Source organism: Cervus canadensis, chromosome 3 (assembly GCF_019320065.1).
Source record: "Cervus canadensis isolate Bull #8, Minnesota chromosome 3, ASM1932006v1, whole genome shotgun sequence".
NCBI lineage: Eukaryota > Metazoa > Chordata > Mammalia > Artiodactyla > Cervidae > Cervus > Cervus canadensis.
Window position 1 is genome coordinate 13,232,884 of NC_057388.1, and position 144,179 is coordinate 13,377,062.

Genomic DNA, 144,179 nt, shown 5'->3' on the forward strand with positions numbered 1-144,179 from the left:
CTGTGCAAAAGCTTATAAGTTTGATTATGTCTCATTTGTTTATTTTTGTTTTTATTCTATTGCTTTGGGAGACTGACCTGAGAAAACATCGGTACGATTTATGTCATAGAATGTTCTGCTGGTGTTCTCTTCTTGGAGTTTTATGGAGTCATGTCTTATGTGTAAATCTTCAGGCCATTTTGCAATGACTTTTCTGTATGATGTGAGGAAGTGTTCTGTCTTCATTGATTCACATGTGGCAGTCCAGCTTTTCCCAACATCACTTGCTAAAGAGACTGTCTTTTCTTCATTAAATATTCTTGGCTCCTTTGTCAAAGATTAACTGTCCACAGGTGTGTGAGTTTATTTTTGGTCTCTCTATTCTGATTCATTGTTCCATGTGTGTTTTTGTGCCAATACCACACTTTTGACTGCTGTAACTTTGTAGTGTTGCCTGAAGTTTGGGAGAGTTATGCCTCCTGCTTTGTTCTTTTTCTTCAGAATGGCTTTGGCAATTCTGAGTCTTTCATCAGTTCAGTCACTCAGTCATATCCGACTCTTTGCAACCCCACACACTGCAGCATGCCAGGCTTCCCTGTCCATCACCAATTCCTGGAGCTTGCTCAAACTCATGTCCATCAAGTTGGTGAGGCCATTCAACCAGCTCATCCCCTGTCATCTCCTTCACCTCCTGCCTCCAATCTTTCCCAGCATCAGGGTCTTTTCCAATGAGTCAGCTCTTCACATCAGGTGGCCAAAGTATTGGAGTTTCAGCTTCAGCATCAGTCCTTCCAATGAATTTTCAGGACTGATTTACTTTAGGATGGACTGGTTGGATCTGCTTGCAGTCCAAGGGACTCTCAAGAGTCTTCTCCAACACCACAGTTCAAAAGCATCAATTCTTTGGCACTCAGCTTTCTTTACAGTCCAACTCTCACATCCATACATGACTACTGGAAAAACCATAGCTTTGACTAGATGGACTTTTGTTGGCAAAGTAATGTCTCTGCTTTTTAATATGCTGTCTAGGTTGGTCATAGCTTTTCTTCCAAGGAGCAAGCATCTTTTAATTTCATGGCTTCAGTCACCATCTGCAGTGATTTTGGAGCCCCAAAAAATAAAGTCTGTCACGGTTTCTGTTGTTTTCCCATCTATTTGCCAGGAAGTGATGGGACCAAATGCCATGATCTTAGTTTTCTGATTGTTGAGCTTTAAGCCAACTTTTTCACTCTCCTATTTCACTTTCATCAAGAGGCTCTTTAGTTCTTCTTCACTTTCTGCCATAAGTGTGATGTCATCTGCATATCTGAAGTTATTGATATTTCTCCTGGAAGTCTTGATTCCAGCTTGTGCTTCATCCAGCCCGGCATTTCGCATGATGTACTTTGCATATAAGTTAAATAAGTAGAGTGACAATATACAACCTTGACGTAGTCCTTTCCCAATTTGGAACCAGTCTATTGTTCCATGTCCAGTTCTAACTATTGCTTCCTAACCTGCATACAGATTTCTCAGGAGGCAGGTCAGGTGGTCTGGTATTCCCATCTTTCTAAGAATTTTCCACAGTTTGTTGTGATCCACACAGTCAAAGGCTTTGGCATAGTCAATAAAGCAGAAGTAGATGTTTTTCTGGAACTTTCTTGCTTTTTGATGATTCAACAGATGTTGGTAATTTGATCTCTGGTTCCTCTGCCTTTTCTAAATCCAGGTTGGACATCTGGAAGCTCACGGTTCATGCACTGTTGAAACCTGGCTTGTAGAATTTTGAGCATTACTTTGCTAGCGTGTGAGATGAGTGCAATTGTGTGGTAGTTTGAACATTCTTTGTGATTGCCTTTCTTTGGGATTGTAATGAAAAGTGACCTTTTCCAGTCCTGTGGCCACAGCTGAGTTTTCCAAATTTGCTGGCATATTGAGTGCAGTCCTTTCACAGCATCATCTTTTAGGATTTGAAATAGCTCAACTGGAATTCCATCACTTCCACTAGCTTTGTGTGTAGTGATGCTTCCTAAGGCCCACTTAACTTCGAATTCCAGGATGTCTGGCTCTAGGTGAGTGATCACACCATTATCGTTATCTGGGTCATTAAGATCTTTTTTGTATAGCTCTGTGTATTCTTGCCACCTTTTCTTAATATCTTCTGCTTCTGTTAGGTCCATACCATTTCTGTCCTTTATTGAGCCCATCTTTGCATGAAATGTCCCCTTGGTATCTCTAATTTTCTTGAAGTGATCTCTAGTATTTCCCATTCTATTGTTTCATTGTTCCATATAAACTTTAGGATTAGTTGCTCTTGTTCTGTGGAAAGTGTCATGAGTATTTCTATGGGACAACTTTGTCATTGATAGTATTGAATAAAAACATCAAGAAGCACTTAATCTGTTGAGCACCAAAAATATGCAGAGTGCTGCCTTGGGAACCTGAAAGATAAAAGGAGTTTGAGATGATACTTGTCTCCAAAGAACACGAAGTCTACTTGGATGGGTAGACTCAGTCTTGGAAAGTTAAAGAGGCATGAGTTTATAAAATGATTATTTAACATTTCTTGGGTTACTCGTCACATGCTCTGTAACACAAAAGGACCCTACTTCCCACTGAATATCCATCTAAGCTCTCTATTAGATGGGCTAAAGATAAGCAAAACCAAAACAGCAGCACTGAGTGGTAAGGAGCTGGAGAGAGAAGATGCTCTGAGAGTGTGTGGACCGGGGACTGACCTGACCGTCTCACCCAATCCCAGGTATTTACCCCTGAGTTCCACTCACGGCCTCGTGAGCTCTATAGAGAGAAGCATGGTGGAGTCCAAGGACAGGGGGCAGTCTGGAGGTTCAAGTCCTCTTAGGGAGTTTCTCATTAAGAAATAAATGTCCCCTGAAGAATGGATAGAATGGAGAGAAGAAATTTTTTGAGATTAAGAGACAAGAGAAAGAGAGGGGCATATTCTAGGACTCGCTAGTTACGCCGGTTGACGGGAGTGAAAGGTTTTGCAGACACAGAGTGTGAGGAACAAGAGTTGTCATCAGGGTATGAAGGACCATGAATGCCCGTTCAAGAAATGTTTTTCATATGCTGTCTGTTGTGGAAAGCAGCAGGGTGGGCTTGGCCGCAGATGTTTTTAAATAACACGCTACACCTAGACAGTGAAGGCACACCACTTAGCTACATTAGAATTTAAATGTTAGCTGGAAGTTGTTAATCACAGTGGTTTCTTCTGGAACCTGGGGCATACACAAAAGTTCCATTTTGAAGATCTATATTTAACTAGCTAAGCATCTTTTCCAGACTTTGGTCTTTGAGCGTTTAATCAGTTTTTGTTTATCCTGTTTGATGAGCCTGGTCTCACAGAGCCTTGGTGGGGGCTTCCTAAATGTGAGTGTCTTCAGAAGGGCGAGGGGCAGGGGGTGCACAGGACGTCTCTTCAAGCATGCCCCTGCCTCAGAGGTGTGTGGGGACTACTGTACCACTACTGGTTCTTGGCACAAAGCCACAGAAAGATGAACACGAGGCCTGTGGACCTTTGTGTTTTCATGGCTAAAGGCAGTTACATTGGCAGTATCAAGTGACATTACTGTCACTAAAGATCAGAGCAAAGTGATAAAAAAGTGTTTCCTTAGAGTGAGTCTGCTCTCCATGACAATAAGAAAAGGTGGAGAGGGAGGCTTTAGAGCAAAGGGGTGTATATGTACAGACACACACATACATATGGCTGATTTGCATTGTGGTACAGGAGAAACCAACATAATGATTGTAAAGGAATTATCCTCCAATTAAAAATTAAAAAAATAAAGAATGGTGGAGAATAAGGAGAAATTTATTAGAGGATCAGGTATAACTTGGAGCCTACATTTCTAACACCTTTCTGTAGGTTAGTGAAGAGCATTTGGCTAATACTTGTTTGATAAAAGCATGTATGTATAATAGTACATTCTTACGCCAAGCACAGCACCTGGGACATAGGAGATTCCTAATAAATTGTGTTGAATGACTGAATTAAGTAATCTATATAAAATAGATTCTATATAAAATATAGTAATTTATATATATATAGTAACTTTATATATATTTTATATATATAGTAATTTATATAGTAATCTATATAAAATAGACTTCCCTGGCTGCTCAGACAGTAAAGTGTGTCTACAATGTGGGAGACCCAGGTTCCATCCCTGGGTCGGGAAGATCCCCCGGAGAAGGAAATGGCAACCCACTCCAGTACTCTTGCCTGGAAAATCCCACAGACGGAGGAGCCTGGTAGACCATGCAGTACCCCAACTGACAAAACAAATAAAAGAAAGAGGAACACTACTGCAGGTCTTACAGACACTGTGAAGATAGTTGTGGAACAAGTATCAATAAGAGAAATCATTAATCATGCTTCTGCTTGTGGAATTTTTATATTTGCTTGCTTTTGTTTTAAATGGCTCAGAAATTTAGGGGGAGAGAAGAAACACATAATGAAAAGAATCACCTTTAATTTTACCTTTCAAAGGTAGTCACTTTTATCATCATAAGTATATTTCTTCTCTGGGCTTCCCTGGTGGCTCAGTTGGTAAAGAATCTGCCTGCAATTCAGGAGACCTGGGTTTGATCACTAGATTGGGAAGATCCCCTGGAAAAGAAAATGGCTACCCACTGCAGTATTCTTGCCTGGAGAATTCCATGGACAGAGGAGCCTGGTGGGCTACACTCCACGGGATCACAAAGAGTTGGACGTGACTGAGTGACTAACACTTTCTTGTAGTCTTCTTGTAGTCTTGTAGTATTTCTTCTTTTCTAATATACCTTTGTTCATGTATAAATTCTAATTTGTTTAAACCAAGTGCATAATCTGAAGAACAGAAGCATAAATTAAAGAATACTGTATAGATTTATGGGCTTCCCAGGAGGCACTAGTGGTAAAGAACTCACCTGCCAATGCAGGAGGTGTAAGAGACACGGGTTCAATCCCTTGGGAAGATCTCCTGGAGGAGGGCATGGCAATCCACTCCAGTATTCTTGCCTGGAGAATCCCGTGGACAGAGGAGCCTGGCAGGCTATGGTCCATGGGGTTGCAAAGAGTCTGACACTACTGGAGTGATTTAGCACACACACACACGCATATAGATTTATTAAGTCTTCTTCTCTGCTGTAGCCTTAAGACATAAACATGATGTGTAAAAACATACCTATATTTTATGAGTCACCATTCACTTAATCACACATTTGGAGCCTGCTATATCAACACACAATTCATATTATACACGTGTTCATTTTTGCTCTCTCTTTTAGCAGTGTTCATATCAAGTCTAATGTTAAAACTCAAAATCCACAACAAAAAGGCAGGCAAAAACTCACTCCGTTTTGAGGCCATTCAGCCTTCTGTTAATAATCCGGCAGCTGTTCAGCGTGTGACCATTTGTCGGACCTTGCCTTCCTGGCTGAGACTTGAACAAAAGAAGTCAGAGTCCTGTGCATTTGCTGAGACGTGATTACAGCCTCTGAAATTGGCCGGCAGAGGAGCCTCCAGGCCAGAGATCTATAGTGAAGATAGCGTGAGGGCCAGTGAAATATTCTAGTACATTGGCACTAGAAAACTGGACACTGTCCTTGTTTTCTATAAGCCTTAGAAGGCTGTTCATGTACTTGATGTTAAGGGTTTTGAGTGTCTCCCATTCTGTCCATATGGTTGGAAAATAATGGACTTTTCTTAGGTGAACTAAGGGGGGTTCCGTGAAGGGCACGTATTGCAGTTGGGAGGTTTTGCCCTCTTTTTTCTCTTGCTTTCCTACTGAGCTGCACAGGAGGGAGGGCCATACGAGGAGGCTGGTATGTGCTCTCCTAACCCTTCACCACAAACCCGGCTGCCTAAGCTGAAGCAGCCACACAGAGAGCTAAGGAAACTTTAAAAACTTAATTAGGGGAAAAAAGCAAACAAAATAATGCTGTAGTGGATTTACTTAGGGCTGTAGCCTTGCCAGGAAAACCACAGAGTCTGCATGTATATGTTTCTTATATAAGACATATCTAATTAAAACGGGAGACGGGACAGCAAGCTTTCTTCTAAGTTCATTTAAATACATGTTTATGTTGTGTTTAAATTCCCTGTGGGGTAATGTAACGCTGATCCAAAGGCATAAGAGCAATTTGATTAGGCAACTGTAGGCCTCTGTGAATACTTTGAGCCCTAAGTACTTAAGACTTAATCTCCTCCGTACCCCGTACCCCATACCAAGGTTACCCACGGAGGCTGGGCCAGCCCCACCCCTGACGGCAGCACGTCTGGTTCATCTTCCATTTGTAATGCCCTTTACTGTCCTGCCTTGGCTCTTTAACTCAAGGTTATCCTACTCAAGGCTTCTTTGTGCTTTTCTCTCCTCTCGATGATTTATGTTATCCTTTCAGATGATATTTTAATTTTAAAAATTTTAAAGAAAAGAGTAATTCTTTCTCTTTGCTTCTCATGCCACTTCTTTTTGAGGGCAATGAAAATATTCTACATAGAACTTCAATTTGCGGAAATGTAAAATGTTTCCAAGTCAACCAAAATCCCCACATTATATATGTCTAAACAAGAAGATGAAATTTGGGGAAGGAAAAGGTCATTCTCTGTTTGCTTGTGATACGGAGAATCTCAGGGCCATCCCCAGGCTGACTGAATCAGAGTCTGCACTTTAATAAGAAACCCAGGTGATTAGAGAGCACGTTATCAATTAGGCACCAATTTAGGCACCACTATTCTCTGTAGAATAGTTATTCTGCCATAGTTCTTGAAAAAGGCTATAATTCCATCATATATCCATAAAGGAAGGCTAGAGTTATGTTCTTTTTCTATCCTTTCCCTCTTTATATTTTCCCCATTATTTCATTTTTTTTTTTGTTTTTCTACTTTTTTTATTGGAGTATAATTGCTTTACAGTGTTATATTAATTTTTGCTGTACATCAAAGTGAATCAGCTGTATACGTATACATTTCTCCTATCTTTTAATTCATTTTTAATTGGAGGATAATTGCTTTACAGTATGTGTTGGTTTTTGATCTGCAACAACATGAATCAACTTTAAGGATACATAACCCCCTCTCTTCTGAGCCTCCCCCCTACCCGCCACAGCCGATCCCCCCGTCTAGGTCATCATGGAGCCGTGAGCTGAGCTTCCTGGGCTGCACGGCGCCTTCCCCCCAGCTCTCTATTTCATGCGTGGGGTGCATCTATGTCAGTGTGGCTCTCTGCATTCGTCCCGCTCTCTCCTGCCACCCTCCCGTGTCCACAGGACCATTTTCTGTGTCTCTGTTCCTACTCCTGCCCTGCAAATAGGTTCCCACATTGTAAAGTTGCATCTTTCCTTCCTCTGTTAATCTGATTATGTCCCATCAACCATAAGCTTTGGAAGCTCCAGTTCCAGGCCCGTTTGTTTTAAGCCCCTTTCTTATCAAGTCCAAGGACTGAGATTCATACTTCAACACTTACTGTTGTACTCTCTTCCATCTCAAGTTGATTTGGTGGGTGTGTCCTCTGATTTCTCCTTGACAGTCTCCTCTTCCTTCATGTAGTCTCTTAAATGTTCCTTCTTGAGCTTTCCATAGCCTCATATTTTCAGCAGCGGTAGGACCTCGGTTGGAATATGGTATTGATACCTCCTGTGGTTGTTATTGGTTTTTAAAATTTATTTAGTTTTAATTGAAGGATAATTGCTTTACAATATCATGCTTTTTGCCATACATCAGCATGAATCAGCCATAGGTACACACATGTCCCTTCCCTATGTTCTTTTTCTTCTTAAAATTTGTGTTAATATAGACCCTATCTGATCTAACTGAAATGGATATTTCATTACTAACTGAATATGGTGTCACGTTCTTGAAAGAGTTCCCCCCCCCCTATAATTCCAGCATTTGTCCATTTTAAATTAATCTCATCTGCTTAAAAACATTATTGTACTATCTGAAAGGCCATTTGGGGTTCAATTAAACAAGTGACTAAAACATGATTTGTTCTAAAACTTGAGTTGAATTCTAACACCTATATGATATTTGCTGTTACATTTTAAAGAAATACAATAACCATTCACTTCCGAAGTCTGGTTTTATGGAGGAAGAACAGATGCTTCTTTGTTTAACCACTCTTATTGCAATCTTGAAATTAATTTTTAAGAAGTTATTGGTTCAGAATTATGTAGTTTCCAGAATTATCCAGCCCCTCACTCTTTATTCTGTAAGTGATCCTCGTTCCTTATCCTCATGGCTACAAAATCATAGTCAGAGACTAAACACTATTTTTCATTTAATTTGTCAGTAAAATAATAGCCATCATGAATAATAGCGATTCAAGTGATTTCAAAACACAGGACTGAACAGTTCTGTTCCCATTGTTGATGCTGAGGGTCTATCAGATACTCATAACGTTGTACAGGAGGTGGTGACCTAAACCATCTCAAAGGAAAAGAAATCAAAGAAGGCAAAGTGGTTGTCTGAGGAAGCTTTGCAAATAACAGAAAAGACGACAAGTGAAAGGCAAAGGAGAAAGGAAAAGATATACCTAACTGAAGGCAGAGTTCCAGAGAACAGCAAGGAGAGATAAGAAAGCCTTCTTAGATTAACAAGGCAAAGACATAGAGGAAAACAATAGAATGGGAAAGACTAGAGATCTCTTCAAGAAAATGGAAGATACCAAGGGAATATTTCATGCAAAGATGGGCTCAATAAAGGACAGAAATGGCAAGGATCTAACAGAAGCAGACGATATTAAGAAGAGGTGGCAAGAATACACAGAAGAACTGTACAGAAAAGGTCTTAATGACCCAGATAACCACGATGGTGTGATCACTCACCTAGAGCCAGACATCCTGGACTGTGAAGTCAAGTGGGCCTTAGAAGCATTACTACGAATCAAGCTAGTGGAGGTGATGGAATTCCAGTTGAGCTATTTCAAATCCTAAAAGATGATGCTGTGAAAGTGCTGCACTCAATATGCCAGCAAATTTGGAAAACTCAGCAGTTGCCACAGGACTGGAAAAAAGTCAGTTTTTATTCCAATCCCAAAGAAGGGTAATGCTGAAGAATGTTCAAACTACCATACAATTGTGCTCATTTCACATGCTAGCAAGGTGGTGCTCAAAATCCTTCAAGCTAGGCTTCAGCAGTATGTGAACCAAGAACTTCCAGATGTTCAAGCTGGATTTAGAACAGGCAGAGGAAACCAGAGATCAAATTGCCAGCATCCATTGGATCATAGAGAAGGCAAGGGAATTCCAGAAAAACATCTACTTCTGATTCAATGACTACACTAAAGCCTTTGACTGTATGGATCACAACAAACTGTGGAAAATTCTTAAAGAGATAGGACCTTACCTGCCTCGTGAGAAACCTGTATGCAGGCCAAGAAGCAACAGTTAGAACCAGACGTGGAACAACAGACTGGTTCCAAACTGAGAAAGGAGTACGTTAGGGCTGTATATTGTCACCCTGCTTATTTAAGTTATATGCAGAGTACATCATGTGAAATGCCCAGCTAAATAAATGAAACAAGCTGGAATCAAGATTGCTGGGAAAAATATCAGCAACCTCAGATACGCAGATGATACAACTGTAATGGCAGAAAGTGAAGAGGAACTCAAGAGCCTCTTGAGGAAGGTGAAAGGAGAGTGAAAAAGCTAGCTTAAAACTCAACATTCAGAAAACTAAGATCATGGCAAATAGATGGGAAAAAGTGGAAACAGTGGCAGATTTTATCTCCAAAATCACTGTGGATAATGGCTGCAGCCATGAGATTAAAAGACACTTGCTCCTTGGAAGGAAAGCTATGACAGCTATGCTGTCTATGAACCTAGACAGCATAGTAAAAAGCAGAGAAATCACTTTGCTGACAAAGGTCCATATAGTCAAAGTTATGGTTTCCCCGATAGTCATGTTTGGATGTGAGAGTTGGATCATAAAGAATGCTGAGTGCTGAAGAATTGATGCTTTTTAACTGTGGTGCTGGAGAAGACTCTGAAGAGTCTCTTGGATAGCAAGGAGATCCAACCAGTCCATCCTAAAGGAAATCAGTCCTGAATATTCATTGGAAGGACTGATCCTGAAGCTCCAATACTTTGGCCACCTGATGTGAAGAGCTCACTCATTTGAAAAGACCCTCTTGCTGGGAAACATTGAGGATAGGAGGAGAAGGGGGCAACAGAGGATGAGATGGTCGGATGGCATCATGGACTCAATAGACATGAGTTTGAGCAAGCTCCAGGAGATAAAGGACAGAGAAACCTGCCATGCTGCAGTTCATGGAGTGGCAAAGAGTCAGACGTGACTTAGTGACTGAACAACAGCAGATCCTCGGAATTTATCTTGCATCAGTAAACACTGTCCAGATTTACAGGAGATGCTCACCCCAAGAATGATTGTTCTTGTTGCTCAAAGAAAGCCATCGTGCTTGTAGGAGCTCGGGCACAAACTCGGGTTTAGAATTTTAGATGTCATAGTATAATTGCATTATATAATTTCAGTTCATTTAAGTTTCATATCGCTAAGACTGTTTCATTCTGAAGCAGCAAAAAGTTTAAAAACCTTACTTTTTAAACTAAGATTCACAGTTTTTACTGGCTGTCATTTTACGTCACCATCATTATTCATAACACCTCTTGCACTTTCAATGTGTTGTAGACAAGCTAGTCTAAATCCCTTTTACATATCAAATCACTAAAATACATAAGATATTTAGAGGCATGATATTTTTCTCCTTTTAAAAGAGGGAAACTTGAGACCCAGAGAGCTTAAGCCTCTAGTTCAAGGTCACATAGTTAAGAAACAATAAAGCTGGAACCTAACTGTATATGAATATAGAATTTATTCCTCTTAAATTTGTGAGCATGAAAAACACATAATGTGAAATTATTCCAGTTTGGGGTGGTGGAGAATGCCTTGTCTTGGAGGACAGTTGCTTTTTGCATTTGTTTATATACTTTACTTTTGCTTTCTGCAGGTTAAAAATATAATGGCATTATGAAGTTGAAATCTGTCTGAATTTATCATTAAAAAATTTTTCCTTCAATTTTAAGAAAATTGGATGATATACAATATTATAATGAAAATATACTTTTATACATGTATAATATAATAAAAAAGTGGATTAATAATAGCTGCTAGTCTTGCCTTTGGTTGCAGCGTGATTTTTTAAATCCAGTTTTATATCCTAGTAATATATATTTTACCCCAGAAAAGGACAATGGAAAATCTTTCAAAGATTTTGAACACAGGAAATCCAATTAGAAGACTGTTGCAATCTTTTAAACAAGGGATAGAGTCTGGAAATGTGGAAGTGACATGGAAAAAAAGTGACTGATTTTAAAAAAGTCTCAACAGAGTTTCCTCAATAACAAGATATATGAAAAGGGTGAAAGATGTTAACAGCTCCTTCGTAAGCCTTGAGTCTAGGTAAATTTAAGAATGGTGGATAGAGAAACATCTTTGGAGGAAAATGATGAGTATAATTTGGGACACAAACTCTGAAAGGTTGACAGAGCATCCAGTTTGAACTTATTCAGTGGTTAGAAAAGGAAGGTTGAAACTGGAGATGTCAGTGGTGTGTGTGAGAGAGATGGGTAAGATGCCCTGGCATTTTTCCAGGTAAGGGTCCTACGAGGGCTTCCGGAATGGTTAGAATGGGGTTGGCCAGGTGGGGGCAGCAGAGCCTCACCGGTTACTGAGGACGGCTGGCCGGGACTAGGGCCCTGGCAGTTGATGTTTGGACTGAGCCTTTGGATGTGTTCTCATTTGGAGGCAGGAAGAAGTGCAGGTAGCAGAGGCCGCTGAGACCATGGGCCCTCAGAAGTGGATCACCTGTACAGTACAAACTATGGGAGCTGAAAGATGGACCGATTTCTAGATGGTCGGGGGAGAGTAGATGTGCCATCAGAAGCAAATAACCAGTGACTCTGAAGAAAGTGATTTTAAAGGAGTAGAGGGGCCAATAATAGATTAAAAGGGGTTCAGCAGGGAATGAGAATGGAAATGGAGAAATATCTTTTTCAAGTTTGCAATGAAGGAAGTGGGGTGATAGGATGGTGGTTTGAAGGGGAGGAAGGATAGATGGAGGGTTTTTTTTTTTTGAGTTATTTTTGTGAATGTTTGTGAGCTGAATGGACTAATCTGATAAAGGGAATAGTTGAAGATTCCAGTGAGAGAAAGAGTGAGGGATAATTATGAAGCTCCCTCCCAGAGGAGTTGGTATACAATCGGGAGTTCTGGTGGAAGGCCAGGGTTGCAGGAGAGCACAGAGAACAGAGGTTTTGTGACTCTTTATTAAGAGCACCAACTATGGGTAAGAAAGCTGTGTTTCGAATGCTCATTACTTATTTGAAACGCTTACACCATTTCCTTGGGGAAAGGCGGAAGTGTTGTGATTGTGGCATGGGGAAAGTGGGATGACTCTGCCATGAACTCTTCAGACGGCCCTTAAGTTATTAATCCCCTCCTGTCAATAAATGTGCATATAGCCTGGAGTTACATCATTTCTTTTTTCACTCTTACACTCTTTCTCAGAGGCGTTTTAGTTTTTTTTCCTTTCTCTCTGCTTCCCCACCCCCACCCCCCAAAAGGGAGTCTGATGACTTTAGTTTTTAAAAAATTGATTTATTTTAATTAAAGGATAATTGTGTCAATGTTGTGTTGGTTTCTGCCATACATCAACACAAATCAGCCATAGGTATACATATGTCCCCTCCCTCTTTCTCTTTTTGATTATATTTAAAAATTTTTTTATTGGAGTATAGTTCATTTACAATGTTGTGTTAGTTTCAGGTGTCCCGCAAAGTGAATCACTTATAGATATACATAGATCCACTCTTTTTTAGATTCTTTTCTCATATAGGTTATTACAGAGTACTGAGTTCCCTGTGTTATATAGGAGGTCCTTATTATTAACAGTTATTTACTTTATATATAGTAATGTGTATGTATCAACCCCAATTTCCCAGTTTCTCGCTTCCTCCATTTTATTTTTAGGATATTTTTAGCTGTATCAAAATCTTTATCCCCATTATTGCAGGAACAGTTTAGTATTATTAAAGCACTGGATGTTTAGTAACCAATTTTTAACAGTGTCTTAATATCTTGAATACTCTTCCTAGAACCCAAGTGTCTCCACGTTGGAAATTTAGACCACTGGTTCTCAATCCTGGCTGCTCATTAGACTCACTTGGAGGGGCTTTTAAGCAAAAGCAATGCCTCTTCCCACTTGCAGAGTTCTGATTCAAGTGGTTTGTAGTGGGGCCCTATTATCAGATTTTTAAAACCATTTCCCCCTAGTAACTGTGATATGCAGCCAAAGTTAAAAAACCACTGACTGAGGCGAATGGCAATTTGTGTGTCTGTGCTTAGTTGCTCAGTCCTGTCTGACTCTTTGCGACCCCTCGGACAGTAGCCTGCCAGGCTCCTCTGTCCATGGGATTTTCCGGGAAAGAATACTGGAGTGGGTTGCCATTTCCTACTGCAGAGGGTCTTCCCCACCTAGGGTTTGAACCCGCATCTCCTGCATTGGCAGGCAGAGTCTTATACCACTGAGCCACGTGGGAAGCCGTAATGGCAAATTACAGTTACTATTAGGTAACTTGTTCAGTGCATCTTGTAACATAGGCTGTCCCTGTGAACTCAGTATGACTAAAGTAAAATGTGTTTCCAAAAGCAATTTCCCCTCCTGATTTTCCTTTGTCAATTACACCTCCATAAAGGAAAATATGGAAACCTCTTTGATTCGAGTTTTGAGGAATTTTCCCTTTGTTTTTAAATAAAAATCTTTTCAACCCAGTTATTTCAGAGTGGGTTACATATCTGCTTCTGTGTGCTGAGTCGCTCAGTCGTGTCCAACTCTTTGTGACCCCATGGACTGTAGCCCACCAGGCTCTTCTGTCCATGGGGATTCTCCAGGCAAGAATACTGGAGTGGGTTGCCATGCCTTCCTCTAGGGGATCTTCCGACCCAGGGATCGAATCCAGGTCTCCTGCATTGCAGGCAGATTCTTTACCATCTGAGCCACCAGGGAAGCCCTATCTGCTTCTACTTTTGCAAAAAAAAATTGGAAGGGAATGGGTAGAAATGATGATTAGAGTAACAGAATTGAAACCTGAGAATTAACCTAACCCCACTTTGACACATGAGAAAATCTAGGCCCAGAGTGGTTGAGTGACTTGCCGAGTAACACAGAGGAAAACGAAATACATGGAGGAAGGATAAGGAAAGGTTTGCATGAAGTGTACTTATCTGGATTAGTGGCCAGGAATAGAACTCAGATCTTAGCTTTAGTTCATGGCTATTTTGACCACAAAAGGAAAACTGGTCAGCCTAATCTGGAAGGTGAAAGAAACAGAAAATTTTGTCCTCAAAACATAACCCACTGTCCAGCCCACCATAAAAATTAAAGGTCATATACCATTATTCTCAGTGTTATTCTGGATTCTTCTCCTCAAGTCCTAACCACACCATTACGTCTTGGCTTCTCTCTTACCCATCATTTGCCATTTTTGAGCATTGATTGCCCAAAGCTTTCTGGACCTTTCCTGCTCCCTTTATGCTGAATTAATTCTTTTATTGTTATTTTTTTATTAATTTATTGGCAGAATTTTCCCCACATTTTTATAAGAGCTTTGGCTCTGATAGAAGTATTTATTATACATGTACTTTAACCCCAAAGGAAACCAGAAAAAAAGTAAACTGGAACAATAAATTAATTTTTAATTTACAGGGATATTAGGAGATGAAGTATGGTTAGAAAAAATTTCCTGAAGTAAAATAACCATGCTGCCATTCAATCCTTGCCATGAATGTGGTTTGTCAAAAAACCAAATTAAATCCATTTAAAATTTTTTTCTGTGCTATTTTAAACAAATATTTTTCCAAAATTTAAGCAAAAGGAAAAAGTCCATTCAAGGTAATAAATGTTAGAGTGCTTACTATTTGTAAGGCACTGCTGCTGTGGGGCCTGAAAAGAATACTAAAATGAGTACACCCTTGCCTTTGGAAGAGAGATGTGCGTCTTTTTGTCTTTCAAAAGTCTTCGCATAAACAAAACTCTGGAATCTGGGAGGGAATCACATAAATTTCCCCCCACTCTTGCCCCTTCATCACCAGCAGGTCATTTAAGTCACTGACACACTCAGAGTCACAAAATCCCTGCTCTGCTGGAATTTGTAATCTAGTGGGGGCAAGGGGGAGGGCAGGCAATAAGCGAACAAGTAAAATATCTAAGTGTTATAGAGCAAAATAGGGCTTCCCTGGTGGCTCAGTGGTAAGAATCTGTCTGCAAGGCAGGAGACTGGGGTTTGATTCCTGGGTCGGGAAGATCCGCTGGAGGGGAGGGCATGGCAACCCGCTCCAGTATTCTTGCCTAGAGAATCCCCAAGGACAGAGGAGCCTGATGGGCTACAGTCAGACACGACTGAAGTGACTTAGCAGCAGCAGCAGCATAAAGAAAAAATAAAGCCGAGAGGGGCTCAGAGAGGTTTTTGCATGATGTGGTAGCAATATCAAATATGGTTGCCAGGGAGGGTCTCATCAGAACCAGACCTGAAGTAATGAGCTTGTTAGTAGAAGACTATAGAGACCATTTCTCCTGTGGACCTCACTTCTTGGTAGGGAAGCAAAGAAGAATCTAAGGTCTTACCTGTTGCAAGGAAGTTTATTAACCATAAGGAAAGGAAGACCAGGTGGCAAGGAGTTGGATATGATTGAGCAACTTGAGCACAGCCAAAGGAGCGAACGACTCAAGAGAGAAGTGGGCCACACTAAGGGAGGCAAATGGCCCCAGAGGTCTGGAGTGAGTCTTTAAGGCACAGTCATTTGCATAATCCAGAGGGGGTCCTTGATTGACAGTCTTGATTGACAGCTGCAGGTTATATAAAAAGATGCGCTATCATGCACGTCCCATAAAGGTCATAATTAAATGTATGCATTCATGGAATACTTATGAGCGGGTAAAGAGTCCAGTGGCCGCCAAAGGTTACTTTAGTACAGGATAGTGTGAGGTGAGCGCATGTGCCAGAGTAGGAAAGTCCCGGCAGTCTCTGGTGAGTTTTTTTAAAATTTTTTACTGGGCCCCTCATGTGACAAGAGTGATAAAGAACCTGCCTGACAATGCAGGAGATGTAAGAGACGCAGGTTCAATCCCTGGGTGGGGAGGATCCCCCTGGAGGAGGGCATGGAAGCCCACTCCAGTATTCTTGCCTGGAGGATCCCATGGATAAAGGAACCTGGTGGGCTACAGTTCATGGGGTCACAAAGAATGGGACACGACTGAAGCTACTTAGGATGCGTTAACTAATTTCGGAGTACTGGTGGGGGTGTAGGAGGGGCCAGGCTGGTAAATTGCTTGGTGAGATCAGGCGGCTATTGGACGGCTAATTGAAGGCGCAACAGGCTCGCTGGTGCCCAGCTAACTTCCTGACTATCAAGTTGAATGAAATAAAGGTGCTAGCCAAGAAGATGCCTGAGGCAGAATGTTCCAAGCAGATGGAAGAGCAAATATCTAGACACTCAGTTGGGCTTGTGCCTGGACTGTTCAAAGCTGAATTGGGGGCATAAAGATCATGTGGCTGGAATTGGCCGACTAGGGAGAGAGCAGCAGGAGAAAATTTAGAGAGCTAAGAAGTGTAAAGACTTGGGGTTTTACTCTGATGAAAAGCCACTAGAGGATTTTGGTGAGCAGACGAGTGACATGATTTTTTTTCTTTAACCTAGAAATGTAATAAAAAGCTATGTGAAAAGGTGTGGTCAGAGTGATGGGAACCAGCAAGGGACAGCCAGGTACTACACATAGCAAAGGCCATTACCATTTAGGTGGATTATGACCAAAGATCAAACCAGTCCATCCTAAAGGAAATCAGTCCTGAATATTTATTGGAAGGACTGATGCTGAAGCTGAAACTCCAATACTTTGGCCACCTGATGCAAATAATTGACTCATTGGAAAAGACCCTGATGTTGGGAACAATTGAAAGCAGGAGGAGAAGGGGAGGACAGAGAATGAGATAGTTGGATAGCATCACCAACTTGATGGACATGAGTTTGAGCAAGCTCCAGGAGTTGGTGATGGACAGGGAAGCCTAGCATGCTGCAGTCCATGGGGTCCCAAAGAGTCAGAAACGACTGAGCAACTGAACTGAACTGACTGATGACCAAAGTTGATCATGGCAGAAGCAGAAACACAAAAAGTGACTACCACACCCAATAAACAGAGACGATAGTGGTGGAGGGACTAGTGAGAAATGATCGAATTCTGCGTACATTTTGTTGGTGGAGCCATCAGTTTGTTGAAGGACCAAACGTGATGGGATAGAAAAAATGAGGCCAAATTTCTGCCAGCTTTGATTAGTCACACTTTACCGCTTTTGTAAAAGGTGAAGATGTGTGTACGTCCTGATTCTACATTTTCCTCTCAGACTATTTAATCATAATCTCCAGTATCATGGCCTTGGAAGCAATACATTGAAAAGGTTCCCTAATGATTCTTCTTCAGCCCACCTGACTTCAGCTAAGGGTTGCTACCTGCTGGCTCAGATCTCACTCGAGTTACAGGAAAGAATCCCCTCCTTTTGGGCACAAATTAGGAGCACAAGACTGTGCACGGTACGTAGAGGTTGGGCTTGTGGAGGAAGAGATTCGCCTGAAGGCAGGAACACTGTAAGACACCGTAAATGGCTTGAATTTAAGGCATGGAAGGCTTCCTGTAGGAGCCCGGTTTTGACGACGGCTTTTAGAGAAAGGGGTAAGATTAATGGAAAAGATGATGGAGTGTAACTGAGGGGTGACAAGCGGTCCAGGTCAGACTCTTGGTGGAGGACCCCTCGGCTCGGGACTCGGTCCTCGAGTGGTAGCACCCCGAGCTCGCCACGAAAGCCACGCCCCTTTGGAAGGAGGACCGGCCCGTATCCCGCCTGCCGGTCCCTCGCGTGTTTCAGGAAGGTCTTCTTATTAGAACGGACCAAACCGGATGAAGGTCGTGCCCTCTTCCGCTTGTGTTCGGGTTACTTATATCCGGCTTGGAAAGGGAGGCAAGAGGGCGCTGACCTTCTGCGCAGGCGCTGCTTGAGGTCCACGCGCGGCATGTCTGCGCTGCACGTCTCGCGTGTCCGGGCCTTGTATCGGCGCATTTTGCTGCTGCACCGGGTTCTGCCCCCAGACCTCAAAGACCTTGGCGACCAGTACGTGAAGGACGAATTTAGGAGGCACAAGACCGCTGGTTCTAAAGAGGCCGAGCGATTCCTGCAGGAATGGGAGGCAAGTAGCTCTGGTTTTCATCGCCCCAGACCTTTGGGGTCCCTCAGAGGTGTCCCGGTTTGTAGTTAGGCGAGACCGCCTGACCTGGCTGGTCTCCCGGGCTCCACGCAAGCTCGGACGGAGCGGCAGCCTGTTCCGTTTGAATTGAACAGCGCAGAGCCGTTTAAACAATACCTCCCAAAGTTACAGCCCAAGCCGGTCTCTATATCCCACGGGTCCTTGCAGCAGCACATCCCATACACCAGCGCGTCAAATTCAGTCGACTTTTGCCTGTCGCTGGAGGGGTGAGGATGGAGGTTACAAAATTGCCTAAGTCACCGTCAAGTTTTTAAAGAGCTTCCCGTTTGGCAGCCCTTTGCCCCCTCCAGTGCCTTGTACTTAGCAAGCGCCTGTTGATCATAGTTTTCTCCTTACGAGTTTTCAGAATTTTAGAGGCTTGTTTCTGTAATCACCATTTAAAAAATCCCAGTGCTCTTTGTTGGATCTTAATATTCTCATATCATGACTGATAACAGAAATTGGAAAAGCCTGAGGTGTATTATTACAAGCGGTGGGCAAAAATGCTGGGCAGAGTTAAGTCAGGTGAAAGTTGGTTTCTTCCTAATCATATACTTCGTTTCACGTAGTCACGTTACTTTTTTAATTTGCAGCATTGCACTAGATCTTAAGCAGACAGAGGCATTAGCTCCTTTGATTTCCCTTCCCTTTTTTTTTTTTTTTTTTTTTGAGTGAAGTCAGAAGATATCAGAGTATATATTTTTAAATAACTTTATTTTTTTGCCATGCTGGGTCTTCGTTGCTGCGCGGGTGTTTCTGTAGTCGTGGCCAGCGAGGGCTGCTCTCTAGTTGCAGTGCGTGGGCTTGAGTGCCGCGCCTTCTCTTGTTGGGGCCTCGGGCTCCAGGCACGCGGGCTTGGTAGTTGCCCGCAGGTGGGCTCAGTTGTTCCGGCTCCTGGACTCCGGAGCGCAGGCTCAGTAGCTGTGGCCCACTGGGCTTAGCTGCTCCCTAGCATGTGGGATCTTACCTAGTCAGAGATTGAACCGTGTCTCCTGTATTAGCCGGCGGATTCTTTACCACTGAGCTCCCAGGGAAGCCCCCAGAGTATTTACAGTATTTCGTGGGGTTGGGAGCCATGCAGGATTACCCCCAGATACGATTTGCAAATAGCAAGAAAGGAGTGGAATTGACTATTAAAGGGACAGGTATTTGAAAGCAGGTAGGAGGTTGAAGAACCGAGTTAAACAATTTCTTACCCTAAAAAGTTGATGACTACAGAAACTACTGAAGGCTGTTTTTTTTTTTTTCAAAACAAAATGCCAAAAGGGTGTACGTTAGGGTGAACACAGAACTTTTTAACTGAGTCGCACAATTTTTGGTTGTACAAGCCTCATTGATGCTTTCAAGAGGGACATTTAGGACGAGGGTGAAATGTAGAATTTGCCTAAAAATTATATGTATTAGATGTAATAAGGTCGCCTAGAGCCAGGGAAGTTGAATCTTTTTAAATGCAGACTGCTTTCTTTTAATATGGTAACTTGATGTTGAAGTCAGGAGAACTAGATTCAAATTAAAGTATTGGCATTTATTAAATGTTGTATTGCTTTTCCTAGTTTTATTATCTCATCTGCAGAATAACAACAGTATCTACAATATGCATATCTAAGTTAGGGCCTCCCAAGTGGCTCAGTGGTTTAAAAAAAAAAAAAAAAACAACCACCTGCCAGTGCAGGCAATGCATGAGAGATGAACTGGATACCTGGGTGGAGAAGATCCCCTAGAGGAGGAGATGGCCACCCGCTCCAGTATTCTTGCCTGGAGAATGCCGTGAACGGAGGAGCCTGGCAGGCTACAGTACTTTGCGTTGCAAAGACTGGGACCCGACTGAGCACACACTCAAACAGCTCTAAATTAGTGTGTGTAAATATAAGTGACATCTTTTAAGCCAGATCAGCTTGTGGCAGGACCAGGAGTTTAGCTCTATGTTGGGAAGAAATAAGGGCATTTTGGGAGGTCCTAAAGCATAAAAACTGGGAAACATTTTAGGGAAAGAATAGGAACCCAGAATACCAATAGGCTGAAAGTGAAAGTTGCTCAGAAGTGTCGGACTCTTTGTGACCCCACGGACTATACAGTCCGTGGAATTCTCCAGGCCAGTACACTGGAGTGGATAGCCTTTTCCTTCTCCAGCAGATCTTCCCAACCCAGGGATCGAACCAGGGTCTCCTGCATTGTAGGTGGATTTTTTTTTTTTTTAAACCAACTGGGCTATCAGGGAAGCCCGATAATAGGCTAGAGACATTAATAAGAATAGACATTTTTAAAAAGCTAAAGTAAAAAAAAAAAGCACTGCTGATCAACCCATTAGACTTGGTGTCAGGAATTCAGCTTTAAAAAAAAAAAATTATTCCAGCGCTGTGTGGCATTTGGTCTCTGGGATTCTTTCGCACACTTCTAAAATTACTTATGAACCGGAATTTGTTTTAAAGAGCAAAGTTGGGTGTGGGTACTACTGGGGAAGAGAAAGGGGAAGGATCAGGAATGCTAGGGGCGCTCAGTATTGGGAGGAGAGTTCTCTACTCCCTTCTCTGATCCCAGAAAACTGTTATAAATATTAGAGCGAGTTCAACTGGGCAAATTTCTGTTCACGGACCATTTGAGGGATGGTAAGAGGAAAGTATTTCATTTTATCTTAAGGATAAAAATGTAAATGCATATTTGTAAAGTAGTGAATTTATGTTAATTCCTTACCATAAAAGAAAAAATGTTAAGTTCAGGAGAATATTTTGGGATTCTATGGAGAATGGTAACTGGTTAGTAAAATACCCATTGTAGTCTTACTCCCAAGTCTTTTAAGAGACAGCTCTGCAAAGAGTGGAATTGGGGTTGGGTAGATCAGGTGGGTTTCTTATTATAGAACTTTAAAAATTCTACCTATGCTCACTTTTGAAGAATAGCTGATTTAGGTAATACTTCCCATTTTTCTTTCTGTGCTGACCCAGTTGCAGAGAGAACAACTTTTTACCACTTATTTTCCTGGAAATCACTGAACATTAAATAGCAAGTATGACATGTTTGTGTTAGAATGTGAGACATTTCTCAGGAAAGGCTTTGAAAAGTGTATTTAATTTTTCATTTTTTGGGCCCCACTTACTGCTTTCTTGCCAGTTTTCCGTTGTTTTCCTTAAGTAGCTGCTTTGTTCTGTGTCTTTGGGCAAGGCTTACGGTGAAAGTTTCTGGAAAAAGCAAAAATTCTTAAACATTCTTTAGTTATTGATCGCTTAGTGCGAGGCAGAGTGCTAGCATTGTTGGACACAAAAATGAATAATATATGTATTTCACTTTTATGGTATCCAAGTTTCAAGTTAATAGACGTTTATAGTACGGAAGGGTGTCTGTTAAAATGCTGTGGGACCAAAGAAGGAATGGAAGCTGAGGCCACATGAAATGTATGAGAGGACATTTGGGCAAGTCAGAGTTTTCTTGTCAAAAAAAAGACCCTGGGAAAGTGGAAATAACATATGCAGAGGTATTGAGGTAAGAAACAGTATGACTTTTTCCAGGATCTGCAGTGATCAGAATTTAGTGTATTATAAGGGAGATGAGAAAGAGATTAAAGCTAAAGAGGTGACAAGAAACAGGATATTCTTCTAAGGATTTTAAGTCTTTATTTTGAGTCATTGAAAGATTGTAAGCAGTGGTGGCAAAAATGATTCAAATTATATTCTAGAAAGATCATTTCAACAGGAATAGAAAGGAATGATTGAAGAATTAAGCCAGATTGAAGGCAGGGAGAGCCTTTAGGAGAGATGTAGTAATACCAAATATGAGTTGGAAAAAAAAAGTTCGCTTGAGTTTTTCTGTAAGATTAAAAAAAAAAGTTTTACAGAACTTTGTATAAACCTTAATATATATATAATACATATTAATGTAACTTATATATTTATATATAATATATTTATAAATATTAATTTATGTCAAATATTAATATTAATACAATATATTTAAATATGTAGTGTTTATATATTTATTTAAATAAGACAATTTATATTAATATAACTATAATGTAAATGTTAATACAATATAATTTAATATATAATATTTATATATAAATATATATATAAGATATATATATATATGATATATATATAAAATGTAACTAACAACCCTAATATATTTATGTAACTGGACCAAGACAGGGCTGTTGAGGATGGAGAGTATGGATTTTTGTGTTACCTTGTTTACAGTAGACTAGAACTTGAGTTTGTGACCAATACAAGATTAGTTAGAGGGGAGGAAATAGAATGGATGACTCTTAAGTTTTGGAATATGATACCAATAACCAGAATAGGGGTGTATGTGTATACACCCCTATTGTATACAGAGGGGGCAGTGTCAGATGACTTCATTATTGTTCATTTTTGTGTTAAAAATTCTGATGGGACAGTCAGGTGAAGATGTTCTGAAATACATATTCCTCTGATACTCAGGTGACAGATTGTGACTGGAGATAGAGAATTAAAATTTATTATTTGTCATCAGTCGGTGGGCCAAGGATGTGAATGAAAGTGCCCAGACTGGGTGTAATGGGAAGGTGGTCAGACATAGACCACTAACCTTGAAGAGAATGAAGGTCGTAGTGTAGTGCTGGAATGTTCTCTGCTTCCCTTTTTCTGTATTCTCTTGTTCCTAGCTACTTCTGCAAAGCAGCGTACTGTTTCCTTTCCTGATGATGTTTAAGTCTTTAGGTTTGTATGATAGTCCTTATTATAATATTTGCTTTTTTTATTTTGTTGTACTCATTTCTGAGACAAGGAAATACTTCAGATTCATGTGATTGTCCATTGGTAACTCACATGAGATATCTTTTTCTTATTTATAACTTTAATTATCAGATTTAACAATGTATGATGAAGTTGCATATCATCTGTATTTAGAGTTTAACTTCATATAATTAGGGTTAGATGGGTATTTTGCAGTTTTTATAATTGTACAACTCTCTTACCTAATTTGAAAACCTCTTTCTTTTTTTTTTGCTTTTGAACATCCTGATTTGTACTTTGTATTTTAGTTTGTGGGAGAAAGGGGGTGAATTACCTCTGTTCAGTGGATGGATTATACATATGGGGAATCATCTTCCAAGTATGAGGCAGTCACCTGGGAGCCTCTTAGCCGCACTGTTTGCCGTGCGTGTTACCCTGCTTTTGTGATGGTTTACTGGATGATGATGGTTGGTTGAATGGTGATGTGTACACATGTGTTTTCAGCATTAAGCTTTACCATTTAAAAAATTTTAGCTGGGCTGTGGTTCTTAACTAATGGTTAAAAAAGGGTTAAAGGAGAGGATTTAAAACAGTATATCCTTGGAATATAATATGTTTCTGTTTTAAATTTCTGAAGCATTTGGAAGTTTTTAAGATAGTGTTTGTTTAGAGAAATACTTTTAATTGGTGGCATGAGATGTGTTGAAACAGTGCTTATCTTATAAAGTAGCTAAAGATGTTTTTAAAAAATAATAGTTTGATCAACATTGCATATATTATCGACTTTATACTATGTTACTGGAACACAGAGGTATGTCTTTTTATTTAAATGATTTTAAATGTATTTGAATTTATAGATTTAAAATAATGATAATAGCATGATAATGTTAATATGCTAGTGGTTATGGTTCTAAAACAAGTCTGTATGTGTGTGTAGAAGTGTGTGTATTTGCATACCACACAGGGTTAAGAATTTGAAAGTTTTGTGTAGAATTTAAAGATTTTGTATGCATAGTATTAATCTTACTGGTTTACTTATTTTATGACATAATTTTACAGTTGCTTAATAAGAGCAAATGCCTGAAATTTTACATAGGGAGAGTATTAGAATTGATTGAAAGGACTTCAGTAAACTTTTTTTTCAGTTAATGCACTTAAGCTTTTTTGAAAAACCGAAAATGTGGTTAAAAAAACTAAGTGTAGAAGGGCTTATAACAAGGACCAATATTCTTTTTTATTCCTTAATTTATCTCTTCTGGGGACAGTTTTCATTTTGGTGTCTTTTTTCAGTTTTCCAATATCTTGTGAATTTTCGTTATCTGTCCAAATTTATAAGTAAAGCAATAAACTAAGAACTCTGCATGTACTGAGGTATGTTGATTAGAAAATTAACATTTATTTCTTTATTCTTAGAAAGTTATTTTTTGAATTGCAGAGTCTCAGTGAGTCTCCCTTGCATTTGCTTCTGACTCTTCTTTACCTCCCTGGTGTTCACGTTCAGCTGATTCTAGCAGTTTGGCTTTATCCTCAGAGCTTTTCTGTTTTGAAGCTGTGACTGCTTTTATCAAGGCTATTTTATTAATTCCACTCCTCAACCTGCTTTCCATCTTGAGAAATTTATTGAACTCTGGCTTCTAATAGCTCCTTTCTTAGTTATTATGGATTGCTCCTTTAAAAGTGTCTTTGTTATCAGATCAGAGGAATTTTGGAAGGGTGAAGAAGTAAGAAATAAGCTTCTGTGATTTCTCTAGTCTGCCGTCTTGAATTGGGGATTCTTAGATTTTTCATTTTAAAGAGGAAGAAACTAAGGCTCGTAGAAGTAAAATGACTTGCGTGGTATAACACAACTAGTTGCAATGAAAAAACCTTGTGCTTTTATCTCATGATAATCAGTTACTTTTGAAATGTTTCCAAAAAACTATTAAACTTTCATTTAATAAATGATTACATATTTTTTTCTTTGAATTTTTCTTACTACAATTTACTTGTATATTTGGTTTGTTTTCCATTTTGGGTATTTTTCTTAAGGGACAGGGAAGCTTTTTAAAATCATATTTCTATCAAATACACCTCTAGCTTAATAGGGAAATGTTTAGGTGTTGTGTAGGTAATAATTTAATGTTTATTAACCCTAGATGCTAATTGGGACACATTTCTCTCTCAAAGGTTGTTTCCATTAACAAAATGAGAATGGAAGCTATTGCAGTGTAACTAGTGTGGTGCTAGTCAGACAGATGTGTCCTGTGTGATTTTTGGAAAGTTTCTTTGGGTCTCAGCTGTCTTAGTAGGGGAAGTAATATTTTACCCTTGAGGTTAAGGATGGATCGAGAAGTTCTCTTTTCCCTAGGCTATGATTATATTAGGAGATGAGTTAAAACTGTATCAAATGTCTTAACCTACTTTACACCTTTCATTGGCACCACTGATTTTTCTCTTTAATCTTTTCTTTTAGTTTCAGGGCTTTGTATTACTATAGTGATAGAATGGATAATAAAAATGAAACATATTTTTTGTCTTTGTAATAGTTACCATTAACATAAAATTAATACTTCCTGAATTTAAAAAAATAATAAAAAAGCAAATGAAATATATTTGGGATTAATGTGATAGATGATTGATAGCATTAGTATAAGAAGAGCTTAGCTTGGATTAGGAAAACACTAGCAGCTTTAATAAAGGAATGGGCAAAAGGAACTCTAATTAAAGAGGTCATTGTGATTTATATACAAATTTAACTGCTGTGCTTAATGTATATGGTAATAGTGAAAACTTTAAAGCGGCGTAGATGTCCAGTGATGGGAGAAGACTGAAATTATAACATAGCCATATGGTGGATGGAGCTCTTAGCAATGGTGCTTCAGAAGAATTAATGCTGTAGAAAACTGCTCATGATACAATTAAACATAAACAGTGTTTATCTTTGGGTGATAGGATTAAGGATAATTACAATTTTCTTCCTTGTATCTCAAAATTCCAGATCATGTGCTACTTTAGTAATTATAGGAAAGCCAATAAATGTGATTTTTTAAAAACTGCAGTTGAATATGCTCAGTATTTCTGTTTCAGATTATATCACGAAGCACAGGCAATCACATTTAGTGAGTCAACCAGCATGTTATAAATATATTTTGTAATTTTACCCTTTAAATTATTTAGGTTAAACTTAGACTTTTTCATGTTTAATGAATCTCAGTGATATATTTTATATTTCTTGTTGAGCTTTGTAAAATTAAAGCAATCTAATTGTGTAGACTTTGAGTATTGTAAATAGCCACTGAAATAAGACAAGAGAAGAAATAAAAGGCATCCAGATTGAAAAGGAAAAAATAAAACTGCCTTTATTTACAGGTGATATAATTATGTAGACAATTTGATGTAATCTGCAAAGAATCTTCTGGAATTTAGTAAGTCAGTTTAGCAATGTTGTATGATACATGACTAATATATAAGAATTAACTGTACTTTTTTATACTAGCAGTGAAAACTTGGAAAATAAAATTTTAAAATACAGTTTACCTAAAACTATGAAATACGAAAAATAAATTAAAAAAAAAAAAGAAATACGAAGGGAAATTTCAGATAAAGGATGTACAAACCTGTACACTGAAAACTATAAACTGTTGCTGGAAAAGAATAAATGTGTGTGGATTAAAAATTAACCTTTAGTTATTACTCTTTTTTCCCTAACCACTAGAAGATATATTAAGAATTTAGAACCTTGAGAGCTGTAAATTGAGATTAGAAAAGAGTCAGCAGGGCTATCTACCTCGTATAGTTTTATAGGTGTTTTTTGTTTGTTTGTTTGTTTTAGGTGTTTTTAAGCAATGTGAAGAATCTTCTCTTGTTAATTTCTTAGAGATCATGTTTAAATAGTGATAATTCTCCAATAACTTAATTTGATCAAAATTGTTACTTAATAACTTTGAAATCCATTTTAATTTTTTACCTTTTCTTTTTCTAACTATTGTAGAAGGTTGCATGAAGGCTGACAGTGAATTAAACTGGCAGAGGAGGTTGGTTAACTGTTGGTTTGTCTTCTGGCACGTCAGACAGGGGATGAAAGGTGGCTTGGAAGCCAGTAGGCTTAGGATGGTGATTCTAGGGTGGTGATTTGTGCCACCTGGGATTGTCAGCATAAACCCTGCTAATTTTGTAGATTTGGAATTGGACTTTTATCAGTATTCCCAGAGATGATAACATATTCACACTAACTTCAGTTCAGTTTATTTCAGTCGCTCAGTTGTGTTTGACCCTTTGTGACCCCATGGACTGCAGCATGTCCGGCCTCCCTGTCCATTACCAACTCCCGGAGTTTACTCAAGCTCTTGTCAATCGAGTTGGTGAAGTCATTCAACCATCTCATCCTCTGTCCCTTCTCCTCTTGCCTTCAGTCTTTCCCAGTATCAGGGTCTTTTCCAATGAGTCAGTTTTTCACATCAGGGGGCCAAAGTATTGGAGTTTCAGCTTCAGCATCAGTCCTTCCAATGAATATTCGGGACTTATTTCCTTTAGGATTGACTGGTTGGATCTCTTTGCAGTCCAAGAGACTCTCAAGAGTCTTCTCCAACACCACAGTTAAAAAGCTTCAATTCTTTGGTGCTCAGCTTTCTTTATAGTCCAACTTCCACATCCATACATGACTACTGGAAAAACCATAGCTTTGGCTAGACAGACTTTGTTGGCAAAGTAATGTCTCTGCTTTTTAATATGCTGTCTAGGTTGGTCATAACTTATCTTCCAAGGAGCAAGTGTCTTAATTTCATGGCTGCAGTCACCATCTGCGCTAATTTTGGAGCCCAAAAAACTAAAGTCTGTCACTGTTTCCACTGTTTCCCCATCTATTTGCCATGAAGTAATGGGACCAGATGTCATGATCTTAGTTTTCTGAATGTTGAGTTTTAAGCCAACTTTCTCATTCTCCTCTTTCACTTTTATCAAGAGGCTCTTTAGTTTCTCTCCGCTTTCTGCCATAAGGGTGGTGTCATCTGCATATCTGAGGTTATTGATATTTCTTTCGGCAATCTTGATTCCAGCTTGTGCTTCATTCAGCCCAGTGTTTCTCATGATGTACTCTGCATATAAGTTAAATAAGCAGGGTGACAATATACAGCCTTGATGTACTCCTTTCCTGATTTGGAACCAGTCTATTGTTCCATGTCCAGTTCTAGCTGTTGCTTCCTGACTTGCATACAGATTTCTCAGGAAGCAGGTCAGGTGCTCTGGTATTCCCATCTTTTTCAGAATTTTCCACAGTTTATTGTGATCCACACAGCCAAAGACTTTGGCATAGCCAATAAAGCAGAAGTAGATGTTTTTCTGGAACTCTCTTGCTTTCTCTACAATCCAGCAGATGTTGGCAATTTGATCTCTGGTTCCTCTGCCTTTGCTAAATCCAGCTTGAACATCTGGAAGTTCATGGTTCATGTACTGTTGAAGCCTGGCTCAGAGAATTTTTAGCATTACTTTGCTAGAGTGTGAGATGAGTGCAGTTGTGTGGTGGTTTGAGCATTCTTTGTGATTGCCTTTCTTTGGGATTGGAATGAAAAGTGACCATTTCCAGTCCTGTGGCCACTGCTGAGTTTTTCCAATTTGCTGGCATATTGAGTGCAGCACTGTCACAGCATCATCTTTCAGGATGTGAAATAGCTCAACTGGAATTCTATCACCTCCACTAGCTTTGTTCATAGTGATGCTTCGTAAGGCCCACTTGACTTCACATTCCAGGATGTCTGGCTCTAGGTAAGTGATCACACCATCGTGACTATCTGGGTTTTGAAGATCTTTTTTTGTACACTTCTGTGTATTCTTGCCATCTCCTCTTAATCTCTTCTGCTTCTGTTAGGTCCATACCATTTCTGTCCTTTATCACACTAACTAAATTTATATAATACTGAACTATATGGTAGAATGCTGATTTCTCTGGGTAGGGGAATGGGGCTGGTGAAGCCCAGGAGTCAGAATATTTGTATTTAGATCTGGGGACACTGCTTTCAGAGGTGCCTCAGAATTTAGAATTTTTAGATTTTAGAAAGGTAAGGAGTGTGATTAGATTGTAAGAAACAGTCCAGTGGGATCTGGAGTGGCACCCTATAATCAAGTACATTCATACTTCTGAAGCAGAGCTTTCGACTTTTCATATTAAGTGGAGTAAATAAAAGCTGCATGGCCATTTAGGTCAGGGTTTGCCACCATATGAGTTCTAAAAAGAGCTTTTGTTCTTTGAAACTTCTTTGACTTCAGAATTGCGAGTCAGAGATGGTGGACCTCTGTTAAGCTTTCTGGGAAACTGAATTAGTGTTTAGAAGTTTGCCTGGTAAACATGGAATTAAAATAATGGGAAGCAAGTTGGCATGAGAGATTGCTCACCAGGCCTCACTGTGCTCGTAGTAGAAAACATCCATTTAGTTTACAGGGGAAAACATCGTGGGTCAGCCTGTGTCACTACTCTTCTCCTGGACGCTGCAGAACACAGATTTAGGAAGTTTGCACCTTCTTGTTACTTTATTTTAAGCACCTTTTTCTTGTCAAAGCATTATTATTATTGTGTGTTAATAGATTCAGCTACCTGATTTGTCTTCTGGGCCTCAGAGAACTCAGGTATTTCCCATTGCATGTTGATTTAATTAGCTCAGAACCCAAGGGAGGATCATGTTTATCTTATTTACAAGTCTTTGGTCTTCTTTAGTCCTGAATCAGTAGAACTTGAAGCATTTCTAAATGAAGTTGAATTTTGACTTCCAAGGTTTCAAACACTAAAATATTTTTGCTTTATCTGAATAGATTTTAAACATGTACACGGTCTTTTTTTTTCCTTCAAAAAAATTATAAACTTAAACATACAAAAAAGTAGACTGTTGTCTGCTGTATGGTTAAGTTGCAAAGGATTCTGGACTTTGCTTTCGTGACGCTTTGGTGAAGATGAAGCTGTCCACAGTTTGTTTAAAACTATCCCATTGAATGAAAAAAATCATGGACTTCTCATAGGAACTTCTCCCTTTTCAAACTAAGACTGGCAGCTTATCACATGACAAAAAGATGCATGTATATACATGTTTATACATGTATGTAAATATAAACCACTGCAGCGACGGCAGCACACAGCAGCAGCGGGTGCGGCTCACGGCGCATGCCCAGAGCGCTGACCCTCCCAGAGGCACCTTGTCACTGCCCCACACTCCCCTCCCCTTACTTATTCTGTAAGGTACACATATGTGCAATTGATGATGCAGGATTTCTAGCCAGTAACCATATTTAACACCGTTCAAAAACACCATGAGGCTTCCCAGGGCACTAGTGGTGAAGAGCTCACCTGCCAATGCAGGAGACAGCAGAGACCCGATTCATTCCCTGGGTCGGGAAGAGCCCCTGGAGGAGGGCATGGCACCCCACTCCAGTATTCTTGCCTTGCCTGGAGAGTCCCACGGACAGGGGAGCCTGGCGGGCTGCAGTCCACAGGGTTGCAGAGAGTTGAACAAAACTTGGGTAACTTAGCACACATGCAAAAATGCCACAAACATTTAAATGCCTTTTAAAGCTAATATAAGCAAGATGCACAGAGTGAGCAAAACTTCTTATTTTAAAATGTTTGGAAATATGTACAATTTTGATATAGTTTCAGGGTGTTCATAACACCCTTGTCTACTTCATGTAAACTACTTAAAATTTCCATTGCACTTTGAGAAACTGCAATAGGATCATAATCTAATTCAATCTAATGCAGGTGGAGCCATCTCAAAGAGGTTTGTCATGGTGTTTTCCCTGCTCTGGAATTCATGTGGCATTAAGATACTCAATTTTATTTCTCTATCCTTTTTCCCAACCCTCTCCTTTATGTCCTCCTCTTCATTGTCCTTTTTTTCAGGCAACAGCTGTCTCTTTTGCACCATCAGATTTTGCTCAGTTGGCTAAATCTTTCTCCTTTTTCTTATTCCTCGTCCGGCCTCACTACCTTATCATTGGAAGACTGCTCTTTTGCTGTCCACTTACTCCGTGTCTGTCTGGTCTTCAGTGGAGGTGCGGGGTTCGTGGACTTGGCCTCAGGGTGGAGCATTGAACAGGGACTACACCCGGTAGTTGGCCTCTTGGGAGCATTAGGAGTCCTTCCTGCTTCCTTCAGTTGTTCCAAAATGCTCCATTTCTAGAGCATCAAATTTGGATCTCCTTTTCCCAGGCCTTGTCTTCTGTATCTCAGAGCACTTAGAACACTGCAAAAGCGAAACAACAGCTGCAGTGCTGATGGGATCCCTGGATTCTTCTTCCTCTTGTGCCTCTGGCTTGCCTGCACAGTGAAGGCAGGAAAGCCCCTTTGCTCTTTGGCTTTTAGGTTACCTTTAGCCGTATTGACTCACTGTTTGCTGGCCTCTGGATGAAACTTTAAGGAAGAATTGGGTAGTTTCTTGATGATTAGGATAGTCATGCACATATGCATTTAAAAACTATAGTAAATACACCTTTCTGTGCCATTTTAAGCTGTTGTATTTGCTCTTTTTGTGTCCCAGGCTAGATTAGTCAAGCAATTGAGACAAAGTTTGTAATAATAACATATTGGAAGCTTGATACTTTTGTAACTACTTTTATACTATGAGTACATTTCTGAAAAGTTGTTTATAAGTTGATTTTTAAAAATTTAAACTGTATTTTAAGTATACTGGCAGATTAACTATTTAAAGAAATTCTTTTGTTAATCCTTTTGTAAAATGAATAATCAGCCCATAATTTCTTTCTCTGTGTAAACCTGCATTTGCATACATCAAATTTGTTTTAAATAGGGTATGTCTACAAATGTCAAGACATGTGTCTAAAAAGAAGAAAATTTAATTTCTGTTTGATGTGAAGAACAAAATTCAGATTTGGCACTTTTGATAAGTGAGACATACCAGATTATTTTAGTTCTTTTCTTTTCAACTAAATGCTATCAAAATATGCTCTACACCTTTAATTAAGAGGTGGCAAGAAGTTCATATATCAAGATTGAACTGCAGTATATTTTTAAACTATATTTTCTTAAATGGTAATAGGGCTAGTGTAAAGTTATATAAAGTTTAAAAAGTTATTTAGTAGTTTTATCTTTTCTTAAAGCATAATTGGAATCTCACATCTTAATGATTCTTTTCCTTTAAAAATTTTGCTTTGTCTTAGTTATAGAAGTAGATGTATTTGTTGCTTTTAATTATGTTTGTTAGCTTTATACTTAACTGTAGTTTGGTGATAATACTAAGCAGTTTATTGCTCTGCTTAATATTTGGATGGTAATTCATCCTTATTTTAGTATGGGTACTGAAGTCTTATTAACCAGTATTAACCATAAACAGCTATTTAGTCCACAGTATAGCATAAATACAGTAGATTGATCATGAAAAAAATAAAAATGTAGTTCCCACTGTGCAATACTTTAATTGTACTGTGGTTAAATAGACTTTTTCTGCAGGACTGTTTGGAAGCCTAATTACCAGTTGTTACACTGTTTCTCTGGGAAAGTATATACAAATTAAACTCTAGAGTATTGGAAACTTGACCCCATCTCTCAGACCCTCTGCAAAGCCTATTGGATAGTCAGTCAGTCAAAGGAGAGTCTTCTCCTGATTTTAGATGGGTGCTGTTTGATTCCATGGAAAGTAAAGCCTTCCCTCCATAACTGAGAAAGAAGACAGTGGGTTAGAGAACCCTTGGAAATGTTCTGGGATCCAGTACAGACATCTCCCATATACCAGTAAATAAGGCCAACCATTTGTTTGTTCATGGCCTTAACAATTTGAGTGTCGGAGTAATCTCGAAGACATCATTAAGGGCAACAACTGGAAAGCAGAGAAGCAGGAGCAGAGGTTTCAGCAATGAGTTCAAGGTATAGGACATGGAGAAAGTGTTCCAAATGGGGGTCTTGATTGTGTGAGGATGTGGTCACACTCTGCCAGGGAGAACTAGACAGAAGGAATTCAACCGAGTTTGTGTGTTCCCTCATTCATTCAGCACCTACTATTTTTCAGGGGATACAGAAGATTCGTATGTGGTCAGTATATTTAAGGAGTTTGTAAGTCTGGTACAGGTCTGTATAAGATAGAATAAGACTCATCGAATTCTAAAGGATAGTATTTTAGAATGTTTGTCTTTTGGCATCGGGGCAAACTGCTTTGAATACAGGAGGAAACCTCTCTTTCCCTTAGCGATCCAATTTATGATTATGATTTATGATAGTTTTCTACTCAGTACATCTACGCTGTCACTTGCTGTTCCTTCATCTGACTCTGTTGTGCTAGATTTTGAAGATCCTTTTATCTTTGAGTTTCTTTTTAAAATATAACTGTCCTGTGAGAAATTTCATTTTAAATTATTGTCAACTAATACGTTAATGATTAACAGTGACATTGATTAACATCTTAACTACTTCCTATGTGGCTCAGAGGTAAAGCCTCTGCCTGCAATGCCGGAGACCTGGGTTTGATCCCTGGGTCAGGAAGATCCCCTGGAGAAGGAAATGGCAACCCACTCCAGTACTCTTGCCTGGAAAATTCCGTGGGCTGCAATCCATGGGGTCACAAAGAGTTAGACACAACTGAGCAACTTCACTTTCACTTACTATGTGAACTTAGATAGTTAAGCCTCAGTTTCCTCACCAGTAAAATGAGAATACCAACAGTACTTACTTCAGAAGTTAAGGGTTAAATAGGATAATAAATATATGCACAATAGTTGCCTTGCACATAGTAAGTTCTCAATAAATGTTAGCTGTTTTAACTCTAGTGTGTGGAGGAAGGAGATTGCTAGGAAGAAATTTCAAAGGTACTGAAAACAAAGTTTGTAATTTCATTATTTTTAATTCTTCCTTCTCTCCTGTCTCCCATATCCAGTTAATTGTCAAATCTGTTGATTCCTTTTACCATATTAGAACTCTGACCTGTTGTCTCCATTTTCATTGCCTCTGGATGTTTGTAGTAATTTCATGAATAATTTTGCCTTTAGTCCCTTTTAACTAGCAGCTTGTAAAACACAACTTTGATCACAATATTGCCCTTGTCAAAAGCCATCACTGTTTTCCTGTTGACGTCTCTTTAACGTGGAGTTCAAAACTGCACAGTCTGACTTGAGTATGTTTTTCCTGCCTTACATCTCAAAGTTCTTTGTCAAGTCCCCTAAGTTTCAGTCATATTCAACTGAGCGTCGTTTCTAAATGTGGCCTTATGTTGTCTTGGCCTCATTGTTCATTCGGCTAAAGGTTTTCCTGTCTCTTTCTGTATAGCCAAATCCAAAATGTCTTTCCAAACAGCTCCAGTCCTTTGCTATCAACTCTTTCTTGATTAATTCTCCCAATTAAAAGCCAAATTCTATATTTTGTCTTTTTGTTTTCTTACTGAATGCTGTTTACAGTGTATTATAGTTATTTGCTGTACATCTTTTTCTTGTGTTAGTAGAGGGTAAATTCCTTGAGAACAAAAATGATGTTTTACCTATCTTTGTGTGCTTTACAGCTCCTGGGACAGTATTTTGCTTATAATAGATGCTCAGTAGATGTTGTTTTTTTCCCTCCAAAAGAAAAAAATGTGTAATTTTTCAGGTGAAGACCAAAAACATGTTGAATTAAGAAGTTAACCATTCAAATATGTGAATTATAGTTTGTAAAAATTAATAATTTAAGCAAAGGCTTTTATCCTGATTACAGGAATTCTTAAATTATATCTTGTAAATACATGAGAATTCAGTGTTATATTTCATAGCGTACTAAGCTTATTCCAAGCACTTTAATCCGTGTTTTTATCTAGATATACTTTCAAGTCATCAGGCATATGAATGTATGAATAGCTGGTTCCTTTTTTAATATATATATATATGATTTTTTTTCTTTTTTTTTTTTTTGCTATGTGTAAAACTTGTATCAAGCATCTGTGATTCCTAATGATTTAAGATAAAGTAGCTTACTCTGGTTTTTTTTTTCCCCCATTTAATATAGTGTTTTAAGTGCCTAAGGTTGGAGAGAGATAAGTAGAGTAAGAAATTTATGATCATAAACTGGGAGAGTCCTAGGATAGCCGTAACTGTGAAGAGTCTTGGAAACAGAAGAGGTGGCGTGTCTGTTATCAGTCTACAGTGAACATCATCTTCTCTCCAGAAGAAGAGAGAAGATAGTAACAACTGTGCCTGGTCATTTTCACTAGATTCTTCTAAGAATACTTAACCTTGTTTACAAGTGGAGTCATTCTTGCTAGTGTTGATTGGAATACTCCAGTCAGATAGAGGAATTTTTTGTGTAACTGTAGTTTCAAAAATTTCCACATGATGGCAGAAGATCCTTTTATCTAGAAACACATTATTGAGCGAAATTCAGAAAGCTTTGTATTTCAACTTTATCTAAAATAGTATGTGTCTTTTCATATCTCTACTAGTTCACACTTGTATTATCTGATAGAGATATGTTATTGTCATTTAAAACATTTTAAATGTCTTCATTGATTTAAAATTTTAAAAAGAATTTTCTTTCTGATTTCTTGTGTGTAATTTTATTTTTTTAAGTTTTATTTTTTTCCATTTATTTTTACTAGTTGGAGGCTAATTACTTTACAACATTATAGTGGTTTTTTAATTTTAATTTATTTTTGAAGGTTTCACAGGTTTCCCCTAAATAGTGTTTTAAATACTTGTTTTTGTAGATGTCTTTTTTTTTTCTTAGTAAGACAGTTTGAGAAAATTGAATGCAGTTATTTATTCTTCATAGATAAAGGTATGAAACAATGTGTGTAGTTTTATTTGACTTTATTTTAGAAATTAAGGAACTGACTCAACATACATTCTTTTGTGTGAATGGCCACCTAATGCTGTCTTAACTGTTTTGTTTTTTGTCTCCCTTCTCTATCACTGTCAGGTCTTCTCTAAAATTATTCCTGTCTTAATTTAAGAAATTCATTCATTCTGGGAGTGAATGGGGGTCCAGTGGTGAAGACTGTGTGCTTGAAATGCAGGGTTTGACTGGCTTCCCTGGTGGCTCAGACAGTAAAGAATCTGCCTGCAGTGCAGGAAACTCGGGTTCAATCCCTGGGTCGGGAAGATCCCCTGAGAAGGGAATGGCAGCCTACTCCATCATCATTTCATTCTTTCATCATTTTCTCTCATTTTCTCCCTCATCCCCTGGAGAAGGGAGTGACAACCCAATCCAGTGTCATTTTTTCCTGGAGAAAACCATGGACAGAGGAGCCTGGCAGTCTACAGTCCATGGGGTCCCAAAGAGTCAGACAGGACTGAGCGACTAACACTTTTCAGTTTCACTTGGGGAACTAAGATCGTGTACATTGCACAGTGTGGCTAAAAGAAAAAAGAAAGAAATTCATTCATTCTGTAAATGTTTATTAAATATTTGGTGTTTCATATACTGCCGTCAACATTGATAATTCATAGTATTAAAGTGACCAGATATAATCCTCATTTTTTGGAGTTCACATCTTACAAGGCAGGTAACTACCGATTAGATTATTGTGTTTGAGTTAATTTTTATGATTCTTACTAAAACAATATTTTTGTTGTTTAGTTGCTAAGTTGTGTCTGATTCTTTGCGGCCCTGTGGACTGTAGCCCATCAGGCTTCTCTGTCCATGGGGTTCTCCAGGCAGGAATACTGGAGTGGGTTGCCGTGCCCTCCTGCAGGGGATCTTCCTGACCCAGGGATCGAACCCGTGTCTCCTGCTGCTTCTGCACTGCGGGCAGATTCTGTACCTGCTGATCCACCTGGGTAGCCACCTAAAACAATGTACTTTGCTTAAAGTTTTAAGGAGTATGCAGCTTTTACATAAGTATGGTAGATTAATTGTGAAAGCATGAATTAGATGAATGAGGACATGAGAAAGATCAAAATAAAGATTTGGAAATTTTGTGAAAGCTTAGACCAAAGTATTTTGTTTGTTTTTTGAACACTAGATGATAGATTATCTACTTTAAAAAGTGAGGGGGGGATTACATGGCATTTTTTGTTTTGGTTAGTAATATTCTCTCCCCCTTTTTTTTAAAATGATGTATATCAAGAAACTTCTATTTTTAATTTTTGATGTTCATTAAACTTTATTTTTTATTGTAGTTGATCTGGCCTTTTCAGTGTGCAGATGTTTTATATTTGAATTTGATTGTATAATTTGTTAAAACTGGGACACTTGAGAGTTTAGAAATACTAAAATGAAATCATAAACACATATCTGAAATGTTTATTTACTTATAAATTTGGTTTATTGATGGAACTATAAAGTAGTTTTTTATGAAAACTGTTCTCAAAAATAAGTTTTTAAAATGTAAAAACTATATACATATATATATATATATCTGTAAAATAATTGCCTTTTATAATGACTATATGAGCATTACAAAAAGTACATAAATAGAACAGTTACTCTTGGGATATATTACTTTCTTTTTAGCTGTTTATTCCCATAATATTGTCAGTTTTTCCTGAAGAACATAGTTTTGCAGTATGGTTTTATTTAAATTTTTTCCTTAAAATTGCCCACCAGCTTTATCAGAGTTACATTTTATAATGAATACATTTGAATTGTTGACCTCTTTAATTGAGAAAACTATCTTTCTGTAAGTGCTGAGATATCAAAGGAGCTCAGGGCAAATTCTTCTTGATGGAGGATATTTTCAAGTCAATATTTTTTGTATTGTAATTGTGTAAATATTTAAGCCCCAGTATTTTGACAAGTAAGTTTTATCTTTGTTTATGGTAGCTTTCAGACTTCTCAGTTGGTCCAGTTGTTAAGACTCTGCACTTGCACTGCAGTGGGCGTGGGCTTGATCTCTGGTCAAGGAACTGAGATCCCATATGCTGTGCAGCCTGGCCAAAAAAAAAAATAGAAATTGTTGTATGTAGTAGTTTTCTTTCACAACAAAAAAATTTTTTTGGCTGTGCCATGCAGCATAATGGGATCTTAGTTCCCTGACAAGGATTCGAACCCATGCCCTCTGCAGTGGAAGCTCAGAGCCTTCACTACTGGACTGCCAGGGAAGCCAGGACAAAATATTTTTATGAGACAAAACTTGTCAGGTAAATCGTCTTTTTTATTGGTTGTTTTGAATGTTTTGTCAAAGTCAGATGATCCAAAATCATATGCCTTTTAAATTTTCATCCATTTTTGTATGAATATTGGTGGTGGTGTTCAGTTGCTAAGTCATGTCCGACTCCTTGTGATCCCATGCAGCATGCCAGGCTCCTCTGTTCTCCACTATCTCCTAGAGTTTGCTCAAATTCATGTCCATCGAGTCAGTGATGCTATCTTAACTGTCTCATCCTCTGCTGCCCCCTTCTCATTTTGCCTTCGATTTTTCCCAGCATCAGGTCTTTTCTTATGAGAGGGCTCTTCACATCAGGTGACCAGAGTATTGGAGTTTCAGCTTCAACATCACTCCTTCCAGTGAATATTCAGGATTAATTTCCTTGAGGATTGTCTGGTGTGATCTCCTTGCAGTCCAAGGGACTCTCAAGAGGCTTTTCCAGCACCTCAGTTCAAAAGTGTCAGTTCTTTGGCACTCAGCCTTCTTTCTGGTCCGACTCTCACATCTGTACATGACTGTTGGAAAAACCATAGCTTTGACAGTACAAACCTTGATCAGCAAAGTGATGTCTCTGCTTTTTCAGATGGTATACATATAAATACAGTTCAGTTCAGTTCAGTTGCTCAGTCGTGTCCGACTATTTGTGACCCTGTGAATCGCAGCACGCCAGGCCTCCCTGTCCATCACCAACTCCCGGAGTCCACCCAAACCCATGTCCATTGAGTTGGTGATGCCATCCAACCATCTCATCCTCTGTCGTCCCCTTCTCCTCCTGCCCTCAATCTTTCCCAGCATCAGAGTCTTTTCCAGTGAGTCAGCTCTTCACATCAGGTGGCCAAGTATTGGAGTTTCAGCTTCAACATCAGTCCTTCCAATGAACACCCAGGACTGATCTCCTTTAGGATGGACTGGTTGGATCTCCTTGCAGTCCAAGGGACTCTCAAGAGTCTTCTCCAGCACCACAGTTCAAAAGCATCAATTCTTCGACACTCAGCTTTCTTCACAGTCCAACTCTCACATCCATATGTGACTACTGGAAACACCATAGCCTTGACTAGACGAACCTTTATTGGCAAAGTAACGTCTCTGCTTTTTAATATGCTGTCTACATTGGTCATAACTTTCCTTCCAAGAAGTAAGCGTCTTTTAATTTCATGGCTGCAATCACCATCAGCAGTGATTTTGGAGCCCCCAAAAATAAAGTCAGCCTCTATTTCCCCATCTATTTGCCGTGAAGTGATGGGACCAAATGCCATGATCTTAATTTTCTGAATGTTGACCTTTAAACCAACTTTTTCACTCTCCTCTTTCACTTTCATCAAGAGGCTTTTTAGTTCCTCTTCACTTTCTGCCATAAGGTGGTGTCATCTGCATATCTGAGGTTATTGATATTTCTCCCGGCAGTCTTGATTCCAGCTTGTGCTTCCTCCAGCCCAGCATTTCTCATGATGTACTCTGCATATAAGTTAAATAAGCAGGGTGACAATATACAGCCTTGACGTACTCCTTTTCCTATTTGGAACCAGTCTGTTGTTCTATGTCCAGTTCTAACTGTTGCTTCCTGACCTACATACAGGTTTCTGAAGAGGTGGGTCAGGTGGTCTGGTATTCCCATCTCTTTCAGAATTTTCCAGAGTTTATTGTGATCCACACAGTCAAAGGCTATGGCATAGTCAATAAAGCAGAAATAGATGTTTTTCAGAACCTCTCCTGCTTTTTCGATGATCCAGTGGATGTTGGCAATTTGATCTCTGGTTCCTCTGCCTTTTCTAAAACCAGCTTAAACATCTGGAAGTTCACAGTTCACGTATTGCTGAAGCCTGGCTTGGAGAATTTTGAGCTTTACCTTACTAGCATGTGAGATGAGCACAATTGTGCGGTAGTTTGAGCATTGTTTGGCATTGCCTTTCTTTGGGATTGGAATATTGGCATATTGATTGCAGCACTTTCACAGCATCGTCTTTCAGGATTTGAAATAGGTCAACTGGAATTCCATCACCTCCACTAGCTTTGTTCATTAGTGATGCTTCCTAAGGCCCACTTGACTTCACATTCCAGGATGTCTGGCTCTAGGTGAGTGATCACATCATCGTGATTATCTGGGTCGTGAAGAGCTTTTTTGTATTGTTCTTCTGTGTATTCTTGCCACCTTTTCTTAATATCTTCTGCTTCTGTTATGTCCATACCATTTCTGTCCTTTATTGAGCCCATCTTTGCATGAAATGTTCCCTTGGTATCTCTAATTTTCTTGAAGAGATCTCTAGTCTTTCCCATTCTATTGTTTTCCTCTATTTCTTTGCACTGATCACTGAGGAAGGCTTTCTTATCTCTCCTTGCTATTCTTTGGAACTCTGCATTCAAATGGGTATATCTTTCCTTTTCTCCTTTGCTTTTGGCTTCTCTTCTTTTCACAGCTATTTGTAAGGCCTCCTCAGACAGCTGTTTTGCTTTTTTGCATTTCTTTTTCTTGGGGATGGTCTTGATTCCTGTCTCCTGTACAGTGTCACGAACCTCCATCCATAGCTCATCAGGCACTCTGTCTATCAGATCCAGTCCCTTAAATCTATTTCTCACTTCCACTGAGTAGTCATAAGGGATTTGATTTAGGTCATACCTGAATGGTCCAGTGGTTTTCTCCACTTTCTTCAATTTCAGTCTGAATTTGGCAATAAGGAGTTCATGATCTGAGCCACAGTCAGCTCCCGGTCTTGTTTTTGCTGACTGTATAGAGCTTCTCCATCTTTGGCTGCAAAGAATATAATCAATCTGATTTCGGTGCCAACCATTTGGTGATGTCCATGTGTAGAGTCTTCTCTTGTGTTGTTGGAAGAGGGTGTTTGCTATGAACGTACTTTCTCTTGGCAGAACTCTATTAGCCTTTGCCCTGCTTCATTCTGTACTCCAAGGCCAAATTTGCCTGTTACTCCAGGTGTTTCTTGACTTCCTACTTTTGCATTTCAGTCCCCTATAAAGAAAAGGATGTCTGTTTTGAGTGTTAGTTCTAGATCTTGTAGGTCTTCATAGCACTGATCAACTTCAGCTTTTTCAGTGCTACTGGTCAGGGCATAGACTTGGATTACCATGATATTGAGTGGTTTGCCTTGGAAACGAACAGAGATCATTCTGTCGTTTTTGAGATTGCATCCAAGTAGTACATTTCGGACTCTCTTGTTGACTATGATGGCTACTCCACTTCTTCTAAGGGATTCCTGCTCACAGTAGTAGATATAATGGTCATCTGAGTTAAATTCACCCATTCCAGTCCATCTTTGTTTGCTGATTCCTGGAATGTCGACCTTCACTCTTGCCATCTCCTGTTTGACCACTTCCAGTTTGCCTTGATTCATGAACCTAACATTCCAGGTTCCTATGCAATATTGCTCTTTACAGCATTGTACCTTGCTTACATCACCAGTCACATCCACAACTCGGTGTTGGTTTTGCTTTGGCTCCATCCCTTCATTCTTTCTGGAGTTATGTCTCCACTGATCTCCAGTAGCATATTGGGCACCTACTGACCTAGGGAGTTCATCTTTCAGTGTCCTATGTTTTTGCCTTTTCATACTGTTCATGGGGTTCTAAAGGCAAGAATACTGAAGTGGTTTGCCATTTCCTTCTCCAGTGGACCACATCCAACTATAAATATTGGCACTCCTTCAAAAATTGTTCCTAGAAGTTGAGATCAATAGGCAATGATAAAATTTCAAGGTTAAATCTTATATACCATCTGTGCTCTTTAATTTTATGTATTCTTTCTTTCTTGTCTTTTAAATATATTTTGATTGGAGGATAGTTACTTTACAATATGGTGATGGTTTTTGCCATACATCAACATGAATTGGCCACAGGTATACATGTGTCCCCCCATCTTAAACCCTCTCCCACCATCCTCCCCACCCCATCCCTCTGGGTTGTCCCAGACAACTGGCTTTGGGTGCCCTGCTTCTTTATTGAACTTGCATTGGTCATCTGTTTTACACATGATAATGTACATGTTTCAATGCTATTCTCTCAAATCATCCCACCCTCACCTTCTCCCACTGAGACTAAAAGTCTGTCCTTTTTTTTAAAATTAATTTATTTAAATGAAACAAAGATGAATAGTTTTAATGATAAAAGGTACAATTCACAAAGAAGATAGACATCATACACCATTAGACACTTCAATAACAAAGAAACAAAGATACATAAAGCAAAAATCAGAAGAAATATAAGGGAAAAGAAAAAATATATAATCAGACATATTGAAATTTCTCTGAGAATATTTTATCAAGGGCAGAAAAAGAATAGGAGCATCTTGAATTTTGTCATTAATAATTTAAATATAATAGGTTTATATTTAATTTGTATTAATCATATCCTACATAAATGTATGTAAAATTTTGTATCTCATACACTGTTGTTAGATGTCCATAGGACATTTGGAAAAACTGGCAAAAAGATAAACATTACTAAATTTCAAAAAGTAGAATTCTTTTTTTTGTATGTTATTCAGTTATACATATACTCATGTTATTTTTGAAATTATTTTGCATTAAAAGTTATTACAAGATATTGACAGTAGTTCCCTGTGCTATACAGTAAACCTTTGTTTATTGTTGCAGATCTATCTATTTATTTATTTATTTTCATTTATTTTTATTAGTTGGAGGCTAATTACTTTACAGTATTGTAGTGGTTTTTGCCATACATTGACATGAATCAGCCATGGATTTACATGTGTTCCCCATCCTGAACCCCCCTCCCACCTCCCTCTCTACCCGATCCCTCTGGGTCTTCCCAGTGCACCAGGCATGATCTATTTTTTTAAATTAGAAATCTAGCATTCTATTCATACTATGTCACATAAAATTAAAAATGTCATAAATTTTTTAGTTAGGCAAAATTTTGTAAGTTTTCTAAAATATGTATTTTATATGTATTTTATATATGTATACAAAAGCTTTTCTACTATGCTTGATAAAAGTTTGAGAAAGAACATTTAAAAAAAGAGATGGAGAAGTTGGAAAACATAAACTAAATGAAGTGGGAGCACTGAAAAATAGAAAAAGAGAAACAAACGAGATAAAAGTACAAGATCCTCATATAGTCCTGTTGTTTTTAAACATGGCTGCTCATTAGAAATATGTCTGGAGCTTTGGCAAAAAAAAAAAAAGCAATACCTGGGCATTTGTGTTTTTCAAAAAATTCTGAGATAATTCTGATATGCATCTGGATTTTAAAAAGTGGTTATAGGTTTTTCTATTAAATGGTAGTTTTGGTGATATAGAGGGCTTCCCTGATAGCTCAGTTGGTAAAGAATTCACCTGCATTGTGGAAGACCCCGGTTCAATTCCTGGGTCAGGAAGATCCACTGGAGAAGGGATAGGCTACCCACTCCAGTATTCTTGGGATTCCCTTGTGGCTCAGCTGGTAAGAATCGCCTGCAATGCGGGAGACTTGGGTTCAATCCCTGGGTTGGGGAGATCCTGTGGAGAAGGGAAAGGCTACCCACTCAAATATTCTGGCCTGGAGAATTCCATGGACTGAATAGTCCATGGGGTTGCAAAGAGTCAGACATGACTGAGCAACTTTCACTTTCAATTTGGTGATACAGAATTCTATAATTTTCCTATTGACCAATCATACAGTGGTATTAAGTGAGTAATAGTTACATAATCACAATAGTAAAAAGACATTTATCAGTTTTCACAATCAATAACCAGGTGAAAAATAAAACATAATTACAGTTGCAGGCCATAATGGGAACATGATTAACCAAGCAATATAAAATAATTACAATTTGAGGGGTCAAGCAGAGTGATGTGGTACGTGGAAGTGCATACCATGCATGTGTTTTCAGCCAGTCTGTGTCTTTTTCGTTGGTGCATTTAATCCATTTACATTTAAGGAAACTATATAATATATATGTCCAAGATATGTATGATTCTATTACCATTTTCTTAATTGTTTTGGGTTTATTTTCTCTAGGTAGGGCTTTTCATTTTCTTGTTTTCTGCCTAGAGAAGTTCCTTTTTGTTGTAAAGCTGTTATGGTGGTGCTGAATCCTCTTAAGTTTTGATTTTCCATCAAATCTGAAGGAGAGTTTTGCTGGCTAGAGTATTCTTGGTTGTAGGTTCTTCCCTTTCAGCACTTTAAATATAATGTCATGCCATTCCCTTCTGGCATGTAGAGTTTCTGTTGAGAAATCAGCTGATAGCCTGATGAAATTTCCCTTGTATGTTATTTGTCATTTTCCCCTTGTTTTAAGTTTTGTCTCTGTCTTTAATTTTTGTCAGTTTGATTTCTGTGTGTCTCAGTGTGTTCCTCCTTGGGTTTATTCTTCCTGGGGTTTTCTGGGCTTCCTGGACTTGGTTGACTGTTTCCTTTCCCATGTTTTCAGCTATTTCTTCAAATATTTTCTCAGTTCCTTTTTCTCTCTTTCCTTCTTCTGGGGTCCCTGTAGTGCAAATATTCGTGCATTTAATGTTGTCCCAGAGGTCTCTTGGGCTTTCATTTCTTTTCATTCTTTTTTCTGTATTCTGTTCTGCAACAGTGATTTCCACCATTCTGCCCTCCAGGTCATTTATCTGTGTTTCTGCCTCAGTTATTCTGCTGTGGATTCCTTCTAGTGTACTATTCATCTCTGCTTGTTCTTAGTTCTTGTTGGTCTTTGGTAAACATTTCTTGCATTTTCTCAATCTTTGTCTTCATTCTTTTTCCGAGATCCTGAATCATATTCACTATCATTATTCTGATTTCTTTTTATGGAATATTGCCTATCTCCACTTCATTTAGTTGTTTTTCTGGGGTTTTATCTTGTCCCTTCTTCTGGGACGTAACTTTCTGCTTTATCATGCTGATTAATTTTCTGTAATGTGGTTTTGTTTTAGTTGCTGTGGGATTGTGATTCTTGCTTCTTCTGTCTGCCCTCTGATGGAGGACGCCAAGAGGCTTGTGTAAGCTACCTGATGGGAGGGACTGGTGGTGGGAAAAACTGGGTGTTGGTTCTGCTGGGCAGGGCATTGCTCAGTAAAGCTCTAGTCCAGTTATCTGCTGATTGGTGGGGTTGTGCTCTCTCCCTGGTAGTTTTTTGGCCTGAGGTGACTCATCACTGTGGTTGGGTTAATGGCGACCTCTGGAGCTGCAGTCCATGTATTTGCAGAGTTGGACAGGTTTGAGCGACTGGACAGCAAGTGTTTACACCAAGGGCAACTTTTTTAGACAGCTGCCACCAGGCGCCCCCCCCGCCCCCCGCCGCCCATGGAAGTCTTGTCATCAAAGCCCTCTGGGCTTCAAGGTCAGATTCCCTGGAGATTTCCATTTGATTTTATCATGATTGTGCCCCTCCTACCATCTCACTGTGGCTTCTTCTTTGTCTTTGGATGTGGGATACATTTTTTTGGTAAGTTCCAGTGTCCTATCAATGGTTGTTCAGTAGCTAGTTGTGATTTAGGTCTCTTAAAGAAGATGAGTGCACATCCTTCTATTCCACCATCCTGAACTGGAAGGAAAACCCCCACATCTGTTCTTTACATCTGTGTATCGTTTGCATGTAAAATCGTCAGTACCATTTATATGCATTACTATACCATATTTGTCTTTCTAACTTACTTCACTCCATATAATAGGCTCCAGGTTCATCCACCTTATTAGAACTGACTCAAATGCATTCCTTTTTATAGCTGAGTAATATTCCATTGTGTATGTTTACCACAAGTTCCTCGTCTATTCATCTGCCAGTGGACACCTAGGTGGCTTCCATGTCCTGGCTGTTGAAAATAGTGCTGCAATGAACGTTGGGCTGCGTGTTTCTCTTTCAGTTCTGGTGTCCTCAGGGTGTATGCCCAGCAGTGGGATTGCTGGCTTGTATGGCAGTTCTGGTCTCCGTTTTTCAAGGAGTCTCCACACCACTGTCCATAGTGGCTGTACCAGTTTGCATTTCCAGTGTGAGAGGGTTCCCTTTTCTCCACACACTTTCCAGCATTTATTGTTTATTGAATTTTTGATGATGGCTGTTCTGACCATTGTGAGAATGATACCTCATTGTGGTGTTGATTTATGTTTCTCTAATAATGAGTGACGTTGAGCATCTTTTCATGTATTTATTAGCCATCTGTATGTGTTGCTTGGAGAAATACCTGTTTAGGTCTTTTGCCCACTTTTTCATTGGGTTGTTCATTTTTCTGGTATTGAGCTGCATGTATATTTTGGATTTTAATTCTTTGTCAGTTGTTTCATTTGCTATTATTTTCTCCCATTCTGAAAGCTGTCTTTTCACCTTGCTTATAGTTTCCTTCATTGTGCAAAAGCTTCTTTCTTGTTTTTGTAGTAGTAAATTTCAGTCTTTCTGTTTATAAGCTTTACTTTAAAAAAATGCCATTTAAGAGTTAAAAGCTTAAGCTTTTTGCCTGTATCTCATATTTTAAGAATTCCTACTGATTTGAACAAATGCAACCAAAACGTAAGAAATTCCTTTACAAAAATTCAGTATCATTGTGGGACATTTAGGTTAATCTATAAATTAGTTTTTTAAAAGCTCCAATGTTTCTAAAATTTGTTCATGATAGGCAGCACAAAGAGAAAGTTCCACAGCCATGCTGAATAATTGTGTTCAGTGTCAGCCTTGTTATAAAATTTGTAGATTATTCTTTCTGTATAAAAAGAATTTTATTTTTTTTAACTGTCAGTTTTGACAACAGATTTTTTTTTTTTTTTTGAGTAGTAGAATGCATAAATTTGATGTAGCTATAAATCAGGTACACAACACAGTCAATGCCAAGTACCTTCCTTCTCTAAGGGTCTCTAAATTTAATAATAATATTTCTTCTTGGCATTCTGTTCTACCAAGATTTATATTCCTGTTACCACTTTAAAAACAAATAATTTTGCCTTTCACGCTGAACTTTTAGACAGAATTTATAGTAGCACTCAATAATGTCAGATGTGGCACCTTTAAGGGTGAATTTCTAACAGCTTTACTTTGATTCCATGAGCTGGATTAAAGAAATAAAGCTGTTATTGGACTCAGTGTAATTGGTTTTTTATTTGAAGCATCTGGTATCACTGATACCAAGCTAGTATCATTTAACTTTTTGCAAAGTTGTTGTTTTGCAAATAATTTTACGATTGCTTTATATTTAAGCATAAGATAATTTAGGATAAAAATGAGGAAAATTAGACAGGGATTTGAGCTAATTGAGACAAATGCTCTTAGTATAATGTATAAACATTCTGTCTGTAGCTATGTGTGTTAGATTGTTTCCATGTACAGCCTTCTTAAAATAATTTAAAATATCTTAGATACTGGTGCTGAATCAATGAATTTGTATTGTCTGCTTTTCATGTGGTCAGTGATACTACAATACTGTCCATGTTGCATATTTATTATCAAATTATTTTAGAAATGGAAAATCCATACTTAATTTTTTATTTAAGATACATTTTTAAACACTGGTGTCAAAAGTTTATGGCAAAATGAAAACGCATTACCAGACAATATACATAAATAGTTGTAAACAGAGATTTGTGCTGTATGTTAAATGACAGAACTGCTCTGGTAGGATGGAGCTCTCATATACTGTGTGCTCTGTTTCCCTTCCTTATTTCACGTGAACCTAACCTATAATTTCCCGTATCTCCTGCTGAGCCTGCGGAATGGCCGCTTTGTATTTGGCTGAAGCACAGACCGGAGCAGAACCGCCTGGTCGATTAAGTATCTGGTGAGGGAAGTAGAGTCAAGAACATTGACTGTTCTGGTCCAGACCAGAAGGAGTTGTATCTCTGGACCAGTGTTCTTGCTTTTATTTGTTACATAGCTGGCCAAAGCTACAAGCTCAGGTCTTGTTAAAAATTGTTTACATTTTTTTTTGTTTGACATATAATTGATTTAAGGTAACTGATTTTATCAGTTCTTTAACTTTTGAGAGGAATCGTATCAAGATCACTGTTTACTAAAAATATCTCTTCAGATTTTCTGTTATCTTTAAAATACTTTTCTACAGGACTGGGACCAGTCAGGAGGGGAAACCACACAGTACTTTGAATAGGAAAGTGTAATATAAAGCATTAGTAGTTATAACTGGAGATGGGAATAACAGATTGGCCAGGAAGAAATGAAGAGAACAGGATTAACATAAACGGAACCACCACTCCCTTCAGGGCTCAGAGAGTGGACACAGCTGAGATCCAGACCTTTTTGGAGAGGGCACAGGCACGGTTGTCGAGATAGCGGAGAAGTTGCTGTGGTACTACGCTGGCGGGTCTTGCCAGAAGTGAACACCTAAGTGTGCTAGGAAAGCGTGTGCAGGGCCGTGTCTCACTGCGGGCGTCTGAGGGGGGTGGCCAGGGGAGTGTGGGTTGCTGGTGGTTGTTGGCCGCCGGTTACTGCAGGGGATGTGAGTGCCACAGGAGAGGGTCTGGAGAAGACTGCGTGCTCCAGAGCTCCAGGTAAGGGGCAGAATCTTCCTCCTGCACGCTCAGCTGTGCCCGCTCCTGGCTAGGCTTTATGTCAGACCTGCTGGCAAAGGAACACAGCTAGAGGGCCCACATCCATTTCACAGAGCTGGCTTTGGGTGAGTTTGGGGCTGTGGCTATAAATTAATAACTGGCACAAAAACTCATTTTGTTGTGCTCTAGTAAATTTCAGTTTCAAATATCAATGTGAAGTTTGTAATGCCTTCTTCCAGTTTTTTTTTTTAATATTTTGGTCATAGTACTAGCTTTTGTATCTGCTCGATTTTGCATCAGTATGTCTGTCTATTAAATTTAAAAAATTGTCCATACTATTTTTTAAGCTTAAAAATTATATTTTAACTTAATCATACTTAATTAACTTAAAATTATATTTTAACAAGTATTTTGACTTAATTACCAATTAATGGATATCACTATGTCATTCTGTCTTATATAAAATATTCTAATATACCTTACATACCACTTGAGCTGAACCAGTCCACGCACACTAACTGGGTTGGAGGTATGCTTGTGTGTAATACTAGAAGTAATGGCTGTAGTCCCCTATCCTTAGTATAATACAATAGCGATATCTTATACAAAGCAACTGTTATGCTGAAATCAAAACAAAGTTGTATTTACTGGAAGATACTTTATGCAGGTCGTTTTTTCTAAAAACTTTATTTTGAATTCATTATAGATTCATAGGAAGTTGCAAAGAAATGTACAGGGGTCTTGACTTGTTTTTGCCCAGTGTTAACATTATGTGTAGCTTGCAGTACCATATCAAAACCAAGTCATTGGCATTGTTTACAATCCAGAGAACTTATTCATATTTCCCTAGTTATAAATGCACTTGTGTGTGTGTGTGTGTAGATCTCTGCAATTTTAAATGGATAGGTAAGCATCACCACAATGAAGATACAGATCTGTACCATCACTATAGGGCTTTTTTGTACTATCCCTTTGTAGCCACATTTACCCCATCCCTAATTTCTGGCCACTAATCTGGTCTCCATTTTCATAATTTTGCTATTCAGAAATGTTGTATAAATGGAATCTTAGAACTTTTTGAGGTTTATCTTTTTACTTAGCACAGTTCTCTTGAGGTTCATCCAGACTGCTTTGTGTATCACCAGTTCTTTTTTATTGCTGAATAATATTCCCTGGGATAGCTGTACCACAGTTGGTTTAACTACTATTCATTGAAAGACATTTAGGTAGTTTGCAGTTTTTAGATATTCTGAATAAAACTGTTATGACCATTTGTATATAAGCTCCTATATGAAATGTCTTGATTTTTCTGAGCTAAATCCCCAACAGTACAATTGTTGGGATGTATGGTAAGTCTGTTTGAAAGGAATTTCCAGGCTGTATTCCAGAGTGACTACCATTTTATATATCTACCTACAATATATAATTGTCTGATTTCTCTCTATCCTCATTAGTGTTTATTGTCACTGTTTTTAATTTTAGCCATTTTGATGTGTGTATTGATGTCTCATTGTGTTTTAATTTGCATTTTCCTAGAGACTAAGATGGTGAATATCTTTTCATATGCTTATTTGCCATTTGGTAAAATGTCTATTCATGCCTTTTGCCTATTTTCTTTCTCTTGAGTTTTGAGAATTCTTTTTATATTCTAGTTCTAGGCTTTTGTCAGATACATGGGTTGTACATATTTCTTCTGTAGTATCTTTTTTAAAAATTGGGATATAGTTGCTTTACAACATTTTGTTAGTTTTTGCTGTACAGTGAAGTGAACCAGCTGTATGTATACATATGTCCGCTCCCTCTTAGCCCTCCCTCCCACCCCGACTTCCGTCCCACCCTCTAGATCATCACAGGGCATGGCACTGCGCTCCCTGTGACATGCAGCAGGTTCACACTGGCCATCTGTTTTATACATTGCAGTGCGTATATGCCAGTCCCAATTCATGCCACCCCCTTCCCCCTCACCTCCCATGCCTACACATGTGTTCTCTACATCTGCATCTCTGTTCCTGCCCGGCAGATAGGTTCAACTGTAGCATTTTTCTAGATTCCACATGTATGCGTTAATATACAATACTTGTTTTTCTCTTTCTGACTTCACTCCGTGTGACAAACACTACGTTCATCCACCTCACTACAGCTCACCCAGTTTTGCTCCTTTCAGTGGCTGAAGAATATTCCATTGTGGGTGTGTACCACATCTTTATCCATTCATCTGATCAGTGGACACTTAGATTGCCTCCATGTCCTGGCTGTTGTAAATAGTGCTGCAGTGAACATTGGGATGAATGTCTTTTAGTTTTTTAAGGAACCTCCATACAGTTTTCCATAGTGGCTATGTCAATTTACATTCCCAGCAATGGTGCAAATACTGCTGTGCTCAATCACTTCAGTCGTGTCCAACTCTTTGTGACCCTGTGGACTGTAGCCCGCCAGGCTCCTCTGTTCATGGGATTCTCCAGGCAAGACTACCGGAGTGGGTGGCCATGCCCTCCTCCAGGGGATCTTCCCAACCCAGGGATCAAACCTGCATCTCTTATGTCTCCTGCATTGGCAGGCGGGTTCTTTACCACTGGCTCCACCTGGGAAGCCCAGTAGTGCAAGAGAGTTTCCTCTTTTCCTCTCCCTCTCCAGCATTTATTCATTGAACTTCTCTTCTAAATTATCCTCTAAATTGGAGGATAATTACTTCACAGTGTTGTGTTGGTCTCTCTGTGCGACAGCGTGAATCAGCTGTAAGTATACGTATATGTCCTCTCTCTCGAGCCTCCCTCCCACCCTCCCGTCCCACCTTTCTAGGTCATCACGGAGCACCAGGCTGAGCGCCCTCATTACCCACCTGCTTCCCACGAGCTGTCTGTTTTACACACAGTAGTGTATATGTGTCAGCGCTACTCGCTGTATTTGTCCCACCCTCTCCTTCCCCTGTTGCATCCTCGAGTCCATTCTCTATGTCTGCATCTCTAGTCCTGCCCTGCAAATGGGTTCATCAGTACCATTTTTCTAGATTCCACATATGTGTTAATACAAGGTATTTTTTTTTTTTCTCTTTCTGTCTTACTTCACTCTGTATGACACACACTAGATTCATCCACCTCATTCCAACTGGCTCAATTTTGTTTCTTTTTATGACTAATATTCCATGTACATATGTACCACAACTTCTTTATCCATTCATCTGTGGATGGACATGTAGGTTGCTTCCATGTCCTGGCTATTGTAAATAGTGCTGCAATGAACACTGGGGTACATGTGTCTTTTTATGGTTTTTTCAGGGTATATGCCCAGAAATGGGGTTCCTGGGTCATACAGTAATTTTATTCCTACTTTTTAAAAGAATCTCCATACTGTTCTCCATAGTTGCTGTATCAATTTACATTCCCACCAGCAGTGCAAGAGGGTTCTCTTTTCTCCATATCCTCTCCAGCATTTATTGTTTGTAGATTTTTTAAAATAATTTTATTTATTTGGCTTTGCTGGGTCTTCGTTGCTTTAAGGCCATTCCCTAGTTGCGGCACGCAGGGGCTACTCTATCTGTGGTGCTTAGGCTTCCTGTTGGGGTGGCGTCTTTTGTTGCAGAGCACAGGTTCTAGAGCATTTGGACTTCAGTATGTGCGGGTCCCAGGCTCCAGAGCACAGGCTCAGTAGTTGTGGCCCACAACTAAGCACACAGGCCTAGCGCCCTGTGGCACGTGGGCTCTCCCAGGGGTTGGATCTGTGTCTCCTTCATTGGCAGGCAGATTCTCTATATCTGAGTCACCAGGGAAGCCCTGTTGTTTGTAGATTTTTTGATAATGGCCATTCTGACCACTGTGAAGTGACACCTCATTGAAGTTCTGATTTGCACTTCTCTAGTAATGAGTGATGTCGAGCATCTTTTCATGTTTGTTGGCTGTATCTGTATGTCCTCTTTGGAGAAATGTCTGTTTAGGTCTCCCAACCATTTTTTGATTTGGGTTGTTTGTTTTTCTGATATTGAGTTGCATGAACTGCTTGTATATTTTGGAGAGTAATCCTTTGTCAGTTGCAATTATTTTCTTCCATTCTGAGGTTTGTCTTTTCATCTTGTTTATGGTTTCCTTTGCTTTGCTAAGGCTTTCAAGTTTAATTAGGTCCTGTTTGTTTGTTTTTACTCACGTTAGGAGATAGGTCAGAAAAGGTCTTGCTGTGATTTATGTCAGAGTTTTCTGCCTGTATTTTCCTGTAAGAGTTTTACAGTGTCCAGTTTTACATTTAGCTCCTTAATCCATTTTGAGTTTATTTTTGTGTATGGTGTTAGAGAATGTTCTAATTTCATTCTTTTACATGGAGCTGTCCAGTTTTAGCAGCACCACTTGTTGAAGAGACTCTTTTTCTCCTCACTGTATATTATTGCTTCTTTTGTCATAGATTAGGTGGCCATAGTTGTGCGGGTTCACCTGTGGGCCTTCTGTACTCTTCCATTGACCCTGTATAGATTCTGTATAGATGCTATGTACATCCTGTCCCATTGGTCTATGTTTCTGTTTTTGTGCCAGTACAGTACTGTCTTGATTGCTGTAGCTTTGTTTGTAATACAGTCTGAAACCGGGACCCTGATTCCTCCAGCTCCATTTTCCTTTCTCAAGATTCCTCTGGCTATTTGAGGCCTTTTGTGTTTCCATAGACACTTTAAAAATGTTTTGTCCTAATTTTGTGAAAAATGCCATTGGTAATTTGATAGGGATTCCATTCATTGAATCTGTAGATTGCTTTGGGTAGTATAGTCATTTTCACAGTTTTGATTCTGCCAATCCAAGAACATGGTTTATCTCTTCATCTAGTTGTGTGGTCTTCGATTTCTTACAGTTCTCTGGGTACAGGTCTTTTGCCTCCTTAGGTAGGTGTATTCCTAGGTATTTTTTGTTTTTGTTGTGATGGTAAATGAGATTGTTTCCTTAATTTCTCTTCCTGATCTTTCATTGTTAGTGTATAGGAATACAAGAGATTTCTGTGCATTAATTTTGTATCTTGTAACTTTACCAAATTCATTGATTAACTCTAGTAGTTTTATGGTGGTGCCTTTAGGATTTTCAATGTATAGTACCACGTCATCTGCAAACAGTGATAGTTTTACCTCTTTTCCAATTTGGATTCCTTTTATTTCTTTTTCTGCTCTGATTGCCATGGCTAGGACTTCTAAACCTATGTTGAATAATAGTGGCAAGCATGGACATCCTTGTCTTGTTCTTGATCTTAAATGCTTTCTGTTTTTCTTCATTCAGAATGATGTTTGCTGTGGGTTTGTCTTATATGGCTTTTACTGTGTTGAGATAGGTTCCTTCTAAGCTAACTTTCTGGAGAACTTTTATCATACATTGGTGTTGAATATTTGTCAAAAGCTTTTTCTGCATCTATTGAGATGATCATATGGTTTTTATTCTTCAGTTTGTTAATATAATCACATTGATTTGCATATATTGAATCCTACTTGATCATGGTGTATGATTCTTTTAATGTGTTGTTGGATTCTGTTTGCTAGTATTTTGTTGAGGATTTTTGCATTTATGTTCATCAGTGATATTGGCCTCTAGTTTTCTTTTTGTGTGATATTTTTGTTTGGTTTTGGTATCAAGGTGATGTTGGCCTCATAGAATGAGCTTGGGAGCCTTCCTTACTCTGCAGTTGTTTGGAAGCATTTGAGAAGGATGGGTGTTGATTCTTCTCTAAATGTTTGATAGAATTTGCCATCTGGTCCTGGATTTTTGTTCATTGGAAGATTTTTAATCACAGTTTTAATTTCACTATTTGTGATTAGTCTGTGTTTTCTGTTTCTTCCTGGTTCAGTCTTAGAAGGTTGTACTTTTCTAAGAATTTGTCCATTTCTTCTAGGTTGTCCATTTTATCTGCATATAGTTGGTTGAAGTAGTCTCTTGTGATCCTTTGTATTTCTGTGACATCTGTTTTAATACCTCTTGTTTCATTTCTAATATTATTGACTTGAATCCTCATTTTCTTGATGAGTCTGGCTAAAGGTTTATCGATTTTGTTTATCTTAAAGAACCAGCTTTTAGTTTCATTGATTTTTGCTATTGTTTTCTTCATTTTTATTTCATCTATTTCTGCTCTGATTTTTATTATTTCTTTCCTTCTACTAACTTTTGGTTTTCTTTTTTCTTACTCTGGTTGCTTTAGGTGCAAAGTTAGATTGATTGATTGAGATTTTTCTTGTTTCTTAAGGTAGGGTCATACTGTATATAGACTTCCCTGTGAGAACTGCTTTTGCTGCATCCCATAGACTTTGGGTGGTCATGTTTTTGTCGTTGCTTTTTATGTATTTTTTTATTTCCTCTGATTTCCTCAGTGATCTCTAATTAGATTTTCTTTCTCTTGAGCTTTGAGAATCCTTTATATATTCTAATATTAGTCTTCTGTCAGATATGTGGTTTGTACATATTTCTTCTAGTCTGTAGTTTGTTTTTCATCCTCTTAACAGAGCTTCTCTTAGAGCAGAAGTTTTAAATTTTGATGAAGTCCAATTTATTGTTTACTTTTATGGGTCATGTTTTTGATGTCAAGTCCAAGAACTGCTCATTTACTCACAGGTCTGAATATTTGCTACATTTTTTTTTAATGTAAAGTTTTATAGTTTAAAACTATTTATAGTTTCAGGCAGTGAATCATTTTGAACTAACTTTTGCATATGGTGTGAGGTTTAACTCAGGGTTCATTTTTTGGCCTTTGGGTGTCCGGTAGCTTCAGCACCATTGGAATTAGTTTCCATTGAAGTACTTTTGTACCTAAAAAATCAAGTAGGTATGTTTATGTGAGTCTGCTTCTGGGTTCTCTGTGTAACACTGATCTTTGTGTATATGCTTCAACATACATACTGTCTTGTTTGCTGTGGCTGCAGAGTGAGGCCTGACATCAGGAAGTGTCGCTGATGCAAAACTGTTTTGGCCATTCTAGGACCTTTCCTTTTCCATATACATTTTCAGATAAGTTTGTCTGTCTAAAAGAAAAACAATTTGTAGGCTTTTAACAGCAATCTTGTCAAACTTTGGAAAATCATCTTTACCATGCTGAATTACTTCAGTTTTTAAATTTAAGTGAAATAAAACTAAGAATTCAGATTCTCAGTAATCCTACTTCAGGTACTCAGTAAGTCATGCTGGCTTTTGGCCACTCTGTTAGACAGTGTAGTTCTAGGGTCCTGTACATGTTCTTCCCTGTTTCTGGAATGCCTTTCTCCTATTCAAGAAGCTTTAATCAACTTCTTACTCTTTTAGACTCAGCTTAGATGGCACCTTGTCCTAGACATGTTCTCTGTCCCATGTCTCATTTCTCAGCCCAAGTCTTCCCATCCAACTGAATGTTCATTTCTAGTTATGGTGATTATTATGTACTCACTCCTGTTCAGTGTTGCATTGTATGCTGATTACGTTCTTACTTGTCTGCTTCATCACTAAATTATAAGCTACTTTGAATCAAATTGTGTGATTATCCTTGTATCTCTAGTACTTCACATGTAAATAATTGGGGAGACATGAATAGTAGTATCACATCTAGTTAATTTGCTTACCATTTTCTAGAATTGTGGCCCCTCAGCTTTTGGAGCATGTATTACCTGTGGTATATATATTTATTATAAAATCTGAGCCTGTGTTATGATTAGCTAATACCTGCAGCATATTACAATTTAGACTGGAGCATTTATCATTAACAGCAGTGGCTATAAATCTGTGTTTCAAATAGTCTTGATACTTTTGAAAATTTGTGGCTGAGGTTTTTTTTTTTTTTTTTAAGATCTGATTGTATTTCCATTTTTAAAAAGTATGGTGCCTCTGTCACAACTAATAAACCAGTATTGATATACTGTTACTTACTGAAGTCCATTCTTTATTAATATTTGCTTAGATTTTACCTAAGGACCTCTTTCTGATTTAGGATCCCATTCAGGAAACCATATTACATTTAGTTGTCATATCTCTTTAGCCTTTTCTAGCCTTTTTACACCCTGTTGTTGATTAACTTAACAGTTTGAGGAGTCACAGTATTTTGTGTGATATCCTCCAAATGGAATTTAATGTTTTCTTCATGAATAAACTGGAATTACAGGTTTTGGGGGGAAGATCACAGAACAAGTAAATGCCATTATTGCCATTGTTTTTGCCTCATTAATGTGACTGTTAATGTACTAGTCATTGGAAAAGTGTCCATTCTCCATCATCATCTTTGCTTGTGCTTGCATTATTAATACCATATTCAATGAGAAGTTTCTCTGTAGGTGTCATTTAAAGCCATTGTTCGTTTTGTGTTAGTTTACTTAAACTTGGTAATATAAGCTATACATCTGTTTAACTTGCCTGTCACAGTCGAGCACATCCAAATACAGCACCCCAGGAGCCGATGCACCCGTTGTAGGGCGCGGTCTCTGTCAGCTGGGTGACCTGGAGGTACTGGAGAGCTCATCTCACGTTATTTTTTTGTCTGAATTTTACATGACTTTGACTATATTTTACAGTTAGAAGGATGCCAGTGACAGCCTGTAGTTTAAATACCAATAGAATAAAATTTCTCTTGTATTTTAAATGAGAAATAGAAGTTCTCATGTTTTCTTCCATTGACCCCAGTGGATTGCCTTGCTGTAATCCCTGTATCCCTGAAGTGCTCACATCTGACTCTGGAGACCAATGATCTAGAGAACTGGAAGAATTTCAAAGATCATTTTACTGCCTCCTTAAATTGATTCTTTTCTGCATCCTCCAGGCTTCCTCACATTATTATTCATTTGTGCACAGTATCCTTGTTATGACATTTCCTTCTGTTTTCTGATAACAAGACTTGATGTACATTGCTATGTTCCAGTTAGTTAGAACTTGGAATCCATGTAGAAATCTAGCCATCGCTAGATTACTTGTCTTAAAATTTTTCTTTTGGGAAATGGGTTAATTAGGAGGGCACTTCTAGGAGGCTGACATTTTTATATTCTCTAGGAATATAGAATTTGAATGCTTTCACCCTTTTGCCTGTCTTCATTTCTTTTCATCTTATAAACACCTTCCTATTTCCCCAATGGTTGTGAGTAATTCTTTGAAATGGGAAGGTGCATGTGTATAACACTGGGAAAAATTAGCAAATAATACAGACCAGGACCATTTTAAGGAAATGCAGTATACAGGATATGAACCTAAATCATGATTAGGACTGATTGTTTTATCTCCAAAGGGATTTTTTAACATTAACAAAGTATTTAGGAGAGAAACCCATTCATTCAATTCATTCTGTAGTTCATTTAACATAATTCAACTTGTCAAAATTTGATTCATGAAACTTTTTTAGAATTTTCTGCTATACAGTGAGGCATATGTCTCTAGGCATTTATGATTGATTCCTGTTGTTAGTGAAAGTTGCTCAGTTGTGTCCGACTCTTTGCGACCCCTTGGACTGTAGCCTGCCCTGCTCCTCTGTCCATGGAATTCTCCAGGCAGGAATACTGGAGTGGGTAGCCTTTCCCTTCTCCAGGGAATCTTCCCAAACCAGGGCTCGAACCCAGGTTTCCCACATTGCAGGCAGATTCTTTACTGTCTGAGCTACCAGGGAAACCCTGTTAAGAATTTCCAGTTAATGGATGCTGTATAAGGCAACACTTGGACAATCTATACTACTATATATTATTGTACTTCACAAAAGTATTATCAGTAGTTAATGATACACACTTGATTGGGGGGGTCTTGATTATCTACAGTCTTTGTAAGGAAAATAAGTATAATTTATTTTGTTTTACTTTATATAATATTATATAATATTTCTATGTGACTTTCACTTATTTTAGCTTTTGTGGCCTATGTAATAATCAGAAAATTCAGCTTAACACTAACTACATAATACTAAAATCTAAGTCTCTAAATATGATAGGTAAGTGACGAAATTTAGAAATTGGCATTTTGATGCAACAGTAAGGAAAAGAAATTCATGATACTTTCTAAGTATGGTGTAATGACAGCATGCTCAAGGAAGTTAGTATTTTATGTCTGTTTGACATTTTTGAGATGCTGCTTCCTGAATTCTTTTTTTTTTTTAGTGCGTGTGTGTACATTTTAACAAATTTTGTGAGACTTGTTAAATTTTTTGTTTAAAAATATTTATTCAAGTTAATGTAGATTTTGGTCATTTCTGGTAAACTGTTAACAATTGCATGTTTTTTCATTTGTTACTTTGCCTTCCCATTGTTTCAAATGATTCTCTTTTTATTATTGAGAGTTATTCTCTTATCATATGTTCCTCATCTGAAGCATTATCATTCAGAAGAATAATTGAATGAATTTGAATACACTCTGAATAGATTTATGTTGACTGTGTTACTCTATAACTTTAGCTCAGAACTAGTCATGGTTATTATTTTCACAGTTATTTCTCCCAGTTGCTATTACTGAAACTCTGACTCACGTGAAACTTTCCTTGTAAGACAGATTCTAGCAAAGTTAACTTTGAGCATATATAATTCCATTTACCTAATGATTTATATTGCAAAATATAAGATTTGGTGGTGGTGGACAACATACACTGTTTTAACTTACTGAAAAGTATATCTGTATACACATTTAAATGGCGTTCTTTTTTTTTAAACGTTTTTTTCCTTTTGATGTTTTTGTTAATGAGTAAACAATATAAATATAATTGATGAGAGCCTAAATAAACAGGAACATAGTATAAAGAATCAGTCATTTTTCTTTAAGCAAGTTCTTTTCTAACAGTATAGCAGGTATATCTTCTAGGTTCTTTAGATTCTAGGTCTATATTACTCATATAATTAACATCAACTTCTGAAGCAAATAATCCCTGGATCTTAGTGGCTTAATATAAAAATTTATGTCTTGGTCTTGAGAAGTGTTATGTAGATGTTTCTGTTCAGACAGCTTTTCCGGAAGGGTCTCCTCTAAGCAGCGACTCTGGAGTCTAAACTCCTTCAGCATTTTACACTTATGGCCATTCATGTGACCTTTTAAAGTCTCAGAAATATGTGGGTGTTTTTCAAAACTCTTTTATTTTTTTTGAACATGAAAATATTTTCTATTTGGGTATAGCCAATTAACAATGTTGTGATAGTTTCAGGTGAACTATGTAGGGACTCAGCCATATATATACATGTATCCATTCTCCCCCAAACTTCTCAACCATCCAGGCTGGCACATAACATTGAGCAGAGTTCCATGTGCTATGCAGTAGATTTTTGCTGGTTATCCATTTTAAATATACCGGTGTGAACATGACTTTCCCAAAGTCCTTAACTATCCCTTCCCCGTGGCAACCATGAGTTTGTTTTCTCAGTCTATGAATCTCTTTCTGTTTTGAAAGTAAGTTCGTTTGTATCATTTATTTTTAGATTCCAGATATAAGGGATGTCATATGATAGTTCTCTTTCTCTGACTTACATTACTCGGTATGACACTCTTTGGGGCCATCCATGTTTCTGCAAATGGCCTTATTTCCTTCTTTTTACTGGCTAGGTAATATTTCATTGTTAATCCCCAAGGCATCTCATTCAACAGCCTTTTCTTCTGGGCTTTCAGTTATTCTGTTGTTTGCCTCAGCTGTTATCCCTTGTCCCAGGTATCACTGTGCATTTACCTTACATGTTTCTGACAGATGTGTCTTGGAGGCACTGGGCAGGTTCCAAGTAGGAGGAGATAAAGGAATGCTGCTCCTCCAGGGAGTCACCAAACAGGTCACAGCAATCCCAGTTGTTCAAGGCTAAGGTTTGTTCTGTTCTCTCTGATACGGGTTACCTGTACTGGGACCAGGAGCTGTTGTCTTCAAGACCAGCCCCCCATCTGGAGAGCATGGGACAGGACCAGACTTAGTTAGAGAGCTCTGCGTATTTTAACTGAGATTCAACTTTTTTCCCTTGAGTTTCCTTAACATTTATCTGATTATCACAAACTTTTCATTAGTTTCTAGAGTTCTGAAAAAGTTGGTTTTTACAGTTTTGATTATCACAAACTTTTCATTAGTTTCTAGAGTTCTGAAAAAGTTGGTTTTGACAGTTTTTGCCAGTGTATCTGTTACTTTTGTGGAGGAGTTAATTATTGGGGAAGTCCCTATTTCACCATTTTTGCTGACATCTGGTTCTACAATTTTTATTGTTCAAGAATGATTCTATCCTGGGACATTCGGAAACAAGAGGTGTTAATGACAAGGAGATGTTACACATTGGATACAGATGGAAGAGTATCCAAATGGAGATACACTGTAGGCAGTTGTAAATGTGGGACAGTAGTAAAAGGCAGAGGTGTCAGGGTTTGAGATCAGACTTTGGATTTGGTGATGTTGAACCCTTGGAACTTAGAAGTGAATTTGTAGAAAGAATAGTAAAGGGCTGATAAGGCCTTAGATTTGGAGAATGGCCCATAGTATAGTTGTGTAAAAGGAAATAAATTAGTGTGGTGCAATAGAACTTTTTCAAAAATTATTTTTGGGAAAATCATTTTTGGAATTTGATGTAAACGAGCACATCAATTTCTACTTGTGTCAATTTCTATCATTTCTGAAAAAGATAAGTAGTCTGCATAGTCTTTGGGACTCTACTTCACAATTAACTGCTATCGGTTGGGATTGGAAGAAGGAATTATTCCAATTGTAGTATATCTCTGCTTAGTTTTGAATCAGAGGACTGCTAATTTGTTATTTTTCTTTCACTTTGTCAATTCTTTACCCCTTTTCAAGCTCAGGTGGACTGTTTATAGTTACCATTAATATCAGAACTTTAAAAATCTCTGCTGAATCATTTTGAACAACCAATTTAGTGAAACTAACAACGGAAATCCACTCCAGTATTCTTGCTGGGAAAATCCCATGGACAGAAGAGCCTAGCACACTACAGCCCATGGGGTCACAAAAAGTCAGACACAGCTGAGCATACACACAAAACTTTCTGTTTCCTAGCCAGTCCTTCAAATATTCAGACCAGTCTTACCCTCTTTTCCACTTCTTCCTATTCTTTCCCTTCCAGTCTTTATTTCTCTCATATTTAATTACAGGCATTTATGAAAAGGCAGTGAGATAAAATTGATAAGAATTCCAGTATACTTCACCAATTTCCGGAATAAAATACTGGAGGTTTTAATTATTTGCAACTGTCAAAAATCCCATTAAATTTCAAGATTGTAGTTCATAAATATAACATAGATTGAATCATAACCTCTTGGGAATTTCAAAGTAATTTCTCTCTAGTGACTTGTAAGTTATTTGTCTTTTAAAAATCAATCCATAATTAGACTGTAAGAGAAAGGATATGATCAGGGAAGTTTTAATTGCTCCCTATGTGTATTTTACCAAAGTAGTAACATTTTAGAAAAATTGGAATAGGACAGTATAATAGACTGGGTTTTAGAAACACCAAAAGCATTGGCCCGTGCATATTGGTTTAGATCATGTTAACAATTTGTAAATGGTCAAATAAAATGTACAGGTTTTAAGGAAAATTCTGTTTATAGTTGAATATTCACTTTTGTGAATATGTGTATTCTTACACTAGTCTGTAGGAGTACTATAAAAATACTTTGTCTCTATGCACCGGAGATCATGTGCACTCCTTGGAAGCTCTTCTTGTAAGGTCGGGGCCTAGCTCAGTGAAATGGGGAAACTTGTAAAGGACGTAAGGACAAGAATCCTGTGGCCTGCAAGTGCAGCGTCTCCACTTTTCTGCGTTTTCTTACTGTCCTAACATGATCTTACAAAACTGGGGAGTGAGGACGGTGACAATCAGAGCGTGCGGGCGGGGCCCCCTTTACTCGGCAGCCTGGGAGACAGGCCCAGCCTACTCAGGCATTGTCTCATTCCTCTTGGAACATGTAGTGCTGAGAGCTTGTTTAAAATTGTGGTCTAGCAGGGCAGACTGCCTTTGGAAGAAGATCCTAAGAGAAGTATATATCGAACTGAGTGGAGTGTACATCGAATTTAACCCTGTGTGATCTGTATCTCTCTATGATAATTGAGAATTGCTTGTTATGGAAATTAATAATATTTACATTTTACTGGGATTTTGTAGTTAAGTTATATTTGAGTCTTTTAAAAGATAAGTTCTGAATTCTGTTTAAGTATTTTTTAAAAAAAAGATTGGATAAGACTGTATGAAATGGCACATTTGTTTTGTAAAAGAATTACTTTTCTTAAGCTGATTTTACTGCAGTACGTAAGCCAGAACTTACAGTTGAACTTGTAACTTAGAATAGGCACATGCATTATAAATGATCAGAAACTTTTTCGTGTTTTTCATTTTGAGTCATTGTAATGACTGACCATCATGCAAACATGTCTAGTTTCTCCTTATTATGATTTAAGTCTAGAATTTCTCCTTAATAATGGTGGGATTATTTGATATACGTAACATAACATGCACTACTTAGTTTCTCTTAAGTCTAGGCTCATGTGTTTATGTCCATGAATATCCTAGGAGCTTTCCTGTGTAAATGATATATAGGAAGCTGTATATTGTAGAATATTTTTCTTATGTTAATAATGAACTATAAGTCTCTTATTTTCATCCTGAGATCATATTGAATACGTTAAATTTCCATTTTAACATATTGAATAAAGATTTTATTGAAGAAAGTAACCCCCCCCTAAGCCCTTGATAACATCTGAATGTTAATATTTTTGTGTTTGTTTAAAATTTGAAATTTAAGATGTACTAGAGTAGAATAAAATTACAAAAACATATTACTAAGTAAAACTCTGGCCTTTATAGTCACTTTAATTTTATACTGATAATTTTTTAGAAACTAAAACTAGTGAAGAATTATGATTTCAGTACCTCTATTGAAACTTACTTTGGTACTAAGTTAAATTCCTTTTAACACTATTACTTTCTTTTCCAACAGACATTCAGTTGTTTCAGTAACATTCCAGGGTCCACATTAGCTTTTTATCTTTAGAATGGGAGTTGATTTTTCCAAGTATTTTTAGGTGTGACGTATTTAAGACACGTGATGTGACTTTAAAAATAGTAGTATTTTTATTTGAATTATTTATTAAATTTAAGCTTTGCTATTATAAAGTTTTTAAAGTTTAAAAAATAATCCTTAGAAGCTATGTCTTGATTTATTAGCATTTATGAACATGTGCTACAGAATATGTTCTGTGGTTTTATTTGATTATAAGAATTAGAAGGTAAGTCAAAGTGATAAAAAGTGTGATGTTTAAAGTAAACCCACTTTTTTAGTGTTAGAGTATTGATAGTTGTCTTCATACCTTACAGTTAAGGAGGATACTTTTATTTGGTGTAAAGATCTCTAGGGCATCCTTTTCATTAAACACTTAAGACGTTTCAGATTGTAACTAAATACCTGTCAGTTCCTGGATGTGAGAGGGCAGAATAAAGAGCGGGATTTATCACAGTTGGTGCCTTCTCCCTGGTGTTTCTGTTACGCAGAACTCAGCTTCTGTGTGGACTGTGCGCTTACGTATGTGCTTGTGTGGAAATTGACAGGCTGCAGCCTCTGTGAAGGAAGGAGTCAGGAAGAGAGTGTCAAGCCACTCGAGCAGTTGTTCTCAAACTGTAGGGTTACCTGAGAGTCGTCTGGAGGGCTGCTTAAGCACACGTTGCTCGATCCCGATTGAAGTTTCTGATTTTGAAGATCTGGGATGAGATACGAATATTTGTGTATTTAACACAAATCATCAGGTGATGCCAACGCTGTTTTCTGTTTCAGAAACTTAAGACAGATAAGGTTGACAGGGAAATCAGGGGGAAGACTTCACTTTACAAATGAAGGCAGGTTGGAAATCTAAGAGGCAGTTAGGTAACAGGGTTATGGAAAAATTGGTTCTAATTCACAAACACCTGCCCTACCTGCCAGAGAGACAATATCATCAGATGCTCTCTTAAATTTTTTTTTAAAGGTTTTAGGCTTGCATAGTTTCAGAACTCAATTTTTTCAAAACATTTGTTTTTAAATCAAAACATTTATAATAAAAAAAATCACTACCCTATCTTCTCCTTTTTCATTCCTGCATTTTTGCTTCCTAGAGGCAACCACGTTTCATTCTGAAGTCCTAAGTCATATAATTATTAATGTTCAGTTGATAGATCTCACTCGTGAACACAAAAATGCCTTTTTACTATATGTATATTACCTGTGCTGAAGAATTGATAAGCATATGGTTGAAGTACAGAAAAGGGAAAGCATAAACATTTCTACTATTACAAATAAATAGAACTGAGTAAATAATACTGATTTAATATGTATAAAATATCATTGATACTGACTTTGCTGTCTAGGATTATTGTTCTTTTTATAACATGAACCCCAAAATATGAAGGGCTTTTGTAGCTACAGTTTCAGCCTTGGTCCCCCTATTATCCCTATAAAGTTTTAGATTAATAAACAAGGAAATAAAGGGCATTTTAGGTGGAGAGAATAGCTGGAGTAGAAGTTTAGAGGCAGGATAAAGCAGATAGAACGATTCAATGAGAAAGGTGATTTGGTATTTATCTGCTTGCTTAGTTCATTCATTGATGGTTCATTGTCTATTACGTGAATTAAAAAACATCTTTCCTTCCAAGGAGGCAATTTAGGCTCAATAGCTGTGATAGATATAGAAATGAAAAGTGAATAAAACTGTGATAAAAGCCAGAGTAGAGTTGGGGAGATATATCTATATCTATATCTATATATATGTATGTATGTATTACATTACTGTGGGAATAGGGAATACCAATTAAATTTAAGTTGAAAATAATTTTGGATTGGTTGTCTAGGTTTGGTTGATAGAATTTAAATTTGATCCAGTGGGAACTGGAACACCATTGTGGTTTATAACGTAAAAGAATAATTGTGTTGATGTTATTGTTTCTGAATGCGTTGTGGCAAAGTAACTTTTCCAGGCAAGAGTACTGGAGTGGGTTGCTATTTCCTTCTCCAGGGGATCTTCCCGACCCAGGGATCGAACCCCGGTCTCCCGCATTTTAGGCAGATGCTTTACCATCTGAGCCACCAGGGAAGTCCATAAGGCAAAGGAATAATTACCTCCAAACTAAACACAAGGTGATTGATGGTTCTTTTACATTGCTCTGACTGTTAACACCATCAGCCATCTTGATGAATTGTTTGAGTTGTTCACAGTGAATCACTAGGGGTGATGTTTCAGAGTGAAACTAGCCTATAATTTGGAGAAGGAGGGAGGATAGGATAGACTAACATAATTTCTCATAATTTTGCTGCATGCTGAAGCCAATATATTATTATCATATAAATAACTATATAGTGAACTTAAACTACAGGAAAGACAGCAAATAAGTATGTTAGGAACATAGTTTAAAATGATGCATTGTGGCTCTGAAGAAGTTCTAGTGGAAAGCAGTAGCTTGGAGTTGCTTGATCAGTGGAGTAACTCACTTTTTAAAAGATTAAATAGTAGCTGTGAAAAGCAAAGACACAGTGTCTTCATGGGAATCACCTCTGAAAACAATGGTTTTTGTTAAGTAGTCAAGGATTTATCATCAATTGAAAAATTTACACATAAATAAAGTGGCTACATTGATAAAGTGAAATTGCTCAGTCTTGTCTGACTTTTTGCAACCCCGTGGTCTGTATAGCCTGCCAGGCTTCTCTGTCTATGGAATTCTTTTTTTTTTTTTTTTATTATTATTATTTTTTTCCAGTGGGTTTTGTCATACATTGATATGAATCAGCCATGGATTTACATGTATTCCCAATCCCGATCCCCCCTCCCACCTCCCTCTCCACCCGATTCCTCTGGGTCTTCCCAGTGCACCAGGCCCGAGCACTTGTCTCATGCATCCCACCTGGGCTGGTGATCTGTTCACCATAGATAGTATACATGCTGTTCTTTTGAAATATCCCACCCTCACCTTCTCCCACAGAGTTCAAAAGTCTGTTCTGTATTTCTGTGTCTCTTTTTCTGTTTTGCATATAGGGTTATCGTTATCACCTTTCTAAATTCCATATATATGTGTTAGTATGCTGTAATGTTCTTTATCTTTCTGGCTTACCTCACTCTGTATAATGGGCTCCAGCTTCATCCATCTCATTAGGACTGGGTTCAAATGAATTCTTTTTAATGGCTGAGTAATATTCCATGGTGTATATGTACCACAGCTTCCTTATCCATTCATCTGCTGATGGGCATCTAGGTTGCTTCCATGTCCTGGATATTATAAACAGTGCTGCGATGAACATTGGGGTGCACGTGTCTCTTTCAGATCTGGTTTCCTCAGTGTGTATGCCCAGAAGTGGGATTGCTGGGTCATATGGCAGTTCTATTTCCAGTTTTTTGAGAAATCTCCACACTGTTTTCCATAGCGGCTGTACTAGTTTGCATTCCCACTTTAGGCAAGAATACTGGAGTGGATTAACATTCCCTTCTCCAGGGGATCTTCCTGACCCAGGGATAGAACCTGGGTCTCCTGCATTGCAGGCAGATTCTTTACTGTCCAAGCCACAAGGGAAGCCTCATCGATACTAACTACCCTTTAAATAAAAATAAAACAAAAGCTAAAGGAAACTGATGTGATAAATTATTTGCTACGGAGACTATTATTTTTAGTGATGCAGGTTTCACATGTATAGAGAGAAAAGAGAAGAGAAAGGCATGGACATTCTTAGAACTGTTTTGAGATTGAATTTTTAAGAGGTCAAGCTACAATTGTACTTATACAACTGTATAAATGTATACATTAAATTGTATACATTTATACAGTTGTATAAATGGCAAAATTAATTTCTTGACTTCAAATTAGAATATCTGAAACTTTTTTCCTGTTTTTGTTTTGTAGCTTATTTTGCTTTTATTTTGGTTGCTGTTTAGTATTTTATTAGTATTTTTTTAAGTATTTTATTTATTTGAAAGCTAACAGTTGACTTTCAAATATAGGATTAAAGAGACCTTTCTGCCTCTTTAATAATATTTTTTGATTAAAAAAAATAAAGTGATCTTACGGGAGATTTTGTAAAACAGTATAAAGGAAAATTTAAAACCACCCTCAAATAATCATGTTTATATTAATCTTCACTGAATAGCCTTTTTATTGGGATAAATCAGGATCTGAAGTCTGATTTTAAATTTGCAAGTTTATTCAGATTGATGTGTCAAGTTCCCTGTGTTCTTGTGGTAATTTAGACTACAGTGCTGAATTGGCAATTTCCTTTGTGAAGACTCCAAAGTCCGACACAAACAACATAATAACATAAATGAACTGCCTGCCTTAAGATGAGTGCTGTAAGAAATATGTACAGAGTGCCCACAGAGCACTAGAAGCAAATCTAGGGCTAGGGTACAGTCATCACAGAAAAGAACGTGACATTTGAGCTGAATCTCAAAGTTTTCTGCCCTGAAATATAAGGACAGTTCACACACAGGGAATACGTGGCTATTGATACATGAATGAGCAGGAATATATCTGGGAACTACAGGCAGTTTGTTATGAGGCTGGTGATGTCAGCAGGGGCCAGATGATGAAGGATCTTATTAGTAGAAATAATAGTTACGATCCTCAAAGTTTGAAGAATCAAATGCATATCTGAAAGTTATTCATTAAGCATACTCATTTTCTTGGGCTCCAGAATCACTGCAGATGGTGACAGCAGCCATGAAATTAAAAGATGCTTGCTCCTTGGAAGAATAGCTATGTCAAACCTAGACAGTGTTTTAAAAAGCAGAGATAGCACTTTGCCAACAAAGGTCCATATAGTCAAAGCTATGGTTTTTCCAGTAGTCATGTGCAGATGTGAGAGTTGGACCAGAAAGAAGGCTGAGTCCTGAAAAATTGATGCTTTCTAACTGTGGTGCTGGAGAAGACTCTTGAGAGTCCCTTGGACAACAAGGAGATCAAACCAGTCGATACTAAAGGAGATCAACCCTGAATATTAATTGGAACGACTGATGCTAAAGCTGAAGCTCCAATACTTTGCCCACCTGAGGCAAAGAACCAACTCATTTGAAAAAAACTCTGATGCTGGGAAAAATTGAGGGCAGGAGGAGAAAGGGGTGACAGAATGAGATGGTTGGATGGCATCATCGACTCAGTGGACATGAGTTTTGAGGAAACTTGGGGAGACTGTGAAGGACAAAGAAGTCTGGCATGTTGCAGTTCATTGGGTTTTAAAGAGTCAGACACGACTTGGTGACTGAACAGCAGCGACTATGTAAGGGCTTTTACAACTAAGCTTTTCCAGTGATACACCTTTTCTACTCTAAGGTTGTGCTCAAGGATCAAAACACTCATTTCTGGTCTCTCATTTGAAAATGCTTGCTGCTGCTGCTGCTAAGTCGCTTCAGCCGTGTCCGACTCTCTGCGGCCCCACAGACGGCAGCCCACCAGGCTCCCCCGACCCTGGGATTCTTCAGGCAAGGACACTGGAGTGGGTTGCCATTTCCTTCTCCACTGCATGAAAGTGAAAAGTGAAAGTGAAGTTGCTTAGTCGTGTCCGACTCCTAGCAACCCCATGGACTGCAGCCCACCAGGCTCCTCCATCCATGGGGTTTTCCAGGCAAGAGTACTGGAGTGGGTTGCCATTGTCTTCTGCGTGAAAATGCTTGATAACATCTTACAACATTCAGTGCCTTTTTTCACACCAGGGCAGTGAAAGAGGGCTGTATTCAGATGGATTTACACTTGGGCTTTTTGTTTTCCTCATGCCTTTTACTAGTTTTAAAATCATTGCTCTATAAACTGATTTTTGTTTCTTTGTCCTGTTATTTTTCTTTTTAAACCCATGAAGAAATATTCTAAAGTTCATTTTTTGTATTCTTCATCATGCAGTCCTCTTTAGTGATTGAGTTATTTTTTGTTTGCTTGTTTCTGTTTTAGTTGTAGTTATGTGTTTTCTGGGTAGCTCGTGTAACATAATTGAGATGATGATAATGCTACACTCCCTCATCTGGTTCATTCAAATAATATTTAAGTGTAGAAAAATAACTGTTAAGACATAATATATTTTAATTTTCTGTTAAAGTTTGTCTTTCAGAAACAAAGTGGTATTTAATGTAATAATAGTCTGTTTTGGATTGTGGCATACAACCCAAAATTGGAAGTGTGAAATTACTGCCAATTTCATATGTGATCTTTAAAATACATTTTTAATTTGATAAAGTAACTCACTTGGTCTTTTAATAGATAGCTTTGGAGAGTGTCTGAGAATTTTGTGGGTTAATATGGGTTTTTTTCATGTACCTCGGAATATTAAACAGTAATTAGTTAGAAAACATACTGCTCATTTTATTTTCTTGATAAAATCTTGAAGATTTTCTTAAAAAGTTTACATGAAAATATGATTTGAATGCATCATTTTTCTTAGTTTATGTAATAGTTTTATTCTTTCTTTTTTAAAATACAGAATTATCCTGTGCTGTAGATAAACAGGTAACAGTAAAAAAAAAAATTTCTCTATTGGTAAATGAAACAAATTGAGTTTAGGAAAATGTGCAGAACTTATAAGCTTTTCATCTACAAAATATGTGACTGTAGAGTGAAAAAAAGTGAATTATAAAAATTTTATCATTTTATTTCTTGTATATTTTTGTGATCCGCCACCACCTCTTGTGTAAATGAAATAACTGTGGGCGGCGGGGGGGCATGGTGGTTATGTCAATTTGAAAAGAAAAAGTATAATGTTGAATTCTGTGTAGTAGTATTGTCCCTTTTTTTTTCTATTTTCTTGTTTATTATTCAACTAGTTGTTTTTGATGCTTAAAAATTCTAATGGTTAATACGTAGTTGATAAGGAAAGGATTTTTTTTAATGCCTTTTGAATTTTGTCTTTGATCAGTGTATCAGCAATGAAAGCTAGTCTATTCCATCAGTTACGTATATGCACTCTTACTTCACTGTGTTCTCGCCGTCTTTAGCTGTTACAGCTAATTTCATTTCCTTGCTAATTTTCTGGTCTCTCCTCCCCTTCAGTGGTGTCAAGTTGTGAAATAGGGAGAAGGTGAGGAGGGGGTTGGCTAGTTCCTTTTTCAAAAAGCTTTATTGTGGTACCATCGATGTATGGTGAGTTGCATATGTTAAAGTGTAAAATGGGGCGAATTTTGGCCTATGTGGACACCCATGAAACCATCACCACTACCACAGTAACAAAATACCACCACTCCAAAAAGATTCCATGAGCCTTACTTTATTCTGTTCTCTGTTGCACCCCTCCCCTTACTCATGGCCCAGGACAGCCCTGTTTGTTTCTCTCTCTTTTTTTTTGGTCGCTGTAGATAAGTTTATATTTTCTAAAATTTTACATAAACAGTATTATTCCGTAAGTAGTTGTTTTTGTCTGACTCTCACTCAGTATACTTACTTTGGGGATTTATCAGTGTTGTGGCTGACCAGTGTGCTGTGTGTGCTCAGTCATGTCTGACTCCCTGAGACCCCATGAACCGTAGATCGCCAGGCTCCTCTGCCCATGGAGTTTTCCAGGCAAGAATACTGGAGTGGATTGACATTTCTTACTCCAAGGGATCTTCCTGACCTAGGGATTGAACCCCCAGCTGAGTAATAATGCACTGTATGGCCCTAACAATATTTCTTTATTCATTTATCCCTTGTTGAACAATTTGGGTTGTTTCTAAGTTTGGTTATTATAAAGAAATCTGCTATGAGCATATGTGCTCAGCTCTTTGTGTGGACATATGCTTTTATGTCTCTTGAGTAAATATCTAAGACTGAAATAGCTGGATCATTTTTTTCTTTCACATTTTAAGAAACTGCCCTACTGTTTTCCAAAGTGGCTGTACCATTTTTCATTGCCACCAGTGGTGTCTGAGAGTTCTAGTTGCTCTGCATCCTGGCTAACACTTCATGTGGTAAGTCCTTCTAATTTTAGCCATTCTATTAGGTGTGTTAATATCACTCACTGTGGTTTTAACTTGCATTTCTTTAAAAAAAATTTTTTTTTAAGTAATTTGTGGCTGCATTGGGTCTTTGTTACTGCACCCAGGCTTTCTCCAGTTGTGGTGCATGGGCTTCTCACTGCAGTGGCTTCCTCTGTTGCAGAGTGCAGGTTCCAGAGCTCGTGGTCTTCAGCAGTTGTGGCGCATAGGCTTAGTTGCTCTGCCCACTGGACTACCAAGGCAGTTGTGCAGTTTCTTGATAACTAATGATTTTGAGCATCTTTTCATGGTTTATTGCGATCCCTATATTTTTGGTGAAGTATCTGTTCAAAGTTTTTGTTTTCTTCCACTCCTTTTAAAATTGAAGTATAGTTGATTTACAGTGTTGTGTTAGTTTCAGGTGTATAGCACAGTGATTCAGTTACATATGTTCTTTTTTAGATATTTTCCATTGTAGGTTATTACAACATCTTGAATATTATTGCCTGTGTTACACAGTAAATCCTTGCTGCTTATCTGTTTTGTATATAGTACTGTATCATCTATTAATCCCATGCTCCTATTTATCCCTCCCCACCATCCGCTTTGGTAACCATACATTTGTTTTCTATGTCTGTGAGTCTGTTTGTGTTGTGTAAATAGACTCATTTGTATTAATTTTTTTAGATTTCACATGTAAATGATATCATAACAATACTTGTCTTTGTCTAACTTCACTCAGGATATACACTAGGTTTATCCATGTTGCTGAAAATGGCAGTCTTCTTTTTTATGGCTAGTATTCTCTTGTATATATGTACCACATCGTCTTTATCCATTCGTCTATTGATGGACACTTCTGTTGCTTCCATATCCTGGCTGTTGTAAATAGAGCTGCTATGAACACTGGAGTCTGTGTATCTTTTCAAGTTAGAGTTTTTGTCCTTTCTGGATATATGCCTAGGGGTGGGATTGCTCAATCGTATTGTAGCTCAATTTAGAGTTTTTAAAGGAACCTCCATGCTGTTCTCCATAGGGACTGTACCAATTTACATTCCCACCAACTGTAGCAGGGGGTTGCTTTCCTGCACACCCTCTCCAGCATTTGTTGTTTGTAGATTTTTTGATGATGACCATTCTGATCTGTGTGAAGTGATACCTCATTGTGGTTTTGATTTTCATTTCTCTAATAATCAATGTTGAGCATCTTTTCATGTGCCTGTTGGCCAGCCTCCTTGGCAAAATGTCTATTTAGATCTTTTGTCCATTTTTTGATTGGGTGGTTTGTTTTTTTCGTACTGAGTTGTATGAGCTGTTTGTAAATTAACTCTTGTCAGTCTCAAGGGTTTTTTTGAATTGAGTGTCTCTTTATTGAATTGGTTGTCTCTTTATTATTGAGTTACTGGTATAAGTCCTTTGTCAGATATGCTTTGATAAATATATTCATCCAGTCTATGCCTCGGCTTTTCATTTTTCTAACAGTGTCTTTTTTTCTTTTTTACATTTTTTTTCATTTATTAGTTGGAGGCTAATTACTTTACAATATTGTAGTGGTTTTTGCCACACATTGACATGAATCAGCCATGGATTTACATGTGTTCCCCATCCTGAACCCCCCTCCCACCTCCTTCCCCATCCCATCCCTCTGGGTCTTCCCAGTGCACCAGCCCCGAGCACTTGTCTCATGCATCCAACCTGGGCTGGTGATCTGTTTCACCCTTGATAGTATACTTGTTTCAATGCTGTTCTCTCAGAACATCGCACTCTCGCCTTCTCCCACAGAGTCTAAAAGTCTGTTCTGTACATCTGTGTCTCTTTTTCTGTTTTGTATATAGGGTTATCGTTACCATCTTTTTAAATTCCATATACATGCATTAGTATACTGTATTGGTCTTTATCTTTCTGGCTTACTTTACTCTGTATAATGGGCTCCAGTTTCATCCATCTCATTAGAACTGAGTCAAATGAATTTTTTTAATGGCTGAGTAATATTCCATGGTGTATATGTACCACAGCTTCCTTATCCATTCGTCTGCTGATGGGCATCTAGGTTGCTTCCATGTCCTGGATATTATAAACAGTGCTGCGCTGAACATGGGGGGGGGAGGGGCCTCTTTCAGATCTGGTTTCCTCGGTGTGTATGCCCAGGAGTGGGATTGCTGGGTCATATGGCAGTTCTATTTCGGTATTTTAAGGAGTTTCCACACTGTTCTCCATAGTGGCTGTACTAGTTTGCATTTCCACCAACAGTGTAAGAGGGTTCCCTTTTCTCCACACCCTCTCCAGCATTTATTGCTTGTAGACTTTTGGATAGCAGCCATTCTGACTGGCGTGTAATAGTACCTCATTGAGGTTTTGATTTGCATTTCTCTAATAATGAGTGATGTTGAGCATCTTTTCATGTGTTTGTTAGCCATCTGTATGTCTTCTTTGGAAAAATGTCTGTTTAGATCTTTGGCCCATTTTTTGATTGGGTCATTTATTTTTCTGGAATTGAGCTGCAGGAGTTGCTTGTATATTTTTGAGATTAATCCTTTGTCTGTTCCTTCATTTGCTATTATTTTCTCCCATTCTTAAGGCTGTCTTTTCACTTTGCTTATAGTTTCCTTTGTTGTGCAAAAGCTTTTAAGGTTCATTAGGTCCCATTTGTTTATTTTTGTTTTTATTTCCAATATTCTGGGAGGTGGGTCATAGAGGATCTTGCTGTGATTTATGTCGGACAGTGTTTTGCCTATGTTCTCCTCTAGGAGTTTTATAGTTTCTGGTCTTACATTTAGATCTTTAATCCATTTTGAGTTTATTTTTGTGTATGGTGTTAGAAAGTGTTCTAGTTTCATTCTTTTACAAGTGGTTGACCAGTTTCCCCAGCACCACTTGTTAAAGAGGTTGTCTTTTTTCCATTGTGTATCCTTGCCTCCTTTGTCGAAGATAAGGTGTTCATAGGTACGTGGATTTATCTCTGGGCTTTCTATTCTGTTCCATTGATCTATATTTCTGTCTTTGTGCCAGTACCATACTGTCCTGATGACTAACAGTGTCTTTAGAAAAGGAAATGCTTAAGATGTTTACTAAACCCAGTTTACCAATTTTTTTCTATATGGATTTTCTAGTGTCATGTTTAAGAAGGTTTTGTATACCTGAAGGTCACAAAAATCTTCCTTGATTTTTTTCCCTAGTGATTTTAACTTTTGGATACATGATCAATTTTGAGTTAATTTTTGTTAATTAATTGTGTACTGTATGGATTGAGTTTCACTTTTTTTGCATATGAATCGCCAGTTGTGCCAGTATATTTTATTGAAAAGATCCTTTTCCATTGAGTTGTTTTTGTACCTTATAAAAAGTCATTTGGCTGTGGGGGCTAGATCTGGGTTCTCTATTTCATTTTGTTCTCTGTGTCTGCCTTGTTTTACCAGTACCACACTATCTGGATTATCGTAGTTTTACAGTAAAATCTTTAAATCAAGTAAGCAAATCTTTCAACTTTGTTATTGTTTTCCAAAACTGTACTCATCTAGTTTACTTGGCACTTTTTAAAAGCCAATTTTGTTTAATACTTGCCTTAACAAAACAGTAAACATTGACAATTTTATTAAACCCTAATCTTTGAGTACATGTCTTTTTAATTTTCTCGGTAAAGAAATGGAAGCACTCATAACGTAGTTTGGTTTTGCTAGGTAGTTAGAATAGGAAAAAAAGAGTTCAGAATGGCGGTGGCTAAAAGACAAGGAAGGGAAAAGCCCACGAAAATAGAACAAAGGAAGGTCTGAGGACCGGAATGAGGACCTCAGGTAGAACAAACAGCACCCCTGGCTAGCCCAATTTACATAGGGCAGGTCCAGCAGGGAGGAAAATCATATAAAAAGAGGAGCCAAAGGGCCGGGGCTCGCTCTCTCCTCTTTGCGTCTTTAGGTCAGCATGCCCTCACGCCTCAAGGATGTATTTTCCTGCTATTTCCTAAATAAAACTGAGCTGTAACACGGAGCTATGACACTGATCTGTCTAAGAGCTACAACACAGTCTGTTCAAGACCCCAGAGCTATATATAACACGGTCTGTCTGAGACCCAAGAGCTATAACACGGTCTGTCTGAGAGCTGTGACACGCTGAGGGCTTTAATGCCCATCGCTTCGAATTTTTGTTGAGACGAGACAGAACCAAGGAGGTTACACTCGCCTAACAGTTTCATACCAAAGTATCGTGACTGTCACGAGTAAAAGCATTTGTGCATGTATTTGAGTTGCATGTCAGTCACTTAAAACTTGTGCAACATTTTTATCTAAAAAATACAACTGGCAAATAATCATTATTCAAACTTAGGTATTTGCATTTTCTCAAAAACTAGTGGAATGAGCTTGTCACTTCATGGAAAATAACTGACATTTACTGCCAAAGATAAAGTTTGAGCTTTCAAGAAAAAAAGTTAGGATTTTTTAAGCTTATATTTACCACTGTAAGCTTGACAGTTCCCACACTTAAAGATCTCTCTCATTTTTATCAGTGGTGATATTAACAAGTATATATTATATTGTATAATTCAATGTCAGGATTTGGGAGATCAGCAAAACCCAGTGAGCCAGTGGTTTTCAAATGACCAATGCATGATATTACAAGATTATGTATGGATTAAAAAATTTATTCAGAAGGTGAAATACAGCAATGAATTTTTATGCAATAGAGTAAAAAAAGTTCATTGATATATTGCAACTAACATTTCAGAAACTAGCATTGTCCAGGTTTGCTGTAGTGTCAAGAAATTCTATCTACAATTATCAGAAAAAAGTATTAAAATACTCCCTTTTCCAACTATTACATCAGTGTGAGTCTGTCTTTATATATACTTCAACCAAAATCATATATCCCAACAGATAAGAGAATCCAGCTGTCTTTAACAAGCCAGACATTATATTTGCAGAACTAGAAAACAGTGCCATTCTTCTAAGAAGATTTTTGTTTCTGAAAATTTTTTTAATAGAAATGTGCTGTTTTGGGAGTATATTTGTCAAGCTTATGAAGTCATGGGTAATACCTATATTATTTTTAGTGAATTAATTTAAAATCTTTTAATTTCTAATATGATAAGTGTTGATAAATGTTTAGATAAAATATGTAAAATCCACATAATAAAAATTCTTTGCTTTTTTAGAAGAGTACAAAGGAATTCTGAGACCAAAATGTTTGAGAACCACTGAGTGGAGAAGGTAACCTTTGAAAATGTCATCAGTAAGAAATAGGATATTAAGGGGAGTATCACTGTTTCCATAAAGTGAAAATATCAAAATCTTATATTATGAATTCTTTTAAAAAACTAGAGTGTATTTGAAGATTAGACATTTAACATTGTGCCTGGAAGAGTAGTTTCTAGTAGATGTTTGGACAGCATTCATTTATTCATCTTTAAGATGATAATTACTGAACATTTATTTTTTTTGATCCAGGCACCACGCGAGATCAAGGAAATTCAGTAGTGAGAAAGACAGATGTGTTCCTATTTTTTGTGGATTTTTTCATTCCAGTGAGGGAAGTAATGTATTAGAGTAAGTGCCAAGCAGGAAATTTAGGGTACTGAGAAAGAGAGTAATAGTTACGTAAGGTGAATAAGGAAGCGCTTGCTGAGGAAGTGACGTTTAAGCTGTGACCTGAGGGAGTAGCAGCAGCCAGCTACAAGAAGAGCATTTCAAGCGAGTACTCCCAAAGACACATAACCACCAAGAGGATTCTAGAGTATTTTGCAGCCTGGATACAAACATCTTTTAAAAAATAATTTGCCATTTAATTCTCACAGCAGTATTGTACAGTACACATTTGGTGGGTCTAATAAGAATGTCCAGTTAATTGGAATGCTTGGTAACATTTAAAAATTATTTTTCAATATCCTGTGTTAATGGGTCACAGTATTATTGCTTGATTCTGTTATCTATAACATAATTGAATATTGCAAAACTTCGTTGTTGTTGTTTAGTTGCTAAGTTGTGTCTGACTCTGCTACCCCATGGACTGTATCCCGCCAGGCTCCTCTGTCCATGGGATTTCCCAGGCAAGAATACTGGAGTGGGTTGCCATTTCCCTCTCCAGGGGATCCTCCCGATCTAAAGAACCATCTCCTGCGTTAGACAGGAGGATTCTTCAGTGCTGACCCATTAGGGAAGCCCCTATTGTAAAACTTAGGCAAATTATATAAAGTTACAAAAAGAATAAAGTTACAAAAAGAATAAAGTTATTATATAAATATAAAATGTACATATAATCCATTTAATTTCATAGTTCTCTAATGATCAGTAAAATGACCATCAAATTACTTTTATGAATATATTTTTAGGTGGTGGGGGGCTTCCCTAGTGTCTCAGACAGTAAAGAATCTGCCTGTAATTCAGGAAACCTGGGTTTGATCATCATCAAAGTACTTTATGAATATATTTTTAGGTGGCAAAGAGTTGCCTTTAAGTAAAATGCTACATAGTACAGTCTGTTGTTAATAGGCTTCTAGCAACTTGTAGATGAATTTCATCAATAGGAATGTGCTTATTTATTTGTGCTGACTTCCCATTCCTGCCATCATGACATACTTGATTTGTATATGTCTATAGAATTCATAGTAAGTGTACAGAGCATTTGTGAACTAGATGGTCTACATTTCCTTACTATCTCCCTAACCAGGAACTCTTCATGCTCTTATTTGTAGTCTCCTTTTTTCCTGCTTTAAGTACAGTTGCAACCAATACCCTTTTTTGTTCATCTCTGGAGTCACGTGGTGAGTCCTCAGTCTGGTTTACCGCAGTGGGCAGGCGAGCCTGGGGAGCTGGATTCCAGAGGGCCCAGCTTCACGGCCAGCTGAGAAATACACTGGCGACACTCACGCTGCTTTCTGTTCCTGTTTCTTTGTGTTCCGTGAGTCAGTGTGATGTATTAGAAGTCTTTGGGGCCTAAGAGATTGCATAGGTGGCCATGTGATTTGTGTGTGTGTGTGTGTGTGTGTGTGGTATAAAAATGGATACTCTGTCATCTTTGACTTGACAATCATAAAACCTAAATAAAGAGAACCAAGAAATCAAATTTATTATCATTGTCAACATAGATTCCTTTTTCCTGTAATGTAAAATACTCTGTATTAATGACTTGGGCAGCTGTGCTTCAAATCCCCAAGGTGTCTTTGAATTTAGTCATTGTAATTCAGGTAACTTTAAGGTTTCTTAAGAGTGGGTGTTTTTGTTGTTTTTGTTCCGTGAGGAGAAGGCATGGCATTTTTAATCAGTTCTCTGGGGGAAAGCTTGACTACATGCTCCAAACTTAAGTTTGTTGATTCAATGTTGCTAAATAAAATTTTAGAATAATTGAATAATTTGGGCAGAAAGAACTTTGTCCTTTTAGATCTAACAGCTGTCATCCAGTTTGTGAGTTTACATTAAGGAATATAAATAATTTGGTTCTCCAAAACTGAAAAATTATTGTCATTTTAGCCTTTCAGGAAATTGTGAGTGTGGCAGCACTCCATAAATTATTATAATGGAACTAATAATAATTTATGTAGTTCAAAAGAAAGATAGGCATCTTAAACCATTTGGTTTCATTAAAGGGGTCTGATAAATGCATTTCTAAGTATGAATATTTTGGGGGGATAAAAATTGTCCTTTTATTTACAGAGTTTGACAGTTTCAATTTTCATGTGTCGTGGTTCTTTACAGGATCCAAAGTGTTTCTTACTGTACTTTTGGGATATTTAGTTGTAATTTTCTTTTAAGGAACAAAGAAGGACAAATGTGATTAAACACAATAATGGAATTTGAGTTTCCTTTTGTTAATCTTTATCGCCAAGTTAATTAAGTACAATAGGCAACTTGTACAAATGATGAAAAAGCAGTTATAAATTTCCTCCATTCTAAAATTTCTCCTATAAGCTTCTCTCCTCTTTGCTTTCTTTCCTTCCCACTTAACTACTTAAATAATGTTAACTATTGAAATAATATTCATTTGTAAACAGTCAAAATGGTACAGAGATAAGATGTCCAGAAAAAAACATGAGAGACCATGCCCCAAACTTTTGTGGGCATTCTGTCAGCTTCTCTATTTACATAAATAAATATATAAACATCTAGCACTTAAATTTGTATGTATTTAAAAATAAACATATAAATGGCATCGTGTTTACATAGTATTCTGCAAGTTGCCTTTTTCACTTGTCTTGGGAAATGATGTCAGTACATTTTTTTACTTTATTCTTTTTAACTGTTGCATACAATTCTATGGTATAGATGTACCATAGTTAATTTGACCAATCCTTATATCTCTTTCTATATACATATATTTCTTCAAGATACGACTGTATCAGTAGCTTTTCGGCCCTAATGTTCCGGTTGTTTAATTGCTAAATCTTGTTTGACTCTTTTGCAACCCCTAAGACTATAGCCCACCAGGCTCCTCTGTCCGTGGGATTTCCCAGGCAAGAATGCTGGAGTGAGTTGCTGTTTCCTTCTCCAGAGGATCTTCCTGACCCAGGGATTGTACCTGGGTTTCCTGCATTGCAGGAGGATTCTTACTACTTAGCCACCAGGGAAGCCAATCTTCCTATCGCTTGCACTTAAAGTCTCCGTTTTCTGAAATCTATATTGGCTTTCTGAGACTCCATCACCATCTCATATTCAATTTCATTCTCTTCTCTTCTTGCCAGTGGTATTTCTTATTGGCATCTTAAAAAGTTGTGGCCCAGATATGTCTGTAAGAACCAATCAGTCTCAAGTTTTATATGTCAGGTGTATAAGGAATTTTATTGCACTTTGATGGTAGCCTGTGGGACAGGTAGCACAAATCCAGTGGTTTGCATTAATTATAAATACAGATGGTAATTAAATGGTGCACACAGTGAATTTATTCAGCAGTCAAAAGTGTGTGTTAAAGTAACTATTAAAAATTCTGTTCTTTTGGTGAGGAAATTGTTGTGAAGTCTATTTTTAAATGATTTTGATATGTTTTATTTAGATTTAAAAATAATATTATTTCTAAGCTATTTAAGAATATTTCCAGAAACAAAAAAAAGAAAAACTGATGGTAAGTGTAGGGTTTTTTTTAAACTAAAGAACCTTAATGTGCTCTCCAGTGAACACTTAATAGAGAGGAAGGACAAGCCTAAAGAAATGGTAAATTGGCATCAGGAGAGAATGAGGCTCAAGTAAGAGTAACAGCAATAACTAAAAGAGACTAAAATTTGTTACCCAGGTAATCACTACGGCCTCATTGGAAACAGAGTTCTCAAGATTGAGAAAAGATACCCTCGAAGCTAACTAGTTTTCTTATTTGAGCCCTGACGAATTCACAAACAAACCAAAAAGCACTGGAGAGTTTTAGAAGTTGAGATAGCAAAGAACAGATTATATTTGAATCTGAATAAAAGTTTGCTTTTTTCTGTGCTGATTCATAAAAATTAAATTTAGCATTGAAGACACTTAATATTTCTCACTCATTGAAACGAGAAGAATTGAGGGCTGTGATTTTCGGTTTGAGAAGTTAAAGCAATACGACAGAACTCTCTAGAATCTTGAGGTTAGATTAGGCCAAAGGTAGCATTTCAGTGTTTGGGAAGCTTTTTTAGGCAAGTTAAATTTCAAACTCATAGTTTAAATTTACACGTGATTGAGATAGTTTTAGTTGAATGCTGTTTGTACATAGTTAATTCTATTTATGTGTTGTGTGTGTGTGTGTGTATGCACACATAGTTAATTCTATTTAAGTTGTGTGTGTGTATACATACACACACATTTTTTTAGTTAATGGAAAAGTTTTCAGACATGGACAAGTGTAGAGAGAATATCATGAACCACCATCATGTACCTATCACTTGGTTTCCAACATTTATCAATTTAAGGCCAACCTTGTCTCTTCTGTACTCCCACCTACTTTTCCTCTTGACCCTAGGTTATTTTAAAACAAATCACAAGCGTATAATTTTAATCACAAATATTTCAGTATTTCTCTAGGAGACTTTAAAATAATGACCGTAATACCATGGTCATTAATAATAATGACCACAACACCTCCAAAACTAGAAATAATTCCTAATAACATGTATCATCAAACATCTAATCAGCTTTTTAAATTTCCTGGTTGTCTTTTTGTTATGTTTGACTCTTTGCAACCCCATACACTGTAGCCCAGCAGGCTCTTCTGTCCATGGGATTTCCCAGGCAAGAATACTGGAGTGGGGTGCCATTTCCTTCTCCAGGAGACCTTCCCAACCCAGGGATTGAACCTGCACCTCCTGCATTGGCAGGCAGATTCTTTATCACTGTACCACCCGGGAATCCTTGTTTCAGTAAGAATCCAAATAAACTGATGCATTGTAATTTGTTGATATATCCATTAAATCTCTTTTTGAAAAAAACATTTTCTTTTAGCTTTATATTTTCAGTTAATGTTTTGTGGGTTTTTTTATTTTGGCCATGTTGCTTGGCATGAGGGATCTCAGTTTCCCAAGCAGAGATTGAACCTGTGCCCGTTGCAGCGGAAGCATGGAGTTCTAATCACTGGCCCATCAGGGAATTCCCTTGAGTTAATTTTACAGAAGCGTTGCAAAAATAGTACAGCTTCCCTACCTGTTAACATCTTACGTAGTTATAGTACAGTTACCAGAACTAAGAAATTAACATTGGTGCAATATTAGTTACTAAGGGTATTGTATTTCCCCAGTGTTTACACTGATACTCCTTTTCTATTCCAGGACCTGATGTAGTATTCCACATTGCATTTGGTTGTCATGCTGCCTTCGTTTCTTCTAATCTGATAGTTCTGTAGTTCTTTCTTATCTCTTGGGACATTAAAACTTTTGAAGGCTCCTGGTCTGTTATTTTGTAGAGTGTCTGTTACGATTAGGTTGAGGTTGTACATTATTGTGAAGAATATTACAGAGACAACATACCCGTCTCAGTGTGTACCCATCTGAGGGTACATATTAGTATCACCTGTTGTTTTTTATTTTTCTTTGTTGAGGTAGCATTGGTTTATGACTTTGTTTTACAGGTACTTTATTTTACAGGTACTTTATAATTTCACTCCTTTTTACAGTACAGTGTGCTCACCACCGAAAATTTAATGTCCACTGTCACCAGACAGTCAATCCTCTTCACCCGTTTCACTCTGCCCTGCCCACCCTTTCCCTTCTGGCAACTACTACTCTGTTCTCTGTGCCTATCTGTTTATTTCTGTGTTTTTGTTCGGCTTGTTTTGTTCACTTATTTTGTTTTTTATATTCCACACAAGTGAATCATATGGTGTTCATCTTTCTCTGTCTGACTTATTTCACTTAGAGTAATACCATCAAGGTCTACTTCTTTTGTCACAAGGCAAGATTTCATCTCTTTTGTGACTGTTTATAGACACACACAAACACATACACACACCCCATTTCTTCTTTAGCTATTCATCTGATAATGAGCATTTTTTTTTCCCATCTTTTGGCTGTTGTATAATATGCTGCCATTAATATAGGGATGCACATATCTTTTTGAATTAGTGTTTTCGTATTCTTTGGATAAATTCCCAGAAGAGGACTAGCTGGATCATTTGTCATTATTCAGTTGCCGAGTCCTGCCTGACTCTTTGCAACCCCACGGACTGCAGCATGCCGGGCTTTCCTGTCCTCCACTGTCTTCCAGAGTTTGCTCAAATTCACGTCCATTAAGTCAGTGATGCTGTCTAACCATTGCATCCTGTGCTGCTCCCTTCTGTTGCCTTTAGTCATTCCCAGCATCGGGGTCTTTTCCAGTGAGCGGACTCTTCACGTCAGATGGCCAAAGTATTGGAGTTTCAGTTTCAGCTGCAGTCCTTCCAGTGAATATTCAGGGTTGATTTTCTTTAGGTTTGACTGGTTTGATCTCCTTGCAGTCCAAGGGACTCTCAAGAGTCTTCTCCAACACCACAATTCAAAAGCATCAATTCTTTGGCATTCAGCCTTCTTTATGGTCCAGTTCTCACTTCTGTACATGACTGCTGGAAAAACTATGGACTTTTGTCAGCAAAGTGATGTCTATGCTTTTTAATACTCTAAGTTTGTTGTAGCTTTTCTTCTAAGGAGCAAGCTTCTTTTAATTTCATGGCTGTAGTCACCATCTGCGGTGATTTTGGAGCCCCAGAAAATAAAATCTGTCACTGGTTCCACTTTTTCCCCTTCTATTTGCCATGAAGTGATGGGACCAGATGCCATGATCTTAGTTTTTTTAATATTAAGTTTTTTTTTTTTTCTAAACTGTATCCAGCTTTATTAAAGATACTTTTCATAAACAATCATGGTATTTCAGGCAGGACATGGGCAGACAATCATTAACAGTATACAACTTTCAAACTCCCTTTTTCATGGACTACCAAAATCAGAAAGCCACTATAAAACCCAATGAAATCTTCATGTGATGCTCTGAACAGGGAAAGTTTAGAGTGAGGGTTGACATGTTACATTTAGCATGTTGTTTAACAACTTTTCACAAGCTGACCCTAACTTTCAGGAAATGGAAATGGCAGAAGTACCACTCTGAGGAGCCACAGTCTAAAAAAGGAACCGCAGCTCTTTTGAAGGACGCCATCTCAATGGTGACACTAGGAAGTCCAGATTGCCTGACATACTGGTCGTCAATTTTGGGGGGGCGTGGGGTTCAGGTTCCAACAGGTCTCTGGGTTTAGGGGAGTCAAGTCTATGCTGAGGTGGAGAGGGAGAGAGGACATAAAAACTAAATTTTAGTTTCTCCACACCACAAGGCATTTGTGCCAAGGTGGCTAATGTGTGTCAACATCAAGGAATCCCTCCTTCCTGGGAACCAAGAGGAAGTATCTCAAAACTAGACGGGAAAGGTATTTTTCCCCCACGTCAATTCAGCTTCGGAGACATTCTGTTAGTGATGTGCCCTTCCCCCAAAAACAACAATGAAGTGTTCTGTGTGCTAACAATATAGCTTAAAAAAAAAAAAGTAAAACAAAATTCTGCATTTTTATAAAACTTGATAAAAAAAATAGTATTTCAAACTGTACAGTCACCAGAAGTACACAGTTATCAAAAATGCACACACTTCACTTGGCATCTTCAGCACCTTCAGCTTTCTGCGCCTGGTCTGTTTTGGCATCTCCATTTTCTGCAGGGTTATTCCCATCCTTGCCAGCATCAGCTTTCCCCTTTTTCCCTTTGGGTACCTTCTCTCCCTTCTTTGCAGGGGCCTTTTTAGGCTTGGGCTCTGGCTTTGGAGGAGCAGGTTTAGCAGATAACCTTGCAGATCTTCTCTGTGGTTCATCCTTCACCTTGGCTTTATCTCCTTTAGCATCCCTTCAGCCTTTCTCTTGGGCATGGTGGCTGTGGCGGCGGGACGTAGGCGCTGGACGCGGGGATGCAGTGGCGCGCGGGCTTTAAGTCGGCCCAGGGGTCGCTCTTGCCTCTTCTTCACACTGCTCGAATGTTGGGTTTTAAGCCAGCTTTTTCACTCTCCTCTTCAGCTGGATTATATGGTAGTTCTTTTTTTTTTTTTTTGAGGACTCTCCATATTGTTTTCCAAAGTGATTGTACCAATTTAAATACCTGCCAATAGTGTAGTGTTTTCTCCAGATCCTTGCCAATGCTTGTTTTTGGCGATAGCCATTCTGATGTGTAAGAGGTAATGTATCATTGTGGGTTTGACTTGCCTATCCCCAATAGTTAGTGATGTTGAACATCTTTTCATATGTCTGTTGGCCATCTGTATGTCTTCTTTTGAAAAATGTCTATTCAGTTCCTCTGCCTGTTTTTTAGTTTGATGTCCCATTCTGTCATTTTTACTTTTGCTGCTTCTTGCCTGAGGAGGCATACCCAGAAACATATTACTAAGACTGGTGTCAGAGGGTGCCGCCTATAGTTTCTGTTTAGGAGTTTTATGGTGTCAGGTCTTACATTCATTTTGAGTTAGTTTTGTGTATGGTATAAGATGAGGGTCTAGTTTCATTCTTTCGCATGTGAGTACCCAGTTTTGCCAACACCATCTGTTGAAGAGACTGTCCTATTTCTGTTGTATGGTTTTGACTCCTTTGTCATAAGTGAGTTGGCCACATATAAGTGTGTTTAGTTCTGGGCTCTCATTTCTGCTCCACTGATCTGTGTATCTGTGGTGTTTTTTTTTTCCCCTCAGTTTCCTTTTTTTTTTTCCTGTAGTTTTTGCCTCTGCGCTGGATTTGTGTTTTATAGTTACAATGAGGTTTGTATAGAATGTCTCATAGGTTAAAATAGTCTTTCCTCTGATGATGGCATCTTGATAGCATTTGCCTCTATGGGTTCTGGCCTTTCCCTCTCCTCTGCCACCCTTGCTTTTGTTGTCTCAGATTATCCTTTTTTATGTTGTGAGTTTATTACCAAGTTGAAGTAGTTATAATTACTGTTACTGCATTTTTTTCCCGCTTTAACATTTATGTTTCAATGTTTTTTATTTTGTGAAAAAGACCTATTTTGAGGCTTGAAACTTCTGATCCAATTCTGAGAATATAAAGAAATACTATATTGTTTAAAAAAAAAAACAAACAGGAAAGTAGCGTGTAATATAGTATTATTAACTAAAGTATAGATTTTGTTCAGATTTCACAAAATTTTATGCTTGTGTCCATTATTTTCATATCTTATTCAAAAATTCTACACTATAGTTAGTTGCATTGAGCAATTCAGTTGCATGCAACAAGTTCTGATAAATTCTCTTTTCACTTTCATTCTGTTACAGATATTTTCTAATTTTATGTGTTATGGCTGCTTAGATACACCCATCATTTAAAAATGGACATTTAATTTCCAAATATGGGATTTTTAAAGTATCTTTATTAATTTTTCATTTAAATACAGTCTTCTTGGCAATCGCCTGCTGTGTTTTTTCAGTCTTTTAACTTTATTGAGGCTTCCAGGGGCTCAGGCAAAGATCTCTCTTGATAAATGTCACATTGCACTTGAAAATATGTGAGTTACTTTTGAATATCTTTTGATGTTGATTTCTAACATAATTCAGTGATAAGAGAACAGACTCAATATGATTCCAATACCTTTAGACCATGAAACTTTCGCACCTTGTGTTACATCCCTGGATATGCTCCGGTGTCTCCTGATTTATAGCCTCTTGAGTGGAATTTATGCCCTGCTGCTGAGTGGAGATTGTGCAGTCTCAGTCGTGTTGCGTTGGTTCACAGTGCCTCTCGGGCTTGCTGTGTCCTGCTTCTCTGTGTGTTCATTCTGTTAGTTTCTGAAAGTTTGACACTGAAACTCCAACTAAACATCTTGATTTTCTACTTAAAAATAATTATAATATATTGTGGAACTGTATATAACTTTGTTCTGTATTTTGCAAGTCTCCTATAAATGTGTTATCATACTTTCATAATTTAAAAGAGAAAAAAGTAAAGACACCTGATACAGAGTTGATGTTTTTGACTTCTGCCTACTCATCACTTTATTCAGAGTCCTCTGTCCTCTTGCCTTTTGTTTCTGGTAGGAGAGCTCCTTTCTACATTTCTTGTAAGGCAGGTCTGATGTTGAACTCCTTCAGCTTTTGTTTCGTGGGAAAGTATTTGCCCTTCATACCTGTATAACTTTCCTGGCTATAGGGTCTTTGGCTGACAGTGCTTATCTTTGAGAATTTTGAGCTTTTCATTTCACTATCGCCTGGGCTGAAGCATCTGCTCATTTCCTAGTGGTGGTGCCTTTGTCGGTTACCATATGTTTTTTTCCTGGCTGCCTCTAAATTTCGTCGTTGACTTTTGACAGTTTTAATATCTCCAGTGTGTCTTGGAGAAGTCTTTTTGCACTAAGGTGATTATGTGTTCTCATAGCTTCATGGACTTGTATATCCAACTCGTTTTGGGGATTGGGAAGTTTTCAGCTATCATTTCTTTCTTTTTTTTTTTTTCATTTATTTTAATTAGTTGGAGGCTAATTACTTTACAATATTGTAGTGGTTTTTGTCATACATCGACATGAATCAGCCATGGATTTACATGTGTTCCCCATCCCGATCCCCCCTCCCCCTTCCCTCTCTACCCGATCCCTCTGGGTCTTCCCAGTGCACCAGGCCCGAGCACTTGTCCCATGCATCCAACCTGTGCTGCTGATCTGTTTCACCCTTGATAATATACATGTTTTGATGCTGTTCTCTCGAAACATCCCACCCTCGCCTTCTCCCACAGAGTCCAAAAGTCTGTTCTGTACATCTGTGTCTCTTTTTCTGTTTTGCATATAGGGTTATCATTACCATCTTTATAAATTCCATATATATGTGTTAGTATACTGTAATGTTCTTTATCTTTCTGGCTTACCTCACTCTGTATAATGGGCTCCAGTTTCATCCATCTCATTAGAACTGATTCAAATGAATTCTTTTTAATGGCTGAGTAATATTCCATGGTGTATATGTACCACAGCTTCCTTATCCATTCGTCTGCTGATGGGAATCTAGGTTGCTTCCATGTCCTGGATATTATAAACAGTGCTGTGATGAACATTGGGGTGCATGTGTCTCTTTCAGATCTGGTTTCCTTGGTGTGTATGCCCAGAAGTGGTATAGATAAACTATGATTCCTTCTCCTTCCCTCCTCCTTCTGGGATGCTTGTTATGCTAATGTTGCCTTCCTAAAAGAGTCAGATAGTTCTTGAAGAATTTCTTCTTTTTAAAAAATATTTTACTTATTTATTATTGAAGAGTATTTGATTTACAGTGTTAGTTTCTGCTGTGTAGCAGTGTGAATCAGCTATACATATGTCCACACTTTTTTAGATTATTTCCTCTTATAGGTCATTACAGAGTATCAAGTACAGTTCCCTGTGCTATATGTTATAGTCAGGTCCTTATATATACACCACTGTGTATAAAATAATTACTAATATCAGTCCCAATCCCACAGTTTATCCCTGCCCTCCCGCTTTCTCTCTCGGTAAATCATGTTTGTTTTTTACATCTGTGACTCTGTTGCTGTGTGTGAATAAGTTCATTTATGCTTTTTTTTTTTAGATGCCACATACAAGCAATATCATGATATTTGTCTTTCTCTGACAGTCGCTAGGTCCATCCATGTTGCTGGGCAGTATTTCTTTTTTTTCTCTTTTCCTTTTTTGATGACCTGTTCCTCTGCTGGTGCATTTGAAGTAGCAAACGTGTGTCTTCTTGAGGTAGTTTTTGGTTTGGTTTGGTTTCTTTTTTTTTTAATTTGATTCTAAGGATTCAGCAGATTAGAAATTAGAGCCCTTTCTTTTGTTTGCCAGTGGGTGGTACTATAACACAAGCCTTTTGTTTTCCTTAACCTCAGCTGCCTCTGGTTATGTTTGAGACTTGGCGCTTTGCACCTGTCATAGGTGTTGCCCATTGACCTTACTGGTGTGTTGCTGCTGTGGATTGCCGGCGTTGCCACCTGGGACACTGGGATGGTGACTGCTTCTGCTGTGTCCAGGAGCGCTCAAGCCACAGGCCCTGCCGCAGGCGGGAGGAGCGGGGGCAAGGTTGCCCTTGCTGTGTCTGGGATTGTCGTCTTTGCAGGGCCTCTGCTCTGGGCAAGGGGTCAGAGCTGCGGGTGCCTCCGTACCTGAAGGAATGGAGTCACAGGCCCCTCTGCCGCCGCTCTCTACTGTCTGTGACGGTGAGAGCCACTGCGGCCAGGAGGCTGGGGTCACCTGGCCACCTCCTCTGCTGCTGCCGGCTTCCCTCGGGCTGTGGCTCAGCTGCTGCCACCAATAGCTGGAACGGCAGGCGCTGCCTTCGTATTCCTCTGGGCTGTTTCCCCTGTGTTCCAGTCTGCCCTCCTTAGGTGTACACATGTGTGAGACTCTGGCATCACGGTGTGTTGGGCAGAGGTGCCTTTGTTGAGTGCAGATGTTTAGTGGTTGCAGATTAAAGGGGAGAGACAAAGGGAGCATCTCAGCGCATCACGGTGCTTTCAGGATCACTTACTACTGGTGGTGCTAATCTTGATCATTTGCTTAGTCTTCTAGGTTTCTCCACTGTTAAGTTGATTTTTCTTTATTGACTCTAAGACTGGGGTCATTTGTCTTAGTCTTTTCAGAGTCAGTTTCTTTAATTGAATTTCCAGAGTGGTATTTCACATATTCTGTAAGTTGTCTTAAAAGTAGAGGCTTATTCAGTGCAGACTGATTTTCATGTAGGTGGTTAAGTACTTCCATGAGGAGGTGGTGGTTTAGTCACTAAGTTGTGTCCTACTCTTGTGACCCCCAAGCTCCTCTGTCCATGGAATCTTCCAGGCAGGAATACTGGCGTGGATTGCCATTTCCTTCTCTATGGGATATTCCCAACCCATGGATTGAACCTGGGTCTCTTGCATTGCAGGCAGATTCTTTACTGACTGAGCCACCAGGGAAGGTACTTCTATCAGGAGGCCATAATATCTGATTATTTCTCTTGTTGTGTTATTCCTTTAGTTTTTTAGGTCTCAAATCTGGTTAAAAAAAAAATCAGTACAGTTTATTCATTAAAAAATCTTTGCCAGCATTTTGCTGATATTTTTTTGATGTGATTTTATTACACTGGTAGCTTATTTTTAAATCTTTTAAGCCCATATTATAAAAGATTCTGTCTAGTTTGTTCTCAGTAATTCAGTGGTATCAGTTGATTTCAGACTATAGACAAGTTTAATACATAGGTAAAGAATAAAAGTACAGTGAAATCATAACTAGTCTCTCAAAGTATTCCTAATTATTATCGCTAATAAGACTAGGTACCGTGGTACTCTAGGTCCTCTGCTTTTTCAAAAACTCTAGTGAGAAGCAGAACTAGCAAGCCACACTTAATTTGCCTTTTTGATAACGATTTGTTATCATAGCGTGAAGGGTGGTTTTTCTTGTTACGAAACTTTCCTGAGGTGTTTCTGTAGTTTACTGCTGTATTAGTTTCCCGGGACTACTGTAACAAATTAGCACAACTTGGTGTCTTAACAACGGCATTTTATTCTCTCACACAGTTCTGGAGGCTGTGTGTCCTAATCAAGATGTTGGAGGTTCTAAGGGTTCTCAGGGAGAATCCACTTTGCTACTGTTAGCTTCTGGAGGGTGGAGGCATTCCTTGACTTGTGGCGATACCATTCCATCCCGTCTCCATGTTCACAACACTTTCTCCTCTGGTGTATCTAATTTCTCTCAGCCTGTCTCCTTTAAAAACATGTATGATGATATTTAGAGCCCACCAGGATAATCTCCTCAGTGCAGAGATCCTTAATTTAAATACATCTGCAGACTGTGTACTGTATAAAGTAACACTCACTGGTTTCAGAACTTGTTATCTTTGGAGGACACCGTTCAGCCCCCTACATCTTCTCTCACTATACTCAAAGACTCTTTGTTTGATGGCTTTCCTTATGTCATTTTTAGTCTTTGTCTTAAAGTCAGTCTTATCTGATATAAGTATAGCTACCCTAGCTTTGTTTTGGTTTCCACTTGCATGGAATATCTTTTTCCATGTGTCTTTGTGTGTCCTTAAAGCTGAATTGAGTTTCTTGTAGGCAGCATATAGTTAAGTCCATTTTTTAATCCATTCAGCCCTCGGTATCTTTGATTGAGTAATTCAGTTCATTTACATTTAAAATAACTATTGATAGATATGGAGTTAGTATTGACACTTTGTTAATTGTTTTCTGTTTTGTGGTTACTTTCTTTTCATGCTGTCTTCGTTTGTAATTTGATTTTCTGTAGTGGTATTGTTAGATTTCCTTTGTCTTTTGTAAATCTCATAGATTTTTGCTTTGTGTTTACTATGAAGCTTATATGAAACATTAATTTCAGTTTATTTTAAGCTGATAACATCAAATGCACACTAGAACTCCACATTTTTCACTCCTCTACTCCATGTTTTCTATTTTTAATTTCACAGTTTGCACCATTTTACCATCTGTAACCATTAATAATTTTTACATATTTTTGTGTTTCAACTTCATACTAGATTTATAACTGATTTATCTGCCATCATTATAACATTAGAGTATTCTGAATTTGGTGGCACTGATGGTAAAGAATCCAGCTGCCAGTGCAGGAGACACAAGACATGCAGTTTCAATCCCCAGTCCCCTTGGGGTTGGGAAGAGCCCCAAGAGAAGGAAATGGCAACACGCTCCAGGAGAATTCCACGGACAGAGGAACCTGGCGCGCTACAGTCCATGGGGCTGCAAGGAGTCGGACGCAACTGAGCACTCTATACTACTACACTGCTTACCTTGACCAGTGACATTTGTGTTTCTGTGTTTTCCTGTTATTAATTAGCATCCTTTTGTTTCAGCCGGATAGGTCTTTTATCAGCTCTTGTGAGGCTGATCTAATACTCATGAACTCTTTCAGCTTTCATGTCTCTGGAAAACTTTTTCTCTCTCCTTCAATTCTGAGCTGGGTAGAATATTATGAGTTGACTTTTTTTTTTCTCTTCCTTTTAGCACTTTGCAGGCAAGAGGAAAGTAACACAGCGTAGTCAAAGTTATTGCTGAAAAATCTGCTTAAAGTCTTATGTTTGGTGTTCCCTTGTACATAGCCAGTTTTTCTTTTGTTGCTCTTAAGATTCTGCCCTTTAATTTTTGATAATGCTGACTTTAAAAAATACATAATGTGACAGTTACGAGTTAAGTTTTACTGGCAATATGAGGACTATAGCCCAGGAGACAGCGTTTCAGATAGCTCTGAGAAACTGCTCCAAAGAGGTAGGGGGAAGGTCAGTATGTATGTGATCTTGGTGAAGAGGGAATTCTTGTAATCAAGCATATATTTTTTGCAGAAGAGGTTTCTCCTAGTCACGAGGAGCAAACATCATCATGAAGGAATTTAGTGCTTTTCTGGATATGAGGAGATGCAAGAATTGGACTCCTGAAACTATCTAACTATGTGAAGACCTGTTCTGCCAGCTTTTCCAGAGCACAGAGTGCCTCATTTCTGCCCTCCACCTTGAACTCTCTTCAGGGGTGTTGAAGGTCAGCAGCTGCAGTGGCCTTTTTTAGTCTTTGTAGAGGTAGATGGCAAGTGCCCATGGTAGGTGCAGTTTGTAGTTGACAATAAGTTAATCATAGTGTGTCTTTGTCTCTTTGGATTCATCTTATGGAACTTTCTGGGATTCCTGGCTCTGGACATTTGTTTTCTTTTCCATGTTAGGTAAGTTTTCAGGCATTATTTCTTTAAATATACTTTCTCCCCCTTTTCTGTCTTTTCTCCTTCAAGTATCCCTGGTAATGCAACTATTGATTCAGTTGATGTGCCATAAGTCCCTTAAGCTATCTTCACTATTTTTTATTTTGTTCCTCTGATTGGATGAATTTCACTGTCCTCTTGAAGAGTTAGTTCACTCATCTTTTCTTCCCTCTGTATCGTCTAATCTGTTTCTGAACCTCTCTGTGGAGCTTTTCATTTGTTACTGTATTCTTCAGCTCTGTGATTTCTGTTTAGTATTTTCTTGTATTTTTTTCTTTGTTGAAATTCACTTTATTCATGCATCATTCTCCTGACCTTGATAAGTATCTTTATTGTCATCATTTTGAGCTCTTCATAAGGTAAATCACTTATCTCAATTTTATTAATAAGGCTTTTTCCCTGGGGTTTTATCTTGTTTTTTATTTGGAACCTGTTTCTTCATTTTCTTGGACTCTATGTTGGTTTCTGTGCATTAGATAAAACAGTTAACTTCCTCCACTCCTGAACGAGTGGCCTTGTGTGGGAGATGAAGCTTATTGTTCAAACTTCCCTGTCTTTTGTCTCTGAAACCTTTGTGATTGTCTAAGGAGCCCTCTGCGTCTTAATGGCTCTGGGTACTTGGGGTGTGCCAACGCATGTCAGTGTCCCAAAGTGGGATCTCAGTCAGTACCTCGATGCAGACTGATTAGAACTTGGGCCATCAGGCAGGGGTTTAAGTATGCAGATATATCTCTTTCAAGGGGAGAGTGGGAGGTGGGCATTTCTGTCTACTCTGTCTGCATGGAAGCCCTGGATGATGGTTACCGACCGTTCCCTCTTTTACTAATGCCCTTCTGAAACAGTGAAAACAAGCCTAAGTGGCCACCAGAACCAGGTTGTCAAGAGATGTCGTCTTGGCAGCAGCCACAAAAGCTGGGATACCAGGCCTGTGCACAGAGCTTTCATGGAGTTACTGATAACCTGGGAGCGTGGGACAAGCTGGGAGTGTGCCAAGATGGTGCCCACCTATTTGCACATCCTCAGGGCTGGGTTGGGGTTTATGGGGAGGATGTCTCAGTGTTTCAGTGTGGATTTTTTTCTTATTTATCCAGTGTGTAAGAGTCATGCAGCTAGTTTCTGGATTTTTTTCAAAGGTAATTGTTCCATATGTAACTGTGGATTTGGTGTGTTTGTGGGAAGAGAGGCATTCAGGAGCCTTCTTTGTTACCTATCATCTTTAACTGGGACCCCCTCTTCACACTTCTTTGTGAAATGCATTTCTACCTTTCTCAAGAAACACAGAGTTGCACTGAAATATATACATAACCATGTGTAAGACAGGTAGTGGGAAGTTGCTGTGTATCACAGGGGCTCAGCCCGGTGCTCTGTGACAACCTAGAGGGGTGGGATTGGGGGCGGGGGTTCGGAAGGGGGGGAAGGAGGTTCAAGAGGGAGGGGACATACTTATGGCAGTGCAGAGCCACAGGAGACGTGGGTTCGATCCCTGGGTCTGGAAGCTCCCCTGGAGGAGGGACGGCAACCTACTCCAGAATCCCATGGACAGAGGAGCCTGGTGGGCTACAGTCCCATAGGGTTGCAAAGAGTCAGACACGACCAAAGTGACTTAGCATGCACACGTGGCTGCTTCATGTTGTAACGCAGAAACCAACACAAGAATGTTAAACAATTATCCTCCAGTTAAAATTAAAAAAATTTTAGACAAGCATTAGTTTGTTATCTTATTATAAATTATACCCCAGTGAAAATATTCTGGTATTTTACATTTTTAAATTACCAAGTGTAAAATTAGGAAAAATTCCAAAACATATAGGAAGAAGAAAATTATATAATATACATGTGTGTAACCACCACCCAGTCTTAATACTGACATTTTACAGTATTTGCTTTAGGTTAGCCTTTTAAAAAGCAAATCAAATGCTAAAAGTACAGCTAAAACTTTATCCCAGTCTTTGCCTCTACAGAATAAGGAAGGAGGAAATCAGTATCCTGACTTTGGTATCTGTTTCCATACTTGTTTTCATTATTTTGAGCTTATGTATGTATCTACAAAGAATATGTATTTTCTATACATGTGGTCATACTGTTTATAAATTTCTTTATGATTTTTATTTCATGGATCCTTTGCAGCACTCTGACTATTATATGCCTGGGTGTGTCTTCATTTGGATCTGTCTTGTTTGGAGCTTGCTAAGCTCAATGGGTATGAGTGTGAGTAAACTCCGGGAGTTGGTGATGGACAGGGAGGCCTGGCGTGCTGCAATTCATGGGGTCGCAAAGAGTCGGACACAACTGAGCAAGTGAACTGAACTGAAGCTTTATGAACGTATACACTTATATTTCAGAGATTCATTTTCCACAAAAATTTTTTCCTCATTTTCTTGTAGGATTCCACTTAAGCATATGGTTTTTTTGATAATAAGATAATTGATGTTAAGTTCATTTTTTAATAACTTTTCAGACTGGACAACTTCTACTGTTATACTTTCAAGTTCATTGGATCTTGTCTCAATGCTAGTATGCTATTAACGTTCAGTGATAATGTATAACATTCAGTGTATAAACAACAGGAGACTTGTCTGTGGGTGTCCGGGAGTCTCCGGCAAAGGCCTGGGTCTGTGGTGGCCTGCTGCAGGGTTGGGGGCAAGGACTGTAGCAGTACATGCATGGGATCTTTTGAGGTCACCATTATATAATCTTCATCACCTCCACTATAGTTTAGCCCCAGGTCAATAGCAGGGAGGGAACACAGCTCCACCCATCAACAGAAAATTGGATTAAAGATTTACTGAGCGTGGCTCCCAGCTCATCAGAACAAGACCCAGTTTCCCCCTCAGTCAGTCTCTCCCATCAGGAAGCTTTCTTAAGCCTCTTATCCTTCTCCATAAGACTGAAAGCCACAGTCACAGAAAACTAACCAATCTAATCACATGGACCACAGCCTTGTCTAACTCAATGAAACTATGAGCCATGCCGTGTAGGACCACCCAAGATGGACGGGTTATGGTGGGGAGTTCTGACAAAATGTGGTCCACTGGAGAAGGGAATGGCAAACCACTTCAGTATTCCTTCCTTGAGAACCCCATGAACAGTATGAAAAGGCAAAAAGATAGGACACTGAAAGATAAACTCCCCAGGTCAGTAAGTCAGTGAAGTCGCTCAGTTGTGTCTGACTCTTTGCGACCTCGTGGACTGTAACCCACCAGGCTCCTCTGTCCATGGGATTCTCCAGACAAGAATACTGGAGTGGGGTTACCATTTCCTTCTCCAGGGGACCTTCCCGACCCAGGGATGGAACCCAGGTCTCCCGCATTGGAGGCAGACACTTTAACCTCTGAGCCACAAGGGAAGACCCTCCCCAGGTCGGTAGGTGCCCAATATGCTACTGGAGATCAGTGGAGAAATAACTCCAGAAAGAATGAAGAGACGGAGCCAGAGCAAAAACAACACCCGATAGTGGACGTGACTGGTGATAGGGGCAAGGTCCAATGCTGTAAAGAGCAATATTTCATAGGAACCTGGAATGTTAGGTCCATGAATCAAGGCAAATTGGAAGTGGTCAAACAGGAGATGGCAAGAGTGAAGGTAGACATCTTAGGAATCAGCAAACTAAAATGGACTGGAATGGGTGAATTTAACTCAGATGACCATTATATCTACTGCTGTGGGAAAGAATCCCTTAGAAAAAATGGAGTAGCCACCATAGTCAACAAAAGAGTCTGACATGCAGTACTTGGGTGCAGTCTCAAAAACAGAATGATCTCTGTTAGTTTCCAAGGCAAACCACTCAATATCACAGTAATCCAACTCTGTGCCCCAACCAGTAATGCTGAAGAAGCTGAAGTTGAATGGTTATATGAAGACCTACAAGACCTTTTGGAACTAACACCCAAAAAAGATATCCTTTTCATTATAGGGGGCTGGAATGCAAAAGTAGGAAGTCAAGAAACAGCTGGAGTAACAGGCAAATTTGGCCTTGGAGTACAGAATGAAGCAGGGCAAAGGCTAATAGAGTTCTGCCGAGAGAACGCACTGGTCATAGCAAACACCCTCTTCCAACACAAGAGAAGACTCTACACATGGACATCACCAGATGGTCGACACTGAAATCAGATTGATTATATTCTTTGCAGCCAAAGATGGAGAAGCTCTATACAGTCAGCAAAAACAAGACCAGGAGCTGACTGTGGCTCAGATCATGAACTCCTTATTGCCAAATTCAAACTGAAATTGGAGAAAATCACTAGACCATTCAGGTATAACCTAAATCAAATCTCTAACAAATGTGGAATAATACAGTGGAAGTGAGAAATAGATTTAAGGGACTAGATCTGATAGACAGAGAGCCTGATGAACTATGGACAGAGGTTCATGAGATTGTACAGGAGACAGGGATCAAGACCATCCCCATGGAAAAGAAATGCAAAAAAGCAAAACGGCTGTCTGAGGAGGCCTTAAAAATAGCTGTGAAAAGAAGAGAAGCCAAAAGCAAAGGAGAAAAGGAAAGATATTTCCATTTGAATGCAGAGTTCCAAAGAATAGCAAGGAGAGATAAGAAAGCCTTCCTCAGCGATCAATGCAAAGAAATAGAGGAAACAATAGAATGGGAAAGACTAGAGATCTCTTCAAGAAAATTAGAGATACCAAGGGAACATGTCACGCAAAGATGGGCTCAATAAAGGACAGAAATGGTATGGCCCTAACAGAAACAGAAGATGTTAATAAGAGGTGGCAAGAATACACAGAAGAACTGTGCAAAAAAAATCTTCATGACCCGGATAATCATGATGGTGTGCTCACTCACCTAGAGCCAGACATCCTGGAATGTGAAGTCAGGTGGGCCTTAGAAAGCATCACTACGAACAAAACTAGTGGAGGTGATAGAATTCTAGTTGACCTATTTCAAATCCTAAAAGATGTTCTGTGAAAGTGCTGCACTCAATATGCCAGCAAATTTGGAAAACTCAGCAGTGGTCACAGGACAGGAAAAGGTTTTCATTCCAGTCCCAAAGAAGTGAAGTGAAGTTGCTCAGTCATGTCCGGCTCTTTGCGACCCCATGGAGGGTAGCCTACCAGGCTCCGCGGTCCATGGAATTTTCCAGGCAAGAATACTGGAGTGGGCTGCCATTTCCTTCTCCAGGGGATCTTCCCAATCCAGGGATCGAACTCGGGTCTCCTGCATTGCAGACAGACGCTTTACTGTCTGAGCCACTAGGGAAGCCCAAAGAAAGGCAATGCCAAAGAATGCTCAAACTACCACACAATCGCACTCATCTCACATGCTAGCAAAGTAATGCTCAAAATTCTCCAAGCCAGGCTTCAACAACACATGAACCATGAACTTCCAGATGTTCAAGCTGGTTTTAGAAAAGGCAGAGGAACCAGAGATCATATTTCCAACATCTGCTGGATCATTGAAAAAGCAAGAGAGTTCCAGAAAAACATCTATTCCTGCTTTATTGACTATGCCAAAGCCTTTGACTGTGTGGATCACAATAAACTGTGGAAAATTCTGAAAGAGATGGGAATACCAGACCACCTGACCTGCCTCTTGAGAAATCTGTATGCAGGTCAGGAAGCAACAGTTAGAACTGGACATGGAACAACAGACTGGGTTCAAATAGGAAAAGGAGTATTTCAAGGCTGTATATTGTCACCACGCTTATTTAACTTATATGCAGAGTACATCATGAGAAACGCTGGGCTGGAGGAAGCACAAGCTGGAATCAAGATTGCCGGGAGAAATATCAATAACCTCAGATATGCAGATGACACCACCCTTATGGCAGACAGTGAAGAGGAACTAAAGAGCCTCTTGATGAAAGTGAAAGAGGAGAGTGAAAAAGTTGGCTTAAAGCTCAACATTCAGAAAACTAAGATCATGGCATCTGGTCCCATCACTTCATGGCAAATAGATGGGGAAACAGTGGCTGACTATTTTTTTGGGCTCCAGAATCAGTGCAGATGGTGATTGCAGCCATGAAATTAAAAGACGCTTCCTCCTTGAAAGGAAAGATATGACCAACCTAGGCAGCATATTAAAAAGCAGAGACATTTTCTTTGCCAACAAAATCTGTCTAGTCAAGACTATGGTGTTTCCAGGAGTCATGTAGGGATGTGAGAGTTGGACTATAAAGAAAGTTGAGTGCCGAAGAATTGATGCTTTTGAACTGTGGTGTTGGAGAAGACTCTTGAGAGTCCCTTGGACTGCAAGGAGATCCAACCAGTCTATCCTAAAGGAAAGCAGTCCTGAATGTTCATTGGAAGGACTGATGCTGAAGCTGAAATTCCAATACTTTGACCGCCTGATGCGAAGAGCCTACTCATTTGAAAAGACCGTGATGCTGGGAAAGATTGAAGGCAAGAGAAGGGGATGACAGAGGATGAGATAGTTGGATGGCATCACTGACTCAATGGACATGAATTTGAGTAATATCCGGGAGTTGGTGATGGACAGGGGGGCCTGGCGTGTTGCAGTCCATGGGGTCTCAAAGAGTCGGACATGAGTGAGTGACTGAAGTGAACTGAACATTCAGTGAAGATTTTTAAGTTTCAGACACTGCATTTAAGAGTTCTAGAGTTCATTTGGTTCTTATAGTTTCTTACTTTCTGCTGAGATTTCTCATCTGTGAATTTATTATGACCATATTTTCTTTTATGTATTTAAACATATTTATAATAGCTACTTTAGAATCCTTTGCAGCTAATTTTAATGTCTGAATCATTTCAGGCATTGTTTTTTCCCTTGATTATCGGTCACATTTTCTGTTTCTTCATGTTTCTTGTGATTTTGGATGTTTTTCTGGACATTGTTGATCATATGTATATTGTAGAGACATTCTTCCACTATATTCTTTCAAAGTGTGTTGAGTTTCGTTTCATCAAGCAGTTAACTTGGTGGAACTCGGTTTCCAAGTTCTGTGTTCACTCCTTGACAGGAACCAGTTAAGAATTACGTTAGTTCTTTTTTGCCTTAGCTGAGCTTTGTCTTGAACATGCGTAGTTAAGGGGTTAGCTAGAGATTTTGGCTATTTATTTGTAGAATTTGGGGTTCTTCTTTTGCGGTTCTTTTTCTGAGATTTCCCTTTCTCATTTTTCAACTCCTGCTGTTCTCCCACACTGCTGTGAGTCCTCAGTCACCTTGCAGTACCAACTGGCATCTTCCCTCAGGAAAAAAGTCATATAAATGGCAGTCTGACCCAGTGTTCTCTGCCGTTCTCCATTCTGTCAGATCCTTTCTACTTTCTGACTGGTTGCTCTCCAGCGTCTTTGGATTGCTGTTTGATTGTATTTCGTCTGGACTTCATGTTACCTGCAGGAGGGTTGGTCTGATAGAAGGCACTCCTCACTGTTAATGGAAGAACTCCTTGCATAACTTTTCTTTCTAGTGTGGTAAAAATACATTTAAAATTTGCCTTTTAGCCTTTTAAGTGTACATTCAGGGGCCTTAATTGAGTTTACAGTCTTGTTCATCAGTTCTCACTGTCTTTACCCGGAACTTTTTCTTATCCAAATAGTGACTCTGTGTCCCAAAAGCAGTACATCCCCACTCCCTCTCCCCCACCCTCTGGTAACCTCTAATGTACTTTCTGTCTCAATAAAACTCCCTATTCTACGTATTTCACCTGAGTGAATCCTGCAATATTTGTTCTTTTGTGTCTGGCTTATTTCAGTTTTAGCATGGTGTTTTCAAGTTTCATCCATGTTGTAGAATGTATCAGAACTCTTTTTAAGCCTGAATACTGTCCCATTGTATGGATATGTTTTATGTATCCATTTGTCTGTTGATATCCACCTGGGTTGTTGCCACATACTTGCTGTTGTAAATAATGGATGCTGTAATGAATATGGATGTAAAAGTGTCTGTTCGAGTTCCTGCTTTCATTTATTTAGGGTATATACCTATAAATAGTGCTGGATTGTATGGTAATTCTTCAACTTCTTGAAGAACTGCCAAACTGTTTTCCACAGTGGCTGTACTATTTTATATTCCTACGAGTAATTACAAGTTTCCAATTTCTTCAGATTCTCACCGACATGTATTTTCCTTTTATTTATTTATTATTATAGTCATCCTAGTGGGTATGAAGTGGTGTCTCACTGTGATTTTGATTTTTGTGTCTCTAATGACTATGTTGAGTGTCTTTTCATGTTCTTGTTGATGGTTTATGTGTGTCTGGAGAAATGTCTATTCAAGTTTTCTGCCCATTTTTTGAGTGGTCTTTTTATTGTTGACTTGTAGGAATTCTTTATATATTCTGGTTATTAAATGCATATCAGACATGATTTGCAAATGTTTTTTCCCGTTCTGTAGTTTTTCCACTTTGAGCGTCTTCTGACGCACAAAAGTTTTTATTTTGATGAATCCAATTTATCTAGCTTTTCTTTCTTCATTTATGCTTTTGGTATCATATTTTAGACTCCACTGCCAAATCCAAGGTCATGAAAATTTACCCATTTTTTTCTAGGAGTTTTGTGGTTTTAGCTCGTTTGTTTATGTTCTTCATCCATCTTACAGCGTTAATTTCTGTATATTTGCAGGAGGTAGGGATGCAGCTTTACTCCTTTGCATGTGGAAATCCAGTTTTCCCAGCATTATCTGTTGAAGAGATATTCTTTCCCCCCATTGATGGACTTGATGCCTTTGTCAGAAGTCAGTTTACCATATGTGTAAGGGTTTATTTCTGAACTCTCAGTTCTATTCCATTGGTCTATATATCTACCCTAAAGCCAGTATCACACTATTTTGATTATTTAGTGTAACTTTGTAGTAAGTTTTAAAATTGAGAACTGAATACTCCAACTTTGTTCTTTTTCAAGATTGTCTTGGCTATTCAAGGCTTCACATTTTCATATGAATTTGAGTTTTGGTTTTTCCATTTCTACAAATGAATAACTTTTTAAAAAACTTGCTCTTTGGATTCTGATTACTTTAGAGAGTTAATCAGGTCAATACAGACATTTAATTCACATAATGGATTATAAAGAAGTGTCTAAACACTTGTCCTTTCTTCTGTTGAAGTACAATTGAATTGTTTCTAGTGTTTTGCTTTTATAAACAATGCCATAATGAACATTCTTTGTTTGATACTTGTCCATGTGTTGGAAAGTGTCGTTAGGAGAGTAGTTCTCAACCTGGGCAGTTTAGTCTGCAAGAGAACATTTGGCAGTGTTTGGAGACATTTTTGACTATCAAGACTGAGGAGGAGCGCTACAGGCACCTAGCAGGTGGAGAGACCAGAGGTGCTGCTAAATGCTGCAGTGGTGGAGCAGATTCCCACCCACCCAGCTACAAGTATGATCCAAATTACACAATTTGTAAATAGTACCGAGGTTAAGAAACTCTGCTCTGGGGCATATACTTAGAAGTGGGATTTATAAAGCCCTAGAATGCTTCCATGGTGGCTCAGATGGTAAAGAATCTGCCTGCAAAGTTTAAGACCCAGGTTTGATCCCTGGGTTGGGAAGATCCTCTGGAGGAGGGAATGGCAACCCACTGCAGTATTCTTGCCTGGAGAATTCCATGTTCAGAGGAGCCTGGTGGGCTATGGTCCATGGGGTCACAAAGAGTTGGACATGACTGCATGACTAACACTTTCACTTTCAGGATGTGTACAGTCTTTTTTTGTTATTATATTAATGGATTTCTATAAAACATGAAGAAGATATTTCCAATTCAGGTAAAGGTTTTATTTGAAATACCTGGAATTAAAATGAAGGTTTCTTTGGTGATGCTGGTAATCCAGCAGCTATAAGCAATTTAATTGTCTTAAACCAGATAAAATAGCAGCATTATTCAGAGTTCACTAATTTGTTGACTCACCCAGAGGGGGCACGTGACTTTTTAACCTTTGTGCACTGTTACTTCCTGCCTGATGATAATATTGGTTTTAGAGTGAGAATCTGCTGTTAATCTGCGCTGAGCAATGGTGGTTGTAATATCAAGTTGACTGAATGAGAGAAAAATTACAGTGTGAAAAATGTAGAATTTTTTTTTTTTTCTGAGAAAGATGTTTGTTAAATATTGAACGCTTAAAGTTTGAAAAGTTTCTAAATGTGATTTAAATTGGTGTTTAAATTGAAGACAGAGGAATGAACCTTAAGAATTTCAAGACTCACTTTTAAGCCTATAAAGACCCATGGTTCCCGATTTGAAAATGTGATGAAGTTTATTCCTGGGAACTGTGTGTTTTTGTGTACATACCATTTTGCATATGATTTTTGGGTAGTTTATGCATGCTCCTGAAGCCTACTCATGGACCACTCCTACTCCCTTTGAACCTTCTAGATTTTCAGATTCAGGACTTTGGTAAAATTCTTAAAATGCTAATAATAAGATACAGGGTATTTGAAATTATCACTGAGTAGTGAAGACACAGCTATATATTGTTCATGTCTGATTTTGCAAATGCATAAGACTCAGTGGTAGAATTAAGTCCTTCAATGTTAAATGAATGAATACAGATCTTGTTTTAATATCTATAACCTTCATTTTTTTTTTCTTTTTACTAGGCATATGCAGCAGTGCTGTGGCAACAAGCTAATGAAAACAGACAAAATTCAACTGAAAAAGCATGTTTTGGAATCTCCCTACCAGAAGAAAAACTTGATGACTTTCGTGATGAACAGATTGGACAATTGCAGGAACTGATGCAAGAAGCCACTAAACCCAACAGGCAATTTAATATTACTGAGTCTAGGAAACCAAAGTTTTAGTCTACACAATAACATTTAAGAAAGGATTTCAAGTTCAGAGCCCTTTAACTATCATTGGTTTTTAAAATTTGTTTCTTAAGCTTTTAGATTTGAAAATGCCTGGTGTTAATGAAATATTCTTTTTGGGGATATTTTGAATGTTGTCTGTAATATACAGATCAGGATCATGAGTGGATGAAACTACATTTATTGAAGTAGTAACAGTTGCTGGATAGGATTTGTGTTTTGGACTACGTAAGAAAGAATGGTTCTAAACTGCACAAGCTTGTGAAATTTTCCCCAAAATCTTATATGTAAATTTGTTTTAATGCTATTCATGTTTAAGCATTAGTCTCATGGCTCTAGCTATATCAGATAAGTATTTCATGATCATGATAGATACAGAATTCCAAGGTCATTACTTAATTTCTATTTGCATGGAATACTTTTTAGTATCCTCTCACTTTCATTCAGTATCCCTAGATCTGAAGTGGGTCTCTTGTAAACAGCATTTATAGGGATCTTGTTTTTGCATCCATTCAGCCAGTCTGTTTTTCGGTTGGAGCATTTAATCCATTTAGATTTAAGGTAATTATAAATATGTATGTTCTTATTGCCATTTTGTTAATTATTTTGAATTTGTTTTTGTAGGTCTTTTTTTTTTTGGTTTATGGTTACCATGAATTTTTAATATAGCAGTCTATATTTTAAGTTGCTGGTCTCAAATGCATTTCCAATATCCTGCATTTGTATTCTCTTCTCTTCTCACAGTCACTGGTTTTGATGTTTGTGTGTGGATGATTGCCTGCTTTTACTGTATGTTTGCCTTTATGGGTGAGCTTTCCCATTTGTAATTTTCTTATTTCTAGTTGTAGCCTTTTCTTTTCTGTCTATAGAGAAGTTCTTTAGTATTTGTTGTAAAACTGGTTTAGTGGTGCTGAATTCTCTTAGCTCTTGATTGTCTATAAAACTTCTGTTTTCTCTGTCAAATCTGAACGAGAGCTTTGCTGGGTAGAGTATTATTAGTTGTAGGTTTTTCCCTTTCATTACTTTAAATAAATATATCATGCCACCCCCTTCTGGCCTGCAGAGTTTCAGCTGAAAAATCAACTGATAACTTTATGGGGATTCCCTTAGATGTTAATCGTTGCTTTTCCCTTGTTGCTTTTAATATTCTCTCTCTGTCGTTAATTTTTAATCAGATATTAATATGTATCTTGGTGTGTTCCTCCTTGTGTTTATCCTCTCGGGTGGGGCCAGGTCTCGGTGTCGCAATGGCGACCTCCAGGAGAGCTCACACCAGCAGGTATCTCCTGGGGCCGCCCCCGCCTGAGCCACAGAGAGCCTCAGGAGCAGCAGGTCGGTCTGGCCCAGGCGCCTGTGGAGCCGCGGCTCCACCCTGGGTCCCAGTGCGCGTGGAACCTCGTGTGCGCCTTCCCAGAGTGGAGTCTCCGTTTCCTGCAGTCCTGTGGGGCTCCTCCCCCCAGTGACAGACCCCGGAGGCTGGGGAGCCTGCCGTGGGGCCCGGAACCCTCACTCCTGTGGGAGAGCATCTGTGATGTCATTATTTTCCAGATACGAGTTGCCCGCCAGCAGGTATGGGATTTGATTATGTTGTGAAAGTGCCCCTCCTCATCTCACTGTGACTTCTTTTTTTGTCTGTGGGTACAGAAAGTCTTTGGGGGTGAATTCAAATCTAATTTGTCAGTGGTGGTTCAGCAGTCAGTTGTGAGTTTGGTGTTTTCATGAAAGATGGTGACCTAAAGTCCTACAAGGTTATTATTTAAATTCATTGCTATCCTGAACACTTCATCATTTCTGCTTTTAATAATACATAAGATTACTCATTTAAGTGTTCCTTCTCCCTGAGTCATTGTTTATTTACAATGAAAGGTTAAAAAGTAGCTTTAGAATTCAGTATTTTACATATTATCATTTGTCTAATAGATTATACAATGTAACAGATGACCCCTGAAATAATTTGTAGTTACCTGGAGAATCTCATGGCCTAGTTCATGGGGAGATAAAAACACTTTCATTATTTTTTTTTCTTACACTTAAGTTGATGTATAAACTGAAAAAAATCAAATGAAAATCCCATTCACATTCTAAAATGCTTATGAATTTTAAAAATATATTACACACTAAAATGACTTGGATATTTAATTATGTATGTTTACTCTGAGATTTAAGTGATTATTTTCAGATGCAGTTGTTTATATCAGCTTTTTAAAAAATTAATTCTATTTGCTCTGTGTTGCTGTCTTGTCCTCGTTCATCCAAACTTTCACCTGTCTTACTTGGAATATTAAGAACTTACTGCTAATCATTTTCTCTACATCCTCTGTGACCACCTACAGAGTGATATTTTAAAATGTACATTTGTAGCTGCCAGGTCCCTCAGTCCTTTCTTCCATCTCTCTTGGAGTCAGTCTGTAGATGGATGGGTGAGGCTTTCCTCATAACATAAGCGTAATTAGTCTTTACATTATAACAGGCTCTAGGAATAAACAGTGAACAAGATAAAACTCTTACCCTGAAGTTTAAATCTCAACTGCATTGAGGAATGCTGTTCCATCATAAACATACACTGCTCCCTCAAAACCGTATAGCACTATTTTCAGTTTGGTTACACTTCGTTTTTCTTGTTCTTTGGTTCCTGACTCATACCTCTTCATCTCATGTCTTGCCATCATTTTGGTGACCTTAGTATTAATCCATGTGGCCGACTTACCAGTAACCAGATGATTCTCTGTTGGTTTCACTAATGCAGCCACCCATTTTCTTGGCTACACTTAAAATTGCTTTATTCAAGACTGAATAATGCTTCAGTTTTGAAGTTATTAATTGCAGCATTCCGTGCTTTTGTCATTGCTCTTTAAAGTGATCAGATTTTTTCTCCTACTGTACCTGGCCATTCTTTCAACAAATATCTGTTGTCCTCCTGAACCTGTGTGCAGAGCAGCAGTGGAGACAGACATGGAGAACAGACTTCTGGACGTGGCTGGCAGGGAGGAAGGAGAGAGGAACAAGGAAGCCACATGACCATGTGTGGAGCAGATGCCAGTGACTCACGGAAGTCCGGCTGGGGCTCGGCAACCTAGAGGGGTGGGATGGGGGGGGGGGTCAAGTGGGAGGGGACATGGGTGAACCTGTGGCTGATTCTTGTTGATGTTTGGTAGGAACCAACACAATAGTGTAAAGCAATTATCCTTCAATTAAAAATAAATAAATACCTATTGAGAACCTTCATATGCCAGGCATCATTTTAGAGACTGGAAGAGAACACTTGTCAAAGACAAAATGTCTGTCCCTACGGAATCTACATCCTAAAGGAGAGGAACGAAATGCACAAAATAGGTAGGTGGTAAGACTCATGAAGAAAAATAAAGCAGGGGTAGGGGACAGGGCTGTGGTTCCCACACTGTGAGCTCTGACCCCCAGGGCGCCACAGAGAGCCTGCAGAGGGGTTACAGGGGATGTCAGATCTTTCAGGAGATCACAGCTCTGTTTATTGGATATCACACAGTTACTTGCTTGAGGTAGCTCACAGTTTTACTGTTGTATTGCAGCGTGCTTTTGGATGACGTATCTTTGTAAGCTTGGGCTTCAGCAATTGCTGTGAGAAAAGCAAATACCACACAAAATCTAGTGACAGAAAATGTTCGGTATGATTACAATATTGGAGAAGCTGTGGAGTCCAACAGGTGCTAAATTGTTAGGCCTTTAATACCTACTGAGCTGTTTGAACTGGGTTCTGAAACTGCTGTGGAATTCTGTTTCATGTATGTGTACGTGCAAACTGATGAAATCAGCAGGGTTGGAGAATGGTCTGTAACTGAACTCATTAGGCTTCTTACCACTCAATTTGTTCACTGTCATTCCTTTATTACCTTCATTTCCATCCCAATCTGCCCCAGTTTCTGTGATCTCTCACTTTGGCCATGTAGCAATACCCTTGATGTCATTGTCTGCTTTTCCCTCATCTGCTGCTCCACCAAGGTAACCGCTCACTTGCCAGAATTAATAGTGTATTAATCAGTGTAAGATTGATATGTTACCCTGTGAGACTTGAGAATGTTATTTACTCTCTCCTGCTTTTGGATCACTACTGCCTGGTTTGTATACTGCCCAACTCTCCTTTAGGTGGTTTTTCTCTTTTTTAAAATAGTGGTCTTCTCTGGGATTTCATGTTTAGGACTCCCACTTTATACAGATATATTCAGGTATTAGCTATACTCAAATCTATAGCACCAACCTAAACCTCATTTCTGAGCTCCAGATCTGTGTTTGAAATTCTGTTTGGCATTTCCACCGCATATTTAAAACTAAACTTATTTTCTTCCCTCCTCAGGGAATGAATGATATTAACGTGTACTCAGTCCAGAATTCTGTAACTTAGCCTCGATCTTCACGATTTGCCTGGAGTTCTCCTCCTCATTATTCAGTTCTGACAACTCCAAGGTGGTGGATTGCAAAATAGCTGTAGTTCTCTATCGTTCCTGGTACCCATGGGCTTTGCACTGTGACTTTGCAGCTCCTCCCATCGGGAATTCCATCCATTTTACAATCTCCTAAACCTGGAACTGGTCTTGTTTCTTGATTTGCTAGAAAGAATGTGGGCAGTGTGACATTAGGGAATCTTAGGCTCTAGGCTGTGGAGCATGTGGAGCAGAGGCAGAGCCATCGTGCACCAGCCAGACCACAGCCAGGAATGTGTGAAGGACTGCCTGGCTGATGCCGCCAGCCCAGACTGCCAAGTGTAAGTTACGTAAATGAGAGTTCCTTTAAATCCCTATGTTTTGTTATATAGGAAAAATACTAATTTTAAAATCGTTACTTTTTCTCTACCTGAGATTTTAGACTTAGAATTTTTTTTTTCCTATAGTAACTTACATGTAGTTTCCTTGTCTTTGGCCTACTTCTTAATATATTCTCTATGTGGCTGTAAACATTGCCTTATTGACATGCAAATCTGATCGGAAAATGGTACAGTTAGCCTCCTACCATGGTGGTGATGGTTGAGGGGAAGCTAACACAGGTTCAGTTCAGTTGCTCAGTCGTGTCCGACTCTTTGCGACCCCATGAACCACAGCACGCCAGGCCTCCTTGTCCATCACCAACTCCCAGAGTCTACCCAAATCCATTGAGTCGGTGATGCCATCCAACCATCTCATCCTCTGTCGTCCCCTTCTCCTCCTGCCCTCAATCTTTCCCAGCATCAGGGGCTTTTCAGATGAGTCAGCTCTTCGCATCAGGTGGCCCAAGTGTTGGAGTTTCAGCTTCAGCATCAGTCCTTCCAATGAACACCCAGGACTGATCTCCTTTAAGATGGACTGGTTGGATCTCTTTGCAGTCCAAGGGACTCTCAAGAGTTTTCTCCAACACCACAGCTCAAAAGCATCAATTCTTCAGCACTCAGCTTTCTTTATAGTCCAACTCTCACATCCATACATGACTCCTGGAAACACCATAGCCTTGACTAGACGGACCTTTGTTGGCAAAGTAATGTCTCTCCTTTTTAATATGCTGTCTAGGTTGGTCAAAACTTTCCTTCCAGGGAGGAAGCGTCTTTTAATTTCATGGCTGCAATCACCATCTGCACTGATTCTGGAGCCCAAAAAAATAAAGTCAGCCACTGTTTCCCCATCTATTTGCCATGAAATAATGGGACTGGATGCCATGATCTTAGTTTTCTGAATGTTGAGCTTTAAGCCAACTTTTTCACTCTCTTTCACTTTCATCGAGAGGCTTTTTAGTTCCTCTTCACTTTCTGCCATAAGGGTGGTGTCATCTGCATATGTGAGGTTATTGATATTTCTCCTGGCAATCTTGATTCCAGCTTGTGTTTCTTCCAGCCCAGCGTTTCTCATGATGTACTCTGCATATAAGTTAAATAAGCAGGGTGACAATATACAGTCTTGACATACTCCTTTTCCTATTTGGAACCAGTCTGTTGTTCCATGTCCAGTTCTAACTGTTGCTTCCTGACCTGCATACAGGTTTCTCAAGAGGCAGGTCAGGTGGTCTGGTATTCCCATCTCTTTCAGATATTCCACAGTTTATTGTGATCCACACAGTCAAAGGCTTTGGCATAGTCAATAAAGCAGGAATAGATGTTTTTCTGGAACTCTCTTGCTTTTTTGATGATCCAGCAGATGTTGGCAATTTGATCTCTGGTTCCTCTGCCTTTTCTAAATCCAGGTTGGACATCTGGAAGCTCATAGTTCATGCACTGTTGAAGCCCAGCTTGGAGAATCTTGAGCATTACTTTACTAGTGTGTGAGATGAGTGCAATTGTGTGGTAGTTTGAGCATTCTTTGGCATTGCCTTTCTTTGGGATTGGAATGAAAACTGACCTTTTCCGGTCCTGTGGCCACTGCTGAGTTTTCCAAATTTGCTGGCATATTGAATGCAGCACTTTCACAGCATCAACTTCCAGGATTTTAAATAGCTCAACTGGAATTGCATCACCTCCACTAGCTTTGTTCGTAGTGATGCTTCCTCAGGCCCACTTGACTTCACATTCCAGGATGCCTGGCTCTAGGTGAGTGATCACACAGTTGTGATTATCTGGGTTGTGAAGATCTTTTTTGTACAGTTCTGTGTATTCTTGCCACCTCTTCTTAATATCTTCTGCTTTTGTTAGGTCCCTACCATTTCTGTCCTTTATTTAGCCCATCTTTGCATGAAATATTCCCTTGGTACCTCTAATTATCTTGAAGAGATCTCTAATCTTTCCCATTCTATTGTTTTCTTCTGTTTCTTTGCATTGATCACTGAGGAAGGCTTTCTTATCTCTCCTTGCTATTCTCTGGAACTCTGCATTCAATGGGAATATCTTTCCTTTTCTCCTTTGCTTTTTGGCTTCTCTTCTTTTCACAGCTATTTGTAAGGCCTCCTCAGACAGCCGTTTTGCTTTTTTGCATTTCTTTTCCATGGGGATGGTCTTGATCCCTGTCTCCTGTACAATCTCATGAACCTCTGTCCGTAGTTCATCAGGCTCTCTGTCTATCAGATCTAGTCCCTTAAATCTATTTCTCACTTCCACTGTATAATTCCACATTTGCTAGGGATTTGATTTAGGTCATACCTGAGTGGTCTAGTGATTTTCTCCAATTTCAGTTTGAATTTGGCAATAAGGAGTTCATGATCTGAGCCACAGTCAGCTCCTGGTCTTGTTTTTGCTGACTGTATAGGGCTTCTCCATCTTTGGCTGCAAAGAATATAATCAATCTGATTTCAGTACGACCATCTGGTGATATCCATGTGCAGAGTCTTCTCTTGTGTTGTTGGAAGAGGGTGTTTGCTATGACCAGTGCGTTCTCTTGGCAGAACTCTATTAGCCTTTGCCCTGCTTCATTCTGTACTCCAAGGCCAAATGGGCCTGTTACTCCATGTGTTTCTTGACTTCCTATTTTTGCATTCCAGTCCCCTGTAATGAAAAGGACATCTTTTTTGGGTGTTAGTTCCAAAAGGTCTTGTAGGTCTTCATAGAACCATTCAACTTCGGCTTCTTCAGTGTTACTGTTCGGGGTGTAGACTTGGATTACTGTGATATTGAATGGTTTGCCTTGGAAACGAACAGAGATCATTCCGTCGTTTTTGAGATTGCATCCAAGTATTGCATTTCAGACTCTTTCATTGACCATGATGGCTACTCCATTTCTTCTAAGGGACTCCTGCTCACAGTAGTAGATATAATGGTCATCTGAGTTAAATTTATCCATTCCAGTCCATCTTAGTTTGCCAATTCCTAGAATGTTGACGTTCACTCTTGCCATCTCCTGTTTGACCACTTCCAATTTGCCTTGATTCATGGACCTAACGTTCCAGGTTGCTATGCAATATTGCTCTTTACAGCATTGCACCTTGCCCCTGTCACCAGTCACATCCACAGCTGGGTGTTGTTTTTGCTTTGGCTCCATCCCTTCATTCCTTCTGGAGTTATTTCTCCACTGATCTCCAGTGATGTATTGGGAACCTGCTGACCTGGGGAGTTCAATTTTCAGTGTCCTATCTTTTTGCCTTTTCATACTGTTCATGGGGTTCTCAAGGCAAGAAGACTGAAGTGGTTTGCCATTCCCTTCTCCAGTGGACCCCGTTCTGTCAGACCTCTCCACCATGACCTGTCCATCTTGGGTGGCCCCACACGGCATGGCTTAGTTTCATTGAGTTAGACAAGGCTGTGGTCCTGTGATCAGATTGGCTAGTTTTCTGTGATTGTGGTTTCAGTCTGTCTGCCCTCTGATGTCCTCTCTCAGTGCCTACTGTCTTTCTTGGGTTTCTCTTACCTTGGACGTGGGGTATCTCTTCACAGCTGCTCCAGCACAGCACAGCCGCTGCTCCTTACGTTGGACGTGGGGTAGCTCCTCTCCGCCGTGGAAATCAATTGGCAATGTGTATTGATAACTAAAAATTATCATACCTTTTTGGACCTAGTAACTCTTTCTAGAATCCTATCCTAAGGGGGGAAAAATCCTATCCTGGACAAAGTTTTTGATTTAAACACCAATTCTAAGAACATGTTTAAAAGAGTCAAAATTTGAGAACAAAAATTTCCCACATGTCAAAAGATTGAGTTGTAATTACTTGATAATTGAAGAATTTAAATTTAGGTTTACAAAGGGTTTTTAAGGACATGGGAAATTTCTTGACATTAATAAGCATGGGAAGGATGCTATGAAATAGAGAATATTTTCAACAAAGATGTTAGATTTACTTTTCAGTACTGTGGCAGACTTTGTCAATCTGAACAGTTCTCATGAAAATGAACTTTTAGGCAGAATATAAAAGCATTTTTGAGAAGCATTTAGAGTTGGCAGTATCCTAAGAGATTACATTATTATAAGGTCAATATCTAAGTGAAACTGCTGAAGCCTCTTTTGCCCCAAGGGTGAATTTCAGCTTTGGTTTTGATGGTCCTTTCGAACCCAGTAGGCAGAAGACAAAATGTACAGCTCACCAGAGATGGGGAGAGCCAGCCCCTAAGGACTACACCCTCAAGGTAAGAGTGAGCCAGAAGTGAACCAGCTCCAGTGTTGCTGCAGAATTGGTCACCCCAAATTCAAATTGTCTGGGTGCTAAAACAACTTAAGCTGTGAATTTAGTAGCCCCAGAATGAATACCTGGCAGATGTAGACAAATCTTTGGAGGATGCTAGGTTCACAGTTTTCCTAGGAAGTGAATTCCTTTTAAGTTTAACAAAGTCCGTAAGGAAGAGACTTAGCATCATGAATGAAAGGCAGCAAAGACCACAAGAAAACAACTTTGGAATTAGCACACGTATAGTACAAAACATCTGTGTTCATATGTTTAAAAAATAAAAATCAAGTTTTAAAATATCTACAGGGAACAAGGAATTATAAAAACTGACTTAGCATATGTGAAAAAGAACCAAGTAGAAATTCAAGAAATGGAAAATAGAATTAAAATTAAAAATAAGCCAATGAGGAGGTTTAACTCAGGATTAGATGGGCCTGAAAGGAGAACCAGTGAGTAGAAAGTAGAACAGAAGTGATCCAGGATGTGACACTGAAGAGAAACTTGAAAATGAAAGTGGAGAATAAAGCTAAAGGGTCTAATGTCTGGCTGATAATAGTCTTAAATAGATAAATGGGGCAGAAGCAATATTTGAAGAAATAACTGGTGAGAATTTTTAAATCAATGAAAAATATCAGTCCACAGATTTATCCCAAGTAGGATAAAGATGAAATGCTCACTTGGGTAAACAGTAGTGAAACAGTAGGATGCTAAAGACAAAAAGTTGTGAAAGCAGCTAAACAGAAGTCGTGTATAACCTCCGGAGCAGCGTCAGCTAGACCTTCTTTAGCTGACTTCTCAAGAGCAGCAGTGGAAGCCAGAAACCAGTTGGATATCTATCTACAATGTATGAGAGAAAAATAATTTTCAACTTAAAATTCTACACTCAGCAAATTTATCTCAAGAATGATGGTTGAATACAGTTTCAGACGGCAAAGCGTGAGCATGGTTGCCCCCTGCAGGTTCGTTCTTATTAAAGGAAATGCTTTATATAGTATATAGAAAGATGATGAAAGAAGGAATAAAGGACCAAGATTGTTATATAGATTAACCTAAAGGAACATTTACCATATGGAATAGTAATGATGTTCCCTGGGGTTAAGAACTGAGGGATTTAAAAACACAAGAATAATATATAAGTTGGTAGCATAGTGATTGGAACAAAATCCATGTTACTTTTTTTTTTTTTTTCATTAAAAGGAGTAAAGAGTGCAAATGCAAGCCTCAGAGTATGAAGAAATGGTTGCACCTCAGATAACAGCTAAAGAAATAATATTCAGAACATCTAAATTCCTACATGTCAGTGAGAAAGATGTAAAATCCAATAGAAAATAGGCAAAAAAACTTGAACAAGAAATTCACAAATAGGAAACCCGCGTGATCAGTAAACATAAAAGATATCCTTTGCCTCATTTGTAATAGAGAAATGAAAATATAAATCAGTGATACTACATCACACAACTTCCAGATTAAAATAAGGAAGTTGACAAATAACAAGTGCTGTCAAAGATAGGAAGTAATGGAAACTCTCTTATCCTACTAATGGGAGTATAACCTCTTTGGAAAACATTTTGACATTCTCTTACAAGTTTGAAGATGTTTGTAGTAATGGCAACCCACTCAAGCACTCTTGCCTGGAAAATTCCATGGATGGAGGAGCCTGGTAGGCTACAGCCATGGAGTTGCACAGACTCAGACACGACTGAGCGACTGTCCTTTCCTTGCTACAGTCTATGCTTACTGTTGCATTATGATGTGGTAATTGAGTAAAGACTTTACTGCCTACTATATGGACTTGATTCCCATCTTTCTAGTTCTGTGACCTTGAGCATATGACTTTATACATAAAAAGAGTAAGATTTTTGTCTCTCCTACCCTAGCCCCTTCCTGCAAGAACCCTAGCCCCTTCCTGCAAGAATCAGTTTTTGCCCTCTAAGATTTTTGTGAGGGTTAAGTGAGTTAATCTATGTGAACTACTCAGAAGAGTACCTGGAAAATAATAAACACTATAAAGTGTTTGCTATCATTGTTACTTGCTAGTCCTATTGTTATTAATATTACTTTACCACCAACAAAACCACTCCTGCATATACTTGTGGAAGATTAGGATGCTATACAAGAATGTTCATGTGAAGTGAGAATTATTTTAGCAACTACAAGTTAGAAACAGTCCTAATGTCCTTCAGCAATAGAATGGAGAAGAAGTTATGGTATAGTCATGTAGAAATGAAACTGAACTGTATACCTTCTCATAATACTAATGGAAAGAAGTCGGATACAATACATATAGTATGAGTTCATTTGTACAAGTTCAAAAGCAGGCCAAATGAAAGTTGTAAGAGATGCAGATATTAATGGTAAAATTGTCAACAAAAGCAGGTAAACAAGTCATAAAAACTGGGAGAATGATTATTTGCATGGGATCAAGGTTGTGTGACTAGGAATGGACCCGTGGGGTCTTCTGTGGTCCTGGGAGGCAGTGTTTTATGTTTTGACTGGGAGATGTGCATGTGAATATTATCATTATTCTTTAATTATGTTTTATACATTCTCCTGTATATGTGGTATATCTCTTTCATTTTTTAAACTAGTAAAAACTTTGGAAGTGGGAAAGATAGCTATTGTTCAAAATAACAGCAAAGGAAAGAGAGAAATAATCAAAAATCTCTAAATAAACGGAAAGACTTTTGGAGACATTTGCTTAAGGTCATAGAAAAAAGGTAAGATCGTTGAAGAAGATATCAATAACCTCCTTCCCTGCCCAATACCCAGCATAGTGGGCCTTTGTTTAAAGAGCATTTCACCATTGACTATGGTGTTAGAGTTTTTAAATGCCCTCTAGGAAATTTTGACGAATTTCTGAGATTGAGTTTTACTGCTTTACAAAAACAACAGTCCATGATTAAATAAAACCAATAAAGCAGGGAAATAATTATTTTATTTCAATTAAGAAGCAACCACAAGTTTTCTTTCCTTCAGCTTAGTTAGCTCCCCTCTTTCTTTTAGCATAAACCAACTCGCCACAATTTTGATGTATTCATAACATTTCATGAAGTTGGTCAAAATGGTGATGTAAGAACTTACCCGTTTGTGAGAGAAATAAAGTGTTAGCTCTGTGTCTGCACTCACTGCTTTAATTCATCTGTTGTAAAGGTCTTTGCTTTCTAGCCCTGGCACCATTTTATATTGATACGTTTCAAATAAACTTGGCTTTGCAGTGAACACCACTTGGGGTTGTTTGCATTTCCTCTTTGGTTTCTAATTTTGTTCTTTCATTGAGAGACCTGGTAGAGAAAAGACTAGAGGATCTTTGTCATGTTAGTTAGATTTATACACAATTATTGACTTTGAAGATGGTAAGTTTATCTAGTCTAATGTCATTTTTCATCCTTTCATTCTCAGAAATTATTTAGAAATACATTTTGGCACTCCAGATTAGTGAATTTGAAACAGAATCTCACTTGTTCCAACTAATTTTGTGTTCTGGATATCTGACAGAAACATACAGAAATGCTGGGTTCAGTTGGCAATTATCATGAGCTTTAACAGATGTATCATTTTTGTACAAATTTTAAGATTAACTCGTGCTGTTTTAGCAAAGAAATAATAGAATTCAGTGCTATATACCTGAAATAGTACACTCTCTTCAGGGTTTAAAACATCTTAGTGCAAAAGCTGATAAAAGTTGAATATTGAATCATTGTTGCTAAGCAACTTTGAAGTAATTACCTGCATAGTAATAGCGTATCTAATGATACTGCCACTCACCCTAGATGACTGAAAGGGGAACCAACCACCAGGATACTAAAGAATAGTAAAATTTTAAACTTAAAATATATATTATTAATGAACTTATAAGACAAGCTCACTCAAAAGCATTTTTAAATATGATTAAACAAAAAGGTCATGGTAAAAACAGTTGAATGAACTGGATTTGAATTTGTCAGTATTTTAAACCAACTTTTCTAACATATTTGGAGGAGATGAGTCTCCAGGTCAAATCTATTTTTCTTGAGCACCATATCTCTGAATCCAACCACCCCCAAATGTCCTAAGACCTAAAGAAAGAAAGAAAGTGAAGTCGCTCAGTCATGTCCGACTCTTTGCAACCCTGTGGACTGTAGCCTACCAGGCTCCTCCATCCATGGGATTCTCCAGGCGAGGATACTGGAGTGGGTTGCCATTTCCTTCTCCAAAGACCTAAAGACCACAGTTCAAAACTGAATTGATGCAACTGCCCTAAACCTGATTACCCTTCAGCGTTGGGGCTTTTTTCTGAACTGACTCACCAGAGTCTGCATATCATCCTCGATGGTGTCCTTTCTCACCTCCAAGTAAAACAAATTCCTTTTCCTCCTTCCCACTTTGGTTCCATTCATCACCAGCCAATTCCTATTGATTCTAACAGCTTACATTCATTCATTTTTTTCTGTCAACACTTTCACTTCACTTAGGCCAGCATCTCATCTGTATTTCTGCCACACCTGCTTAACTGTCTCTAGTCTTGTCCCCTCCAACCTATTCTGAGTGCAGCCAGGATAATTTTTCTCCAAGTCAAATCTGATTATGTCACTTTGCTTCTTTAAAAACTCTCAAACCATCTTATTGAGGATAAGTCCAAACTTCTTACCAGGTTTTGTAGGATGCTTTGTGATGCAGTCTGTGTTTTTTGAATCAGGGGCCACGCAGGAGACAGAAGCCATACCAGGCACTTTTACTGGGCTAATTTAATACACAGAATTGTTAAGTAGTTACTGAAGAACTGAGAAAGCAAAGAGAACACTAAGATACCAGAGAGGTTCCAGAAAGCAGCTCTCAGTTCTAGGGCTGGGAGTAAAAATGGAGAGGTTGAAATGATTAAGCTCTAGAAGCTCGAGAGAGAGTGATTTGAGCAGCTGAAGCCCAGACCTTTGAGGAGAGGGCAGTGGACAGCTGGTGCTTGTGTCTCTGAGATGGGCTGAGGAGGCTAGTTTGCAAATGTCAGAGAATGAGTTGCCACTTTTAAAGTGAGTGAGGCGACATTGATAGAAATGGAGAACAAATAGGCAAGTAACAGGTGAGAGTAGGCCTCTTCGTCCCCACCTTTCCAGCAGGTTTCCTCTGGCGCCCCCTGGTGGCAGAGACTAACAGCCTTCTGGCAAAGCAGAGGGATCTGTAGAGTTCCAAACCCAACATCACAAAACAGGGTGGGTTTAAAGCTAAGGGACAATTAATTACCTAGTAACTGACAAACTCCATTCCTTTGACTACTAGCACACATCCATATCCTTTCTGTGCCTATCTTTCTTCAAACAATGACAAAAACAACTCATAACGTTTCACCCAGAAATGCAAGTATCCTTTGTTCAAATATAGTCTCACCCTTTTCTGAAAATAAATGAATCTACCTTCATTGTTAGGCACACTATTTATCTCTGGGTTGTATTAATTATTCCAGAACTTCAGTCCCAGTTCTGTCTGAATATTTGGTCACCTAAATTGTAAACTTGTATAAAATAATAAGTGGAAGGATGTGAAAGAAAAATAAAGTTGTATTTACAAATACACAGACATACACCCATTCATACAACAAGCAAAGAGCCATTTAGTCACTGATTCTGCAACTAGTCACAGGAGGTAACTTCCTTCTACTCCCATCTCCTGTTTCCTAGCCTCTCAGCCGTAACTTCAGACGGCCATGGTTTCATGCCTGGTGGGATGTTCTGAACCTTCATTCCTGAAGGGTCAGAATCTTCAGTGGACTTGCTTTTGGGGGGGTAAAGGAATTCCTGGAATCCAAATAATCCTCTCTGTTCCATGTAGAGCAGCAACCCAGTTTCCTTTCAGTAATCAGGGTCAGTCAGCTCAGCAGTGGATTCAGCCCACCGCTACCTAGAGGAGCATGAGGCGTCAGGAGCTCCCTTCTGCCTCCAAGTCACACGCGGCCAGAACCTTACTGCCTGGTTATCAGAGTGAGTTTCCCGTTTGGATTGTTACCCAGACTGTCAAGGCACAGTAGGCTTACCCAGCACAATGATTGGGCTTCCCAGGTGGTGCTCGTGGTAAAGAAGCAGCCTGCCAGTGCAGGAGGTGTAAGAGACTCGGGTTTGATCCCTGGGTCAGGAAGATCCCCTGGGGGAGGAAACAGCAACCCACTGCAGGATTCTTGCCTGGAGAATCCCATGAACAGAGGAGCCTGGCGGGCTGTGGCCCATGGGATTGGGCCACAAGGAGTGGGCCGTGATGGAAGTGGACGTGATGGAAGTGCCTAGCACACCGCACGGCACAGTGGTTACTTAGCTTTAAGAAAGGGTCCAGGAGAGAGAGAGCATTCAGAGCTGCAGCATCACAGGAGCCCTGCACGCAGCCTTGGATGTCCCCAATCAGATGCTCCAGGTATATTTTGGTTACGGAAAATGAAATGGAAGTGAGTGTGGATCCTATCAGCACAGGGACACCGCAGAGTTTAGGTTCCCTGAACTTAAATACTGTGACGAGGTCCCACACTTTACTGCAGCCGCAGTCCATAAATTACAGGTTATACAATACAGAACCCTGATAACTAGATACAGCCTACTTAGCAACAGCTTTGGGTTCCTCAATTAACCACAGTAGATACTTACAGAAGTTTGACTAAATTGTGCTCAAGCATCAGTAACATTTATAGTCCAGCTATGAATTTCTTCTTTCTACCAGGTCACATGTAGAACCCCTGCTGAAAGTCTGGGTGGTGCAGTTTAGCTTTTCCAGCATCTATAGTCCCGGAAGCCAAACGAGAAGAAAGTCGGACAGATGTCCGTGTGGACCAGAACCCAGTAGTACCACACTGTTCAGTTCACTTCAGTCGCTCAGTCATGTCCGACTTTGCGACCCCATGGACTGCAGCATGCCAGGCTTCCCTGTCCATCACCAAAGGCTAAAACCCCCTAGTTCAGGAGTCTGGCAGCAAGCCTCTGAAACCATCTGCCCTGCGTTGTGACTTTGGACAATGCACATACACTGGGTTTCTACTTCATTTGCCACAAGAGGTATTTGAGCTGCATTGCTTTAGCAAGTAGGCTAGTTGTAACACTGTAAATTCCATAATTTGGGGCAAATCTATTCCAAATTCACTGAGCTTCAGCTCCACTGAGGACACACAAATAGGCAAGCTGTGCATAACTGATGCCTTTAAATTAAAAATCCATCCCATATCAGAACCTTAGCTCTTATATTTTATCCTGCCATTTTCAGGTTTGTGAAAATGACTTAGCTTTCCTCACAAATCTGCTTCTTAAGTGCTTTTGCCACAGGAATGGTAGAGCTCTATTCATTTCATTATCTTTTTAGAATGAGAAAACTTCTTATTCAAAGGGTGTAATGACTACAGAAGCAGAACTGAGAGATATGCTATGAATAAATTAACTTAGAAATGGAAAACCCTCTCACCACAAGTGATAATGCCCCTCACTGCACTGGTCACCAAACCACATCTCTCGCCCCAAGTTGGCTATTTTTACAAGTTTAATGGACTGAAACCTAATTGTGCCCAGTCACTTAGCACAGATAGTAGGGATAACTATGAAGATATGAAAAACATTAACATATTTTGGCAAATTCTTTTGAGTACTTCGCAGGGGCATTATCTTTTGCCTTTGAGGGTGTGATTGATTTTGGAAAATAGTCAAGTGTAGTAAATACAGTGGATGAGTTATCTGATGCTACACCTGGCATATTATACAAAATGTTCACGATAAACAGGCTGACTTCCTGGGCAGGTGAGAACCAGTTCTGTTGAGGAATTGGACACACAGTTGATATGGTTCATACGTGGAGGATTTTGTGTTCCGATAATTCACTTGCACAGTTCTTCGTGGTCCATCCTAATTCCCAACCCTCTCAATTTTTAAACTTGGAGGCTAGGTTATAGGTCTTAAATTACTTACTTCTCAAAATGACCTCCACCTCTTCTGGCTTTTTCCTCCTAGTTTTAGAGCAAGTCTATAATGGAAGAGACCAGAATGTGCTTTTACCTGAAAAGGTCTGAAATCCTTTATTGACTGGGGAATTTAGAGAGTGGGCAGGCCAGAAGAGCCACTGGAAAGTTAGCAACCTCTGAGGGAAATAAATATAAAATGAGTCCCTTCACTTATCCACCTCTGTGACATAAAAACAAATCACCAGGACTTTGTGAGGTCTACATGTCTATCCCTTTTACACTCAAAGTGCTCAGAGATCCACTTTCCATGGCTTCATTAAGTTTAGAGTTGGGGAAATATTTTATATTTCATATCTTTGTCTTTAGAAATGTTTTCATCACAAAACTCATCCTAATATATAAAAGAGCAAGCTTGTAACCACATACTATCCTGTCCCTAATAAAGAACTGAAAGGGGACACTTCAAAATTGTATCAAATAAAAAGAGTGGAGTGAGTAGCAACACATAAATGTGCCAAATAAAGTTGGGGAAAAAAGACTTTGAAGTGCAACCCAGGTTGTTCCTGGGAAGATGGTGGTGCCAAGGAAGGATTCATAGGAAGAACATTCCTTTACCAATTTATTTCTGTTTCAGGATTGTCCTAATGTATGCCTTGGTGACAGGGAAAAGACAGAAAGGAGTGAAAATTAGTAGAGGTCTACTGGTACTGTCACATCAGAAAAATTGGACAGGACGCTTCGTTTTTCAACTAGGACGTTAGAGTGGAAACAGGGGCACTGACTCAAGATAGTGGGTTCACTTGGGAGGGAACACTGAGCAGATAGGTCCTAGCAAAAGAGGACTCAGTCTCCGGGAGGAGACCGTGAGCAGGCAGGAAGGTATCTTCGAGGCAGCGCTGACAGATCTGGTAACAAAATGAAACAAAACATGCAACACAAGAACAAAGACAAACCGGACACTCAGTCACATTTGAACTTCAAAGAAAAAACTGTGTGTAGTAGTTTTTGTCAGTCCCAACGGACACACTGATTAATCCAATGAATACACTCAGTTCAAATTTAACCGGGCATTTCTTTCATTTCAAAGGAACCCGAGACAGTCTCCTAGAGGAGGCATGGACGCAGGGCTGCAGAGAGGCGGGACCTGACGCTGTGCTGTTTCTGGCAGGGAAGGGCAGGAAGCTGCGGTGAAAGACGGCTGCAGGAGGGGCCGAACCAGTGCCTCGGGAACGCGCTGGGCGTCCCGAAGTGTCCGTCCCCCTCTGTCGTAACTATCCTACCTGGCTGGAGGCATGAAGGACAAAGCCGAGGACAGAGGAGTTCTCCTCTGAGCATCTCAAACTCGCTGGACCGTACAGTTGACCGGTGCACGTGAAGCTACGTGATGCCCTCTCATCTACTTTCTGGGAACAGGAAGCTTTTCCTGGTCTTTCATTTTCTTATGTTTGGTATCGACATGAGTACCAAAAGTGCTTTTGTTTCATAAGAAAAATGACATAGCACACACACATGATCAATGGAAGATGTCGGGGAGGCAGAGGGTATGGTGAGGAGCCCATCCACAGGATCGCCGACGTCTGGGTCCTGTCTGAGACGGCAGAATCCAAACCCAGGGAAGGCACAACCCAAAGACGGAACCCTAATGTGAACTGTGACTTCAGTTAATAAGAGTGCATCAATATAGACCCCGCTGTACAATGTCCCACATTAATGCAAGATGCTAATAAAACAGAATGCTGAGTGTGCGTGTGGGGTTTCCCTGATGGCTCACAGGGTAAAGAATCTGCCTGCAGTGTAGGAGACACAGGTTCCGTCCTTGGGTCGGGAAGATTCCCTGGAGAAGGAAAGGCAACCCACTCCGGTATCCTTGCCTGGGAAGTCCCATGGACAGAGGAGCCTGGTGGGCTGCAATCCACGGGGTCATTAAGAGTTGGATATGATTGAGCAATTAACACACACAAGTGTGTGGAGAGAGGAGAGGGTGTATATGGGACTCTACTATGCAAACTTCTGTAAACAGAAACTATTCTAAAATATAAAGTATAATAATTTTAAAAAGAATTTTTGCAGCTAGGAAAAAAATGGGATTCTTGCTCTTCTGAAAGAATAGATCCCAATGCCAGCAAATAGCCTCACCTTGCTGGGGGGTGGGGGGGGGGTGGCAGACCAGTATCACCTGGAGCTCGTTAGAATTTAGGCCTCCCAGGCCCCAGGCTCCCAAGGGGAGGAGTCAGAATCTGCATTTTAACGAGATCCTGGAGAGGTTTCCAGGCAGGATAAGAAGCCCTAGCAGAGAGGTCAGAAACACGGGGTATGGTATCAGGTGGCCTTGGTTCTGAGTTCGACTTACCACATGCTTTCTTCTAAGTGGGCCCCTGTGGTTACCTAAATGTCTTTAAGTCTCAGTTTTTGAATTTCCAATACAAGGGGAGTGAGAGTACCTATGTCAGTGGGTTATGAGGAGGATAAAGTGAGGTCATGCTTGTAAAGCTGTTAGCATGGTGCTTAGCAACCCCCTCAAACACAACAAACGAACATAGTCAGCGAAGGTTAAAGGTTGATATTGCTAATAACGTCAATGATAGCAAATGGCTAGGAAGAATTTGAATTTCTCATGTTAGAGTTTTGCTTTTTAACTTCTAATAGTTTCCACACCCCCCTCCCCCACCAAGGAAAGAAGGAAGAAAGCGGGTGACTAAAGGAAAAAAGGAAGAAAGTTATTTTTTAAAGGAATCAGCATGCTAAAGTTACTCCTCAGATAATTGTTCATTTCTGTCTCTGGACATGATGGGCCTGGTTCTCTTGGTATTCTGCATAAAAAACTAATGATTCAATTTGCTGCAGTCTGACACCATGTAAATAGACTCACTTACCTCTCATTTAGTCCAAATGACTCCGTCCTAGCTACTCATCTGACTTTCCTTTCACACAGAAAGAAATACAAGGGTCCCCTTCTAGTCCTCGGCTTCCTTGATGGGTTAGACGGCAAAGAATGTGCCTGCAATGCCGGAGACCTGGGTTCAATCCCGGGGTTGGTAAGATCCCTTGGAGAAGGTAAATGGCAACTCACTCCAGTATTTTTGACTGGGAAATTCCATAGACAGAGGAGCCTGGCAAGCTACATACCTTGGGGTCACAAAGAGTCAGACACGACTGAGCTCACACACACACACACACACACGTCCTAGCAAAAGTCCTAATATGACTCACCTAGAAGACATAGTCCCATGAGATGCCACGCTGGGACAGCACTGGAACCTGGAGCCTACCACTGGTATTTGTTTTGGATCCTACCATTCAATAAAAAGATGTTTAATGCTAAAATAATTTCTTTAAGGTGGGCAACTTAGGAAGTACAATTGCATTTGATCTACACTGGTCTCAGTGGGAGTAAAGGTGTGTGTCCATCACGCCTTCTTATCTTCTTCATTTCAGATGCTTTGACTCTGGGGGCCTTGCTGACCCTAGAGAGTCTGTCCCTCCCAGGGCTGCCAAGTCCTGGAGGCAGTAAACTCAGTGAAGCCAGGAGCGTAACTTTCATACACAAACTAACCAGTCCAGACATGGACACCATATATCCTCTATCTGGCTCTCACACTCTGGACCACTCTTCACCCACCCTGCTCACGCTGGCACCAGACAACCAGAGACAGCCCTCACACCCCAGAGCCCTCTGAAATGATCCAAACCAGCCAGCCTGAGCCTGCTTACCTTGCTGCTCCTGTTCCTTCCCACAGAAACCACAACAAAGATCGTTATTGTTATGTTCTCCAACTACCTCTGCCTCCTGACTAACCCCACTGCTTCCCCCTGTGACATCCATGCTATGCTGTGCCCTCTTGAGGAATGAAACAGATTTTGTGCACCAAACAAAGGGATACCTTAGGGTAACTCCTTGTAATCTCAGAAGGTATACAGTTGAGAGTCCCTTGGGCTGCAAGGAGATCCGACCACTCCATCCTAAAGGAAATCAGCCCTAAATACTCATTGGAAGGACTGATGCTGAAGCTGAAACTCCAATACTTGGCCACCTGATGTGAAGAACTGACTCATTTGAAAAGACCCTGATGCTGGGAAGGATTGAGGGCAGGAGGAGAAGGGGACGACAGAGGATGAGATGGTTGGATGGCATCACCGACTCGATGGACATGGGTTTGGGTGGACTCTGGGAGTTGGTGATGGATAGGGAGGCCTGGCGTGCTGTGGTTCATGGGGTCGCAAAGAGTCGGATATGACTGAGTGACTGAACTGAACTGAATTGATACAGTTTATTTGAATGAATAGGAGGTCATCGCGGTGTTTGAACACGGACAATGATTCAGCTATAAAGTGAAGTGGTAGTTGCTCAGTTGTGTCTGACTCTTTGCGACCCCCTGGACTGTGTCTGACTCTTTGCAGCTCCATGGACTGTAGCCCTGCCAGGCTCTTCTGTCCATGGGATTCTCCAGGCAAGAATACTGGAGTGGGTTTGCATGCACTTCTCCAAGGGATCTTCCCAACAGCCACCAGGGAAGTCCCACAGTAAAATATTACTGTGGGGGCCTTTCCTAATACTATTCCATTTCAAAAGTCCTTGTCCCTTCCATTTCCTTAGACTTCCTATGTGTTCCTTCCATCTGGCCTAAAAGCACCTCCTCTGTGACGCCCGCCCAGCTCACGTGTTTGCACTGATTGTCTCTGGTGCTCGCTTCTGTCTGATTCTGGGCAGCCCTCTGCTTAGGTTGGTTGTTGGTGTGTCTGCCTCCCCCAGCCCTGCTCCCCTGGAAATGGGGCTCATGCCATTAATTTATGAATTCCTAGCACACGGTGTAGAGACAGCAGTGGATGCCTGAATACTAAGTGAAGTAGGAGCAGAGCCGTCTCTTGGATGGTGTATTAGTTTGCTCGGGCTGCTGTAATGAAGTGACCCACGCTGAGTGTCTTCAAACGATAGAAATCTATTCTCTCTCAGTTCTGAAGGCTGTAGGTCTGGAGTTAATATGTCAGTGAGCCATACCTGCTACAAAACGTCCAGGAAAGAATCTCTTCTGGCCTCTGCTGGCTTCTGGGAGCCCCAGATGTTCCCTGGCTTGGACAGCACAAGTCCAGTTTGCCTCAGCCTTCACGTGGCCCTCTTCCCTTTGTGTCTTTGTCCAAGTCTCTCTCTTCTTACACGGACACCAGGCATATTGGATTCAAAGCCCACGCCACTCCAACATGACCTCATCTTAACTTCTGACATCTGCAACAACCCCATTTCCAAATAAAGTCACATTGTGAGGTACGCGGGGGTTATGTATCTTTTGTGGGGATGCCATTCAAGCCATAACAGATAGTAAGGATCTTATGGGAAACTCCTTGGAAGGTGTGGTCTGTGCCTTCCTCACCATCTTTCACAGGTGAATTCTGATGCAGAATTCAGATCACAGGCAGCTTTAATAAATAGCATTGTGGAAATTGAATGTTACAGAAAATCTTAAATGAATGAAAATTAATTTATAATGATCACAGGCCTGATCCAGGTATTAGAATCATAAATACTCACTGTTATTTTATGCTAACCAAACTATACTTGACAATTTATCAAAAGTGTCGGCAGCTCAATTTGAATAACTTTAGACAATGACAAGAGAAAAGCTGGTGAATTAATTCTTGAGGACGGCATTAGGAATACTGAAAAGGATGTTGTGATGTTACAAGCCTAAGATGCTAGCAGCGTGGGTGTTGGCATCAATGGCAGGTGGCACCCTGGGCAGATGTCCGCACCTTTAACCTTCAGTCACTGGCAGCCGTGCCCTGAGGAGAAGCGATGGCGGGGACGACTCGCACACCCTGTCACGGGGGTCCCAGCAGTGCTAGAAACCACCGCCACGCTGAGTTGGGACCACCGAGAAGGTGAACGGCAGGTGCCAACAGGCAGCAGAGAGGCCTTGACGTAATACACATCAGATGCCCTCTTCAGGTCCAAGAACCACTGGAGAGGAATTAGATGAAGCACGGGGTTCTAAGGTTTCGGCAGAACACTGAGGCAGTGGTGACAGCCAGTGACATTGTTTTACTCCCAGACTTGTCTGGCTTTAAGCTCCTGATTCTACAGAGAAAGCAAGTAACAAAGATCAGAGAGCCTGAGGGGGCAAAAAAAAAAAAAAGAGCAGAGGGCGAGAGAGAGAGGTGACAAGAAGGGAAGAGATAGAATGAGGAAAGGGAGAGCAGGAAGGCCTGATATCCATCAGGGATGCTCTGAGCACAGAGCACGCGTGTGGCAGGGCTTGAGGCTGGGAAGATGTCTCCAGGCTTTCTATCTAAGAGGGAGGGAAATGATGGGTGAGGAAGCTTTTCATGCAGAAGAGCGGAAGGGCGTGGAGAGTATCTAGTGTGACTCTTGAGGGTACAGTGGTGGGAGAGTAACTGGGGGCCTGGGGCAACTGGTGTGTGGAGAAGGGGGTGACAAAAGCAGGTTGAAAGGACCCACAGGAGGGCTATTGACACGCTGTCCGATTGTCTGCATACGCCGGGGCAGGGCGGTTACACACTGTTGTGCAGGTGGGGCTGTGTACACGGCAGATGGCTGAGGGGATGAGTGGGGTTTACAAGATGGCACCCCATTAGAAGAAGGGGGGACGGTTTTAAAGATTCACAAACCCTGTGTGGACCAGCGCCGCCTTGGCCACTGGCACTGTCTCTGGTCATTTTTGACACCTGAACCACTGACACAGGAGCTTCCTCCTTCATCATTTCCCCTATTTGGAGACACCTCGTGCTAAAGAACCCACCTGCTAATGAAGGAGACATAAGGGAATTGGGTTTGATCCCTGGGTTGGGAAGATTCCCTGGCAGGAGGGAATGGCAACCCACTCCAGTACTCTTGCCTGGAGAATCCCATGGAGGGAGGAGCTGGGTGGGCTGCAGTCCATGGGGTCGCACAGAGTTGGACACGACTGAAGTGACTTAGCGTGCATGCATGCCCTTTACCTCCCCCCACCCATTCTGTAAACCTCTGGGCCTCTGCTCATTTTCCCAGTTGGCTCTGATGGAAGTCCTGACACAAACTGGAGAAAGTGTTATGCTTCAGCGCCATCTCAAGCTCCCTCATCAGTTACTCCTGAAAACCCTGCTGCCTCAACACGCCCATCTCCTTGTCTCCACTGGAAAGAATCTTCATAGTAACTGAGCATGTTCAGGGCTCAGTCATTCTTCATCCTCAACAAACTCTTCCTACCATTCACTCAGGGCTGACCTACGTGCCTCCCTGAGAGGGGGTGGCATTTCTCTCTGCCTTCCTTAGGCTAAAGCTTTCTCTCTTGGGTCTTGTACCTATTTGAATATTTATGAAGCTATGAATTCTCTCTCCACAAAAGTGCACACAATTACATATCAGATGGGAAAGAATCTGCCTGCAGTGCAGGAGACATAGGTTCAGTCCCTGCGTTGGGAAGATCGCCTGGAGAAGGAGACAGCTACCTACTCCAGTATTCTGGCCTGGAGAATGCCATGGACAGAGGAGCCTGGCAGGCTACAGCCCATGGGGTCCCAAAGAGTAGGACATGACTGAGCAACTATCACTGACACTTTCAGTAGTTTCTGAATTCTGTAAAATTTATTCACAGCGCTCACTGAGAATATAAGTTCTAGCTCTAGAGATCATTTCAGGTAATTGTTGACTCCTGTATGCTGTATACTGTATTTTACTTTTTTTTTTATAGAACTCAACCTCAAATGCAAAACAAAATCCTAACATCACCATATGTCTATGGTGCTTAAGGCATCTGCATTCACAGCCATTGCTCTGAGACTCCTGTATTACTATGATTTTGCTTAGGTCCATGGCCTGGTCTCCAACTTCATTCCCTGGGTTTAGGCCTTAGTAATTTCTCACCTGGTTTACTATGTATGTCCTCCTCATTTATTATCTTGATTCTTACTCTTCCTCTGCAATTTCTTTGTTCTCTTTTGTGTATTTATTCCGTCATCTATTTGGTTATTCTTTTTAAATTGTTTCCCACAAATAAGCCATCCCTCCCCAAAGGGAGATGTCAGAATTCAAGTTGCAAGCTTCCTTTGCAGTTAAGGTATATGATAGAATACTGTCAATGGGGCTTCCACTTTTTGCTGGTACAGGTCACAGGACCAGCAGTGGTGCTTTTCTAGTGCTTGCAAGGCTGAGTTTCTAAGGCAGAAACAGCCCTAGCGAAAGAGCTACAGGGGTTGCTGTAAAGTCAAGTTCTTGGTGGTTAATAAAGTTTAATGGTGTGATTTGAGGCTTTGTTCTTTAACCTTAAGACTTCTCCACTTAGTATCCTATATCTGCTTTATATTCCAGAGAAGATTCTGGTATAGTCTGTTTTTTTTTTTAATTTGTTTTGTTTTCAAATGAACATTTTTATTTGAAATTACTTGAGACATATGCAGAAGTTGCAAAGTGATTTGCAAGGTTAGGGGACATTCCACAAAATCACCCTCACTTCTTATATCATTTGCAAGCTCAGAGGTCCCCAAGACTATCCTCAGTTTTTATATTCACTAGAAAGAGGCATAGAAGTCACTGAAATGACTCTCAGCTACAGTTTGTTACCCTGCAATGACACAGATTAAAATCAGCCAAAGAAAGATGCATGGAGCACTGTCTAGGCAAGTTCAAAGCATGGGGCTTCCTACTGCCCTCTTGTGGAGTCTTGAATAGCATTAACATTCCTGGCAACAATGTATGCCAACACACAGGAAGGACTGCTAACCAGGGGAGCCCACCAGAGCTTTGGGGTCCAGACCTTTTATTGGTCATGTAGACCTGGTTGGCTGTACATACGGCTGACCTCAGTCCCCAGCTCCTGGAGAGGCTGAGCTAATATCATGGGACCCAAAGCCCCAACCCTGAATCATTGTTAGACTATCTAGGAGACTTGAAACCCCTAGGGAAACAAAGACATTTTTATTAGGTAGGATATTCTCCAGACCTCTTTGAGCAAGGGTGAATCCTTTACAACACACACATCTAAATAAAAGTTTAAATATACCTCACATCAGTCTGACATGAAGCCATTCTTTGTAGTAATTCCCATTTAAATACCTTATAAATTCCAGGCTATTTACAAGCATGATTTCTAATCATTGCAGCAATATTTTAAAGTAGCTGTTATTTTAGAGATGAAATAGCTAGGAATATTTTATAGAGAAGAAGTATAAATATGTCCAAAATCATTGAGATAATAAAGGATAGAGTCTTATTTCAGAACCAGCTTTGACACCAAAGCCTTTTCTCTTTATTTCATCACATGAACTCCTGTGAGGCTCTGGCTTTTACTCTGTGATAGAGACATTTACCCTGGACTCTGCAAAGTATAGACAAGACTGATGACTGTTTCTCTCTCCAGTAAACTTTGATTAGATAGGCACGTTTGGGGGACCAAACTGCAAATGGGTATTATTACATGCTTATGAGCATTCTTTAAAAGGCAAAAAGTAACCAGCGTGTTAGTATAAATAGTATATTGATGCTGTGCTTAATTGCTTGGTCCTGTCCGATAATTTGTGACCCCTTGGACTATAGCCTGCCAGGCTCCTCTGTCCATGGGATTTTCCAGGCAAGAATACTGGAGTGGGCTGCCATCTCCTACTCCAACAAATAGCATTGGTATATTGCAAGGTCCTACTCCTGTAATTTTTACTATGGCTTTTCTTAAGCTTATCTGAATCTCATTCCTTTCTCCCTTCTCAAGCTTCAGTTAAGAGGTTGTTGTTAGTATTTAAAATGTTTCATGTTCATCCCTTGTCAATAAGTAAATCTGATTTCCTACCTCCTTTGAAAAGGGCATCAACTTTTCAATGTACTGTATGGGATTTGTGTAAGTTCGGAGTTCATTTTTAATTCTCATTTTGTTTTAGAGAGAAGGGAAGTTTGGCCCCTTCCACACCTCATCCTGCCTCAGGAGCTGGAAGTGCAACCTAAGTCCTTCACTCAAAGGAGGGGCAGGCAAGGTGATGCTGCCAAGGCCGGTGCTGCTGGAGAGCCGAGATTTCAGTGTTAGGTGAGTAATTGTAAGTACTGAGCATCAGGCACTGCAGGGAGCTGGTGATGGGATGAAACAAATACCAGGTCAGACAAAAAGAACTCTGTGTCCTCCACAATTAAAGTAGATTTAAATAAACCTGAGCTAGGAAGGCTGACAGAGAAAAATTCACATGCACACATTTCTAAGGAAATAGCATTAAATTAACTCCCACCCGCTGGATTTGAAAATGAGAATGCAGGAGCGTGGTGTTGTTGGGTAGCAATATTAATATCAGCAGTAACAGCAGCTACCACTTACGAAGAGCTTCCTGGGTGGCAAGTGTTGTATGAGACAGCACATTATATCATTTGCTCCTCATGGTAACCGTGAGACAGAAATGATTATAGTCTTGCTCTGTAAATTGAGGACTGGAGATTTATAGCGATTAAGTAACTTGCCCAAAGTTATACAATTGCTAAATGATGGAAACAGGGTTTGAGTCAAGGAAGTCTATATCTAAACTCATGCCTTTAACCACTAGTTCCTCTGGTGAGGAGCCCATACCCAATAATGGAACCATAAGAAGAATCTGTCCTTCCACCAGGAAAATCAAAATACAACAGACCTTGAACTTTCCAGGCTGATTTTCCTTGTCTGTCTTTCTCCTCCCCTCTGTCTCTCCCTCCCTCTCTGCCCTTCAGAACCCGACTGACTTTGGTTTGGGTCACAGAAATTGGGAGTGAAAAGTGAGATTGATGAGAAAACATATCAATGCAGGTATCTTCCTGTACAGCCCTGCCCCCGAGCTCCTGAAGGGCAGGTGAGAGAGAAGGATAGCCCCAGGCCAAAAAAGTGACAGGCTCTTTCTGAAGAAATAGAGTGCATCATCTGGGAGGAGGGAAATTCTACAGCTTGTGTTGACATGCCGTAAGAGAGCCACCTTCCTTATAGCATTTGGGGACCTCAAACTTAACAATGGCCTCCTCACACAAGAGCAGATACATTAATGGGAAAAGAGACACTGTGGCATCATAACAAGTGCAATTTAGGGAAACAATTTAATGAATCACACACACCACGTGATATAGCGGCTAAATGTATAAAGCAACCAGTATTAGATCTGCAAGATAGATTGGCAGAAGCATACCATCGTGAGAGACTTTAATGTACATATTTTCAGGATGAGACAAGTGTCCTGGGAAAAAATAAGCAAGGATGTAGAAAAATCTCAAAAGTTTTACTTAGTAGATAGGCATGGAATGGCTTGGGAGTGGTATGGCCATACACTGATTTCAAGATCCAAAGCTGATGCTTTTCCCTTTACATCCTAAAAGCCTGAACTATACAAGGGGAAAAGGGTGATTGGATTTAAGAGAATTTCGGGAAGCAGGAATGGCATTTGTTTCTTTACTTCTTTGATTTGTATAGTCAAAGAGGAAAAACTGAATAAGACTTTGAGGTTCACTGCAGAAAATAGTGACTGTCCTCATTTATTAAGTAGAAAAAGATTCAATAGCAGTAATCACTGCTTTTAAAATCACAGGACAGCCAGAAGAGTGGAATCTAGCTTAGGTCTCCAGAAATCACTCCCAGATCCCACATCTGACCTACTAGGGGACTACTGCAGAGGTCATCCCTGGAATCCCTGAGTTCAAAGACACACCACCATCTAGGCTAGGTTCATGCCAGCAATGCTGCCTCCCCTGTGGCTGGGCAGCAGAATCCAGAGCCTGACCGCTGCAACCACCAGAATTTCTTGTTAATTACCCAAGAAGTTGGACAGAGGATATGGATGTAACTGTGCAGAAACTCACGTCTCTATAACTTTGATTTGGAAAATAATATAGCCAAAAAGGCAGTCCTCCCAATCCTGGGTGTGTACCTCCAATTGGCAGAACCTAATCAGTATTCTGAGCCATGGCTCCAAAGGAATCTGAAAAACGTTGTTTTTCCACCTTTGTAGATAAATTAAAAAACAGAAAGGCATCTGAAATGGATGCCTACTGTCATTATCTTTATTCAACAAAGTTTTAAAAGTCCTACCCATCGCAATCAGGGAAGAAAAAGAAATAAAAGGAGTCCAAACTGGAAAGGGAGAAGTATAGCTCTCACTGTTTGCAGATGACATGATTCTATACTCATGCACTTATGGTCAAGTAATTTATGACAAAGGAGGCAAGAATATATGGTGGTGAAAAGTCAATCTCTTCAACAAGTGGTGGTGGGAAAACTGTGCCAGCTACATGTAAAAGAAATCCTAAAGATGCCACCAGAAAACTACTAGGGATCATCAATGAATTTGGTAAAATTGCAGGATACAAAATTAGTATACAGAAATCAGTTGTACTTTGTCACACTAACAACAAACTATCAAAAGGGAAATTAAAGAAATAATCCCATTTACCATTACATAAAAAAGAATAAAATATCTAAAAATAAGCCTACCTAAGGAAACAAAAGACCTGTACTTAGAAAACTGTAAGATACTAATGAAAGAAATTGAAGATAATACAACAGATGAAAAGATATACCATGTTCTTGGATTGAAAGAATCAATATTGTAAAAATGACCATACTACCCAATGAAATCTACAAATTCAATGAAATCCCTATCAACATACCAGTGGTGTATTTCACAGAAATAGAACAAATAATTTAAAATTTTTATGGAAACAAAAAAGACCCCAAATAGCCAAAATAATCTTGAGAAAGAAGAACAATACCGGAGAAATCAGGCTCCCTGACTTCAGACTATACTACAAAGCTACATTAATCTAAAGAGTATGGAACTGGTACAAAAAATAGACACATCAATGAAGCAGAATAGAGAGCCCAGAAATAAACTCATGTACTTATGGTCAAGTAATCTGTGACAAAGGAGGCAAGAATATATGATGGTGAAAAGCCAATCTCTTCAACAAGTGGTGCTGGGAAAACTGTACAGCTACATGTAAAAGAAAGAAATTAGAACATTCTCTAACACCATATGCAAAAATAAACCCAAAATGGATTAAAGATCTAAATGTAAAGCCAGATACTATAAAACTTGTAGAGGTAAACATAGGCAGAGCACTCTTTGACATACATCATAGCAATAATAGCTTTTTGGATTTCTCTCCTAAAGCAAAAGAAAGAAAAGCAAAAGCAAACAAATGTGACCTAATTAAACTTAAAACCTTTCGCACAGAAAACCATCAACAAAACAAAGACCTTCTGAATAGGAGGAAATATCTGTAAATGATGTGACCAGTAAGGGATTAGTATTCAACTTATATAAACAGCTCATATAGCTCAATATCAATTGAACAAAAAATCTGATTTAAAAATGGGTAGAAAACTGAATAGATATTTTTTCCAAAGAGGAAATGCAGATGGCCAAGAGGCCATCACTAACTACCAGTGAAATGCAAATCAGAACCACAATGAGATATCACCTTACACTTGTCAGAATGGTTATCATGAAAAAGAACACAAATAACGAATGTTGGCAAGGATGTGGAGAAAAGGGAACCCTTGAATACTTTGGTGGGAATGTAAATTGGTACTGCCACTGTGGAAAACAGTATGGAAGTTTCTCAAAAAACTAAAAATAAAACTATCATATGACCCAGCAATTCCACTCCTGGGTATATACTGAAAAATAGCAATACTAATTGGAAAAGATACACACACCTCAATGTTCATAGCAGCATTATTTACAACTGTCAAGATATGGAAGCAAGCTAAGTGTCTGTCAGCAAATGAATGTATATAGAATTTATATATATATATACACACACACACAGGCACACTCATTATATCTATATCTATATATACATGCACACATATATAGGAATAGTACTCAGCCACAAAAAAACCCCAAATTTTACCATTTGCAACAAGATGGATGGACTTGGAGGGCATTATGCTGTGTGAAATAAGGCAGAGAAAGACAAATACTGTATGATATGACTTATATGTGGAATCCAAAATCTACAACAAACTAGTTCATGTAGCAAAAAAAGAAACAGAACCACTGATGTAGAGAGCACATTAGTGGTTACCAGGAGGGAGAGGGAATTGTGAAGGGGCAAAATAGGGTAGAAGGTAAGAGGTACAAGCTCTTAGGGATGCAATAAGCTACAAGGATATATTGTGAAACATGGTGAATATAACCTATGTATTATAAGAACAATAAGTGGAATATAACTTTAAAAATTGTGAATCACTATATTGTACACCTGTAACTTAAAATAGTATTGTATAGTCATTATACATCTATTAAAAAATAAAACTAAAAAAATAGTCAACAGCAAAGGCACAGATATTTGTTAAGAATTACTTAAATTTCTTTTACTACATGTAACATTTTAGCCTCCATTAGTGGGGAAAAAAGAAACAAAAAAGGACATTATAAACAGATAAAAATATAGATCAGGAGATTTTGCTCAAGGCCGTTAATGCACATATTAATATAGATCAAACATATAAAGCAACAATGAATAGAACTATGGGGAGAAAAATAAATAACCATTTTTGGTTAGAGGGTTTATACAGCCTTGTTAAAAAAATGATAGAACAGTAAATCATATGAAAAAATTGAAAAAAATTAAATTTCCTGCTAGTTTGCCATGAAATAATTTACATTTATAAGATTTATAATACACATCAATAGCAAACTGGTTGAATATCACCAAAGTCTGAAAGTCTGTCTTAAGACTTGTTAGTTATTGAAATGTCCTAAAATCTTATACTCCTATATATAGTAAAAAAAAAAAACACAACAAAACAAACTTGAATGAAGTCACAAATTTGGCAACAATTTAAAAAATATGTGACTTACAAAGAATGAGATATGAAACTGAAAGAAAAAAATTTCTAAACTATCAATAAGAAAAAACAAATTTCAATCTACTATGAAAAGAGACTGAATTAGCATTATATTATTCTATAAAATATTATAAAATTGTTTTCATGTGAATATGTGATCAATGAATGTGCAGTCAAAATGTACAGAGGTGTGCTGTGTAGTTAGTTAATAAAAGCATTGTTATCTTTCTGGATTTTTTTTTTACACATTGATATTGTAAAGTTTAAAAAACATGTAATTTATTTTTATTCTGTCCTCATTCTAAATCAGTTTACTTGTGTACTTAACTCTTTATGTGTAATCTTATATTCTTTTTCTAAAAGATAGTTCTCTAAGTTAAGCATATGCTTTGGGCCCCATGAAACCTGAATCTGCTCCATGTTTTCCAAAGAGTACACTAGTCTTAAATGAATAAAGTTTCTAAAACCCTATTGAACTACATCGATGATCTGAGTAAATGAAGAGCTGTCATATTAATATGTGACCAACTTAATATTGTTTCCAAATAAATTCTTTCAAAATTAATCTGCACATTTAGAACAACTGAAATATAAATATTTTCGATGTTATGTGACATCCTGGATGGGAGGAGGGTTTGAGGGAGAATGTATACTTGTATATGGATGGCCGAGTCCCTTCACTGTTCACATTGTTAATCAGCTATACCCCAAGAAAAATTAAAAAGTTTATAAAGTTTGGGGGAGAAAAAGAGATACAAATATTGTGGAATTTTTCTTTTTGAATTTGACAGATTGATTCTGAACTTGTTATTTGTCTCAGTCAAGATATAGTCAGAAATTAAAAACCATACCAGTTATATAGCAGAGGTAAATTAACATATATAAAATTGTAAGCAGGTATTGCGGAACTAAGAGGCAAAAAGAAAGCAGTGAGTTTCTCTAGGGCTGGAGAAACAAAGGGGTGGGGCTGGAGGTCTGGTCTCTGGGAGCTGGGACTCAGACTGTTGGGTGGAGGGCAGTTCATGCTCAGAGCCCTGACAAGCTCAGCCAAGCCAGCCGATCCCAGCAAGCCAAAGGCAGTGTGATGAGGCTGATTTTTGGAGAACAGGAGGCACCGCCAGTTGGAGTCAGTTGCTGCTGTTGGGGTGAAGAAGTTGGGCTGGGGCAACACAGACAGCAACCAAAAGGCAGACGTTAAGGAACAAGCCCTTGTTCTCCTCCAGCCCTCCAGCTATCCTTTGGTGACAGTTACCCCTAGTGACAGGTAGCCGCTCAGTAAAGGAGAAATGTGATTTGTTGACCCCAGCTTCAGCATCACAAAGAGACTTGTAAAAGGTAGGCTAGAGGCTGAAAGACGCAGCTTAATAACATGGAGGAACTCCACAACATGGAGGAACACATGTCTATTAACAGCTAAGATAATTTTGAAAATGAAGAATAAAGATGAAGGACTTGCCCTCTCACACTTTAGAACAAAACTATAAAAGAGAGTTTGGAGCTAACATGAGGATAGAAAAGTAAACCAGAGGTACAAAGGCCCAGCGATAATCCTTATAAGTGATCAATCTTGATATTATGATAGAGGTGGCCTCATAAATCAATCAGGAAATCTCTTTGCACTGGAAAAAAACCAAATTGTTTGACTGTCCTATACCAGATGTTTTAAAAGCCTAAATAAGAAAGGTAAGATTCTAAAGCTTATGAAAGAAAATATAGGCGAATATCTTTGTGGCATACATATGAGAAATGATTGCTTAAACCAGACCTCAAAGCATAAATCATGTGGCTGAAAGTTGGACTTCTTATGTGATGTCACCAAAGACATAATTAGGAAATGAGAGGGGAAAGATATTTATAATATCTAAAAGTAACAAGAAATAAACATTATTCTAGTACATATAAGCAGCTCCAATGAAGCAAGGGGAAGAAAAGAAAACCCAATTAAAAATGGGCAAAATAGATGAATAGGTCTTTTGTAGAAGGGAAAACTGAAATGGAAAAATATATTGGTGATGTCATTTAAAACTTCCGTGAAGGCTAATAGGAATGTATTTTATAAGCTATTATACTCTTTAGCAATAAGGAGAAAAAAAACAGTGACTCGACTCTCAGCCATTCTTTCAGGCTTAAAATTTAAAGATTACATTGCAGCTATTTAAATACAGTGGGAAAATTTTGACATGATTTATTAATTTTTGCACCAAATAAAGCAAAAACATAGATTTACTCTTAAATTCACTCAGCACCTTACTTGTCTTAACTCACAGCTCTGTTAACTTTAGTTTCTTCACCCAGTCAAAATACAGTCTTTCAGGGCACACCATCTATTCGAAGCTTTTGTAGGTCCCAAGTACTTTACTTTGGCTATTCACTCTTTTTTTTTTTAATTAATTTTTTGGAGGGTATTCCTTTACAATGTTGTGTTAGCTTCTATGTATAGCAAAGTGGATCAGCCACACGTGTACATATCTCCCCTCCCTTTTGGACTGCCTTCCCACTCGGGTCCCCACAGGGCATTAAGCAGAGTTCCCCGAGTGTTGTCATCAGTTATCTATTTTACACACAGTATCAATAGTGTCCATGTGTCAATCCCCATCCCCCAATTCCTTCCACCCTCCCTTCCCACCTTGCTGTTTATATACTTACTCTCAACTGGTTGGTTATTCATTCTTAATAATGTTTTAATTACACAATTTGTCCTAAGAAAGGATATATGTATGTATGTGTGTGTGTGTGAGAGAGAGAGAGAGAGAGATAGGGAGACTTCTTATTCATCAGATTGACCAAAGTTTTAACACTGGATAATGTGCAATACTGGGGATCATGCGAAGAAATGGGACTATTCACGCATTGCTGATCGACATTTAAACTGACGCAGCCTTTCTGGAGGTTGGTGAAATTGAACACGCATTGACCTTCTGACTGCCCCCATCTGACCGAGTCAGGATATATAGGACGTGAGTAGGGATATTTATTTATCACAGGACCACTGGGAGTTGGAGGCTGCTAGTTGTCCATTTCCAGGGAAAGAGTTTAGTGTGATCTAGAGAGTGCAAGCAGGGAGTGCCCTGTGTCAGCCAGCAGAAATCAACTCCATGCATTCTGAATGGCAAGAAGGATGGATGTTGCAACAGTATTAAATTAAGTAAGAGAGGATGATATCTATGGTGCAGATCATTCATGTAGTCAAGAAAGAACAAGCTCTACAGAGCAAAATAAAAATCTCTATTTTATATTTATATAAGATTCAATTGCACAGTATAAACAGGGATATGTTGCTGTCTCTATATTTCTACATAAGATCACATGGTTTTCAGAGATAATGTATATTTCCAAACCACATACAACCATATGAGAGCCACAGTCAAGGTGGGAGGAGGGAATGGGAATAGGAATAAAGTATGACAGGGAAAATAATAAAACAAGTGAGGAACAGATCAAAGTTGAAAAGTGTGCCCCCGACAGTGGCAAGCTGTTGTTTAGTCGCTAAATTGTGACCAACTCTTTGCAACCCCACGGACCATAGCCTGTCAGGCTTCTCTGTCCATGGGATTCTCCAAGCAAGAACACTGGAGTGGGTTGCCGTTTCCTTCTCCAGGGCATCTTTCTGACCCAGGGATTGAACTTGCAGCTCCTGTGGCTTCTTTACCATGGAACCACCTGATAATATACATGTTTCATTGCTATTCTCTCCCTTGCCAGTGGGCATGATGTCAAGCTGTGTCAGGAGAGAGCCTCAGGAGGAAGGAATTTTCTTTCTTCTGGCAACTGTGTGATCCTCCGGGAAGGTTCTGCAGAGGGTGCATGTCTGCAGCCCCAGGCTCCCCTGGCCGCCAGCAGCACGTGGACCCTCCCTGCGGGCACCTCCCTCAGCAGCTCCCCTCAGGGCACAGCACGACCAGTCTGACCACCCTCCATGGGCGGCTTGCCCCACAGCCCCAGGGAACATGGCCTCAGGGGACCTTTCTGCCGCCCTGGGCTGCGTCCCGTCCAGCGAGGTCTGGATCCCGGGTCAAGTCCTCCTCCCTGTCTGTCCCTTCCCGATTCTGTGTCTCAGCCCCGGGGTCGGGGCTCCTCCTGTAACTGCTCTCCCTGTTTACTCCTCATTGGTCAGTCCTCTGTTTCTTCAGCTTCCTCTTACAGTGAATAATCCTCTATATTCGATTTTGGGCTTCCCAGATGATGCAGTCGTAAAGAATATGCCTGCCAGTACAGGAGACGCAAGAGATGCAGGTTCGATCCCTGGGTCGGGAAGATCCCCCGAAGGAGGAAATGGCAACCCACTCCAGTATTCTTGCCTGGAGAATCCCATGGGCTGAGGGGCCTGGCAGGCTATGGTCCCTGGGGTCGCAAAGAGTCAGACATGACTGAACACACACACACATATTAGATTTTGCCTTAAAGCTTACCTATTCAAATTGCTCTGTGGTTGCTGTGTCTGGATTGGACCCTGACTGATATAACTATGAAACCATAGTTATAAGACTATGCCCCAGAGCATGATAATTATGAAGGAAAACATCATCTTTTAATATTTTACAAACAGGTCATTTTTTTCACAATTGTTTCTGAATTCTGATAAAGCTAACTCAAAACAATCTTTTCCATGTATATTACGTGTTAAACTATTTAAGTGTACAAAAATAAAGCATTTCTCTAAACTCAAAAAGGTTTTGAGTATGAGATGAGAGTATGCTTTGATGGTGTCACTGGTTTTCAGATGCTGCGGTAAAAGAGTTTCTGAAAGATGCTAAATCCTTTTCATTAAAACCAGTGGCAGGGATTCCATTTGAATCTGCATTAAAAATTGCCTGAACAGGTAAAAATGGTTTCTCTCAAATGCTTGCCCTCCCCTTGAGAATCATTGTCTATTTGGTGCTAGAAAACCTCCCTAGAAAGAAGGGTTAAGCCCTGGTGGTATCTTCAGCTCCTCAGAACATCCAAATGTTATCCAAATAAACAGTCAGAGAGGCACCCGAGTGACTTACTGGGTGGCTGACAGTCTCTGGAATTCAGTTCCATTCTCTGGAAATTTCATGCAAAGAAAGCTTAGAATTACCATGTACCATTTTCTGGATTTCATGGTTATGCTCTCAAACACTATTATAGATTCCAAAAAATGGTACGTATGTGAATATTATTTTTACTTAGATAAAACAAACCAAGACCGTGACTGGATATAATTCTTGTGCAGGGTCACCAGTCCAGAGATCAGGACTCTAGCCTTTACTCTAGCAAACTGGTTGTATAACTCTACCTGGTTATTTGAGCCTCTTAGCCTCATTTACAGACACTTGTAAATTGAAGGGGATCGGCTGATCAAATTTCTGCCAAATTTCTGTTAAAGCTCTGGGACTCTGAAGAGCAGAGCTTCTTTTAAGTTCTTTACATGCCTCCAATTTAGACTTTATTCTTTCTACTCATATTTTCTCATTCTTTTTTTTTTTTTTTTTAGCTTTTCTTTTACTGTATTTCAAGTTCTGGACTTCTTCTTTCTAAATTAGACTTGGATTTCTTTCTGAACTGCAGTATAACTGTTGTACAATATTATGTGCTACAGATGTACAACATGGTGATTCACAAGTTTTAAAGGTTATACTCCATTTAGGGCTTCCCAGGTGGTGCTAGTGAAGAATCCTCCTGCTAATACAGGAGACACAAGAGATGTGGATTCAATTCCTGGGTCAGGAAGACCCCCTGTAGGAGGAAATGGCAACCCACTTCAATATTCGTGCCTGGAAAATTCCATGGGGAGAGGAGCCTGGTGGGCTACAATTCCATAGGGCCACAAAGAATCGGATGAGACTGAGCAAATACTCCATTTATTGTCATGGTAAAATACTGGCTCTATCCCCTCTGTTGTATGATATATTCCCTTGTAGCTTATTCTCCTCTTTCTTCCACTCTCCCACAGCTAATTTTCAAATACTCTGTTGACATGACACGCTGAAAAGTTAGTTATTAACTGTGGGTCTATAGCAAGTGACCTGACCATCTTTCTCCTGGTTCTCTTGATTCCTCTGACTAATCTGACTGAGTAATCACCTCACTTACTCGTCTGGTCATTCAATAAATATTACAACCTGCAGGCGTATAACTTTTGCTTTATCTCAGTCAATTTTCCCAACTCTTCTTTTTGTTTTGGCCTTACTGCATGGTTTGCAGGATCTTCCCTGAGCAGGGATTGAACCCTGACTCCACCAGGAAATTCCTTCACTTGCTTCTCATGTTCAGAGCCTCATCCCTCCAAATTGAAGTTCAAAATTTTTTTCCCCTCCAGGTTCCTGAACAGAAAGCTATCCTCATGCATCTGTACTAAGTCGCTCAGTTATGTCTGACTCCGTCTGTTGCCGTGGACTGTGGCCTGCCAGGCTTGTCTGTCCATGGGATTCTCCAGGCAAGAATATTGAAGTAGGTTGCCATTTCTTCCTCCAGGGATCTTCCTGACAGGTGGATTCTTTTTTGTGTGTGTGTGGCTACTATTTTTTTAAAAAATTAATTTATTTATTGTAATTGGAGGCTAATTACTCTACAATACTGTAGTGGTTTTGCCATACATTGACATGAATCAGCCACGGGTGTACATGTGTTCCCATCCTGAACCCCCTCCCCCTCCCTCCCCATCCCATCCCTCAGGGTCGTCCCCGTGCACCAGCCCTGGGCACCCTGTCTCATGCACTGAACTTGGACTGGTGGTCTATTTCACATATGATAATATACATGTTTCATTGCTATTCTCTCAAATCATCCCACCCTCGCTTTCTCCCATAGAGTCCAAAAGTCTGTTCTTTATATCTGTGTCTCTTTTGCTGTCTCGCATATAGGGTCATTGTTACCATCTTTCTAAATTCCATATATATGCATTAATATACTAGATTGGTGTTTTTCTTCCTGGCTTACTTCACTCTGTATAACAGGCTCCAGTTTCATCCACCTCATCAGAACTGATTCAAATGTGTTCTAATGGCTGAGTAATATTCCATTGTGTATATGTACCACAACTTTCTTACCCATTCATCTGCTGATGGACATCTAGGTTGCTTCCACGTCCTAGCTGTTGTAAACAGTGCTGCAATGAACATTGGGGTACACTTCTGGTTTCCTTGGTGTGTATGCCCAGCAGTGGGATTGCTGGGTGGTATGGCAGTTGTATTTCCAGTTTTTAAAGGAATCTCCACACTGTCCTCCATAGTAGCTGTGCTAGTTTGCATTCCCAGACAGGTGGATTCTTTACCACTTAGCCACCAGGAAGTCACATTGATTGCTATATACCCTTTGACTAAAGATGGATGAACATAATTAAAGACTGAAAACCAAATCTTCATCTTTCTGAGATTCTTCCCCTAAGGAAAAAGTACAATCAGAAAGAATATTAGCAACAGTTTTCCCCCATAATTTATGTTTTAAGTTTTAAGACTCAAAAAATATAGAAGTGAAAGAAGTAGAAAAAAAATTCTGTACTCTTCCCTATTATTATTTGACAGTCCAGGGCATAATCTTTGACTCTTCAGTAGGTAGACAGATAGACAGACAGACATCACTCGTGTTTTCTACAGCATCTGGAAAAGTACTGAGGTACATACACTCTATTTCCAAGGGAAAAAACTCTCTCATCACCAATTAACACACATAGAATACAGAACAAGGGCTTCCCGGGTGGCACAGAGCTAAAGAATCTGCCTGCCAATGCAGGAGACCTGGTTTCAATCTCTGGATTGAGAAGATCCCTGGAGAAGGAAATGGCAAGCCACTGCAGTATTCTTGCCTGGAAAAGTCCATGGGCAGAGGAGCCTGGCGGGCTGCAGTCCATGGGATTGCAAAGAGTCAGACAGGACTGAGTGGGTGAGCGCGCAGGGATGAATGAAGAACAGAGAGGTATAAAGTATTTCCTTATTTTCCCCAAGAATGGCCTTTGTTCACTCAGTTCTTACATACCCATATCTAGTGCATTATTCATTCTTACAAGTTCACATACCCTTCCTAACCAGACCGGATCTCTTCTCACCTCTGCCTTCTTTTATAAACCAAGATTTTTTGTTCTTTTTTTGAATACTGATTCCATGACTCTGTGAAGGCTGTAGGGATACTGAATATCTGAGGCTTGGAAATCCATGGTGGTTATAAAACTCAAGACCAACAATATTATCAGAAAAATTTATCTCTGTACAGTAGGTAAGTTAAAAACATATATGATAATTACTTTAGAGCTGTGAGAAAGTATTCCTATGTAATCATTTTTCTAAAAGTTACATATATTCTTATTCGGCCAGAGGGCTATTTTCTTTCTTTTTTTTTGACCATGCCATGCCACATGTGGGATCTTGGTTCCCCGACCACTGCCCTTTGCAGTGGAAGTGTAGAGTCTTAACCACTGGACCACCAGGGGAGTCCCCCAGAGGGCTGTTTTCAGTTTGAAATATGTGGAGTGCCAAGTAAGATAACCATTTATTAAACTAACAAATAACAGTTTTATGATAGTTGCCATTTTAATTACTTAGCCATGGAAAACAAAATTGTTCTTGCCTTATGAAACAGAAATGAGGGCATGGTTTAAGTTGCTCAGCCTAAGAAGTCACTAGATAATTTATTTTATTCATATATTCTGAAATATTATTTTATTAGTAGCATTTAGTCTGGAATATTGGGACTTTTAAGGAGAAATCTTTTCATTTTTATTCTACTTATGTTACCCTTCTGGCATTCTTTCTTAAACATTATGAAAGCCTTAGTGATATAATTTCAAAATTCTGATAATTATCTCAGCAAATCTAAGGATAAGAGCAGCAAAATAGGATCATAAATTGGAAGAGTTTTGGGAATGGTAGTATATAATAATAGGATGTTTGTACAGATGTTAATAAATACATGAAAAGATGTTCAACATTGCTCATTATTAGAGAAATGTAAATCAAAACTACAATGAGGTATCACCTCATACCAATCAGAACGGACATCATCAAAAAATCTACAAACAATAAATGCTGGAGAGGGTGTGGAGAAAAGGGAACCTCTTGAACTGTTGGTGGGAATGTAAAGAGATATAGCCACTATGGAAGACAGTATGGAGATTCCTTAGAAAACTAGGAATAAAACCACCATATGACCCAGCAATCCCACTACTAGGCATATACCCTGAGGAAACCATAATTGAAAAAGATACATGTACCCCAATGTTTATTGCATCACTATTTATAATAGCTAGCACATGGAAGCAACATAGATGTCCATCAACATATGAATGGATAAAGAAGTTGTAGTATATACATACACACACATACACACACACACACACAATGGAATATTACTCAGCCATAAAAAGGAATGCACATTAGTCAGTTCTAATGAGGTGGATGAACCTAGAGTCTATTATACAGAGTGAAGTTCGTCAGAGAAAAACAGATATCATATAATAGTGCATATATGTGGAATCTAGAAAGATG

General features: G+C 39.1%; 1 protein-coding gene and 1 pseudogene across 2 annotated transcripts; one reads left to right on the forward strand and one right to left on the reverse strand.

The window, feature by feature from the left end:
* Positions 1-17,962: 17,962 nt before the first annotated feature.
* Positions 17,963-104,016, forward strand: SDHAF3 (succinate dehydrogenase complex assembly factor 3). Its single transcript, XM_043462664.1, has 2 exons — positions 17,963-18,211; positions 102,844-104,016. The coding sequence occupies exons 1-2, from the start codon at positions 18,038-18,040 to the stop codon at positions 103,045-103,047; spliced, it is 378 nt and encodes a 125-aa protein (XP_043318599.1). The 5' UTR covers positions 17,963-18,037; the 3' UTR covers positions 103,048-104,016.
* Positions 84,107-84,517, reverse strand: LOC122438122 (annotated as a pseudogene). The gene has a single exon (XR_006268450.1). The product of XR_006268450.1 is annotated as a non-histone chromosomal protein HMG-17-like (transcript).
* Positions 104,017-144,179: the final 40,163 nt, after the last annotated feature.

Excerpts from the sequence above, each read along its gene's own strand:
- SDHAF3 (XM_043462664.1), top strand. The coding sequence starts at position 18,038 with ATGTCTGCGCTGCACGTCTCGCGTGTCCGGGCCTTGTATCGGCGCATT. Across the intron at positions 18,212-102,843 it reads GATTCCTGCAGGAATGGGAG|GCATATGCAGCAGTGCTGTG; the intron begins GCAAGTAGCTCT and ends TCTTTTTACTAG.